Source organism: Prionailurus bengalensis, chromosome A2 (genome assembly GCF_016509475.1).
Source record: "Prionailurus bengalensis isolate Pbe53 chromosome A2, Fcat_Pben_1.1_paternal_pri, whole genome shotgun sequence".
NCBI classification, from domain to species: domain Eukaryota; kingdom Metazoa; phylum Chordata; class Mammalia; order Carnivora; family Felidae; genus Prionailurus; species Prionailurus bengalensis.
In genome coordinates, this window is record NC_057348.1 from 141,313,944 (window position 1) to 141,458,122 (window position 144,179).

The 144,179-nt window shown below is 35.4% G+C and overlaps 1 protein-coding gene across 3 annotated transcripts; it reads right to left on the bottom strand.

Annotated features, from left to right (window-relative positions):
- Positions 1-14,097: 14,097 nt before the first annotated feature.
- On the bottom strand, positions 14,098-96,941 carry POT1 (protection of telomeres 1). 3 transcript variants are annotated; one of them, XM_043589395.1, is made up of 20 exons: positions 96,624-96,941; positions 95,638-95,822; positions 87,487-87,559; positions 83,302-83,393; positions 72,497-72,610; positions 71,691-71,738; positions 68,949-69,063; positions 54,726-54,856; positions 51,270-51,560; positions 46,458-46,613; positions 40,655-40,824; positions 39,442-39,530; positions 34,783-34,839; positions 32,535-32,691; positions 30,971-31,176; positions 27,562-27,697; positions 23,148-23,236; positions 21,200-21,291; positions 19,495-19,600; positions 14,098-17,476 (listed from the first exon to the last, which is right to left on the bottom strand). In XM_043589395.1, exons 2-20 carry the CDS (start codon positions 95,758-95,760, stop codon positions 17,364-17,366), a joined length of 2,358 nt encoding a protein of 785 aa, XP_043445330.1. In that variant the 5' UTR covers positions 95,761-95,822; positions 96,624-96,941; the 3' UTR covers positions 14,098-17,363. The 3 variants fall into 3 exon arrangements, with proteins under 3 accessions (XP_043445330.1, XP_043445332.1, XP_043445331.1); XM_043589397.1 differs by having other exon boundaries at positions 96,320-96,630; XM_043589396.1 differs by lacking the exon at positions 96,624-96,941 and adding an exon at positions 96,376-96,605.
- Positions 96,942-144,179: the final 47,238 nt, after the last annotated feature.

A 144,179-nucleotide genomic window follows, 5' to 3' on the forward strand; every position in this document is an offset into this window, starting at 1 on the left:
CAGGTTCCATGCTGAACATAGAGTTTGATTAAGATTCTCTCTCTCTCTCTCTCTCTCTCTCTCTCTCTCTCTCTCTCTCTCTCCCTCCCTCCCTCCCTCCCTCTCTCTCTCCCCCTCTGCCCCCTCCCTCCCCGTGCACATCCGTGTTAGACCACAATCCTAACCTGCAATGCAGAATGCATAAAAAAGGAGAAAGGAGATGGATTATAACTTTCTATGGATAGACCTCCAATATCTTGATAATATACACCTCAAGGCACTCTGGCTTTACATCCCCTTTACCCTCCCCATAAACCCTCCAAATTCTCCTAAGTATTATGCAAAAGTCTTTGGACAAAAAAGTCTTTGCTTCCTGTTCAGTCAATGCTCCCCTGAGGAAATGAAATGCAGAACTCAGATTTACTTAAATTGGGGATGGTCAGGGGGTAAAGAAGAAACATAAATCATAATCCTGAAACATTATCTAGCCTCAACAATATTTAAGAAAACTTATGATTTGAGGGTAATTAAATTTTGTTCTGCCAATTTACTCAGTTGTTTTGATTAGTTCTAATAAATTTCCAGTTAATGCTTGGATTTTCTAGTATCATAGAATGTTTTGCATATATTTATATTTTGTTTTCCTTCTCTGTGTTTATACTACTGGGTCTGCTTCATAACTTCATACATCGGCCATAACCTCCAGAATCTTAAGGTATAGAATTGTTTCACATTCTTGTATTTTTTTTTAAATAAAACAAAAAGGTTTCACATAATTCTCTATTAGTTATGATATTTATGATGTTGATCCCAGTTATGAAGGAGATATCCTTTATCATAAGAGATTGATAGAAAGGAACAGAAACTTCAGTTATAGACAAAATATGCAGGATTTTTTCTTTGTTTTTGTTCAGTTTTTACACATGATAGATGTGGCATTCTAGAAAACTGGGAAAATTGCAATTTTACCCCATGTCTTACACCAAAATAATATCTTGGTAGATCAAAGATATAAAATCAAAGAATTAGACTATAAAAGTATTTGAATAAAATTACAAACATGGTTTTCTTAGAGGTCTAAGAAATTTCTACATATAATAACCAGAAAGTATAAAAGAGATTAATGAATTTAACTTCACAATAAAATTATTTTGCGTGACAAATAAAACCCCTGAGCAAACCGAAAATGACAAATGACAAATAGGAAAGAATGGAAGAGGTTCAGACCCATTTCTAATAATAGGAATGCCCTGATAGAAAAGTGGGCAACATTCATGATAAAGACAAATGCATTTGAAAAGAACCTCAGCATTGCCATAAATCAAATTTAAGCAAAAATGAGTTTAAGTCAAGGAAATTATAAAGTCATGAAATTTGGTAATATGACTGACATCGTTTGAATTCTAGTACTGCCACTTACTAGCTAGGCAAAGTCGCTTAACAGTTTGGTGCTCTGGTTCCTTCATTTGATAAATCCATTCCAGTCACACAGGGATCCATCCGCCCATATGCCGGCATGTTATCTGTAGCGAAGTGTCACTTTCCTCATGGCTGTCATGTGGCTGAAATTAATTGATATATATAAAACACTTAGCACAGTGCCTGGCACACAGGTACTCAATGGCAGATAACTGAAAGATTTAAAACTGTAAACTGATTAGGAATGAACGCAGCTGCAAATAGCAAAAAACAAAAACAAAAATAAAAGTTCAAGCAAATGGGAATCCATTTTTCATACAGAACAGTAAGTCCAGAGGTGGGATATTAGTTCAGCTTCCCAAAGATGCTATCGGGGACACAGGCTCTTTTTTGATATTGTACTTGACAATCTTCAGTGTGGAGGTCTCTGTACTCATAGTTCTTGCCTCATGATTCTAGAGTGATGCTGTATCTTTGGGTATCACCTCTCCATTAGAAAACAGGAAAAAGCAGGAAGGAGCGAAAGGCATAATATTAGAGTGGGGTGCCAGCTCAGCTTCTCTCTTATCAGGAAAGCAAACCCCTAAAATAGTAAACTTATATCTATGACTCAGAAATGTATCACATGGTCATCACTAGCTACAATGTAGTGGACAGAAGGGGCTAGTAGATGGGTATTGGGTCCATCAACCAATTCTCCCCATAAAGGCAACAGTGAAAAAAAACCAAAACACTTAGCAGTGGCTTTCACCTTCACTGCTCCTCCACCCCCATACCTCCTCCCCACCCCAGCCTCTGGCAAACACCAACCTCTTTTTTGTATCTATGAAGTTTGTTTCTGAGAACCCTATAATGGGAATATTATGCTTGATGGTGTCACCGGGTTCCCTAAGTCTATTTTCATTTATTACTATTATTTGTCTCTCTCCTGTTCAGCCGGATTGCTCTCCATTGCTCTGTCCTCCAGGTCGCTCATTGATTCTTCTGCTTCCTCCAGTCTATTTCCTCCATGTAGTCTATTTTTAATTTCACTTATTTTTTCATCTCTGGTTCTTTTTTGTTTCTTGTTTTGTTGAGGGTCTCACTGAAGTCCTCTACTCTTCTGTCGAGCCCAGTGCATATCTTCATGACCATTGCTTTAAATTCTTTATCAGGCATATTGGTCATCTGTTTCATTTAGATGTTTGCTGTGATTTTGTCCTGTTCCTTCATTTGAGACATATTCCGTTGTCTCATTTTGTCTAACTCTCTGTGTTTCTGTTAGCAAAGTCGGCTAGGTTTCCTGTCTTGAAACTAGCAGCCTTATGAAGAAGAGGCCTGTAGTGTCCTGAAGAGCAATGTCTCCTATTAATTAGAACTTGGCACTTCAAGGGTGTCTCCTATGTGTGTTGTGTGTACTCTGCTATTGTGGCTGAGATGCATTTGCCTTTGGTACTGTCATTTGCAATGGCTTTCTTTGCCTGTTGGGGGCATTTCTGTCCCTGTGTTAATGGGCCAGTCTGGGGCCACCTTGGGCTTGAGTTTAGTCACACCAGGCATTTGCCAGAGATGCAGTTGCACTGGACTTCGGGGTCCTTCAGGGCATTTTTCCTGTGTTGTCCCCTTGAGAAATCTTCTTTGGTGTGAGGGGCCTGCAGTCAGACCAGATGTCTGGCTCCAGCCCGCCACTGAGGCCTCAGTCGGACTGGTATGTATGGTTGTCTTCCCCTTTCCACAGGGCAGGAGTCACTTTGAAGCTGTGCTGGCCCCCGTCAGGGCTGCTTGCATGCTGCCAGACTTGTGACACCACTTTGGATGGGCTCCACCCAATGGTGTATTGGAGGGAGCAGGACTACTAGAGAACATGAGGGTACACGGTGTTAAAGTCTGCACGGGTCTGTTGTGGAGGGGACTTGGAGCCGCTTTAGAAAACTCCAGGGTTGGAGAGGTGAGTGCCCAGGAGACCATGGGGATGGGGCTCATGGTGCCACAAGGTCCTTGCTGGTTTGCTGTGTGAGGGGAGAGCTCCCACCAGGTGCTGGTTTGGAGGGAGCACGTCCACAGCACAGAATGGGGACGGGCACACTGTTAGCAGGCTAGGTGGTGTGGTGGCACTGAGCTGCTTCCTGCAGGCGTCTGTGTGTTCAGGCTGGGAGGTAGGCGGAGTGGGGGGAGGGGGGAATAGCGCCCACCAACTTCTTTGTTCCCAAAGTCTTCCAAAGTTCCCTGCTCCTCCAGCACATGCTCCGAGATTAGGAAATAAATGTCCCTCCAGTATAGCCCGGGCGTTTTTCAAATTACTGCTTCTATGCTGTATCTCTGAGGGGCTGTTGTGCTCTCTCTTTATGGGCAGGGACTCAGTTTCCTCACTGCTCCCCCAGGGCAGAGCCTATTCATTTTTAAAGTTCACATGTTAAGCTCCATGGATTGTTAGGCCCTTCTGCTTTTCAAAGCCAAATGCCATGGAGGTTCGTCTTCCCTGTGCCTGTGGTGCCTGGTTTGAGGATCTTATCCTCCCCGCGGTATGCACACGCGGCATCCCTCTCTCCCATTGACAGGTCCGTTTGGCTCCCGACCGCATGTCTGCCCTTCCCACCCACTTTGATGTGGCCTCTTCTCTACACTTAGCTGTGGGGGGTTTGTTCTGCCAGTCTTCTGATCATCTTCTGAGTTGTTTACACGAATATGGGTGTTTTTAGTTTCATCCACGGGATGAGCTTGGGATCTTCCTACTCCACCCTCTTCCCTGGAAATCCTAATCTGATTCATTTTAATCAAATAATCTCTCATTTCTAAGAAAAGGTCATGAAAGAAGAGAATGACATACTAGAGAGAACCCGAGTTTCAAGTAAATACATTAAGAGCATGGAGAGAGGTCTCATCAATTGTGACCTGTGGTGCGAAACATATGAGGAGGACTTATTTGATGTGATGAAGGTGTTAACTAAATGCTATGGAAGTAATTATTTTGTAATATGTAGGTGCATCAATATACATCGTACACCTTACCTTTACACAAAGTTATACGTCTGGACTTTAAAAAGGATGACAACCATCAAACTAAATTAGACTATCTCTGCCTCTGCCTATTTGAAATAAAATCAACCACAACACATTTTTTCTTACATGAAGGTACACATCCATAGAGTATTTATTTTGCTATTTTGTCCTACTACTACAGAAGCCCAAAATCTGGCATTTAGGACAAAGTTGCAAATAATCTTTGTTATTTTAATTTGTGGAGGAAATTTAAAGGCCAAATATATTTGCATGTGAGATCTGAAAATGCAGGTTTCTAAAATCTTGAGAAGAGTTTTCTGCTGACCTTAATGAAAGTGGTTTGCACTGATTTTACGACAAATACCCTGAAAAGCTTCACAGGAGCATCTTCTTTAATTCTTACAAAAGTTCACTACAGAAGACAGGTAGTTAATAGTGCTTCAAAAGATGACAAATATCTGAACCTGGAAAAAAAAAAATGCAGCCCAAGGAAGCAGAGTCATTTATGGTAGATCGCACACTAAGTTAATGCCAGAACCAATAAGACATTTCAGTCCAGCTGACTTTTCTCAGTTATAAGAACATTCTGGGCCTAGTAGAGATTTCCATTCTTCTTTGGAATCTCAAAGAGAGTTGCTCAATTTGTTCTTGATAATCATAGTGGATGATGAATTATTATTCTGACACAGCAGATATTCATGCATATGTGTTAAATGAAAGGACAAAAGAGACCACATAAACTACTCAGTAAAATTCACTTTCGAGACTAAAACTATGGAATCAAACGTTCCTAAACTTATCTGAATTCATGTCTGGTTTTCAAATTTTAGATGAATAATGACTTTCTAATTGATAATTTTCTTTCTTTTTGTTGCTCTTGTTTTAGACTATTTGCTTTATCAGGGTAAGGCAGGGCAAGAGCAAGGACAATTTGGTTTGGGTTTAATGCCAGACTAATCTCATTGAACTTAGGATACTTTTACTCAGATTTATTTGGGATCAAAAGGAGTTGCTCTCTAAAGAGATATATGGATAGTGGCTATACAGCAAAACTGATTAGTATTCTGACATTCTCCATCATACTCATGACTCAAATGTTATGCATCTGATGTATACTGATATGTATACTGATACATAGTCAGTATTTTAAATACAAAGTCAGTATTTTAAAGCTTGAAGTCGAAAGCACATCTCTGTTACATAGTAATTAAAGTTTCTGTTTAGCATTCACAAGCCCCAAATCCATCCTCTTTTCCTTTTGGAAAGCAATTTCAAATAGATTTCATATGGAGGAATAAACAAATCCAAAGTATACAAACCACATACATCTGATCAGAATCAGTGAAACAAATATTTGAGTATTGCAGAAAAGATCTATCAAATGGATTGTTTTCTGCCTATCAAATCCAAAACTGCTAACGTGAAGGCAATGACATATATCAATTATCATAATTTTGTGAGGAAGGCTTAAATGGCCTACTGCCATTTAAGCAGTAAGTGAAGACTTCTAAGATCTAAAGTCACAAATGTAAGTGTTGATTTTGATTATCTCTGTAGCGTGATTTTGATGATTTTTTTTAAGGTGGGAGCAAAATTTAATCATTGAGTTCACAACTAAAAAGGCAGCAAAAATTCCTGTCAAATCTTTTAATATTAAGTTGAACTTCTATTCATCCATAAAGTCCTAACAAAATTAACCTTCTCATCACTAAGGACATAAGAAATAATAAATTCTGCTTAATGTTAAGCTTATGAAAAATATGTGACTTATTTTACATAATGTTAACTTAAAACCAGCAATTGTTTCCTTGAATTATGCAATACATTGAGAAGCCCAGTGGAATCAAGAGTTTTTCTAAGGAAAATTATGAATTGATACTTAAACTATTTGGGATTTTTAGCATAATTAAAAGTGACAGACCATGCACAGTATTTGACTTATCGGATAGATACTAAATTAGCGATTTTACACAAATTCTGGATAGCCAAAGCATTAGTAATATTCTAGAGTTCTTCTATTTTTCTATCAATTCTCCCTAGAAACATTTGACTAGGTTTTAAAATAATGCCTCTCTTAGTCGAAAAATGCAAATACCAGACACCAGAGTGCTCTTTGCATTAGTTTCACTCTTTATCTTAGTAGCAACATGTGGTGGAGACTATCATAAATGCTATGCTACACTGAGATTGCTTTTCTTCAGCTGCTTAAGAAAATAACTTTTATTCTGCTAGGGTGCTAGGGTCTTCCTTGAATATGCATGAAGTGAATAAAGTTACAAAAACACGTTTATGCTGTAGTCTGAATATGAGTTGATACATGATCCTGCTAGGATTCGGAGAAGTCAAGTCAGGTTTAAAAAAGGAAATAGACACCAAAATCCCAAACCGTTAGCACTCTGACTGGTTCTGCCTGTACTATTTGGCATGCGTATGATTTTGAGGGAAGGGACGGTCTTATTTACTGCTGCAATCCCAGTTCTCATCACAGAGCTCTGAACAAGGTAAATGCTCAGTGAAATTTGATCATTGAATAAAAACATAGACACACAGACTGAACTGGGGTCAAACTGTTGATATACTTTTTTCATGCAACAATAAATAGAAGAATTTTCTAAGTATTCTAAAACATGATCTTTGAAGTTTGCATTATACTCTTTTTTTTTTTTTTTAAGGTGATTGGTAATTTATCTAATCAGCATTCTGGGGACATTATAGTTGTTTCCATTTTTTTTTAAACATTTTTTGGGCATTACAGTCATTCTCAATTTTTTGCAGATCATAAAAGAGGAAAAACTGGCATATAGAGGACAATTTTTTAAAAGTTTTAACTATGTGCCACTAAATAACCTTACAGAAAAAGTTCAACTCCTAACACCATTAGAGGCTATTTTTTTCTTTTTTAATATATCTTCAGAAAAAATTTCTAATACAAAGATGGGAACACATGTGCACAATAGTTTTTATTATTTTCATTGGAGGAAGGACCTTTTGAAGGTTTCCTCATAATCCCCTAAACTAGAAGAGGTAGACTCTAAATAAACATTGTAATATCATATTCATCTCTTTATCCACTTAACTCAAACCACATTCCACATACCTAGAATTGTATTTGCAAATTCTTTCTACAAACGAAGAAAATCAAATTAATCATTGCTCCAAGGTTGGAGGAGGTACACAGGAGAATCTGGAGCAGATCAATACCACCAATCTGGACTCTGTGTAAGTGCACTGTAAATTGTAAAGGATCATTCGAATGTACACTATTATTTCTTTAAGTCTGTAATTTTCCATTTAAAATATCACCTACTTCCTAAATGAACTGCCAGGGAACTTAAACAATATTAATGATTACATTTTGGTTTGCCAGAACACTAGTGTTTGACCCACCCACTACAGATTAAAATCAAGAGTAAAAACAAAACAAAAACAATAGAAACAACTCCATTCAGATGAAGGAGGAGCTAAGTAATTGATTTGCCTCTTCCTTAAAATACTGAAATGACTGTGGATGACTTGAAGTTTTCCAAGAAAGATCTTTCAGATGCCAAAGAGAAATTCTCACTTTGGAAGAGAAAAGAAATTATTTTAAGCATCATCTGGTTGACTGGTTTACAGTCTGAATTTGTGAACTATTGGAGGGCATTAGAAAAGTAATAGGTAGAACGTAAGGGTCTTAAACTATTTTCAACATTACAAAAAGCTTTAAAAATTATACAATCACCCATGAGAAATCTGTGCTGATTCCTTACTTTTGCTTAGGATTAGATGAATTCAGTGATTAGCACTAGTTGTATTAAATCAGACCCAGAGGTACATATCAGGTTCTGAATGTCTGCAGAGTTGGCTTCCTTTATAATTAAAGAGAAGAAACTGGATAATGCCATGTGGTTTGACCTCCTCTGCCATGATCTTGAGGGTGTAGTCTTGTCTGAAAGATTTGTCTTACTACCTTAGGATAACCAAATGTTGTATCATCAAGCCTAAGGAATACACGCAAGCCAGGTTTCAGTAAATTTTAAGTACCTAACATGTGTCCTCTTTATAAGAACCAAATCTTATTTTCTGAGGCAGATAAATTATGGTATGCGTCACATGCCCTTTTTGTGATCTTAGAGTAGAAAGCAATTTTGCACATTCAATATTGGAAATTGAGTGCTTTCAAATAGGTGTCAGTTATGGTCTGTGGAACCATAAAATAAGCATTAAAGTAGCTCACCAAATATCCTGGCATAAAAAATGCATTTTGATTTGCATTTAGATTTAACTAAAACCATAGGGACTCAACACTTGTAGTGTACTACATCATTATTCTTTAACTTTCTGTTACAAGAAGAGACAGGTACATGGAGTCATAGAAGCCCATTCCAAAATTAGATCTTACCAAATATTAACTAAAAACTTTCCTGATGACTTTCTGAAAAACAACTAATAGCTAGTCAATGGCACTAAATATAACCACTTCTGAGTGACAAAAACACTGGGAAATCCATAGCTTTACTTGTATTTTAGTTTTAACTGACTCAAAGAAACCGAAGAGACTTTTATAAACAGACTATACTGCTCAATAATTTCCCCGTGAAATTTCCCCATGACATTTTCTTCCATCTCTACCATTGTTTCAGAGCTGTGTCTTTTCAACGGAACAAGAATATTTTCATTCTTTTTTAGCGCTTGCACACTGTGCTATTTTCAGATTCCTCCCCTTGTTACTCAGTCAAGCTAGCCCCTATTTTAAAATAAGTATCAGCCCTACTGGTACATCATGATGGATATTTCTCTTGAATTTATTTTATTTCTCTTATTTCTCCCAGTAAGAATGAGATATTTGAGAAAATGGGATTTGAAAAAATAAAGCTATCCAAAATGACCATCTCAGGAGACGATTCTTTGGTCAGTTGGTCCACTGCCATTCACTCCATTCCATTCCCATGTAGGTAGCAGCTTCACTAGATTGGGCCTGAAATGACCCGAGGATGTAGCTGTTTCCCTTTGTCACCACTGCAGCTGGGTTTGCTTGGAAGTTAAGGAATCAGCAAAGTAGAATAGAATAAATCTCAAATCTTCTTTGTAAGAGAATAGCAATAAAGATGATCAGTTTTTGTCACCAAAACTTAGTAATACTATCTAATCCTTTATGAGGGTTTCCTACGTGCCAGATTCTAAGTGTTTTACATATATAATTTGATTTCATTTACTGGGGGGCCCTCCATGATCTTCTGAAGGGAGCACTATTACTACTCACAGTTTCCAAGAGAAGGTAATCAACTTGCCTAAGGTCAAAAAGCCAGTGAGAAGTGCAGCCGGAGATTGAATCCATGCAGTCTTAAACAACAGCTGAGGGAGACATCCCAGGATCTGATGCTTTGAGAGCTCTTTCCCCAGATGATTATAATATGAAGCCAAGGTCAAGAAGCACTGACTGGTCCAGATTCCATATCAAGGTACTTCAGCTCAAAGGCTTTCAGCATCAGGCAGGTAATACAATGTCTGAAGCAAGCAGATATAGATCCCATACTCTAATTTCTATAATAAAGGTACTAAATCTTATACCTGCAAAGGAATCACCTGTGGAGACTGTTAAAAATGCAAATTATTAAGCCTCAGCCTCATAAAATCTTCATTTGATCTATATCAAAATTATCTTGGTTTTATTTTTAAACACAAATTTCTGAGTGCCTGGTAACCACTGCTCTAAACTCACCTTACGTGCTAATACATTCTAGTAGTCTCAGATTTTGAGTTGGGCTCTCAAATAGGAGATGATCACTTTATTCGTTCTAGAAATATTTCTTGAGCATCTGTTATAAAAAAGGAACTTCTAGGCACTGGGTAAACATCAGGGAACAAATCTAACACCTTCCCCAAGGAGCTCATATGCTGCTAGGGAAGGGAAACAGAGTACAAGTGAACAAATGTATGTTATGCAAGTACAATGGAGAAAAGTCAGTTGGAGGGGGGCATGATGGAATCGAATGGTCTTTTACATGGTCAGGGGTAGACTTTCTGAATTAGGTCACATTGGTACAAAGGATGAGAGAGTGAATCATGGAAGCTGGAATAGCTCAACAATGTCCAGACTAAAGTGACAACAGAAAGTACAAAGCCTGTGAAGGGAAAGTTTACTGGTACGTTGAAAAAACAAGGAGACCAGTGTTTGGACACAGTGAGAGGAGAAAGGTCATAATATGTCAGGGAGGTAGAAAGGAAATGGATCACATGGTGGTGAAGGCCACGGTAATCTCAACTCTGCGTGACATTAGAAAACACTGGAAAATGACATTATCTGCCTTACATTTTAATGGGTCAGCTTAGCTACGTATAGAGGATAGATATAGTTTGTGGGGAAGCTGTAGGAGCAGGAAGACCAATTGGGAAACTAAGGCTGTAGTCCAGGCAAGGGAAGATGGAAGCATGGCCAGCATGGTAGTAGAGGAAGTGGTAAGTAGTCAAAATCTGGACATATTTTAAAGAGTGCATCCTGATGATTTTTCAAATGGACTGGATGTGGGCCATGAATGAAAGAGAGGGATCAAGGATGACTAGATCTAACGTTTGGGAATTTAGAGCTTAGGAAATTTGGCATAGGTAAAATACCCTCCCAGCAAATTCCCAGTTAGTTGGACACCGGTGTGAAGCTTGTTTTACTTAGGACTTAAGCAACACTTCCCATGAAGCACTGAGGGTGAAATATGGGAGTACACATCTTCCAAACGACTGTGATTCATTAAAACCCGTATTCTTCCGGACATTAAACACTAAAAACAAGACAATTCTTTCATTACTTGTAACGACAACAGGAAAAGGTAAGAAAAGCTAATTTTCTCAATGAAATTTATATCAGAAGAGAACTGATTTAATACCAGAAAAATATAAGTCTGTCCTGTAGTAATTAATGCTTCTAATAATTCTTGAGCATGTGGAGATACTGGAAACATTTTACATTCATCATTAGTAATAAAAACAAAACAAGAAAGTGCCTCAAAGAAGAGCCAAAAAGTGGACAGCCAGTGGAAAATTCCCTTGCTCTATTTCTTCCACCTGCAGAGTTTACATCCTACCATTTTGGAACAAATTTCTGCATTTTAAAATAACCGTCACTACAAAAAGACATTGCTGTTTAGTGTACCTAGTATAAAAATCCACCTTGTTACTCTTAATATTGAGATAAATAAAAGGCTTGTATCTCCTAATAAGATAATAACTTTGTGAATAAGAGCCATGAAATCTGTTGCATTTTCATGTATGAGTTTTGTTCAAAACCCATAGCTTAGGTTTTATAACTATCCCATATGTTAGGGATAATGAGTTAATAGCTACTCCTCTATTTAGCTCTTGTCCTCTTGCCCTATTTCTAAAGATTGTGTCTCATGTCTGTCTTTTATTGTAAACCACATGAAATCCTTTATGGAGACAGACACCATATGAATAATAAATGAATATAAATGTATCAGCTGACTTTTAAATACATACCTATTTTGTACTCTGTATTCTTTTGCTTAACCTCCATTCAAGCTTTGATCATTGTGCAGAAATACTTGCCAATGATTCCAAAATTTAAGTATTAAGTTTATTGCTCCTGAACCTCATCTAATGGGAATGAACACATAGGATTCTTAACCAACCAAATAAAAGCCACCACCACGCCTATCCACTGCAAGCTATGTTTTCACATGACTCACAAATGAATACTTTTGATTTTCAAATGTGTTGTCTTTTCTATTTACTGTTATGGAAGCCTGCAACAGAAAGTCATTTAAGAGGTAGCTAAACCTGATACAAGTTTTACATTCTAAAAGGACTTTGCCCTCTAATGGAGGACAAAAAATCTGCTGAGGAAGAGAGTCATATGTAAAAACAAATTGGCTTTTATCTGGGAGTTCCTAGGTCTTTTTTTTTTTTTTTAAGTAGGCCTCCTTCCCAGCCCAGAGCCCAATGTGGGACCTGAACCCATGACCCTGAAATCAAGACCCGAGCTGAGATCAAGAGTTGGAAGCCTAACTGAGTGAGCATCCCCAGGCGCCCCTGGGAGTTCATATTTCAAAGAAGGGAACAATCATTCTGAAGGTATAGAAAAAAAAAAAGTATATACCATAGATTTAAGGTTGTATATAAAAGGGTACTTGTTTAGAAACTGTTAACAATATTTGATGGAATATATTAACAGATAATAAGGTATTTAACAAATACACGCTCCAAATCTTCAGAATGTTGTGAACAGATGAAATAAAAGAAACTTTTCACTCAAGCTGAAAATGTCTTTCTTTGGTAGTTGTGGACTAGGTTGTTAGGAAAATTCTAACGTAGTACCCTGCAAAGTGAATTCAAAGTAGAGAATAAAAGCAGCACGTGTGCTCACACACACATATGCACACACTGTACCAATGTGCCTTTATGGCCTAGATTTCAAGAGGAAAAAATAGACATTAAGATGTTGCTACAGTCCAAAAATAGCAGAGGAGTCTCTGAACTATCCACGTTTCATCGGTTGGAGCATCTGAGGGAGAGCTCCCATATACATTAATGCATTATCCTTATCACTGTAATTGATACCTAACACTTCTCAACCCATCAAAAGCAGTCCTAAATGGAAGGACATTTATCTCCATGTAAGATGACCATCACTTCGAAACCTTACATGATCTCAAATTTCGTAACAGCTTAAATCACTTTCTGCAGAGAAAAATAATACATGGTGCTACTAATTCACTTCCTGGCTGCCAAGGCAAGATACGATCTCACATACCTGAACACACTGGTGACTTCCTGTTTAGTGAGTTCTGATACTATTTCCAAGTATCAGAGGGAAGAGAAGGAATATCACTAGGCCCAGATTTTACTAGCTGACTAGGTCTTTTTCCTGGAGTGGGTAGAAGGCTTTGACACCATCCAGAGATCCTGAAGGGCAAGCACAGGAAGAGAGATCTTTATTTCCTCTAAAATGATGCTTTACAACTTTAGGGTGACTCATTATAGCCATCATAGCACCTTTCTCATAATGAAAAGCATTACAGGAGGCATTCTCCTTTCTTACATTAACATATATGTGTATATATACACATACATAAACAAACATATATTATGTATACGTAAACATATATACATGTATATATATGTGTGTGTGTATACATATATACATATATATACATATATACATGTATATATACGTATATACGTGTATATATATGTGCATATACGTATACGTATATACGTATACGTACATATATATACGTATATATATATGTATATATATACATATATGTATATATTACAATGAGTCTTTTAAAGCATATTTCAAGACAATTCTGTCATGGCATAGTCCTAATCTGTACTAGAAGTTGGGTAGGACTTCAAAATTCTGATCACCTAAGAACCAACCGCCAGTGGATACAGTGAAACCAGGTCCCAGGGGCTTCAGATTTATTTAAAAGGAAAATAACACCAAAAAAAACCAAAAAACAAAAACACAGACTAAAATAATAACAAAATATTATTATGAATAAGTATAAGGCAAGAAAGTCAACAAAATAGGTAACAATAAAAATATAAAATTCCAAAACTGTCGCAATAAGAGAAACACATAAACAGACCCAAAACCACGACAAAAATAGGTCAAATAATCAGAGAATTCCCACTAAAAAGTTACTTATGCTGAATAATTAAAAACAAGTTTCTCCTATGTGTATTGACATAAAAAAACAAACTCTATAAAAGTGACAAAAGCAAGTTGCAGAAATATATTTATAACATGATGTTATTTTTAAAACGTGTATATACACATATTTACACATTCTTAGGGAAAACAGTCTGGAAAAGCATATACCACATAGTTAAAAGTAGTTTGCTTTGGGGTACTAGTTAAGAGTCAGCATTAGTCCAACTTCATATACTTTGTTGCTTCAATATTTACAAATGGATACTATTTTCATTTTACAAAATTCTGGATAAAAACAAAACTTGATGAAACACATGGTCAAAATTTAAAACAGTGAAAACAATAAGAATCTAGCTATTTCACCAGATCCCAAGGAAAGCTTCCAGAAAGTGTAGAAGAGAATTGGCTGGAATGAGAGTCACAAGTCGTGACAAACTCATGCTTTAACTTTGGAAACCAAACAGCACAGCCGGTGAAGGATTCTGGTCCATCCCTGTGACCTGCAAAAAGTTGCAGCACGGGACATAGATGAACTCAAAACCTGGGCAGCCGGTGCCCTAGTGCGTGGAGACGGCTTTCTCAGGGAGACAGAGGGGTCTTCAGCTCCTATTTCAACACCAGTCTTTCTATATTCATTCAGAAACAACTCCCGAAGTGCAACATGACCAGGGGTTTAAAAAAAAAAAAAGAGGGGGAATGATGCATTGCATCTCGGCCTGTCGAGTTCCCCCAAAGAAAGCAGTAAAATGGAGGGTAGGGACAGAGGAAAGGGTGTGTGAGCAGTGCACTTCTCATTACTGTATAATCGACTGCCTCAGACTGTCTAGGCTACGCCTTCTCTTCCTCCCACGAAACAGTGCAGGGGTTATAAGAGACAGTCTGGTAGTATCTAATGGATGCTGCAGGGACTGGAAATTGAGCAAAGAGGCTGTACACAAACTATTTTCTTAAATTTATGTAATTTTGAGTCTGACCGGAAAGGTACCAGGATTCACACGGACAATAAAGAGGACATGGCTCAAATCAGGGCACAATGAACTACTGTCTACTTGTTGCTCCAGAAATAGAATTCTCCTAGCATTCTGGATTCCTGATTCAGGTATGGCGCATACATCACAGCTGGACAAACACTAGGTGTTGACAGAACTCTTCTTGTTTGTTCAAAGCTAAAAAGTTAAAAAAGAAAACAAATGATGACAACGTGGGGGGCTATTTAAAAAAAGAAAAGAGAGAAGTGACCTATCACTGTAAAGACTCATATGAGGCATCTGACTTTGATAACTTGGGAGCCAGCACTGTGACCTGCCCTACCTTCTGACCTCTCCTCTTCTGGGCACTTCCTGTAGAGAAAATGGCTCTCTCACCTTTGTATCCTCAGTATACCATTGGTACTGAAATCTATTCATCTATACGGTTCTTAAAACTTTTCCCTGAAGATGTTTTTGAACCAAGTGATTACATCCCCCCAAAAAGCAGCATCAGCTTCTTTCACCATCTCCAAAAAGCTGATAATTCAGTGATGAGAGATGGGTAGTTAGGTTGGGGGATGGGCTAATTTACTCAGGAACTAGAACTTGGAGTTATTGGGGCACTTGGGTGGCTCAGTCGATTAAGCATCCAACTCTTGATTTCAGCTCAGGTCATGACCTCACAGCCTGTAAGTTCAAGCTCCACGTTGGGCTCTGGGCTGGGCATGAGGCACTGTCAGTGTGGAGCCTGTTTGGGATTCTCTGACTCCCTCTCTCTCTGCCCCTCCCCTGCTTGCGCGCTCTCTCTCTCTCTCTCTCTCTCTCATAATAAATAAACATTAAAAAAATAATTTAGAGTTATTATAAACACAGGAAATCAGGTATTTGACCCTTTTTGCCAATAAAATGTTAAAAGCTTTTTGATAGGTTAAGAAAATGTAACACTGACTCCCCTCATAATCTGCTTCCAACGTCATTTCAAGTATTTAAGAGAGGACGCAGTTGTAGAAAACCCATGCTAGCTTTTGCCCCAGCATCCTACAGTGGTTAGCAGAGCAGCTTCTGAACACAGATTACCTGAAGGAGAGTACTGACTAGCATATTGCGTGAACTTAGTGAAGTCAGCTTATCAATCAAGTTTTATCAGGAAATCAGTTTTATTAGGAAAATGGGTTTTTATGAAACTCAAATATATGTTGAATGCTTTGTACAGTACCAAGTGTATAGACGGTCCTAAATATCTATTATAGTGACATTCCTGCTTTCTTTGCCTCCAATCATGTCTCAACTCAACACAGGGCAAACAAAGAAAACAGCTGAAATATGTGCGTTCATTTATTCTTCACTGATACTGAACTAGGCAGATCTGTATGTCTTAGTCTTTACCAAATAATATACATAAATCTATACATACATACAAATATATGGAAGTATTTGTATAAAACTGAATATTCATGATTTTAAACTTCACAAACACTGTCAGGTAAAAAGTGGACTATGATACTGAGTTAATATCTCATTTTGTGTTCAACCTGAAATATAAGTACACATTACATAAGACTATTAAAAAATGGTAATATAAGTCACTAACATTATAAATCTGACTGCTTTATTAGATCGAGGTGGAATGCAATAACTTCACGTAGAGAAACGAGCAATCAAAAGAACATAATTCAGGTCTTAAGAAATGGATTTATCCTAAATTGGTCAATAGTACCGAGAAAGCAATTCTGCCATGTACACTTAAAGTAAATCATTCCTTTAAGTATGCTGTAGCTCACTCCGAAGAGCACTTCTCAACAAGAGTGCTTGTTTAAGCAGATCCCTTTGTACAAAACAAAACAAAACAAAACAAAACAAAACAAAACAAAACGACTCAGCTGCTACACCCCTCACACTCAGTAAAAGCTGAGTAATTTAATGTAACGACATTTTCTAACCCCATACCTGTGCTAAAATCATTAACACTGCTGATACAAAAATCAGGGCAGGAAAGAAGGAAGGCCTAGGATGATGGCTGGCAGAGAAATCAGTGGCTGACATATGGAAAAACAAACTTAGAGCAGGGTAACAAAACAGCTTCTCTGAAAGGGCTGCAAAGGGTAAATGAAAACACAGTCCTTATTTCTTCCACTTCTTCCTTTATATCCCTAGCAGCCATCATACTGGAAATTTTGAGCAACGGGACCATTTTTAACTTACCCACAAGTAGGCATTTGGTAACACAATGTCTATTTGCCAAAAGAATTTTAAATTGTGGTTAAGGTGGAAAATAAACTATACAGCTAAATCTTTATAATAATCTCACAGAAAATGATGTTTTCTAAAATTATAGTATTTTACATGTGCTAAGCTAAATGACAATATTAGATTAGATCTTCCGCAACTGTGGTGTCAAAAATCTGATAGCAAATCTGCTGCTCTGTTCCGCTTGTGACATTATACGACTTGATGAGGCACTCCAACCATGGGTATGCATCTACAGATGAGAAAAAATGTTATTTATGCATTAAAACTAAACAAATATCTCTAAAATAGGTAGCTGAGCATAATGATTAGCCAGAAAAATTAACATATTTAATTTAGCTGGAGAAGTAAATAAAATACACTTACCAAATATATTATTATCTACCCTTCCAAATACACACTGGGTTCATGTTATTATTGTGTAACAATCCTAACTAATCTTTTCCCCCACAGGACACAATAATCAAATGTGGAGTTTCCCAAACATCTGATCGCTAAGGTAGCAGCCATCTCATTTCCATTCTTTATTTCTTTATTCTTTATTTCTGCTGATTGCTTACTGACCTCCCCAGGTGTTTTTTTTTTTTTTTTTTTTTCTTGGTTGACTGCAAAGAAAGTGAACCCCAAGTTCACATCAGCTCAGGCCCTTAACACCTGTCTAGCTGAAACTCCCCATCAAGTTCCAAGCACTTAGTCCAGACAATGCAGATGCTATTCCCAAGCTCTGATTATGACCACAATAAATCTATTTAAAACTTCTAGAAAAGTTTCTTAGCGCTTCTTCAAGTTCAACTTTGAAAGATACTTAATATAGCCAATCTTGGCAAGAGTCGAGCAAGATAGGCACTCTCCTCTACTGCTGGAAGAACTATAAATAGGTAAAAATATTCTTGAAAAGCAATCTGGCAGCATGTATCAAAAGCCTACCAAACCCATCCTTTTTGATATGGCAGTTTTATTTCCAGAAATCTATCCAAAATAATTGAAACTAAAAATTAAAACTGACACCAAATAAAAAGTGTGTAAATTAAACCTTGTTAGGATGTATAAAAGCTATCTTTCTGGAACTGTTATAAAATGCAAAGACTGACCAGGGGAAAATAGAGTCTGATTAAAAATAACCTGTAAGGGGCACCTGGGTGGCTCACTGGGTTAAGTGTTGGACTTTTCGGTTTTGGCTCAGGTCATGATCTTGCGGTTTGTGAGTTGGAGCCCCGCATCAGGCTCTGTGCCAACAGTGCAGACCCTGCTTGGGATTCTCTCTCCCTCTCTCTCTGCCTCTTCCCTGCTTATGCTCTTTCTTTCTCTCAAAATAAACTTAAAAAAAAATAATAATAACCTCTAAAAGGTAAACTGACAGCAGCTAAATCTGCAGCTGGTAAAATTTGTTACTGATGAAAAATTAATAGTGTCAAACTAACTAACTATGAGAGGGATTTGCAAACTTCAATGTAAACAGAAATAATGACCACGAAAGGAAAACTCAGTGGCAGTAGATGGGATCAATACAATTTGATCTGAAGATCTGGTTGATTAATCAAATGTTATCCAGAGAACAACTAAAGTTGATAAAAATAATTAGTAAAATAAAAGCGCATAAAATCTGAAACTAGTTAATATTAATAGAACATTTATGAATGAGGGGCACCTGGGTGACTCAGTAAGTTGAGGTCTGACTCTTGATTTCGGCTCAGGTCATGATCTCATGGTTCATGGGATTGAGCCCCATGTCAGCCTCTGCACTGACAGCTTGGAGCCCGCTTGGGATTCTTTCTCTCCTCTCTCTGCCTCTCCTCCACTCATGTTCTCTCTCTCCCTCAGTAAATAAACATTTGAAAAAGAGAGAGAGAGAAAGAAAATTCATGAATGAATTACACTGGCTGTATGTAGTCTGTTACAGAAAAATATTTCTTCTCAAAATTTCATCTGTTGGTATAATTTCAATGAAAATGCTTGTATACATAAACATCATATCAAATGTGCTTGTGATCAAGCAAAACTGCCTCCTTTTGTTATATTTCAAAAATATTTTCTAAATCTTTTCATTTCAGGAATTATGATTCTTACCTATCTTCTTCCTGCCAATGTCTTCATGAAAAGACAAATCAGACAATAATTTACTTAGTACTTTGTAACAGTATTCAGATTTTAAAGTTTTTCAAACCTCTATGTCTACAGATTGAATATGTGCTAGGTAGGTATTATTTCAAGAAAAAGAATGAATGAGATTGTTAAAATATTCGTGCCTACCAATTTTTGTTCCTGAAGGACAAAACATGCCCATGATCATTTCCATACTTTGCTGCAGGTCATCATTGATGAGGATTTCTGATGCTGGGATCTGGAAGAATTTGTCCTTAAAAAAAAAATTATAGGAGAAAATAGGAAACTATATTAATCTTTTTTAAAAGCCATAATTAATATAAAAGCATTTCAATATCATCTAATTAAAATAATCTAGACTATTTCACTCTGTGAAGATTGTAGATTTCATAAACTAGAGTTCTAGTCTAAACTCTAAAATCTGGTTTACTACTTTAATCTAAAAACAGTATATATATATATATATATATACATGTACATACATATATACACACACATATATACATACACATATATAAATATATATGTGTATGTATATATGTATATATATATATAAATGAAAGTAAGAATAGTAATTAGAAAAGAGTGAGGCTTATCATTCTTTGTGTACAGGAAAAAAATCTAGTGTTAAATTTAAAAGAGTATAACGTATAGTGTATATTTAATTTTTCTCTCCTCGATCAGATTATAAGTTATACTTTCTTAAAAGAAGAAAGGGATCTTGTTTGCTTTTGTTCACTGCTAAATCCCCATCACATACAACAGTATCTGGCACATAGCAGGTGCTCATTAAATATTTATTCAATAAATGGACCAATGAACTGTTTTGGCAAGAGAAAACATTCTCTCAAACCTACCCCAGATTGTTTCCCAACGTGTGTAGTAAACCAATTTGACCTTACTGCGAAAAGAAATCTGGTCTTTGCCCTTGGCTCCTGGAAATCACCTCTAAGCCCTTGGAATATCAGGCCTGTTAGGAATGTCTTTGTCCTACTAGCTAAGTCTATCAGCGTGATTTAGGGCACACAGTTTGGGGCATGTGGTATTAGCTCGATCTCTGGAAGGACTGAAACCAGATGAGCCTATGGGCTGTCTACATGTCTCTACATGATGGAGCCCCAATAAAAACTCTAGCCACCAAGACTTGGTGAGGCTTCCCTGGCTGGCAGTACCGCTTGTGTCCTGTTTCACATCACTGCTAGGCTGGTAACGCTGGCTGCTATTCCACAGCAAAGGGCAACTGGAAGCCCCATGTCTGGAACTTCTTGGACTCTGCCCTACGTACCTTTTCCCTTGGATGATTTTATTTTGTATTCTTTAGGTGTAACAAACAATAATAGCAGAATAACTTTCATTAAGTTCCATGAGTCTTTCTAGGGGATTATCAAAACTAAGGTGGTCCTGAGAACTCCCAAACTTAGAACTGTTGTTAGAAATGAGAGAGGTTTGTGGATAGCTCTCTAGCTTCGTATGCTATAACCATCTCTCCTCCAAAGTAATTTCATTCCCTCTACTACGGAAATGTGGAGACTCCAAAAACCTGGTAAAATGCTGCTTAGACAATGTCCAGAAGGTGCAGCCATACCTCTGCCTTTGGCTCCTGGAGTAAAACTTCTGAAGACTCTCTCCTCAAATTCCTATTCTTTGATTTTTCATTATTTGGATATTAAATTTACAGAGTCAGATTGGAACAGGATAAATATACAGACAATTCAAGATTTATGTGCTTGCATTTTATTTGTTCTTCTAAGTTGCCTTAAATCCTCTCAGTAATAAAGTTGGTATGAATAAACATGTTAAAATCAAAAACATATTGTTAGTTAGAAATATCTACGCTCCCTCTGTTACTTACAGAATCCATGAGATAAGCTTCCAGTACCCCAGTTCCATCATCAAGAATAAATGTCATTACAAACACATGTTGAAGGGGTACAATACCCAGCACTAGTGAAGGAAGAAAAGATCAAACCATATGAATCTTCTATTCTTTATGATCAAAGTAAGATAAAAATTGTTTTATGATGTTAATTTTGTTTACTAAAATAATTTGAGATAAAAAAAATATACGCCTTTTGTTCTCTAGTAACAATATATTAAGCTCATTTAGCAGGTTCACTTTGGAATATTAAACCATACCTATGTAGTGACAATGACTCATGAGCAATTCTACCTTTTTGATTAAATATTAATATAAGGTATCTTTACAATGAGTTGATAACTTGATAGAAAACACAAAAACGAATTCATGAACTACAGTTCATCATGTTAGCCACATGAAAGACAAAATTAAAATACCAGAATGTTGTAAAAAGAATAGCATGTGGCTCAATATTTATGATTTTGTAAAATGTTTCTCCCCTTTATATTATAAACACAAGGATCACGTATGTTAAGAGATCTCATCTGGTTGAATGGCCAAAAGTGTCAGAATATGGGATTTAATAATTTGGTAAGATGAGGAAAAAGAAATTGAAGAGATACTAAATTATACAAAAATCCATGGGTTAAAATGTTACTTTGTGTTTGGAAATGAGAGACATTTATATGTTTAAAAAATGAAATATTGTCTTTTGTTTGTGGAATCCATATTTAAAAGGATTAGCTAAGGGGCAAATAGAAGAATAAATCAGCGTACAGAGAAATGAATTAGAACACATAGACATGACAAAAAGTGGTTAATACAGAGGAACTGATTTTTAGGATTCTAAAGGTCTCGATAGGTTAAAACTGAGCTAAAACCAAGAAGGGGGAATGTAGAACCTACTCTGAGGGACCACACAAACGAAGAATTGCATTTTAGAATGGGATGAGGAGACCAAACGGGATAGCAAGGGGCTCACATGACTGGACCACAAACAAAACAGGAAACAGAAGTACCACAGAGCTGGATTACAAAAGAAAGATAACAAAACCAAGTATACAAATAAATATATACACAATAAAATTTTCAGGCTAGTAGAAGCAAAGTGTCCAATTTTAGAGAAATAAAGGTTTTCTTTATATTCTGAACTAGCCAATATTTGTAGCCCTATTTGCAGCTTTTAAGGGCAAACTTTGAGAAGAGCATTGGTAAAGTGAAATGTTTACTAAGGAAGAGAAACAGAATAGTAAGGAATGTGGTGAATACCAAATGAAGTGAGGGTGCCTACTTGGAGAAATAAAGACTCAATGAAGGCATGACAGATATCTTCAAATGCATGAAGCTGTTGATCTTCTACAAGACCTATACTCTAACTCTAGTAGATAGAACGTGGGCCATGTTAAAATTTAAGTAGGTAGATTTTGCTTCACTGCTAAGAACTACTTAAAAATTAAGGGGATATGTTGCTTTGCAATGTAATGAGTCCCCTATCACTGAAAGAGTTTAAAGCCAAGGCTGGATGATCACAGTTAAGAACAGGATATAAAAAGCTTCTTGTCGTTCCAACTAAAGATGTGTATTGGGTGGAGAGTGTAACAGCTGTGTCTAAAGTTGTTTTGAATCCTAAGATACTATGAACTGGAGGAATTTTTCAGAATCTGTATTTGTGATTAATGATTAACACTAAAACAAATTACTGAACATTAAAATGTGAGCAATGATTAAAGATACTGGCAGATGCCTGAAAGCAAGTTTTCAAATACGTTTAAACTATGTTATGCTCTTATTATAATCACCGTGAACAGTTTTGCTTAAGTAAAGTTCAACGTTAGCTCAGTCTTTGTCTGGTTTTACTATATCCACAAACACTGAAATATAATCAGTGAGATCACCTTACACAAAGACAGTTGCAGTTGTAGAACACAGAAATTTAGCTAACCTTCTGCCACAGAAGAAGGAATCCAAGGTGTTTTATCAACCAGAGAATTTAGATTTTGTATTGGTCTCAAAGTAGAACACTGTTTACATCTGAAATTAATGACAGAAAAAAAAACCATACAGATTTAAAAATAATTTATTATTATAACTCATTTAATTATAACTTACCTTTGCTGTTCAAAACGCACAGTTTAAAAAGTTAATTATTAAATAGTGTTGCACGTTCCACATTATAACACACATATTACAAACAGAATTATAAAAAAACAAGATTTTTACATTTGAAACAATCACAAAGATAGTATGGTTCAGAATAAACAACACTAAGTTGAGAATAAGAGAAAGGGTCCAGATCTAGATTGTTAATTAATTTGGCTGATTTCTTAATTTGGTAAAATGAAAAAAATTAAGGAGATTATCTCTAAGGACTCTTTCATTTTATGGCTTTTTGATAACAGCTAAGGTATTAAATAAATATAACCAATACCAGAAAATTATTCTCATTAAAGAAGTCAGTAGTAGCAAGACTTTGGATAATATATTCAGTAAGCATGTATTTAGAGGTTCATAGTTTATAATGCCAATACTATACTTATCCTTCATAATATAAGTCAATCTGAAACTACACAACATACTAAGAATGCACATGATTTAGTATAGGTATTTTGCTTTGTTTACATACAAACATACTTTAAATATAAGTAATTATTTTTTATTATATATTATCATAAGATTAGGAGATGCTACTAAGAAAATATACTTGAGTAAAAATATAAAAAGAAATCAATGTTCAAAAGATTTACGTAGACTCCTTTCATTTGTAATCTGCGGAAAAGTAGAGGGTACCTATATTTTTTCCCCTTCTAGCCTTCAAATACATAGAAAAAAGCATGGAGAAAAGACAGTCTCTTAAAAACAGTGTTGGGAAAACTGGATAGCAACATGCAGAAGAATGAAACTGGACCACTTTCTTACACTATACCCAAAAATAAATTAAGAAATGGATGAAAGACCTAAATGTGAGACAGGAAACCATCAAAATCCTAGAGAAGAACACAGGCAGCAACCTCTTTGGCCTTGGCCGTAGCAACTTCTTACTAGACACATCATCAGAGGCAAGGGAAACAAAAGCAAAAATGAACTACTGGGACTTCATCAAGATAAAAAGCTTCTACACAGTACAGGAAACAATCAACAAAACTAAAAGGTAGCCTATGGAATAGGAGAAGATATTTGAGTCTTCTGATATTGAATATCAGAAGACATATCTGATAAAGCGTTAGTGTCCAAAATCTATAAAGAACTTAACAAATTCAACACCCTAAAAAACAAATAATCCAGTGAAGAAATGGGCAGAAGACATGAATAGACACTTTTCCAAAGAAGGCATCCAGTTGGCTAACAGGATCCATGGAAAGATGCTCAAAATCACTCATCATCAGGGAAATACAAATCAAAACCATGATGAGATACCATTTCACACCTGTCAGAATGGCTAAAATTAACAACACAGGAAACATCAGGTGTTGGTGAGGATGCAGAGAAGGGAAACCCTCTTGTACTGTTGGAGGGAATGGAAACTGGTGGAGCCACTCTGGAAAATAGTATGGAGGTTCCTCAAAAAGTTAAAAATACAAGTACCCAAGACCAGCAATTAAACTAGTAGGTATTTACCGAAAGGATACAAAAATACCAATTTGAAGGGGCACATGTACCCCAATATTTATAGCAGCATTATCAACAGTGAAACCACGAAAAGAGCCCAAACATCCATTAACTGATGAATGGATAAAGAAGATGTGGTATATATTACACAGTGAAATATTACACTCAGCCATAAAAAAGAATGAAATCTTTCCATCTGCAATGACATGGATGGAGCTACAGAAGTAATGCTAAGTGAATAAGTCTGAGAAAAGATAAATACCATATGATCTCACTGACGTGTGGAATTTAGGAAACAAAACAGATGAACATATGGGATGGGAAAAAAAAGAGAGGGAAGCAAACCATAAAAGACTCTTAATGACAGAGAACAATCTGAGGGTTGATGAGGGGATGTGGATGGGCAATGGGCTAAATGGGTGAAGGGTATTAAGCAAGGTACTTACTATGATGAGCACTGGATCCTATATGCAAATGATGAACCACTAAATTCTACTCCTGAAACCCATATTATACTACATGTTAATTAACTACAATTTAAATAAAATTATGGGGGAAAAAAAGGCAATAGAATAAAGAAATATTACTTCCTTAAAGACTAGGATATTAACTTTAGACATTGATAAAGCAAGTATGTAAACTAAAAATTAAGTATATAAATTAAAATTCAAGGGTAACAAGTAAAAATTAAGTAGAGATTTATTACTTCCAAAGCAATAAAAGACAAAAGAGGGGAAAATTAAGAACATTTTTATAAATGAATCCAATAGAAGATTAGAGGAAAAAAATAAGCTAAATAATTACCAAAAAAGGGGAGGGAGACGGAAGACTTTGGTAATAATGTAAGTGGAAAACAAAATAAGATGTAGAAATAAAACCTAAATATATCAGTAATGAACATATTTTAAACTTATCTACTAAAAAAAACCTAAAATCTAGTCCTATTTATTTATGAGACTTTCTAAAATAGAACACAAAGAAACATGAAAGCAAACCAGCCAAAGAACCTCAAAATGTAGAAAGCAAACACTGACCGAATTAAAGATCACAAACCTACAACCACAAAGGACATTAAGCACAGTCTCTAAGAAGTGATTAAACAAAGTTACAAAGGAAAAAGAAGTTTTGAATATGATTAACAAGCTTGTCTAATGGACACAAGTAAACACTTTTAAAGACTAAACACAACTATTAAAGAATACACGTTCTTTTTAAAATATAGGCAATATATACAAAATCTGAACAAACATATTCTAGGATACAGCAAAGGTAAATGAATCTCAAAGATCATTATGAAGTGTATCAAGCGATTTGGTTAAAAAGTAATTTAACTAAAATACGAACAAATGTAGCACCTAAATTGTGTGTGTGAAATTTTTAAAACACACAGCTAAGTAATTCATGGCCCTAAGAAGATGTCACAATGAGAAATTAGAAAACATTTAGAAGTGACAAAAGAAAAAAAACAAAAAACTACATATCAAATCCTGGGTTAAAGCTATGTCTATTTTCTCAGGGGAAAAATTATGGACTGAAATATAAATATTAAAAAATATACTAAAATTAATGAATTAAGTGAGGTATGCATTCAATTAAAAACATTTGAAAAAGAAAAACCAAGGGAACCTAGGGGCACCTGGGTGGCTCAGTCCACTGAGCGTCCGACTCTTGATTTTAGCTCAGGTAAAGATCTCATGGTTTGTGGGTTTGAGCCCTCTGTCAGGCTCTGCGCTGACAATGGGGAGACTGCTTGAGATTCTTTCTCTCCCTCTAACTCTGCCCCTCCCCTGCTCATGCATACTTGCTCTCTCTCTCTCTCAAAATAAATAAATAAACTTAAAACAAAAAAACAAAAAAATGAAGAAATCTAGAAAAAGTAAATGCAGAAACTAAAGATAAGAACAATAAAACAACAGAGTATCAACAAAACAAAAGCTAGTTATTTTGGCAAAAAAAAGTCAAGGAAAAAAGGTGCAAATAATATTAAGTGGATTCAGGAACAAAGTAGAAATTTAAAAATCATCAAAAGTACTATGAACAATTTTATGTCAATAAATGTAAATTTACATAAGAAATGAAACTCTAAAAAATTCATTAATAAAATAGATTCAAGAAATAAAAAAAAAAACATAAAAGATGTATAACTGTTAAATAAACTAAAGCATTAGTTTAAAATTCTGTTTACAAAGAATCAGGTCCAGAAATCTGAGCAAAATAACTAAAACCTAAAGTAAAACCTTTAAGGTTTTATAAGTATTTTAATAATTTGACTGTATTAATATTTTACAAATTCGTAAAACAAAAGAAACCATCAAGTTAAAAAGGTACAAGAGACAGGCTATAAATTTCTTGAAATGCATGTCTACTTCTAGCTCCCAATATATCCTGATATCTTCCAGTTCCTCAGTGGCAACGAATCTGTAACTTCGTGGCACAGAAATTTTGGAATTCAATCACTTAACTTTTACTAGGATACAGCTCTAAACCTTTCTCTGTATTAGTATCTAAATCTTTGTGAAAGAAAGCAAATGAATATTAACCTCTGGGCTAGCCTTATACTTAGCACATTGTTGGTATTCGATATATATGCTACCAGAAGAATAAAATATATACCAGAAAAATCTAGACTCTTGTACATATAAATTGGTATTCAATAAGTATCCACTGAATATATAGCAACTAGTAGGATAAAATAATAATTACTCCTAAGCAGTTATTAATTCTCAAAATTCCCAGATCTGAAAGCATACCCATAGTGATGTACTTTTCCTTGTATAAGGAATGGTACTGAAAGATCAAGGACTTCCAGGTCTTCATAGCCAGATCTCACAGGAATTACACTATGAAACTTATTTGCGAGTTTGTAGATTTCACCGAGTGTTCCTCCTATGAACACAGAATAAATAAATCCTTCAAGTAGTACAAATATAACGAAGGCAAAATTGAGTGAGTATTTAAAGGAACACAGGAGGTATAGTAAAAGACTAAAAGGACTGAAAGAAAAATACAATGAAGAATTTAGAGGATTAATACATTTATTATAAAAAATAATAATTTGTAAACTTAGTATCCTGCACTGATTAAAGAAACCACTACACAGAAATGCTGAGACTTGAGCAAAATAGAAGACTTGTGAAACTTTAACCATCTTCCTAAATTTATACAAACTGCTCTTTTATGCTATAACACTTTGGTTTAAGTATTCAAAAGAAAATAAAATTGAGAGCCAAAATATAACAGGATTCTCATTATTAAATTTGCTATATACTAATAATGTCTAGGTAAATTAAGTCTTGAGTTTGAAATAAGTCTTTTAGACTTCCAGGTCAACATTAAATTTATATATAGCTGCGAAAAGTTTGTGCAATTACAATTCATGTATAGTGTTTGTTCACTTTTCCTAAAAAATCATTACATTTCTAATTGTATGACACAGTGGCCATGAAAGCCATCACTAGCTGAGAAGAAAGAGTAAGCCCAGGGGTGCAATACTACTAGAAGGCAGGATTGTCTAGAATAACTCAAACCTACTGGTTTCTTTCCTGGTGTATTTTTCACCTAGACTGAGCATTCCTCCTTCCTAGGGAAAGAGGATATGATTTATAAGAATACTTTTGTGTATTTCCTAATACTTGTAACGTTAAATTCAATTGTGGGGGGAAAGCACTCCCAGCACAGCAGAATAAGGACGTCCAAAAATACACTGCTCCATACAAGGAAAAAGAACACTGGCAAAAACTGTCAAATTTGACTTTTTTTGGAACTCTAGAAATTAACCAAAGCCTTGCAACAATCCAAGGAGTGTTTATTCAGAAAAAGCAGATAAATCTTGGTAAGAACAAGTTTTGTGGTGTTCTAAGTTGCCCAGCTCCCCATTCCTCTTTCCACAGCTTTGCGAAGCTGGAAGCCACAGTTCTGCCGTGTCGCACTGCAGTTAGGTCCTTGCCCCTGGATAGGGTTATAATACTCAGAAATATGATAAAATAAAAATAGCTTGCATTTTGATGAAACCCTTTTATATTTTAAAGTGCTTTCAGATATATTTTCACATTTGGGTTTCGTTAAAAAGCTCTGTAAGTCAGTGTTATTACTCTGGATATATTTATTTGTTCAATAAATATTTACTGAGAGCCAGCTGCATGCCTAGTGTCCTACCCTAGGAGCTAAAGATACAAAGATTAAAATGAACATGGATCCTAGTTACAGTCTAGTAAGCAAACAAGTCTATAAACAGATATAATACAAATACAATACAGGAAGAAAAGTGATCTACTGAAAGTTCATACACTATGCAATAAAAACCACTCAAATCTGCCTTGAGAATCAAGAGTGCTTGGTAGGTGTAGGTGTTCATTAAATATTTCACATGAATTGTTGAGTAAAGGGAATTATTAAGTTACTTATGAACATTAGAGCAGAAATTCTCAGGAGAATAGCAACGGAATGGCAAAGAGGTACAGAGAAATACCCTGGGTTTAGGAATTGCCTCCGGTTCAATATGGCTGGAGGGTGTAATGGAAATTGAGGAATGGCAGGAGGTGAGACTGAAAGTTTGTGGGATGAGTGACAGGATCAGGAGCTAAAGGTACTTCTTCATTCAAGCTTCTTTTGGACCCTCAAGGTCAACTTGGCTTTAACACAGAATTCTCTGGGAGGCAGTTCACAGGAGAACACTAAGGTGTACTGGATATCCTCCTAGTTGGCCCTACAAGGACAATACTTCTAGAAACTGATAGTTTCAAAGCTTTGTTTTATTTTTAGGGCATACGAATAGTCTTACTCCATTTTTGTGTGTGTGCATGTGTCTGTGTGCTTTGTTTTTATATCTACGTACTGGTAGAGATTCCAGTATTGCTAATGGACTAAGATGATACCACATTTCACTCATCAAAGTGGACACATTTTTTAAAGTGCTAGTATATGATGATGAAGATGGGGGAACAGATAATCTCATATGCTACTAAAGCATATGAATACTACGACAGCTTTACTGGAAAGTAACTGGGCAACATTTACTTAATTCTTTGTGCCCCCTCCCACCCCCCAATTACATTTCATTCAGGGAGAAGAAACTTCATCACAGAGTTAATATGTCAAAAAACCAGAAACAATTCAGTTCCACTTACTACCTGTAGTGGGGAAGATCCACAACTTCTCTATGATTCAGTTTTCTCATGTATAAAAAAGAGCTTACAATAGGACCAAATGAATAGGAATATTATCATGGTTAATTAATACATAGAAATTAAAATCATTTCTGGTATGCTGTAAGTGTATTAAGAGATGTTCATGAAAGGATACCAATGGTCATATTCATATGTATTTACATATATGTATTTTCTAAAACAGGTACATATTACTTTTATAAATAGAAAAATGTCACTAACAAAAATGATCATAATCCACTATAATAAAGATTAATTCATTTATAAAATAAAACTAAAGATTTCTCTGCAAATTAAAGATGATGTTTTCCTTCTATTATAGAATATTACTGAGGAAGAAAAGTCTCAAGGAAAATTATGAGACTTTAAATTTGGCATGGGGAAAAATAAGTTTGTGTGTGTGTGTGTGTGTGTGTGTGTGTATGTATATATATACATATATATATATACATATATATATATATTAGATAGATATTAAAATTAGTGAAAAGTGGAAAGGAAATGCAAAAATATGTATGACTCAGTTTCTTCCTTTTAAAACCTGTGATCTTTACTTGTTTCCAGGGTCCCTTCCTTGACCTAAATATCAATAGATGACTCTCATTTTTTTTTTTTTTTTTTTTTTTATGGAACAACAGTGACATCCAGAGGCCAAGGTAACAACAACTGTACATAACAAGCAGCCTCCTGATGAAACACTGCTCGACAATGAGCTTGAATCTGATTAAGATTCTATCCGAATTCAAGATAGACAAATGCAAACACTTGAGTTCAATATATGATTTCCAAATGTAATTCAGATTAGTTTATATGTGTGTATATATATAGATTTAAATCTATTTGTTATATATAATATATTCTATTTTATGTAATTTAATAATATTTTGACTTTGTATGTCCTAGGTTGCCCCTAAAATATATTTAACAATCATTAATCAGAGAAAGACACAAGCAAAAGCTATATTCTAATAAAACAGTAACTTAAATACCTTACCTTCTATCAAAATCAGACAGTCACTTGAAAGTGGGAGAATACCATTATTTTTCACAAAATGAACAGCTACTTTTCGTTCTCCTTGATCTTTAGTGGTCCACATTTTAGAATCATATAATGATGTATTTTGTAGTTTAGTATCTGGGATTTTAGTTGCACCCTCTTGTAAAATTATATCCAAATCACCCTCATGTGGAACTTCTTGCCTAAAATCATTGACAATGAAATAATACAAAACAATTGGTATAAGCTTGGAAATTCAAATTTAACAATTATCCAATTAAGACAAATTTGTTTACATGCTGATGCACCAGCTACTTATTTTAAAATGTGGAAATAATTCACTTTGCAGATTAAATGACTCTTATTCACAGAAAAAGATTTGATGATACTTCACAACTAAGTAGATCCATATCATAACTATATTAACTGCTAGCAATTTCCTTATCTGGTTTTGTGATACCAAGGATCCTATAACTATTTCTAACACCAATTCATTCTCCTCTGTAAGGAATGTTAAACTTCTCCATGGGAGAAAAAGATACAGCTTCCTGTTAAATATCCACTTAACACCTAAGTAATCTCTTTCACAGGGCACCCACTTTACAAACCAATACTCCTTTCAATTCCTTTTAACCTAGACTAATAATTTTAAAAAGTCACGTGGTAAAGTATGTATACAATGGAAATGGCATGATCTGGAACCAAAATGTCTATGTCCTTGCCTTGGTTCTGTCTCCAACCAGCTGTGTAACTTCAGGTAACACCACTTCACCTTTTTGACGTGATTCTCTTACTTGTCTAAAAAAATGCTCATAGATGGTAGTTTTGTTTGGCAAAGCTATAGGACTTTACAGAATTTAACAAACTGTAATTTAATAATTCTTCAACAATTATATAAAATCTGTATTTATATTTTAATTCCGACCATCATTTTAAGTTCAAATGGGTAGAAGATGGTCCCCATTTTAAAGTTTGATGATCAAAACTGTCTACAAATAGTATTATACTTAGATTGTGGAGGGCAAAATATGCATATATTAATGTACATACACAAATTATATTTATATACACAAATATAATGGACTATGTAATTATATAATTTTATAATATATATACACACATGCACACACACAAATATAAAGGACATGTACTATATTTACACATTATATATTTAAAGGGAAGACAGTCAAATTGCATAAAAAGAAAAAAGAGATTAAAAATAAATTCAGAATGTCTTGAGTGAGTAAGTACATAATCATTCTAATATAAATTTATTTTATATAAATATATAAATGTATGTATTCATGCATGTATTAAAGCTACTAAACTGAATTTAGATCTGAAAACAGCACCCACTTTTATTTATTACTACTAAGAAACATCAGAAGGATTTACTAAGAATTTAGTATTTTCTCTTAAAAATGTTACCACTGTTTCAAAATATAATATACAAAGTCACAATTTACACACTGCCAGGACTTAAACTGATTGGTATATATGAAAATGTATATTCACAAAATTATGAAATAAAAACTTCCGTTTTATTACAGAAAATACTTACAGTGTGTGACATTTAGGACAATGAAGTTTAACAGACTGAAGGAGACTTCTGGGCTTATATGACCTTAATTTTGCTCGAATACGATACTGTTGAGGAGCTTTTTGTTTCAAAATAGCACATAGTGGGGTTTTCTCCAAATAGTGATGATCTGTAAGTACTAAAAATAATTTTTAGATTAAGTCAGAATAACCTACAAGAATAATAAGAGTATTTATAATACGAATTCCCCTGAACCAGATACAATAAAACTGAATTATTTAAGTTCTATTGCCAACCTTGTTAATATTTTGCCACATTTGTCATCATCTCCATCTGGTAGCTCCCTCTCCATATATATCTCCTTACATATTCATATGTATACATGAATCATTTATGAATAATTTCCAGATATCATGCTCTTTTATCCCTAAATACTTCAGTGTGTATTTCAGAAGATTCTGAAGATTGGCATATTACAGTGCAATTTTCAACTTCAGAATATGTAACACTATCACTGAATCAACAGACATTATTCAAATTTTTCCAACTGTCCCTATGTTCTTCCTTAGATCTTTATTTTTGGGTCCAGAATCCAGTCCTGAACCATGCATTGCATTTATTTTTCCTGTCTCTTTGGACTCCTTTAATGTAGAACGGTCCCTCAGCTTTTCTTGGTCTTTTATTACACTGATATATTTGAGCAGAGGCCACTGACTTGGGTGTGTCTGGTTCTGCTCATGGTCAGATACAGATTATGCCCTTTTGGCAGTCTAGTATACTGCAAGTGATACAGGCGTCCCTCTCTGCATCGGAACAAGAGGCATACAAGTCACCAGCGTTTTCATTCCTGGGGATGTTAACTTGGCTCACTTGGTTATAGTGGTGTTCAACAGGTTTCTTCTCCACTATAAATTTATTATTTCCCCCTTTATAACTAATAAGAAAGTACTTGGGGAAATAGAAGTATCTCACTCCTCAGTAAACATTTAGGATCCTGCTAGTTTAGGACCCACTGGTGATTTACAACTAAGTCAGTTATTACTATCATGGTTGCAAAATGATTTTTTTTCCTAACTTCATCATTCCTTTTACATTTGTTAGCTGTCATTCTATCATTAACTAGGAACTCTCCACTCAATCGCACATACTTATTCATTCATTCATTTGTTCTTTTATTTACTATCCACACGGACTAATGGATCCCTACTACTGTTCAGTTTTACTCCATCACTAGTATTTTTTATTTTGATGCTCAAATTGTATCAGATTTGACATGCTCCATAATTAACTGAGAACTTCTTTACCTTCTGGCACAACAAGATGTTCTGGATTCATCTTGTAATTCTCCTGTCCCAATCCTGGAGCCTGCTATCTCTCCAAGCAGCCCTGATTCTTTTTAAGGGGGAATATCATTTATAAACCAAGATCTGTGCATGAGGTGCATCCATTGCTATTGGGTTGCCATTATTTTGAAGCCCTTTAACTGGACAGAGATAGGATATACATGCAAATGTGTTCATACTTATACTTCCACACATGCACCTGCACATGTATAAATATATACATATATGTATATATTTGCGCACACACACACACACACACACACACACACAGACATCTACATCTATTTCTACATTTATTTATAAAATCATGAGTCCATACTGACCCTTCTTATTCCAGTACAACACCACAAGTTTCTTTCTTCTGGCTTTCCCTCATTTCACAGTTACATGTTCTTTCTCCAATGAGAAACTCATATTATTATAATAGTATATTATAGAGCTTCATTTAATAGACTCGTGCTTAAAAATTTTTTTTCTTAATTTTTTTCATCTTAGCTGAACTAACAAAAAGAGGGCATCTGACAGATTTACTATCATTGCTAACATTAAAGTTTTGGGGTATACTGCCTTTATGGGCACATCGCTAAATTCATAGTGTGAAAAGATAAAAATTATGTCATATATTTTACACATTCTCAAAATGAAATAAGCCCCACTGCACTGTTAAATAGTAGAATATGTTTGACAAACCTCACACCTGTAGGACTTAAAATATATGTTCAATGTAAAAACATGTATCTTTCTGAGTTCCATTTTATGCCAGTTAGGATGAGGCACGGAAATGAAAGATAAATATGTGTATATTTTTGCCCTCATGGATATCTGCTCTCAATAATATATAGGAACAAATTAGTTGATAAATGTAAGGACAGACTTTATTATGCACACTATTACACCCTTATTTCAAAAATGAAACATAGTCTTACTTGTAGCTGATAGTTGCTGACATCTTTCTACCTCATATAGTGATACTGATCCAGAGCCTGGAGGAAAGAAAAAGGAAGAATTATACAGTTTTAAGATCCATGAAAAATTCCATATGGAACTGAAAACTATATTAACATTGTTGGTAAGAACTGAAGAAAATCTAAACAATAGTAAAACATGCCATGTTCATGGACTAGAAGGCTCAAAACTGTTTGTTAAGACATCAATTCTCCCCAAACTGATCTGCAGAGTCAATATAATCCTAATCAAAATTGCAGAGGCTTTATTACAGTAAAAGATAAGAGACTCTATCACTTAAGTGGAAATGCAAAGAATCCAGAATATAAAATATAATTCTGAAAAAGAATAAAACTGGCAGACTTATGCTACCTGACTTAAAGACTTACTATAAAGCTACAGTAATCAAGGCAATATGATATTGGCATAAAAACTGACAAGCATATCAAGAGAATTACATAGAAAGCCTAGAAATAAACCTGCACTTACATGGTCACTTTGATTTCTGATAAAGCAGGAAACAACCCAAAGGGAAAGCACAACCCTGGTGCTACAAAAACTGGAAATTAGTATAAGGAGAAAAAAGTTTACTTCATACCATACTAAGAAGTATTTCTGACTGGAAAACCCAGAAATAAATCCACATTTACACTCACTTGATTTTTGACAAAGACACCCAAGCCATCTCATAGAAAAAAACAAAAAACAAAACAAAAAAACAAAAAAACTAATGGTGCAAAGACTGGAAATTCATATTAAAAACAATGTCTACCTCATAGGGTACTACTGGGTATTACAAGGGAATTAGTGATACAGGCAATACAGATGAATTTCAAAAACAGTACATAAGAGAGAATATATTATTCCATTTATTTGAAGTTATAGACAATCTATGGTGGAAAAAAATCAGAACTTCTGGGGTTGCACTGAATGGGAAGGAACATGAGGGAACTTCCTGCAACAAGGGTGATATTTTACATTTTTAAAGGGATTTAAGTTACACAGGTTTATGTATTAGCCAGAACTTGTAGAATGGTACACTTCAGTTGTCCACTGCGTTTAACTTTACATCAAAAATCAAAAAGGTTCATCAACAAATACTGAATTCTAGTTAATGATGTTATTCTGAAGTTTTGAGGAGGTGTATTTATTTCTGTAACTTACTTTGACATGGATCAAATTATAAGATGGGTTGATTAGGAGAGAGTGAGAGAGAAATATATGACAGAACAAAGAGAATCCAGAGAGCAGGCATATGAGTGTTCACTGTACAACTGTTTCAATTTTTCTGCATGTTTGGAAATTTTTATTATTTTGGAAAAACACATTGTGAAAGAAATAAATGGGGAAGTGGATAAGACAATAAAGTTATTAAATTTAATAAGATGATGGCTTGATGAACACCATAAAATAGGATTTTACTTTAACAAGAAAGCAAAGGAGGGGCGCCTGGGTGGCTCAATCGGTTAAGTGTCTGACTTTGGCTCAGGTCATGATCTCACGGTTCAAGGGTTCAAGCCCCACATCAGGCTCTGTGCTGACAGCTCAGAGCCTGGAGCCTGCTTTCAATTCTGTGTCTCCATCTCTCTCTGTCCCTCCCCTGCTTGACTCTGTCTCTCTCTTAAAAATAAATAAACACGAAAAAAAGAATTAAAAAAACAAGAAAGCAAAGGAAGTGAACATAGCAGCAAGTTTTAATAGTGCTTTCTAAAATGAATTTGAGACTAAAAAAGTATCCATATTTTGGAATTACTTTGGCTTACATTCTATTGCATATCATAGTATGTTTGGGCGGCACCTGGGTGGCTCAGTGGTTAAGCATCTGACTCTTGGTCATGATCTCACAGTTCACGAGATCGAGCCTGATATTGAGTTCTGTACTGACAGTGTGGAGCCTACTTAGGATACTCTCTCTCTCCCTCTCCCTCTGTCCCTCCCCCCACACTCTCTCTCAAAATAAATAAACTTAAAAACAATTTTATAGTATGTTTTTATCATTTTTTTTAGGTGGCATCATACACAAACATGCATTAATAGTCCTTCTTCCTCAACATCACTAATAAATGGCATAAGAATTCATGACAAGAGAACCTGACTGGACATCATAAGCTGGCTAAGTAGAATTTCAATGAATCTGATCACCTAGTATTAGCCATTCTGCATGAAGTGAAACCAATTGTAAAAACCTTAAAAGCAGTCGAATAAGAAGAAAATCAGAGAAACTATGTGTAAAATATATATATGGTCTCCCTCAAACTGATTAAAATAATTTTAAAAACCCAATGGAAAATCAGGTAAAAGGTAAGAGCAGACAATTCAAAGAAGAGGAAGTAAAAAGGGCTGATAAAATATATTATATTTTCTATTTCCCAAGTACTCAAGGAAACTAAGTAAGATATCACCTTATATTTGCTACACTGCTATTTGCATATGAATTCTATGGCATTTTGTCATATAATCTGACAGCATCTATTAAAATAAAAGATGTGCTTATCCTTTGATCTGTCAACTCCTCTTTTAGGAGTTTATTTTAGAGAAAGAAAAGCAGGAATTTATAATTGTTCAAGGATAGCTATTAAAGCATTATTTGTAAGAGCAAAAAACTGGAAACCTGAAGGTGTATCAAATGGAAAACAGCTACATTTATAATGTTAGACTCACATTACAAAACATTATGCAACTATTAAAATGAGTTTAAGATTTGGGGTGCCTGGGTGGCTCAGTTGGTTGAGCGGCCGACTTTGGCTCAAGTCGCGATCTCGCGGTCCGTGAGTTCGAGCCCCACGTCCGGCTCTGTGCTGACAGCTCGGAGCCTGGAGCCTGTTTCGGACTCCGTGTCTCCCTCTCTCTGACCCTCCCCCGTTCATGCTCTGTCTCTCTCTGTCTCAAAAATAAGTAAATGTTAAAAAAATTTTTTTTTTAAATAAAATAAAATAAAATAAAATAAAATAAAATGAGTTTAAGATGGATTAGCCCAGGAAGAGATCTATGATACACTGACAAAGCAACTATGTAGTATGTCCCATTTTTTAAAATATTTTAAACAGAGGGGAAAGTCATATCTGTTAATGTACAGGCATATATATTTCTATAAACATGAAAGTGTTGAAGAAACCACACTAACTGTTAACATTACCTCAGTAGTGGGCATAAAGGCATGAGGAAGCTGTGTCACTTGGTATCATGACATGTATTATTAACTTTATAGTTTAAAAATAATTTAAAAATCTCTGAAAAAGGAGAAAAGAAATTTCAAAAAGTGTAATTACAAATTATGCTGTCTCCAAATGACTGTCAGTTGAAGTAAATTGCCCTCCTAATTGTAGTTTAATCACAGATCTGGCTAGGTGCTAGGAAATGTGGAGAGTTTTAAGGCAGAGAGAATAAAGAAATAAATTTAAAATATGTCCAAAAAATCAGGGGCACGTGGGTGGCTCAGTCAGTTGAATGTCAATTCTTGATTTCAGGTCAGGTCATGATCCCAGAGTTGTGGGATTGAGCCCTGCATCAACCTCTGTGCTGAGCATGGAGCCTGATGAAGATTCTCTCTCTCTCTCTCTCTCTCTCTCTCTCTCTCCCTCCCCTCCCCTGCTCGCACTCTCTCTCTCTCTCAACTTAAAAAAAAAGGTACAAAAAAATCAAATAATCTGCAGTTGAATCTGACTTTGCCTTTAGTTAATAGCTAAGTAACCCTGGGTGACTTACACGACCCCTGTCACTCAAAGCCTGTTTCCTTTCTGTAAAAGGGACAAAACAATTTCAACCTCAAAGGAATACTGTTAGGATTAATGCATGTAGGCACTTAGTAAGTTCCTACACCAAGCAATACATGTTAATTTTAATGCTTGTTATTACTAGTATAGAAAAAAAATACTCATAAAATAGATTGTAAATATGTGTGTGTGTGTGTGTGTGTATACACATATATATCATGTAATTATATTTATATATAACTTACGTGTATATATATATATATATGTGTGTGTGTGTGTGTGTGTGTGTGTGTGTGTGTGTATATAAATGGCATAGATTCTAGGTCCCAGAATGTACCCTTGTACATTAAGACAGTAAGGCAAAATAGTAAAGGACAAAAATCTTGCAGATTTTTAAAATTTAGATTTGAACAGTATACAATAATATAATATATAATACAGAACTATGTGTGTGTTTAAGATCTTGTATCTAGGTACTTGATTAACTTGATAAAGACTGGGATCTATATGAATCTCTGAAACATGTATGATCAAAAAATAATTGAGCTCTTTGAAATAAAGCAGCAAAAACAATCACTGTTCATATTAGAAACTGACAAGCAAAATGGTTGCCTAGGAAATACAAAATTTTAATGAATATATATACATACACATATAAATATATACATATAAATATTACATATATCACAAATCAAGTAATCCTTACCATCCCAATTTGAAAATGCAATTACACAATAAGGGAAGAATAATGTTTACTTTGCATAGGACACAGGTAAAGATTTAGCCTATTCCTTTACAATGAATATGGATTTAACAAAAAAGAGAAAGAGGCAGATTTGGGAAGATATTCAAAAAAAGAGAATATTGATTGATAAAGCCATTTTACTTAGCACAGACTAAACTGTTAACATTAAAAACTGTCCTTACTTGAAAGAGACCGAAAGCTGTCCTCATGTTCTGACTGACATATACCATCAAAACACTGACCGGCTGTCAAATCTGCAGATTCTAAAACCCTATAATGGAAAGAATATAATTTCAAATCAAATTGCATAAAACAAAGTCAATATGATCAGTTCCGTTCTATCCTTAGAATATAAGAAGTCACTGAAATTGTATAAAAATTATGTATGTGTGTAGTACAGCTTCTTCAGTAGAAAGTCTACAGCTTTCTTCAGAGCATCTGGGAGTTCTAAGATCCCCCAATTTAAAAAACCTGATTCTACAAAGATGAGTGAGACAGTAGGATGATGAAATACAGCAAACAAAAGTAAACCAGGGATTTATTGGATGGCATTCTGTCAGAACAATCTTACTCCGGATTCAAAAAGTAAAATACTACGCTCTATATATGGAAATATGAGAAATAAAGAAGTACAACTGATAGAAGATTATTAAAGTAGCTAATTTAATTGGCTTTAAAAGTCACACTATTTCAATATATTAAAACATAAAAATATTATTTCATTTGAACTTACTGAACAGATCATTTTCTAGAGCTCTTTGAAGACATGCAGAAGATTTATTTTTTATTCCTCTAGAATCCTGGTCAAAAAGTTTCTGTACACAGTGAGCACCAGAAACACTTCACAAAGAAGGGAACTGCATATGTAGCAGGACCTAAGGCATTATTCACTTATTGGGCACATTTCAAAGTTTTTAAAATATACTCTAAAACATTTCTGTTACCTATTTGATCGGTCCTAGGCACTTTAGAAAGATAATTATTTTTTCATGGCAGGATTAAGTACGTTTGGAATTCTAGATATGTATCAAGTTTTCCAAACTTGAGCTCAGCTCCAGTTTCAACTGTTTGTTGGTGTTACGTGGGGAATGTGACCCATGGTGGAAGAAGAGAATAAGCACACAGAGTAGACATAAGTGCACAAGAACTGTTGGAAACCTGATTACACCCCTAGCTCTGCTACTGTTTAGCTATTTGAACCTGCAATCACTTGAGTTTGGTTTCATTTGGTTCACCTATTTAGACAAATGGATAATGGCACAGTAGCCTATGAGGATTGATTACAAAGAACTTATCAAATCCACCCACCCCAGCACAGAACAGTAGTAGCATCTTGGAAATCAGCTTAATTAATACCTTATTTACAACTTCTAAATAGGTGTATCATTTGCTTACTTTTTCAGTTGATCCACATCAGAGTTACTTTCTGGCAAGACTCTGATTCCCCGGCCATAACTGGTACCCCCATGGAGATGAAACTCTAGAGCTAACAATGTTGCTTGGTTCTCCAAATTCACTGATTGAAGTTTGGTATGGAGGCTATAAATTCTAAGAAAGCTTCCAACCTAAAAATAGATTATTTAGGATTTAAAAAATGAGAAAAATCAAACAATTTCCGATACATAAAATACTTAACAACAAATATGGGGCACAGACCAACAGTCAAAAGTGCTGACCTATCAGAAAGGATACTGGTATGCGATACTGATGTGTACTGAATATCAGTCTCAAGGACACTGTATCAAAACCAAAATGTGTTTTTATGTGTGCGTGCACATGGGTATATACATATACGTGTTCGTGTATATTTAGGCACGTATATATGTATGTACATACATATACGTAGACCCATGTATTTATGTAGATGTGTATATGTAGTATATAATATATGTACATATGCATATTACATATCTATCTATCCGTATGTTTTTTCCAATGAAAGACATTTCAAAGATACTGAAGTGTGAAATAAAACTGAATCTTAGCAGTGATAAAATACACTAGTTAAGAAACCTGTAACCTAAATCAAACCCAAGCCCTCTATTTGATTTGGAAGCCTGTTTAAGGTTTCTTAACTTGTTGGGGCGCCTGGGTGGCGCAGTCGGTTAAGCGTCCGACTTCAGCCAGGTCACGATCTCGCGGTCCGGGAGTTCGAGCCCCGCGTCAGGCTCTGGGCTGATGGCTCAGAGCCTGGAGCCTGTTTCCGATTCTGTGTCTCCCTCTCTCTCTGCCCCTCCCCCGTTCATGCTCTGTCTCTCTCTGTCCCAAAAATAAATAAACGTTGAAAAAAAAAAAAAAAAGGTTTCTTAACTTGCTTTAGCTACTTGAAGGTAAGATTTCATTAAATACGGTTGCTAAAATACTCTCATTATGAGAATACTAGAAAATATTTTTTAATGCACTATAATAGCAAAAATATTCCCCTATTCCACAAGTTCTATGGAAATAGCAAAAATATCCCCCTATTCCACAAGTTTTATGGAAAGAAAACCTTTGTAATAAGAACTCTTGTCACCATAATGTGAAATACATTCTGTGAGTTCAAATACAAAACTAAACCAATTATAATTTTTAACTAAATATTCTACAATTTTAGATGTTTTATTTAGTCTTAAAAATGTCTTTGACTATAGAGTATTTGTTTAAGGGAGAAGACTTAAAATGACAGATGCAGAATGTTTATAAAAGAAATTGACACCTACTCAAAGGAAGAAGCTACATAACCTTTTTCCAACCCAGTCATGTTTTTGTGAGAAGGAGATAGGACATTTAGGTCTTTTTTCCTCTGACTTCTTCCACTGACATACATCTACAACATGGCAGAGGAGCAGGGTAAAAAGAGTCAGAGAAAGAAAACTCCAAAAGAAAAGAAGACAAAACTAGTTTTCCTCATGGTCTCTAAAGTGAGATACTAGAAGAAGAAAAAAAAAACAAAAAAACCCAGTCCATTTCTATTTACTTTTATCTCACTTTTTCTGGATGTTTATTATTCTGTGATTCCTTTTCAAAGTAGGTAATACACTAGTACACATATAAAAAAAGCACTTAGGGAAGGTCTAAAACATGCAGGGACCTGGCTTGCCCAGTCAGTAGAGCACGTAACTCTTAATCTTGGAGTCCTGAGTTCTAGCCCCATGTTGGGGGAAGAGGTCACGTAAGGAAAAAACAAAACAAACAAACAAAAAACCAAATTAAAAACCACCTCCCTCTAAATAAAATGCTCCATGTAAATTTTAAAAAAATGCTTTTAAAGGCCTAAACATGGAGAAAGATATCATATTCATAAATAACAAGCTTTAACACTATAAAGACAGTAATTTCCCCCCAAATTAATTTTTAAAATCAGTATAATTTTAATCAAAATCTCCAGTGTCTTACATGAAATTTGAAAAGCTGATCTGAAAATGCATGCAGACGTGAACAGCAAGTCAGGTTTGAAGACTAAACTGCGGGAGTGGGGGGGTGGGGGTGGGGAAGGTTTGCTTGATCTGTAGAATCATTTAAAAATAAAGCTGTAATGGGGCGCCTGGGTGGCGCAGTCGGTTAAGCGGCCGACTTCAGCCAGGTCACGATCTCGCGGTCCGTGAGTTCGAGCCCCGCATCGGGCTCTGGGCTGATGGCTCGGAGCCTGGAGCCTGTTTCCGATTCTGTGTCTCCCTCTCTCTCTGCCCCTCCCCCGTTCATGCTCTGTCTCTCTCTGTCCCAAAAATAAATAAAAAATGTTGAAAAAAAAAAAAAATAAATAAAGCTGTAATAATTAAGACTCTCTGGTATTAACGCAGACACTTGTATGAACATGGATATATCTTAAAAACATAAAAGAAAAAAGTAAATTACAGAATAATATATATACCTTATGCATTTTTCAGAAAAAAGTACATTATTAAAATAAAAGCATATAAACCTGGGTGTATATGCCTACATGTTAGGATAAATAGAAAGATACTAAGGAGCAAAACATGAGAATGAGCAGAGGTACAAAGAAGACTCAACATGTAGAGATTTATGTCCTAAAAATTAAAAGCACCTGAAATTAGTGTGGCAAAACATTTAAAAATATTAAGTTTGAATGGTAGGCACATGGGTATTTATTACACTATCTTTTCCACTACTATATTTCATAATAAAACAATATTTAAAGACCACGAAAGAATTTATTTATATAAATAGGCTATCAAGATGACAAATTGTTATTTCCACAAATTCCTTCTGGAGGCAGCATTGTATTTTTTTAAGCTGGCTAAATATACCATGAAATGTGCCAGATGCTCTACTATAATAGACACACATTGCTTAGTCTTGTCAGTAATGTGATAAGATTCTAAAATTACAAGTGAGGGAGTCATAACCAAAAATTATAAAAATATACTTTCACAAATTGTGATAAATATCCCTTTCAGTGAATATCAAAAAGGAAGTAAAGCAGGGGTGCCTGGGTGGCTCAGTCAGTTAAGCCTACAACTCCTGATTTCAGCTCAGGTCATGATCTCATTCATGGTTGGTCGTGAGATCAAACCCTGTGTTGGGCTCCATGCTGAGCAAGGGGTCTGCTGAAGACTTTCTCCTATCCCTCTGTCCCTCCCCGCTAGCAAAATAAAAAAGCAAAGCAAATGTAGCTATTAAGAAATCACTATCCCTTTAGAAATAATTTAAATCTTCCCTATAAACTATGGAGAAGTTCCCTTTAATAGTTTTAATTGCCTGTATATGTCTGAAAATAACCAAACTATATAGCTCTTGGGTCACTGAAGGCCAAAACATAATTATGACTATATATTTTTTATAATTATGTTTAAATTGTGTCAGGATAAGACTGGGGATTAGAAATACACTGCTTTAATTTCTAGACAAAAGGTTTGCGATGTGTGTGTGCTTGTGGACATGAGTGTGTGCCCACATATAGGTGGGTTTGTGAATGTGTGAATGTGTAACACTCAAAAAGCAAAATTTAGGAAGAATGTTAAGGGCAATTTCAACTGTAAAATGTACTGCATATAAAAGCCAATTATATTATACTTAGATTGCCCTGTCTTCTCTTTACTAAAAACATATTTTTTTCCTGTTCCTATGCAACAAAAATACATGTGTTCCATGTATTTCAGTATAAAAATGCAATTTCAAACAGTTGTCTTCAAGCGTTGATAAGAATTCATTTGTATTAATGTCATCTGACTGGGAATTTCTTAAGTTAATATGAAATGGTATAGAGGTTTCCTTAGTATAAATACAATGTGATGTCAATATACATTAACTAAAAGCTTACAGTTGCCTTACTTATACAGAGAAAATCCCTTCCATTTTTCTATTACACTGCAGATAAATAATGTAATATTATATCTTTAGAAAAAGATTAAGTGCCCTATATTTTCTTAGCAATGTGCGCTCAGAGCACCCTCTAGTGGGTAAGATAAGGTAAACAAAAAGGGACCTGAAAAAAATTCACAGCTCTCATTGATTTGTTCATTCACTAGCAGATACTATTTACTTCATCTTTACTGTAAGAAAAGCACTGTGCTAGGTGTTACTCAAGTCTTGGACCGGTGAGAGGGAATAGGAAAACGTATAAATGCAGCATAGGGAAAGAGAGGAAATTAAATTGTGAAAGCGGAATCTAAAAAAAAATGCAAATCTTTTTCATTCAAAAAAGAACTCTATCTGTATTTTAAAAAGACTTTGAGGGGCGCCTGGGTGGCTCAGTCGGTTGCGCGTCCGACTTCGGCTCAGGTCATGATCTCAAGGTTCGTGGGTTTGAGCCCCACATCGGGCTCTGTGCTAACAGCTCAGAGCCTGGAGCCTGTTTCAGATTCTGTGTCTCCCTCTCTCTCTCTGACCCTCCCCTGTTCATGCTCTGTCTCTCTCTGTCTCAAAAATCAATAAACGCTAAAAATAAATAAATAAATAAATAAATAAATAAATAAATAAATAAATAAAAATAAGACTTTGAATTGACTCTATCATTATGTGTATTTTTGAAATAATCAGTGTAGACAAAATCAGGGAGAAGCATCAAAAATGTATTTTCAACAGTCAATTTTCTCTGATCTGTTAGGTATGAAAACGTGTACACACACACACACACACACACACACACACACACACACACACATATAAAGGACAAGCAAGTTCAGTTATCACCCCTCCTGGACCCAGACTTTAGCCTCATTTATCGATGAGCTGGGGGGGCTTATTTGTAACGCAGTGTTAGAGGAACTATTTCCTTCTCCAAGAACATTTATTTACAAAGGGAGACTGGGCATAAAATTCAGACTGAAAACAGCTGCAATTCACTTTTACTGTTTTCTTCCTATAAGTAGGCCATATAACTTTCTATAAGCAGGCTGTATAACTCCCTAAAGGTAGGATCGAAGCTATTTGCAATAAAGAAAATCATTTCTTTATACTGCTTAAAAGGACTGGCTCTGGAAACCAAACACTATAGATTCACATACAAGTAGCCGTGAAATCTTGGGCTTAACAGCTGACTCCTCAGTTTTCTCATATGTAAAACGGGAATGGTGACAATACTGACTACACAGGATAGTGCTAAATACATCTGAAGTGTTTAACAAATGTTGCTATTATCACTGTTGTTATAATGATGCCATATGTTGCTAGAAAAGATGCTTCCAAATAAAAGACACAATATAATGAAGAAAAATATTCCCTAAAATATTAATAATCAAGAAGTGCCACATATCAACAGTGAGCTTTTACCTAAAAAAACCAGTAACTCAAAAGCAGTGAGCAAATTCTAATAAACTGTACAGTATAAGCACACACAATTTATGACATATATTAGAGGTGGATCAACAATTTCTTAAACTAATGAGTAGAAAGTTGTAGGCTAAATTTTCAAAACCCAATTTATAAAGCTTAAATGTTTAAGTTTACAAACATTTTATACAACCATATACCAGAACATTTTTCCTTACTACTTTTATGGTAAAGTTGTGTACAGTCTTAAAATATCCAGGAAATGTTCTTTAATTTTTAAAAGTTATTCAAGCCATTATAATTTAATGAAATCTTCTAATATTTTCCTTTTTCTAATAATTTATTTTAAATACATTTTACAAATAAAAATTAAAGAAAAATAAATTTGGAGTTAATTTCTAGACCTCAAATATCATCTATAAATGTGATTTACCCCCACATTTATAAAAACACAAAATAGAAAACAATTGCTACTCAACATCACCTTCAGAAATTTTGCCACTTGAACATGATTATCATAGACTAAAATGTCTATTGTTAGATTCTGTAGCTGATGGATGTGACTTAAATCTCCTTCAAGTGCAAGGTCTTGTATCAAGACTCTCCAAGATGGGAATGGGGTCCTGGTGCCATCCCATACCTGCCATAACAGGGTAAAGCAAACTTTAATGATCTTTCTGAGCAACAGTGGAGACTTTAAAAAGAACGTTATTTTCCGGTAATACAACTTACAAGTATTAAATGTATTCCCCCAAATATCTGCTAAACTTTAAAAATGGTGTATATTCTGGTTGTAAAAGGACGACATAGATATAGGTCATGTAGAAACTATAAAGAAAAAAATTCACACTACCTGGAGAAAAAGTGCTAACACATTGTTGAATTTCTTTATCTTTTTTTTCTTCTGTGTATTTATGTGTCTTTTTCTGTTTTTAACTGGCATTATATTCTGCTTTGCATTTCTTAGCTTACTGTTGAGCAATTTATCAGCTAATATAAATATTTTTCTAAAATATGATCATCAATTGCTTCTTTCATTTTATGCTGTGGATATACAAAAATTTATTAAACTGATCCCTGTACTGGTGATTTGCTATTTTAAATAATTTAAAATACACCTTTATGACTACATCTGCTCATTTTCTTAAGTATAAATCCCTAACTTTTAGGAATGTATTCTAACCTTTGCTTATTTTTCACTTTGTTTTCATTTGGAAGAGGCTTTTAAAAGTACAGATAGGAACGTTCTGTTCAAGTTAGAGGTTATGAACAGAAATGAATGAAAATCGCGGGTGCTGGAAAAGGAAAGGACATCTTGGATTGCTACGAATGCTACATTAAGATGAGGATGGGAACATGGGCACAGGAGGAGTATGTGCTACCCTATCCTTAGGGTGTGAGCTAGCCTGTGTTGTGCTAGGCTTTGAAGAGATGGCTGTGCTTTGTTATAAAAGGGTATGACAAAAGACATCTGGCACGAGATAAGAATGCCTCTGCATGTGAGAAATTTGGCTGGACAAGAGAAACAGGCTCTCTGAACAGAATACACTCATTTCAGCTGTCTGCCAGTGTGAGCTTACAGAGGAAGTACTGAATAACGTTGGTGACTATTCCAAGTTTCAAATAAACAATCACTGAGTTTGGGTCACTCACCGTTCCCTAAATTATTCAAAGAGCCAGGATACACACTCTGGGAGCAGGTACAGTGTATGTCACGAACTTTTTTCTCCACCTGGAATGTGTTCTTTCATACTGTTTTTGTGCATACTGTTTTTGTGACTTTAAAATAACTTTACAGATGAATCTCCCAGCCTTTTGGGGGAGGGGCTGAGAGGGTAGAGTGTAGCTACATTGTTTTTATGCTTCAGTTCTAATCACCTAGAAGTCTTTTTTTTTTTTAATGTTTTCTGGAACTTTTGTAATTTTGTATCAAAACTTAATCTGTTAGGAATCTGCATCTTATGTACAGATCTGATTCTTTTCTAAATAGGTAAGAATCACCATTTAGCAATCTGTCTTCATCAATTTGAAATGTTATGTTATTACCATGTATGTCTTGTATGTACAGTGTAAGAGGTTCCTAATCTTTTCATTAATCACACTATAATTTCAATTACTATAACTTCATAATATGCTTTAATATCAGATATCTGAGTTTTTTTAATCAAGCTTTTCTTGTTTTATTCTTGACCATTTAATGTTTCTAATAAATTTTAGAATTACAGTCAATTTAGAAAATTTGGTTTTAATTAAAATGGCATTTTATTCTTTAAGAAAGAATAAAAAAATATTTGAATATGCTCAATGAAGTTTTGTAGTTTTTTTTATTTAAAAAAATTTTTTTTCAACGTTTATTTATTTTTGGAACAGAGAGAGACAGAGCATGAACGGGGGAGGGGCAGAGAGAGAGGGAGACACAGAATCGGAAGCAGGCTCCAGGCTCTGAGCCATCAGCCCAGAGCCCGACGCGGGGCTCGAACTCACGGACCGCGAGATCCTGACCTGGCTGAAGTCGGAGGCTCAACCGACTGCGCCACCCAGGCACCCCAAGTTTTGTAGTTTTCTTCACAGAATATCAGGGATTTCTTTCATGAATTGGCTTGTTTCACAGTTGATGTGACTTTGAAAGAACTTTTGTTCACGTATATGTTCTATTTATTACTGATAGGTACCAAAGCTACATTTTACTAATATTTAAACCAGTTATCTCACTGAATCATTTTATTAATCCAAATAGCCTTTCAGTTCATTGTTTGGGTTTTACATCTTGTGACTAATGACCTTCTCTTTTTCTTTCTTTTAAAAGAGTTCTAGCTCTGGGGCGCCTGGGTGGCTCAGTCGGTTGAGCGTCTGACTTCAGCTCAGGTCATGATCTCCCGGTCCGTGAGTTCAAGCCCCGTGTCGGGCTCTGTGCTGACAGCTCAGAGCCTGGAACCTGTTTCAGATTCTGTGTCTCCCTCTTTCTCTGCCCCTCCCCCACCCATGCTCTGTCTCTCTCTGTCAAAAATAAACATAAAAAAAAATTTTAAAGAGTTATAGCTCTTTTTTTTCTTAGTGAATTTCTTAAGATTTCCTGAAAAACATTAGGTAACAGAAAATAGTGGGTATTTTTGTCTTGTTCCTGGCATTACTGACTCCAAAATTTGAACACTAAATATTTTGTTTGATTACAAGAGAAATTTTTTATCAAGTTAAGGAGGCATACTTCTAATTCTAAACATTTGACATAATTTGTTAAACATTTTCACAAATGTATTGAACATTCACCAAGAGGAATGTAATTTTCCTAAAGTTATCCTAAAATTAATTCCTTAAATTTCTGATTTCTAAAATTAACCATGGATTGCAGTGTATTACTGTTTTAATACATTATTGGTGTAACATGTCTACTGGTATGATTAAAATGAACTAGTATCATAGTTACTAATAAAGGAATCAATATTGGTATCATATCCATGTTCAGACTGGATATGAGACCAGATGCCCAAACACTGGAAATAATTATGTTGTTGCATTCCATGCTTTCCACAACTCACTTGGAATAATGTCTGGCTCCTTTTGTGCTTAAAACATAATTTAAAAAGTTATTTCTGCTGTGTGATAGGAAAATCAATCTCAGAAAAACAAATCACTCAAAATTCAATTTTCCAGAGGTAATGAGTAAAATATCGCTATATATTCTTCCTAATATATTTTTACTATGCATATAATACATTTTAGTATATAAAACTGCATTAATCTCTAAACAGAATACTATAAATATCTATCTTAGTAACTATACATCTACAATGTCATTTTATTGTAACAGAGTATTCCATAATACGGAAACACTTCACACAATTAATTCTCTATTGTTAGTATGAGTTTTCTAATTTTTGTTACTGCAATTTAAGAATATTCTCTTAAATTCATTTTTCCACATTTATGAAGTAAATTTAGAAAATTTACAAAAATAAATTTACAAAAATAAAATTGTTGAGTCAAAGAATATACACAGACTTCTGAGATTTAAAGTGTCTTCAAGAAAGCCTTACATTCACTTCCGAATGCTGTTTTAAAATAACATCTACATAAAAGCTGTTTTCACTTATCTGAAAAGGCTATCTATAAAAATGGAATGCAGGCATATGTTTTGTTGCTTTAGAATGAACGTACATTCTGCCATGTCAGCTAAAAGGTGGCAGATTTTATCCCAGGATTTAAGAATTTTCTACACAGCAGTGAAAAGATGGAGTATATTCTGCACAGCATATTCTATGCCATTGGAAGTATTCAGTGCCTGTCAAATGTTCAACTGTTAAGGATGTCACTTTGGGCATCCAAAGTGTGATCAGTATGACTGGCTGACCTATGATTTCTTCTAACTTTGGATGATTTTACTTTGCTTTAACTTCAGATGTCATACTTGACTTACCTACCTTTTTTACAGCATGTCATTACTTTTCTCAAAGTATTTCACATGTATATATGTATGCTATTTTCAACTTTAAAAACTTCATATTTCATTCAATAACTTTTATCTTCACCAACTCCTTAATAAGGGCAAGGTATAAATGATAATAATGCTAAACCCAATACTTGTCCAAGTGCCACGGTACAGTTTCTTGTCCTGTTGTTTCAAAGAGTCAGAAGCTAAAGAAATAACCATAGGTGTGGAGCTGAAGCAGTGTTCGTTTAAATGCATTCTGACTAGGGTGGGTAGGTGAGGTTAATATTGGACAACTGTCTTTTTCAGAAGCTATTCATGAGTAAATTGGGGTAGGTGTAAAGAAAGATTAGATAGGTCTTACTTTACTTTTTAAAATCCTTCTGATTTAAAAACAAAACATAACAAGAACAAAAATAAACACTTCAAAACCATCTGTGATCTACCCATGAGGCAGGCATTGAAATGACATGGGAAGAGAAGCCAACATCAATGAGCCAAGAAAATAAATGAGAAGCAAGGCTATCTTGACAGGGAAGCAGAAATATGCATACGTAAAATTGTAACTGAAATATAACAGTAGAAAACAACTCCATATTTTATTAATATTAAAATAAGAAATATATAAATAAACCATAAACTATATTTAAACTATTGACAATACTATTTTTCTCTGGATGCATAAAAAAAGAGAAGTTCAAGAGTAGAGCTGCATGAATATCTATGCTCATCAAAAATGGTAAGTTAGATTTAAAGTTCTTAATATAATACAATAGTGGGCATACTTATTCCTTCAGAATGCTGAGCTATAAGCTCTTTAAAGATATGTAGGTGGTGCTAACTTATAATTTCAAGTATTAAAATACCTACCTTTAGAAGAAATGATGCTCCATCCACTTCGGCTTTGCCCAAGAGCTGACAAGTCAGGTCAAAATACTGCAGGGGCTGAACATCACACAATTTTACTAATGTTGAAGAAGGTGAAATATGAGTAGATGCCCAAACACGTAAAGCTTCTACCATTCTGTGGTCCTCCGCGGTGAAGTTAAAATACTTGCTTGAAGTACGAGGTATGATAGGAGCTCCCAAAGTTCCCTCAAATGTCAAAGAGGCAAAGCCAGAGCTGGTGATACCTTGAGTCTCCTTTTTATATACTTGGATCTAAGAAAGTCGGGCAGAGTAGAAAACAGAATAGCTTACTGATGCAGAACCCGAAAAGTAAGATACTTGAGGGATTATAAAATCTTGCCAGCACAGTTAATAAAGAATATAAGCAATTAATATATTTCATTTAATTAGCATATGAAATTATAACATCAACCAGGCTATATCAAGATCCACTGTGTAACATTTATTTCTATTTTTTAAAGGTGGTCAACTCCTTGATCCTATCAAGCTTGCACTTTCACAATTGTTACTTTTCTTATTAAGGTATAATTTACAAAAGGAAAAAGGATAGTGACAATTACTTATGAATGTTACGAGGAAAACTAGAACACTTAAAATACAGGACTTCAAAGTGAACAAAACGCAAGAGGCTAAGGTTTCATCAGTCTGACTGAGAGGCAAGACAGTGACAAAGACTTTGGCTTTCAGGTTCTGAGGCTCTGCTATTACATGCATATGCATTTATGATGCTTACATCTTCTTCATAAAGCAATCGTTTTGTCTTTATGAAATGCCCCCCCCCTTTTAATCTGTAATATTCTGTCTGATATTAATATAGTGATTTCATTTTCCTTATGCTTATTGTTTGCTTGGTATATCTTTTCTACAGTTTTGCAACTTGCCTGTGTCTTCATTTTGCGTAGGGAGTGGTGTTTGTTCTTGCTTTTTTATTTGGTCTATTTTTTTTCCTTGCAAAAGGAATGTTTAGTCCATTTACATAAAATTACTGATACGGTTATATTTAAGTCTACTGTCTTGTTTTCCTTTTGTATCCCCCCCCCCCTTTTTGCTCTTTAAAAATTTTGTTCTTCTACTGTTCTTTTCCCATCTTATTTTGACCTTATTAGTGTTCTGTTTACTTCCTCTGAGTTATGAATGAATCTTTACCGCAAAGTCTATTTGGAATCAGTATTGTTCTACTACATAATGACTAGTTTCCAGGTCACATTTCCACTTGCCCATATCCTGTTTTACACTTTCTACTGAAAGTATTATTGAAAGTATTATCTGAAGATAATAACTTTTCAGTGGTATAATTCCTTTCAACTATCCTTTATGCTATCATTCATATTTTTCTACTATTTTATAAACTCCATCTTCCAATATTATTTTTTTAATAGCCATTTATCTTTTAGTGAAATTTTGGGAAGAAATACAAAACATTATCTTTCACCATTTTCTTTTTTTAGTTTTGGTCATTTCCTAACCATCAAAAGTTTCTGGCTGGTAGCATGCTTTTCTGTCCTGAATACCATCCTTTAGCGTTTACTTGTACTGAAGATACACTGGCTGGGGATTCACATTTTTGAAAAATATTTTCTTTGGATACAAAATTCCAGGTGAACACATTTTCTATCACCACTTTTATCATTGCTTTGTTCTTCAGGCGCCATCATTTCAGATAAGAAATCAAAGATGGCTGGTATTGTTTCTTATGTGGAATGTGTTATTTCTCTGCCAGCTCACTTCAAGATTTTTTAAATCTTTTTCAATGATTTCACAGTGACTTGTTTAGATATGCTTTTTCTCTGAGGTGCCAGCATGGAGTGCACCAAGTTTCTAACATCTGTAAGTCAATGTTTTCCATCAAATTTGGAAAAACTCTTGTCCTTTCTATTTATTTCTATAAATATATTTTTTCCCATTCACACTGTTTTCTTGTGCATCTCAAATGACAGGTTTCACCATTTGATATTGTTCCACAATCTTTAAGTAAACATGATATATCTAATCTATTTAGCTTATCTAGTAAATTTTAATTAATAAAAATATTAATATATATACTCACTAAAAGATATTAGACTGTTTACAGCAGCATAATATCCTCAAACTGAAAACTAGTTAAACGTTCCACAAAATATATACATTCTGATGCACTCACACGACGGAATACCACTTACCGGTGAAAGTGAACAAAGTAAAATTATACGCAGTAACATGGTTGAATCACACGGGCATAAGCCAGACATTAAAAACAAAACAAAACCTAAAGTCTATTCTCTTTACATAAAGAGCAAACAGAGATGAAACTAATGTATGTTGTTTGAAGTTATGAGAGTATTTATTCCTGGATGGGGTATGAAGGAAGTTTCCGAGTGCTAGTTACAGACTATACTTATATTGTGAACTGAGAGATGTACAGTCTACTTCAGTTAAACAACAGCAAGAATAACAACTAAAAACATTAGGAGGGAAGAGTGCACTCTCGGAATACAAATACAATAGGAAACAACAGTATGTGAGAAATGATAACACTACGATGATAATATTTCTATTTCTCTTTTAACATTACAAAAATATTCTCTACTACTCTTCTATTCTCAGGAAAAGGGCCTTAAGAGATCAAGATAGCTAATTCTTACCGAAACTAAGAATAGAACACACCCAGAATATTGTGCTCACTTCATGAGCATCTCACTGACCATGAGGGACACAGAATAACTGAAGCATGAGAAGAAAAAAGACAACCAAGATAATGAAAGAGTTGCATGGAAATCTTCATGTAACAAGAGGAAAAGATGAAAGGACAAAACTACTTAAAACCTACGGACTGAAAATATTACAGTACTGAATTTTTTAAAAAATCAGATAGTATTTAATAGCTGTACTTTCATAATAAAGGTGGGTTTTTTTTACCTTTACTTGTTTAACTGCTTAGCATAATTTTGTAAGAACTGAAATATGTTCATGTTTTAATACATTTTTCATAAAGATCAACTTACTTTGATTTTATACTCACATCTCAATGCTTTCACTGTACTTGAATTAACACAATCTCCCAATCTTTGTGTAAGTTTTTAATAAAAAAGTAAAACAAAACCCCAGCGGTCTAGGGCTTTTTTTTTTTTAAACCCAACTCTACCTGGAAAACCTTTAAACCATCAATCTATCTTTAGAAGTGAGAAGAGGAAATGCAACTAGTCTTAACCATGGCAACTAACACATTTCTGTGGAAGGAAGGCACACAGTTTGTCCAAATGAGGAGATTTCTTAATATTCATTATTTGAAGTCTAGTATTATTTACATTTCTTCTTACCTCTTGAAATGGCTGATGCCATGTTCCACCACAGCAACCACATAATTAGTGCTAACTAGTACTAATGAAAAATACAGAGCCCTCTTCAAATACATATGAGTTTGGGAAGTATGAATTTTACCTTCAGCCTGTGAAAGCGAACAATATCTCCATTTTTATAAATTATTGGTAGGGCTTCGTAACTTCCACTGAAGAGCAGGCAAGTTAACTTTACATTTGTCTGGTCCACAATTGTTACAACTGAGCAATAATCTGGAAAACATAAAAATATTTTACCTTTTGGTATTTCAAAGAATTTGACAAAATAAGAATATGGGTGAATTCAAAACACCAAACAAATTTTTATCCCTCCTTTTAATTAAGCCTTCTGAGAACAGGATCAAAACATAGGGACATTTTCTTGGCTCTCAAAATGCACTGCCAAATTATTTTGCAACAGTATTCCACAAAAATTTTAGAAAATTTAGTAAAACAAAAATAAACATCCTAATTAATATAAATTATCTGGAGGGGTATGACTTTTATATTATTTCAAATTTAGAAATCATGAAACATTCAAATAACATAATTTATAAAATAATAAAAGTTAGGGTGAAAACAAAAGACTAGAAGGTATTTGAAGTAAATGTGATGGAAAATCAATATTCTGCATGAAAATCCTATGAAAACTGATTATAAAATCCAGAATTTCACAGTGACTATGTAATTCAAGTGAACAATTCCTAGAAAATTATAGTAACAAAAACAAACTCAAAAGAAAAAAATGAGGATTTGCCAGTTCCTTACAGAAGATTACACGTTAGAACAAGAAACTGGCAAAAACAAACAAACAAACAAACAAACAAACAAACAAACAAAACCCACTAATAATACTTGGGTTGCTATGAAAATGAAAACTTCAAATACTGGTGGTAGTAAAAACTGTAATAGATGCTACTCTGAGATATGCATGTTTCAGAAAGTTGCACACTGAGGAAATGTGTTGACTTTAGCCCTTCCCAGTACCCTAGTAATTACAGTACTGGGATAGAAAAGAATAAACCCAGAACGTGAAGGAAGAGAAGAGAGAAGGAGTGACAGAGCAGGGGAGAAGGCAGCAACATGTTACAGGAAGATGGGAAAACAAATGGTTAGGGATAAAATACACAGGGAGGCTGAAATCCAAAAGACAGTATAAAGTGGCTAGAATAAAGATAGAAGCCACTGGGATTAAGGGTGGGAGTGAAAAGTAGAGCCAAATCAAGGTTAATTAAAAGTTTACATACAGAACTGTTTCAGTAACCACTTGTCCTGACCTCTATTGCCCAGGAAAATGATTTCAGGTAGGGCGGCACTGTATTTAAACCTAGCACTTCCAGGAACACAGGCTGCTTTCCAAGGACATTTTTCACTGATTAACCAGAGGGTGCTAAGTCTTCTAACCTGGGTGTTATCACCCAGAATAAATCCTTCCATGTTATCACTTTAGGGGTCCTACAGCCTGATGGGCAGCCCTCTTTTCACCCACCCTAGAATGACACTATCATTCAACATGCCCTATGCAAGTACTATTTGTCTCTATCAGATTTCCCATTCAAGGAGGAGATCAATTGGAAAAGCAATCTTGAAAAAGAACAATCTAAGACTGCATCACAATCTCAGATTTCAAGATAGACTACAAAGCTGTAGTAATCAACACTGAATGGAAAAACAAAGTACTTATACACAAAGCAAACAAGATGAATGTTTATAACCTAAAACAAGCCATACCTACATTTTAAAATGTAAAGCCAGGAAACAATTATGGTAAAATAAATATCTGGCAAAAATAAAAAGGAAGGAAGGAAGGAAGGAAAACAGGAAGGTAGGAAGGCAGGCAGGAAGGAGGGAAGGACAGACTAATGGGCCAAGGGAGGCAGAGGGAGAGAAAGAAGGGAGGGGCAGGGAATAGAAATGGGAGGGGAAAGGGAGGAGAGGGGGAAGAGAGAGTTAAGGAAGGAGGGAGAAAAAGAAACCTGATTCTGTGAAGAGGAGGAAATAATTCAGAGAACATTAAAAAAAAAACCAAAACTTAAAAATAAAATCAGGAGTGCTGGCTGGTTGTTAAGCGCCCCACTCTCGATTTTGGCTCAGATTATGGACTCACAGTTCCTGAGATGCAGCCTGGCCTTGGGCTCTGCGCTGACAGCTCAGAGCCTGCTTGGGACTCTCCCCCCACCCCCCTCTCTCTGTCCCTCCACTGTTCATTCTCTCTCTCTCTCTCTCTCTCTCTCAATCTCTCTCTCAAAATAAACATTTTAAAAATAAATAAAATCAAAACCTTGATAAGCATCTTCAAAGAGCAAAAATTATTACATCTTCATTTCTTGATACACCAGAAGGATTCACTGGACCCGAATTTATATTCAGAATTTCCTTTTTTAGTACCTCTACTCATGAGGAGTGTTGTTTCACAGTTTGTTTTTTTTTTCTTAGCAGTCTTACAAAAAAACCAAAGACCAATTTTACTTATTTTTAATAGAATATAAACATTCTTGTTTGCAATTATCATATGGCCCTATTGTACCCTTTTATAAATCTAAGATGTATTAGGACACCTTAGCTATATTTCTATATGTTGAAATATTTTGCTATTTCATTACTCTAGTAATTAGTTCATTATTCCTACCTATGCTATAAAATACTAAATTGATTTTTTAAAAGGAAAAATGAGGGCCCTGCTTAGAAGACAGACACAAGAGTGAAATGAAGCATCCCCAATGCATTGCACTGCTCAAGTATTGTAACACCTTTCAAGAAGACAAAGTTCAGAGACACTATCTGAAGTTTCTTCTTCTTTACATAAATGCTGTTACGAATTAAGAACTGAACAGTTAAGTGTCCAACCTCTTTTCAGGTCTGATCTCATGAGTCTGAGCCCCACATGGGGCTCTGTGCTGACAGCTCAGAGCCTGGAGCCTATTTCAGACTCAGTGTCTCCCTCTCTCTCTGACCCTCCCCCACTTACTGAGAAATTTTTGCCAATAGTCACCGGGAAGGAAATTGACAGAGCCAGTCCCTTCACCATGATTAGATGAATCAAAAGCTAAACGCAAAGACAGGAGCACTTTAGATCTCACTGCTAACAATGAATGTACTTAGAATAAAACACAAATGCTCTGAAGGTTTTAAATTTCGTAAAATTCCATGACAGACAAAACATAGGGCAAAGAAATTACAAGTCCATCAAAATCCGACTCAGGTATGCACCATCAAACTTGACTTTTTTTTTTTTTTTTTTACATTTTTTCTTGACAGCTTCTGCAAAATCACACATTGCAGATTCATATGTAATAGAATGAGCAATCTCACACATCATATTTGTATTGGAGAACTATTTACTACTTATATTCATAATGTGATTTTAAGTTGTAGTAATCCTACAACATTCTTCTTGCTTTAAATGCTTCAAAACGAGCCACATGTAAACTGGGGCTACAAAGCAAAAACAAAACTGCACATTTAGCAGGCGTAAGTAATAATAGCTGAATTTAAACGTTAGCTAAGATGAACTGACATAGTACCAGCCTTGCAGCACATACACAATATTGAAGAATAAATGAAAAAACCAAAATATTAATTTAAAAAAGGCTTAATCTAAACCTCAAAATATTGGAACCCATCTCATTGTTTTACTTTTCCTAAGAAAATGTCAGCTTTCTAAAAAATGACTTGGTAGGCTACAAAGGACTCCACTCTGAGCCCTGAAAAACACTGCATAGGCCCATCGTCTATAGGGTCTAGCTTTTGCAGTACCTTCCTGCAAATTAGAAAAAAGCCTCCCCTTTTCTCAAAAAGAAATACTACACAACCTGAAGAGCTTTCCAGAGGAATTTTACTGAGCCCAAGAGAGAAGCAGTCTTCACTGCACCTACACATGCATCTGCATTCCAGTCTTTTCACATAAACCCGAAGAGGAACAGATATGCCACTCACAATGTACACATTCCTTCTCCAGGCCTTTCCTCCCAGGCTCCCTAGAAATCAGGTTCAGAGTGAGGGTGGTTAGGGTGTCAGGTTTAGAGCTGGGGTGGGAATGGAGGCCGAGAGAGAAAACCTCAGGGGATGCCCAAAGAGCATTGCAACAGGTGTGTGTCTGCCAGGTGTGTAGGTGTTGCTTAGAGTTCTGAGTCCATAAATGAAATGGGGCCACATGCTGGTACAGATTTATGCAGAAGAGTGCTCCCCACCTGCATTAGGACTTGACTGGGGGGCCTGAAATCTCCACACCTGCATGTTTTCATGTAAGTGGTTCCATGTGGATGAAAGTGGCATCTCCTTAAACGGAGCACACTGTGCACCACATATCTGAGCTATCATATGCTAAGTGCCTGTTCCTTACTCTTCTCTTTTTCAAGTTTGTTTGAGAGAGAGAGAGAGAGAGAGAGAGAGAGAGAGAGAGAGAGAGAGAGCACACAAACAGGGAAGAGACAGAGGGAGAGAGACAGAAAAAGAGAGAGAGACATGGAGAGAATCCCAAGCAGGCTCCGTGTTGCCAGTGCTGAGCCGGATGCGGGGCTCGATCTCAAAGCTCACGAATGGTGAGATCAAAAGTCGGATACTTAACCGACTGAGCCACCCAGGTGTCCCCCTTACTCTTTCTCTTGGCTTACATATTTTCTTTTTAAAGTATCATCTGTGACTTTTAGCAAGTTTAAGCCAAACAGACCCACCATGTGTTCATATTTTATTTTTTCTTATTTTTTGAGAGAGAGCATACACACCCATGCACGTGCAGGGGAGGGGCAATGGGAGAGGGAGAGAGAATCTTAAACAGGCTCCACACCCAGCACGGAGCCCAATGCGGGGCTCAATCCCAGGACCCTGAGACAATGACCTGAGCTGAAATCCAGAGCTGGACACTTAACCAACCGAGCCACCCAAGCACACCCCTTTAATAAAATGTTATTAACAAAGAAAGAAAACAAAAATTCACATTCAAGAAAACAAAAGACATTAAAAAAAAATCTGTCCAATAATTTTCTCTCAATTGCAATAAAAACAACAATCTAAATGAAATATTAAATAGCTTTCAAAAGGTTCTTTCAAATAGCACTTGATTTATGACATGACTAGAAACCAAGCTACCCATTTTAACAAATACTAACGAGGCAAACTGCTAAATGTTTTATTTTCCTGCTTCAAAGTGTCTTACCAAATAATCCATCAAAAATGATTGTATAATAAAAGTACTTATTTTCCCCATGCCTCATTTTTGGCTCATTCTCAAATGAAGGAAAAATAACTTGTGAAATTACAACTTACAACTTCATATTTTAATAATAAAGCTACAAAGCCAAAAGATAATTGTTTTCTTGATAGCTAACACCAGCAGGAAAGATAGGAAGAGCAGAAAGAACTTCAATAAATCAGTATTCTTACCTTACCTACATAGTACATTTAGGTGCTAATATAAAAATAAATATAAATTCCTTAAAATGTTTTAAAATAATAAAATATATATTTAAACCTTTGAGAAAGTCTTGACTTTAATGCTTTAGCAAGACTTCATATGTAAACCGTTGACTAAGTATTTACTTTAACTTCACGTAACCTGATATAAATCTGGAGAAGATAACAAATGATAAACTAGGTCCTATATTCTTCAATCTTGACTACTCACCTAATTTCATCAATATGATTAAGTGTAAACTGCCTTGAAGCTTTATAATAAGAGGAAGCTGGTAGTTTATCTAATCAAAGAAGCATACACGCATAAATTATACAATCCACAAAAAAAATTCCTCCATGAAAGTTATTTCATCTCCTTTTACCAATTACAGTACTATTTATAAACCAATCAGTATTTCAGTAAGTTTCTATTTCTATAAGTTTATTACTGAAAACCCAACTAAAAATTATAAAAGGCAAATCGCTAAATCAACACAATATTATATGCTACAATCTTACTTGTTTTACAAGTTTATCTGTTTTACTATACAAAATATAATAGCACTCCCTTAATTATGCTGGTGTGAAGTTACATTAATTTTCCCTCATGTTTTAATCATACTGGTAAAGATAAGGAAAGACAGGAAAGAAAGCATAAACATTATGTTAGAGATACACATGCTTGTATGAGTACACATACAGATTAAATACGAATTAGGTAGGTAGGTATGTAAGCTGATAGTCTGTGAGTTCCTAAGTGTCATTCTGGAATTACATCTGGAGGAGTTTTACATTTTACCCCACATATTGAGAAACCACAGTAGATGGTATACCTAGGTGTAAGGATTTATACTAAGACTAGCAATGGCCTCTATCTTCACAGCATTTGTATTTAAAATAAGAAAGGCACAACAATAATAATTTTTAAAATAACTATCAAAGTGTATTAATATTCAGCAATAAAAATACATGCTACGACTGACTACACATTTTGATACATGCTACAGCATGAATGAACCTCAAAATCATTATGTTAAGTGAAAGAAGCCAGAAGCAAAGACCACATGTTATATGAGTCTATCTATATGAAGTGTCCAGAAAGATAGTGCAAAGAAAGCATATTAGTATGAATATTGTAGAGGGAAGCAACATACTCCTGCAAGTCTTAAAAAATACTAAAATGATAAATGAAGAAACCAAAAACTAAGATTAACAAGAAGACTGTATTATTATATGAAAACTTAGAATGGAGATAATCTTACCAACCCAAACATCTCCAAAAAGTTCACGTGGAGATTAGATTGTAGCAAATACTCTGCCTAATGATTAAAAATTGGACAGCTGAACAGGCCTCCTCTTAATTAAGGAGAACCATCACAGAGTCACATATTGGGAGAAGAAAATTTTCCTGGAGTTCTGTTAGGCGTTGCTCCTCAGACCTCTATATACAAGTACACATATTATATGTGACTCACACATCACATTATTTAATACATGATTTTGAAACAACATGAAAGTTACCAGGAAAAAGTCAGACCATTACACACCACATACAAAACAAAATTCCGGGTAATATATGCAATATATCTGTTTTTAAAAATATTAAAGAATTTTAAGGGGCTGGGTGGCTCAGTCGGTTGAGCGTCCACGAATCTTGATTGTAGCTCAGGTCACTGTTCAGGGAATCAAGCCCCATGTTGGGCTCCATGCTCTCAGCACAGAGCCTGCTTGGGATTCTCTCTCTCTCTCTCTCTCTCTCTCTCTCCCTCCCTCCCTCCCTCCCTCCCTCCCTCCCTCTCCTGCTTGTGCACATGCTCTCTCTCTCTCTCAAAATAAACTTTAATAAAAAAAACTAAAGAATTTTAAGAAAATACAGACTAATATTTTTCAAATCTTACAATGAATAAGCCTTTCCAAACAAAATCATGACTCCAAAAGTATGTTAAACATTTGTGTTTTGAAAACTATCAGCACCAGAACTAAAAAGCTGGAAAAAGCATCTAACACTTAGGACAAAAAAGAGATTAATACCACTAATATATGAGAAGCTTCCAGAAATTGCTGACAAAAGACAACCAAACTGAAAAAGAAAATATATTTTGATTATGTTAATCAGTGAGGGTAAAGTGGAAGAAAAGTAGTACACTGAAAAAGATCTTAAAAATGCAGATAGAAATCAAAGCAATTTATAACTTGAAAGTAATATTTGTGACTTAAGTATTACTAGAATCCACTTGACCTGATAAGTAATGTAGCAAAGCATTCCACTGATGGCCACTTAAAACATTTTATTTGTAATAATTCTGAATACATAATCTTTCAAAAACCTACCGCCAACTGTATTATAGTTTTATCATAAAAATAAAGTTGCTCATTACATACATAAAACAATCAGTTTTACCACATAAAGTTAAATACAAAAAAATACTTTTTAAATTCTGATCTAGAATATAAACAAAGTGTATAAAACAGAAGTATTATAAGTCTTTAATAATGACCCCTGAAAAAGACTGCTACAAGAGCATAAAATTATGCATCAACATACTGCAGATGTTCCAGCTCTTAAAATTATTATTTAACTTCTTCAGCAGTTAGATTTTGAAATTGAAAGTTCACATTTTCATTATAAAAGTCTGACAACTTTTATTGCTATTCCAGCACCTGCAATGCTGGCCTCTTCTTCCTCATCCATCAAAATCCAATTTATCCTCAAAAGTTCAGCTTAAATGCCGTATCTCTTAGTAGCCTTTCCCCTGTTGGCATTAATCTCTCCATTCTTGCTCCCAAAGCATTTTGTTTGTTTCTTTAGTTACAGCATACAACTGTGCCTTAGCAAATTGATTCAATTCAGGTCTTCCTCATCTCCCTCAGGAAAAACTCTCTAAGACTCTATCATTTTACCACTATGGACAACAACCAAGTCCAGTACAAGGCTACACAGGGCTGGCAAAGAACTTTTTAATTGAATGAATAAAAGAATGTAACTTAAGTTTTAAGAAAGAATGAAGAAACAGTACTGATTTTTATGATCAATTAAAGCAATTCAAATCATAAACTAATGAAACGTAAGGATAATTCTCTAAATAAGCAGGCTAATAATTTGTTTGAGGAAAAGGTCATAAAAGACAGAGTCAGTTCTAGGATATATATAGAAAGCCAGATAGAGGCCTCAAGCTTCATCATAGTCATTCCTGAATATAAGCAAGCCGGCAATATGAAGGTTCAGTGACATCTTTCTCCACCTTCATCGTCCGAGTGGAAACCTACTTCTTACTGGCATGGACAAAACAGCTGGAAATAGTTTTGAAGAGAGGTGTAGCTCACCTTTCCAAATCGTTAAAGAGGTTAAGTGATGACTAACCATGCCCTAGATGCCTTCCTGATCCCGAAAGTCGGATAGCCAAACACTTGAGAAGAGTCTTACCTCACTCAACTTGATGTTATTTTTTAGTTCTTAGGAAATGTAAAACCCCACGCCTGCCCAATCCACAGCCTCCATCCTTTATAATAGGTAAATCCATTATTCAACTTTAACATATAAACTCAAAAGCATGGTGTGTTTTACAATGAAGATTCTATCTTACACCTCCAACAATAAAGTAGATGAATAAAAGTGGAATTTCATAAATTAAGGAAAGACTAAAAACAAAGTGAAATCACAAATAATTATAATCATTGTACTGTAATTATTATCTGTCTTAAACATTCCTCAAGGGTAGAAACAATGACTTACGTATGTTTGAATTTTCCACGTCTGATATGATACACAGCATATAGAAAGTACTTAATGTTTACTGAATAAGGGAACAGATGAGTGAACCAAAAAGCTATTTATTTTACATTAAACCAAAGGCGTACGCTGTGGTCTTGATATCAGCTGAATATTCAAATAACATATGAACGTAACACAGATAAGGAGCTTGCAATCTGGGGTTCAAAGAATGGGGGCGTGAACTTCCACATGGCATGTTTAAGTCTTTAGGCATGCATGTGCATTTTTGTAGGACAAGCTCTATAGCTGTCTTCGTTTGCACAAGGGTGCAGGACAGCAAAAGGGTTAAAACTCCCAAAGATGCATTATAAATTTAAAAACAAAAGGGGAGGGGTGCCTGGGTGGCTCATCAGTTGAGCATCCAACTCTTAATTTCGGCTCAGATCATGATCTCAGAGTTCATGAGTTTGAGCCCCGCACAGAGCCTGCTTGAGATTCTCTTTCTCCCTCACTCTCTCCCCCTCCCCTGCTTGCACGTGCCCTCTCTCTCTCTCTCTCTCTCTCTCTCTCTCTCTCAAAATAAACAAACATTAAAAAAAGTAAAAAAATAAAATAAAAAATATAATTCAACATACATGTAATTTTAAATTGTACTACATGCTTTAATCTCTCTTTGATGAATCAGCAGTGTTCTGGATATTATGTAACACCAATGAGTTATTGATTATTCAATAATTAAAGTATTTTTTAACCATTTTAATGTAAAATATGAAGGAGTTTAACGCTTTAAAAAAATTAAAAGACACTACGTAATCATTTAACCTGCAACAATTATCACTCCCACCAAACAAAAACATTCAAATGATAATGCTACTTGATATAAATGTATACATGGCGAGTCATTCATTCCTATAAGTGAAAATATTTTTACCCAGCCACGACTAGCATTCTAGCATTAGCTGGGATGTTTTACAGGAAAAGAGAAACTCCCAGGGCCCTATGTCCTAGCACTCTATCGCAAGAACTAAAAGAAGCAAAATAGATTAGGGGCTCTCAGAAGTGCAATGTTTTGGATACTCCTCTAAGAAATCGGATTCTATACTCAGTTATTGGCTAAAACAGGTATCCTTTCATAAGATAATGAACAGCAAACGAAAGGTCTGCTTCTGGAAACACTGTAACATCTAAAGCTGTTTGAGGTTAATCAAACTGCTCTCCAAAAATGGAGGATTTTAATGGGAGGCAGGGTATGAAAAACAAATAAGTTAGGGACATAAAGCATTCTTGAAGTAATAGGCTAGGGAGCCAGCCACAGGCAATGTGCCACATTATGTGGCACAAAAAGGCGGAGAGCTGCAGGGTCCCAAAATTTGAAAAAGAAAAAGACAAAAAAGGAGAGGTGGACAGCAAAAACATGATATAAGTATTTTGGTTATCCTCTCCCTTCCTCTGGACTCAAATACTAGAAAAGTAAGCACAAACAGGGTTCCCTTTACTTCTCCCATTTGCTCACAGAGCAAGCAGACATTATGTTATCAATAACAAGCAAGCAGGAGTCCCATACTATTAAGCCTGGAAGTGTTTTATGGCCTGCATACATTTATAATATTTAGCAAGAACAGACAATGAGAACAGAGTAAATGTGTCTCACGTTTAAAAATAGCTGTACGCTATTTCTTAAAATCTGAGACAAAGCTAAAATTAAACTTCTTCATCGGTGTTACCTAAAAAAATATAATCAATGTTATCTGTTTAAGGCAAAAAAACGTACATACCTGTCCAGCCAGCTCTCTAAAGCAAAAGGAAATGTGAGGCTTTCAAAGATAACTGCTATAAAATTTCAAATTCCTAAGAAGGCAGCAATGACCTTGTCTGCCTACACAAATGAGGACATATTACATACCTCTGATGAGTCATTATTAAAATCAATTCCGATGATACAAAGATCTTTTAATATATATTGTTTCCATAATCTTTCAGAAATTCTCAGTTTTCATGATGAATGTGATCATAATTGAAGAAGAATGTAAGTATCTATTGTCCTTTTAGCAACAGGACTGACAGACTTCAGCAAGAATAAAAAGCTACAACTTGTTCAAGACTGAATATAAAGCTTGGGAAATGAAGTGTTTGCTACCAAAAAGAAGACAGCGGCGTGCTACAGGTCGTATGTAATCATTATTACTATGGAGAGGAAGTTTTAAGTCAAGAAGTACAAACTCTAGAGTGCATCAAATGGCCTGTATGGCACTAAATTTAACATTTTTAAAAGAAATTTTAATGAAAACTCTAGCAAACGATATATAACAGAATAAACTTCTTTCCATTTACCTAAATTTGAGTTACATAAAGGTAATTTTCCTCCACAGAACTAGTTATGTACATCTGGATGTAGTATTTAAGATTGCAGCCCCATATTTGCAAAATAAAGTTGCTCTACATAATATAAAAAAGGCGCAGCTGTGGATTGTTCAGGGACATCTCAGTGGTAATACTAATGAAGTTGATCTTTTCCTCAACACAAAAAGTGCTATTTCGTCTGACTCCCTTTCTTGCAGTATGTTGAAGGATGAGTTCTATCAACAGAAATAAAAAGTGTAACTAAAGTTATATAAGATAGATCATTTAAAACTTTACCATCTTGCTAGTAGTAAAGACATTATCAATATACTTTAAAATATACTTTAGTTTCAATATGTTGTGATAAAATTGATGAGATTCATTTTAATTTAGTATCTCAGAAGAAACAGAGAAACATATTATCATTGTAATAACAGATGGTTTATTACTACTCATGACATTTTTATTTAGGGACTGGATCCAACTAAACATATCTGATAGAGATATAAAATACATATGAATATATAATAAATATTATAGCTCCCCAAGGCTTTCATTATATACATATGATTCAACAACACTGTCAGAAGAAAACATGATTATGCTGTCTAATAACAACTTAAAATTAATAGTCATCAATGTTATAAAAACAGCTATCATTTTGTTCTACATTATCATTTGCTATTTTAGAATATATTTGCTGATTAGCAAAAACTTTCAGTGACAAGAATTAGCAACATTATCAAGTGCAAAAAGTTTTAAAATTATACCTTCTACCAAGTCAGGTGGACCTTTATTTGCAGTAATATAGCTTATTCCTGAATTCAGCAGGCTAATTAGAGGCCACCAGAAAACACCCGCAATTGGAAGAGGATCATAGTCATCGCACCTTTATAAGCGAATTCCCAGAATGGGCATATATTAAGATTCAGGGGGGAACAAAACCTGAAGATGAGAAAAAATCACCAAGGTGGAAGTATGCAAGTCTATGTTGAACAGTATGATGGCGCGGGGAACACAGACTTTGGGAGAAAGTAAAGTCAAATGAAAATATTTAAGAAATAAATACTTAATAACTTCTCGCTCCAACCTTAATGTTTAATATTTCCCTTTCTGCTAAAACAGAAATCATCAGTTTTCTTTTTTTTTTTAATGTTTATTTATTTTTGAGAGAGAGAGAGAGAAAGAATGAACGCGAGCAGGGGAGGGGCAGAGAGACACAGAATCCAAAGCAGGCTCCAGGCCCTGAGCTGTCAGCACAGAGCCTGATGCGGGGCTCGAACCCATGAACCTTGAGATCACGGTCTGAGGTGAAGTCGGACGCTTAACCGACTGAGCCACCCAGGTGCCCCATCATCACTTTCCAATAAAACATCCCTCTTCAGACTTACGTACCACTGATTTCAAACTTCTCTAGATTTAACAGTCTTCACACAGTCGTTTCCACACAAAGTCTTCACAGTCTACATTAACAAAATACTCTGACCACATGAAAATAAGATGTTTCTCCCATCTCCCCACGAAAGAGTACACTTCAAGTTCACTCCACAATAATAAGATGTACATATGTGTAATTTAATAAAATAGTTTGTAAATATGAACTCAATGAGAACATCTTTGTGTCTCTAAGCATGAGCCACAGGGGCGGGCATGCAGCAGATAAAGACAGGATTTCATCAACAACACCATTTTGCGTTTTTAACATCTCTAAAATACGGCTACATCTTACAGTGGACAGTGAAGCATAACTCAACTGGCAGAGCTTTCTGAATGATACATAAATAATGATGCCTTTTACAAATGTTGTTTCAGATTAAATGGATTAATGACTGTTAAATTTAGTCAAATTGAATTAAACCAAGGTAAAGGTGTAATGGTGTGTTCACCATATTAACTCTCAGAAAACTGAAACCCATGTTTTTTTTATTCTTTTCTATGTAATTCTGTTTAAAAGCTTGTATTACTATACAGAATTAATTAGCTTATTCCTAAATTATCTTTTTTTTTTAACCTTAATTATCTTCAAAAACCACCAAAGTACTATGTCTTTGGGGTGTTTAATTTTTTTTTTACATTTAAAGTAATTATTGATAGGAAAGGTCTCATTACTGCCATTTTGGTAACTGTTCTCTGTCTTGTAGCACTTTTGTCCTCCTTTGTATTTCATTGATTTTTTTGTGTGTAGTGACATACTCTGATTCCTTTCTCATTTCCTTTTGCAGGTATTTTCTTTGTGGTGACCATGGAGTTTACATAAAACATCTTACAGTTACAACAACCTATCTTAAGTTGATAATACCACATACAAAAACTATACTTCTATTCCTCCTCACATACACTTTATGCTATAATTTGTATCTTTTTATATTGTGTATTCATTAAAGTGTTTACAGGCAGTTATTTTTTTATACTTTTGTCTTTTTTAAATTCTATAACCAGAATTAGAAGTGATTTATATACCAGGGGTACAGTATTAAAATATTCTATATTTGTTTATATTGTTACCTTTCCTAGCCTATTTTATACTTTCATATGCTGTCATGTTGCAGGTTAGCATCTTTTTTTTTTTTAAGTTTTATTTATTTAAGTAATCTCCATACCCCACATGGGGCTCAAACTCTCAACCCCAAGATCAAGAGCCACATGCTCTTCTAACTGAGCCAGTCAGACGCCCCTTAGCATCCTTTTCTTAACTTAGTCTTGGGAATCTTAAGACCATACTTATTTTATAAAGCAGCCAAGCCAAAACATATGCATCCATGTTGTGTGGCAATTATAAATCAGAACAGAGCTGCTAAGACTTAGGGTACTGAAGGAGCTATGTTTCTGAAACCAATAAAGTAGTTCCAGTCCATTAAAATCTTCGCTAATTTTAATACCTACCAGTTCCTTTGCTTAGATATGGAGGCTTAAAGAACTTGACAACACCATAGACATTGACGATTGTACCACCCTTAAGTTGATTCAGGGGTGTATATATATAATGTGTTGTTGGAACCTAAGAAAGAGAAGACAGTAAATATATATAGTGTTCAGAATGATGTTTTGATTAAAATTTTAAATTAACAAATCCATCTAATTGCATTTTTTTTCCTTTTAAGTGTCTAAAAAGAGGCTATAGCCTGAAAAAAAGGATATACACAGTTTATAAAGGTTACTATATAAACCACCCAGTTTTTCTTAGAAAGAACTTTGATTATAAATAATGCAATTTGTATACAATTCTAAGAAATGCAGTTTAAGAGATTTGGGTTCTGGATTTTAATCTTAAGTAATAACAAAACTTGTGATATGTATTTCATTTTTCTTTTCCTATACACTATAAAGATTTTACTTAGGCCTAAATAAAGCCAGGTTTTCATTATAAATGATATAAAGACATTAAAAATGGTAACGACAGAGGGGCACCTGGGTGGCTCGGTCAGTTAAGCATACGACTCTTGGTTTGGGCTCAGGTCATGATCTCACGGTTTTGTGAGTTCAAGCCCATCCGGCTCTGTGCTGGCAGCATGGAGCCTGCCAGGGATTCCTTCTCTCCCTATCTCTCTGCCCCTCCTCCACTCACACTGTCTCTGTCTCTCTCAAAATAAACAAACTTAAAAAAAAATTTTTAATGGTAATAATAGAAACAAAAGTTTTCTTTAATAATTGCACAGAAGTTTAGAAAGAAAAGGGAAACTGATTTATAAGGACATGTCTGCGTATTAGTAAAATAATCCTTAAAAGCAGTCAGACATCTAGTCCCATCACCCATCCATCCTACCCACAACTGGAAATAAGGTTATCTACCACACTACTGAGTTAAACTTTTAAAAATCAAATCAAAACAAGTTAATTGACTTTTTCAAGGAAACTGATATCTCAGTTCGAACACAAGAAAAGGCAGCGCTTAGAAATCTCATCAAACCTTGATAGAGAAAAAGGTGTAGCCCATCAATGATGAAAGAAAAATAATGATCAGCATGCGGGACAGAAAAGAGAAGATATGTGCTCAGCTGACAAAATAACTAGACCCAAGATATTATCTTCAAAAGTTATCTCCCTAACGTATAGATGAATGGGGTAGGCCAGCACAGCTCAATGACATCAACCATTCCGGCCATCCCTGTAATGTGCTTGTTAATTCATGGACAACAAACAACTTCTTGATTATAATTTGACTTTCCATGTAAAGAAGCCAGTATATTGTGTACAGCATCTAAGTTATATTTGAAGAGTTCAGGATACCTGGGCTCTCTGAAAAAGCATTTTTGCCAATTTCAGAGGCTCTTTTGTTTACTTCTTCCTTATATACAGGCTCATGGATGTATCAAATATTTGAAGCTAAGCAATCTAAAACAATTTTCACAAATACTAATACCTGGGGCTAATTCATGCTTTTAAAAAAGTATATCGACCCTTTAATTGGTTACCGTTTCCCTAAATAACAAATTTAAATTATTCTACCATATAGTATTATTCAGAATATAAAATCTATACCCTATAATCATTGTTAACTAAAACAAAGTCCCTGGACTCTGTCCATTAGAAACAAAAGGTTTAAGAACACAGGTAGAAGGTAAACTTTACATTAAACTTCATCAATATATTACCTTTTATCCAGTCTCACTCAGCTGCATGTACCTTACATATAAAAATGGGAACTTTCCTACAGCTATAACAACATTTTATAAAATACTAAAAAAATAAAAATAAAAAAAAATGTATCACAAGTATAATAAAATCCTTAAAATTAGGGGCGCCTGGGTGGCTCAGTCAGTTAAGTGTCTGACTTCGGCTTAGGTCAGGGTCTCATGGTCTGTGGGTCTGAGCTCCGTGTCAGGCTCTGTGCTGAAAGCTCAGAGCCTGGAGCCTGCTTTGGATTCTGTGTCTCCTCCTCTCTCTGCCCCTCCCCTGCTTGTGCTCTACCTCTCTCTCTCAAAAATAAATAAACGTTAAAGAAAAAACTTTTTCAATAAAAAAAATTCAAAATAAATTATTTGTCAAATCGCAACTTGGCACCTGATAATCTGCTTATAAATATAGCTGATGATGAAACAAAAGAATTTGCCTGAGGTTTGAAAGTAGTACTAATCTAATAAAAAATATACAATAAATAAATAAATAAATAAATAAATAAATAAATGGATGGATGGATGGATGGATGGGGGCACCTGGGTGGCCCAATCAGTTGAGCGTCCAACTCAGTTTCTGCTCAGGTCATGGGATCAAGCCCCACGTTGGGCTCTGTGCTAAGATAAATTCTCTCTCTCTCTCTCTCAATCTCTCTCGGGGTGTGGGGGGGTGGGGGGTGGGGAGTATTTATCCCATTATCTTCTCACAATAAAACTTCTTTTCCATTTTAATTTTCTTGTATATGTAGCTTATACAAAATATCAGTAGATATTCCAGACAATAGAACAACCAGGTATTAATTACTAGGTAAATACATAACTCAAATTTAACATTATTAGATATCAAAAATGTAGAGATTATGTTTTCCCACTGTATTGATAGTATTTTAAAATCAGACTGTAAAGTGGATCAAAAAAATACATATATGTATGCATATACATGTGTGCATTTTTATGTGTGTGTGAGTGGGAGATGTGTGCATACTCTATATTAAACTGCATGTCATCTTACCAAAGACATTGATTCTGCAGAAAAATCTCTTACGGATTTAACATAAACCTGAAAACAGAAAGAGGATTTACTTGTATACAAATAACCTCCAATGTGATTGCAGACGTTTAATTGCAATAAAGCTACACACTTAACTGTATAATATTCAAATTCACTAGAATAGCATAAAATTATGTCTTACAAATTAAGACTGACACATGTAAAGTTGTCTAAGCTTAGCTTAAGTCTAATTTATCAATTTGAAATATCACAGGACCACCCCTAGCCTATACAAGGCCCTTCCAGACACCAGAGAAAACAGGCAGACAGTGGCCTGCAGGCACATGGCTTGGCCCAACTCTACTTCTCTGACAGCCTTGGCCAAACAGGTAGTCTCTGTGTGTGTGCACACACAATAGAGGCTGTGGGGGGAGGGGTGAAGCAGGAGGTAGAGAATGGGCATCTTCATAAAGAGTAAGATAAATGGAAATCAGTTTTACCTAAAAAGGAGCACTTGATAAATTTAAAGCAAAATCAAGTACACCATCAAGAGTCTGATGGTATAACTGCAAAGAATAATATCAGGTCTAGAGTACCTATGAAGTTTTAAAAATTCCATTAATAAATAATTAACTTTAAAGGATCTTTCTTTTCTACCTGGAGTGATTCTAAACATAAAGCCAATAAAAGAATTTCTATTTTTTAAACTTAAAATATTTAATTAACAAAATTCAGACTAAATTGTTTATCTACAGATTTATAGAAATACTACTCCTATTCCATCACCTGAACTCATGATATGATTAGACTAAAAATTACACACTTACATAAACAGTTGATCTGAAGTCCTCAAATGCTTTCAAAAATAAGCAATGTTTACCGTCTCTGCCTGTAGATGAAGACGCTGACAAGACAGAAAATCCAGCCACTGCAATGGTGTCCTACATAGAAAAAAAATGGTTTTAAATCATCAAAGTATCTGTAATTCTGAATGTCATATAAATTTTTATTTTTATTATTATTTAAAAACAGGAATGATTTCTATAAAATGGAAAACTTTTTATAGGTTAGCCTACACATGTTTAATGTTTTCTGAATATAAGATTGAGACTATCATTTCCTCTGAAAGGGCATCAACAATGTAGCCATAGACTAGTGCAATGTCCTAATTCATGGACCAGGAAAACACCAACTAAATCACTTGAAAATTGCTATTTAGTGAGAGTTCAAAAATCAATGCTTACCTCAATTTGTATAAGTTTGCACAAATAATGAAGAGACAAGAGATGAACCAAGAGTAATAAGAATGAAATTTAAATGAAACTAAATATCAGAGTTGAGAGACTACATTGAGAAAGACATTTCATTAGTGTAAAAACTCCACACTGTCACAAAGCTAACGTATGTACATATAAATCCAGAATATGAAAATAAATGAGAAATTTCCATTTATATACTAATATGAAAAAAATATTTTCTTTCTACTTAGGTTTATAATAGTAATAAGAAGCCAATTCCCATTTATTCCTGCCTCTCTCATTCTTTAAACTGCCTTATTTTCTAAATACTGGAACATATACATTCAACATGTTTTATATTTATGCGTTATATATATTATTCTACTCTTCTAATTTTAACACCAAAATCTGAAGATACATAAAAACTCCTGGGCTTCAGGCAGCTTCCTTCAATAATCTTAATTTCCACCAAATGGAAGCCTTCTGCATTACTGACTTTTGCTTTGTACATACAAGAAAGGGTCCCGTGTCAATCCCAGGATTCTCTACTTAGACCTATTAAACAAGGCTGTGAACACCTTGAAGACAGGGGTCATGTGTTATTCTGCTCTGTATTTATAGAGCTTGGCCCAAAGTAGGCCCTCCATGAACAAATTGAATCAAAGTATAGACCTTATATTGCCTTTCTAAGATCTCTAGCTCTATTCAGATATTTTAAGTCTGAAAATTTCTGCATTTTTTCCATTCTTTACATGAGACTGCAAACAAAATTGTCTGTGTTGATAATGCTAAATAAACACAACTCTTCATAGTTAAATGGGAGAAAATTATCCTCACTGAATATTCTTTATGTTTTTACCATGTTTTTAGGCAGTTTTAATGGGAAATAAAATAAGCAGTAAGATTGCTTCTGGAATAAATTACTTTTATAAACTGAAAAATATGCAATGCTTTCAACTTCAGACCAATATATTCTGATTTAAATGAAAACTTACGACTTTAGTCTAAGATTTAAAGTTGTTTAATCAAACTAACACAGGAAGATACACAGAAGTAGGGAATCATTGATTTATCAGTTCTAAATTCTCTTAAAAGCACAAAAACTAACCTATCTCATGTCCTTTGCTATTTTACTTGAAAATATCTTAAATATTATATGAAAAGAAATCTACTAAATACAAGTGTTAGTGCTACGGATGAATATTTTTCTATTTTTATGTATAAACTTAAGAATAATGAATATTTAATAACGAAAACATTTTAAATAGAATACATCATTAAAAGCAGGACATTAGCATTAGTAAGAAAAAATTTTTCAAAAGTAATTCTACTTTAACTTAGCAATACAATTCAGTAAAAGGTTATAAGAAAACTTTTCTTCTAGGACAAAATCAACATAGAATAACAACCAAAATTCTTTAAGGAAAGAAAAACAATGTGTTTATTTACTATATTTATAAAGATGAACTTATATTTGAATATATGTATATACACACACACAAACTGCTAAAGGCCCTCAGAGATCTCATCCCCACCAACATGGCCTGTTTTATTTCCAGATATGTCTATACAATACTACACAAATCAGATTCTCTTATATGCCTACTGCTTTTTCACATAACATTCTTTGCTTATCCTGAGCCCCACTAATAATAAATAGCATTGTTCTCTTTTGCATATGGCTGATCCTATCTATCTTTTAAAGCCTGGACTGTAAATGCTTCTTATGTGGTCTATCCTAGATTGTCTGAGAAAAAAAAATTCACCCTTCTTCTGAACTCAACTTATGCAGTATTTTAATTTTTTTTCACTTGTGTGTTATTTACAAAGATTTCTTAATGTTTGTAATGCTCTTAGAAGTCTGTAAGATCCCTGGGACTAAGAATGTCTTATCTACCTACATATCCCATACAAGCGACTGAAGGGGCTTCTGTTCATAGCGAGTGCTCAAAAGAGTATATGTTAAATAAATTAATTAATACTGGTAAAATTAAAGTACAAATCTAAACAAAAGACGGGAAAAAATGAACAGTTCTTAGAATCCAGTTCCCATGAATTACAAATCATAATAGCTTTTAAATTAATTCAAATGCACAGAGGATAAGAAAGATAACCATATAATAGGCAGTATTAGTTTGTATAAACATTCATTAGATTGAGCTGAAAATGAGATTTAATATGCATTGTTCTAATTTCTAAGCTTCTGAAAAGAGCATACTGAAGCCATTCAAACAAGAATAGGAATTACACAGTTCAGTGCTAAGAGTGTATACTGATATACAAAGCAGGTATTTATCTCCATCTGCTGAAAAAAGTATTAGGAGGCAGCCAGCCTGAGAAGAATACCATATGACTTAAAGTGGTAAGGCTTTATCAGTATCTGTGCATGAACACGCTGAAAATAAAAACACATTTGGTATACCTGAAATCTTTTAACCTACTCCGGATACTCAGTTATCAACAAGTGGGTCATTTCCCTTTTGTGTGTGACCTACTCTCTCACAGTGCCTTAAAAGGAGTGAGCCTTTGTTATTAAACAATTTCCTTTTGGGTTTAGCCAATAAGAATACATCTACTGCAAACCAGTTTCACAGAAAAATCAATGAAATCAGCACAGGAGTTTTTTAACATCAAGAAGTGTTTTTTAATAATCAACAGTAAACCTAAAAAGAAAAAAAAAAAATCAGGCAACTTATTTGCATATTAACAAATGTGATTTTTATATGCCAATATCTTATAATCAGTGGTGGAATAAGAAATTAATATGTGACTAACAAAAATGTAAACTACAAGACTAGTGAATTAATTTGCTAAGTTTTAATAGATGGTATATCCAAAATTCTCAAGCTGTTACACTTACTGAGTAGAAAATGGACAGAGAAAATATGAAAAAATTGATAGTCCAAAAAGAAAAACCCTTATTTAATAGGCATTAAGTAATTTTTACTATAGTGACCTTGCAAATCTTGTTATCATACCTCAAAACACCATTAAAGAAGGAAAGAGTACAGGGAGAAGCCAGGAATCTGACGTCATTGGTAGGGTAGTGACTGACAGAAAATGTTTTTCTAATATAAAACACATATTTCATGAGCATTAACATCTATTTGGTCACATAATGCCAAGAACTTAATTGGAAGTAATATATGTCAGATTGGCATAAAACCCAAAATCTTTAAATGGTTTAGAAACCACTATATGATCGGATGCCCACCATCTCACCAGCCATATATTGTTGTGACCCACTCTGGAATTCTGCCTTCTCCTCACTCAGGGCCTTTGTATACGCTGTTCTTTCTGACTAACCCACTCTCTTGGTACCCACCTTCCTTCTTTCTGTTACTTTTCTCATTCTACTACTCAATCTTCTTAGTTATGTATCATATCTGGATAAAATAATCACATAACAGTTGTTTAAGTCCCTCTACTCCACTGAGCACTTTCCCACGATGCAAGGTCCATAACCCTCTTATTCAGTTAAGATGTTTCTGACATCCGGTACAGAAGACCAAAAACACTCAAGTGTTTGGACAACTAAATGAATAATCAAATACGTGGTGGGGGAGGGAGATATATATATATAAAACCCTCATTAAATAAACTGTGCAAGTACTACAAAACTTACTGCATAGAATCTTAGCATCTCACAACTGAAAACAGGACTTTAGAGATCATATACTCAAACATGTTCATTTTTCAGATAAGAAAATAAGGACCAGAGAGGATAAGTCTAAGGTCACATCCAGCTAACGAGTTGTAGATTAAGACGAGAATCCCGATCTCCTCACTATTCTACATCTTTCAGAACTAAATCTCACAGGGATGGATACACAATGTACTGATAAACATCTATAATTCTGAAGGTTTTGTGACAAAACTTTTTTTAACTTTCAAAATACTTTGAAAGTCTTTCCTCATATTTTATATGCATATATTAAATGTTAAATCTCACTTTAAAGGAAAGCTTAAACTCAAAAAAATGCCTCAAATGGAGAGAGGTTCAGTTACTGTATGTGTATTCCTACAAAATGTATCATTAGTTTAGCAAAGCAAGGATTATAGTTTTGTTAAAATTCATTTTAATGTTTTAGGATTTTTGTTGTAATCAAATATGGAGCTAACCTTAAGGGAATAAGCAAGTGACAAATGAGAAAGGCTTAAGAATTGAATTAGAAAATCCATTATTTTATGCAAAAAGTTTTACTTTTGATTTTCAACAATTTTTAACCTTAATACTACAAACTCTAAAATAAATAGCCTAATTAGACCTCCCAAATGATCAGCATTCATGAATTTAAACCCAGAAAGATTTTAAAGTAAACTGTGACCTCAGACTTCTCACCATTGTACTTTAAAAAGGAGAAACTCTGACTTATCATTAACATCCTCTGTTATCTGACAAGTACTAATTAGCTAGTGTAGTTCTATTCTATTTTAATGAATACCTGTTTAAAATATATTTCAACTGCAGAAAACACCTTTCATATGCCAGTTAGGTAAAATACTAATATCTCATACATTGTGCATGTTTTGTAGATGCACTGCCCATGTTCTGCTAATCCATTATATTAGAACTCTTGTTTCCAAATAGGAATTTAATTTAAAAAATGTAAAGAAGAAAGATGAAAATGTCTTTAAAATATAAACAGATCCAGGCATCTGGGTGGCTCAGTCGGTTGAGCGACCAACTCTTGATTTCAGCTTAGGTCATGCATGATCTTACAGTTGGTGGGATTGGGCACTGTGTCGGGCTCCGTGGTGACAGCATAGAGCCTGCTTGGGATTCTCTTCTCCCTCTCTCTCTCTCTCTCTCTCTGCCGCTCTCCTGCTCATGCTCTCACTCTCTCTCAAAGTTAAATGAAAATAAAATAATAAAATAGAATAGAACAGAAAATAGAATAAAATAAAATATAAAATCTAGACCTCTAATATTTAATACCATGTATTTATTTTTAAAACCCTTCTCTAAAGATGTCTAAGATATGTTGTAAAATAAAGCAACTCACAAAACATGAATAATATTGTCATTTGACGAAAAATGTGCATATATGAGCTCATCTGTGTGCACACACAGATACACACATACAGAAGTATACACATAACTATACACATACAGGACAGCTGGAAAGATGAAAGGAGAAGCAGCACAGTGGTGGTTTTATCTAACAAAGGGACTAGGCACTGGGAAAGGGGCAGCTTTGGCTTTCCCGGTTATACTCTTCCATAGCACTTGAATGTTTTTTAAACCCATGACCATGGGGCGCCTGGGTGGCAGTTGGTTAAGCGTCCGACTTCGGCTCAGGTCATGATCTCACGGTCCGTGAGTTTGAGCCCCGCGTCAGGCTCTGTGCTGACAGCTCAGAGCCTGGAGCCCATTTCAGATTCTGTGTCTCCCTCTCTCTCTGCCCCTCCCCTGTTCATGCTCTGTCTCTGTCTCAAAAATAAATAAACGTTAAAAAAAAAATAAAAATAAATAAAACCATGACCAGACAAGAAAAACACAATCTTCTAAACCAAATATTTACAAGATTTAACCCAAGTCCACATGATCTTCCTGAGGCAAGAAAAGAATACAGTCGTGGAGATAGAGTCATGTCTCCACTTACTACTACAAGTCCTGTAACAAATCTTAGCTTCACAGTGGTTATCTTCTTAAAACTATGATGACCCTTACCACAGAGGGTTATTAAAAGTTCAAATGATAAACATATATAGAAGCACTTTGTAATCCATAAAATTCCATACAAATTTAATATCCTAAATAAAAGGATTAGGAAAAAAAAAAAAACACTAAACAGTAGAAGCTGGCTATCACAAATGTCTGAAAAAGAAAAAATGTTTTCTATTACGTACTTCTTAAGCAAAATCTAGCTAACAGTCTCCTAAGTATAGCCATTATCATTGGCTATCGAACTATATAAAATAAAAAATAGATGACACCGAAGTTCATTTTCCTTAAATCACTAGAAATCAATATTTACAATTTCTTTATATCATTATACTTCAAGGCGACCAACTATGCTAGCCAGAAAACCTCTCTAAAAGTTCTAAACCACCCCTTTACAAAAACATAAACACACACATGCATGTGCACAGTCACAGAAACACCCTTCGAGTAAAGAGGAAGTATAAGATAGAGATCCATACACTTAAGTAAAATAATTTTTTAAATGTATACATAAAAAATATAACACACACTTTTCTCATACAAACTCTACCTAGAACATTTCCCTCAAAGATACACTTTTGTATTGTTTTTTAAAAATGTTTCTAAGAATTTTTTTAAAATGTTTATTTATTTTTGAGACAGAGAGAGACAGAGTATGAATGGGGGAGGGTCAGAGAGAGGGAGACACAGAATCTGAAGCAGGCTCCAGGCTCTAAGCTGTCAGCACAGAGCCGGACGCAGGGCTCGAACTCACGGACCGCGAGATCATGACCTGAGCCGAAGTTGGACGCTCAACCAACTGAGCCACCCAGGTGCCCCAAGAATTTAAGAATGTAAAACACTGTATTCATATTAGCACTTAACTTTCACAAATTCTTCTAAAAATAATACAGGATTTTTACAAGATACTCATTTCTAATATCAAATCATTATCATTTCTGTATAATGTGGTCACATAACTGACTACTATTAGAATTCAATATTAACACAACTATATACCATAATAGAATCATATGAAATTCTGCCCTTAAAAAGCAGTTCTTAATGGCTGTGGGTTCATGGATCTCTCAGGATGAGTTATAAATGGCCTTCTGGGGGGGGGGGGGGGCACATGTACATTTACATACACATTTAGTTGATTCAAAAGCATCTTCTGATGATCTATACACTGCTGGGGGCTCACTGGAAATCTCCGCATCCTAGAATACTCATCTTCATCTACAAACTAATGGTCCTTTCACAAAAATTAAGTAGGCTTTAATTTAATAGCTAGTTGACTCTTTAAAAAAGATAATAGAGCCTCCCTTCTGATCATGCATTAAAATTGTCTTTTCTCTGCAGCAGGAATTTAAAGCAGATAATTTAATGTCTTACTTATTAAAAAATATCAGGAGAGAAGAAAGCAAAGGCAACTTTAATGATGTGAGCAAGTTGAAAGGAAGCTGACTATAATTTCCTGGCCCTGGTGTGTGAAATCTCCAAAATCTCTCTGTTAAAAGTGTACCTCTTTGCAGATGGAAAGAGTTCATCTGAATTAAGAGCATAAAACTACATTTCATATGTATTTCACATCCCCTGTAATCCACGAACACTAAATATTACTAATTCAATGTATTAGAGCAAAACTTGCCTATGCATACCTAGTAGCATAAAAAATGAGGAAGCATTAACAGCATTTGTTTGTTTTTGTTTTGTTTTTGCAAGGATGAAGAGCCAGAGAAATTGTCTGTTAAAGCTAGTTTCACATGCAAATTAGTCACCAAACTGGTATTGTTTCATTTTTCCCTATCTAACAAAGTACTGTAACATACCATTTTCTAGTTCAGAGGAAAAAGGATATGTAAGGTTTTTTTTTTCCCCCCAAATAAGTGAAACTTCCCTTGTTAAACACCTACTTAATATTCTCACTTTCATCCATATTCTCCTTTCTCCTTCACCTCATCATTTCTGAAGAATATCTCCCTTAAAAAATGGCATGATTTCAGATCTTAAGCACTGAATTTTTTAGAACTGCCATCCTGAATATTAATTATTTTACCTAAGCCGAAATAAAGTCATGTCTTCAAGGGCAAGAAGAAGAAGAACATGCCTTTACTGGAGGCACCCACAAAAGTGCTCTATCAAAACAGCCGTATAGAGCAACTGCTTACTACCCTACCTAAGTGGCCTGAAGCAGACGGTCAGGTAACACTTCACTTTTAAGTACATTTGCTTCTGGAACTCTGCTGTACCACATCAACTAGATTAGAACTATACATCTCAAATTTTTAAAACTGTACCCCAAATTACTCTAGCTATCATTCTGAGAGAAAGTCTGATAAAATGTACTAGGAGTTTCAGTACATAAATTACACAGCAAATACCTTATTTCCTTAAATTCTAAAAGTAAGATTTTAAAATATACCAGTGATGTAATAACAACTTTTCACAGGAGGGAAAAACCACTATGCTGATTCTCCTTCCCTTTCACATTATAAATTAGGAAGAAATTAACTGATTTACCACCTCTTCACAGAAGCTTTAGCAAAAAAGACAAAACTTGAGTTTGGCAATCTATTCCCAAAATGCTTATAGAAAAAAACAAAAAAAAGGCAGATTTTCTTACAGTTTCCTTGACATAGATCTTTATTCTAGACTCCAAAGACAGATTTTACAAAATAGCACCATTTCTCAAGTCCACAGAACTATTGATACATCACCAGTTTCTGAAACTACTGTATGTCGGACTGATTCAGAATTCACAGCTAATCCAACATTCTCATTTCATATTTGATTAAATGTATATCTGGAGATTATCAATGGTTACTCAAAATCCAGTAATTAACTGGAAGCCACACTCTGGGGCTCAGACTCAGTTGCCCTTTCTCCACCCTGCTCTTCCTCATTGGGGCTGCACCTAACTTCAGTAAGAGAAGATAAAAAGAGTCGTAACAACAGCTGCCAGTACTGAGTTCCCACCTATTCCCAGCAGTAGGCACATTTATCTCTAATCCAAACAACAATCCAGAAAGGTAGGTATTATTATCCCTATCTTACGATTTGTTTAAAGATTTTTTTTAATTAATTTTTATTGTTTAACTTAAGATTTTTCTAATAAAAAAATTTTTAACAATTTTTTTAATCTTTAAAGATTAAAATAAAAAAGGCTGAATGGAATTAAGTGTTTTGCCCCAGTCACACCTGCTAGGATTTAGACACTCTGACCCCCTACTGCATCTGGAACATGCACTCATACTTCAGAGTGTTTGTACTTGCAATTTCCTGGTCTAAAACACTCTTTTTTAAAAAAAATATTTGTTCAGTTTTGACAGAGAGACAGAGAGCGGGAGAGGGGCAGAGAGAGGGAGACACAGAATCCAAAGGAGGCTCCAGGCTCTGAGCTGTCAGCACAGAGCACGATGTGGGGCTTGAACCTACAAGCCATGAAATCATGACATGAGTCAAAGTCGGACGCTTAACCAACTGAGCCACTCAGGAGCTCTGCCATTTTAACTATTTTTAAGTGTGTAACTCAGTGGCGTTAATTACAATCACGATGCATGCAACCATCATCACTATTTCCAAAACCTTTTCATCATCCCAAACAGAAATTCTTTAACCATTAAGCAATAACTCCCCATCCCCTCCTCCCATCCCCAGACCCTGATAACCGCTAATCTACTTTCTGACTCTGAATTTGCCTAGTCCACATATTCATATGAATGGAAACACACAATAGTTGTCCTTTTGTTTTGGGGCTAGAACTTTCAGTAGAACATGGAAGAGCAGTGGTAAAATGAGCAACCTTGTTTTGTTCCTAATCTTAGGGGGAAGCTTTGATTCCTTTACCACGGAGTTTGATGTTAGCTGTGGGTTTGTCATAATTGCCCTGTATTGTGTTGAGGATTTCCATTCTATCCCGTGGTGTTTCCTGAGTGTTTTGATTATAAAAGGGTTTAGGATTTTACCAAATGCCTTTTGTGTATCAATTAAGACAACTATTTGTTTTTTCCCTTTGTTCTATTAATGTGATGTATTATAAGGATTGATTGCTGTATGATGAATCAAATTGCACTCTTAGGATAAATCCCACTTGGTCATATTGTCAATTCCTTTTAATATGCCGTTGGGTTCAGTTTGGTAGTATCTTGTTGGATTTAGGAGGCATGTATTTTGAAACAATTATTAGAAAATAACTCGAAAATACACAGTGTTATAGCTTATATTATTTTTTAGTTATTAAGAATTATTTTTAATTATGTACATATACATTGAATACTGACTATATTGAATATTAAACATTAAGATGAAGTGAGAGGAAAACTTTGTCGCTTTTTATGTCAATGATAAATTTTACAATCTCTTAAGAATGTTGCAATTTTAAAGATGTTGCTTAATATCATTTTTTTACATAACTACATATAATGAATCTATTAAGGGGCGCCTGGGTGGCGCAGTCGGTTAAGCGGCCGACTTCAGCCAGGTCATGATCTCGCGGTCTGTGAGTTCGAGCCCCGCGTCAGGCTCTGGGCTGATGGCTCAGAGCCTGGAGCCTGTTTCCGATTCTGTGTCTCCCTCTCTCTCTGCCCCTCCCCCCATTCATGCTCTGTCTCTCTCTGTCCCAAAAATAAATAAACGTTGAAAAAAAAAATAATGAATCTATTAAAAAAAGATCTATAGGATGAATATAGTATCAATAATTTTCAATCTACTTCTAGAACAATAAAGTAATATGAAAATGGTTTACCCCTTCATAGAAAACTTTTGCACAGTCCTTTGCTAATTTTCCAAAAAATAATACATTGATGGTGTTGATGGCTGAATCTGAATTTTCTTGTTCTACAAAGAGAAACACACATACAAAAAAAAAAGAAAAACACTTAATTAGATACAGCAGTTTTACACACACAAGAAAATTGATGACAGCTATACTCTAAAAACAATAGTTAATTCAAAATGCAATTATGAAGAATTAAAAATTTTATCATTCATTTTTAGGTTAACCTTAAGTATTGCAAAAATAATGCACAGAATGCTGTTAGGTACCAAAATCAAAATTATAACAAGTTTCAACTAGAATATATTTTATAAATTTCTATAAATATCACATTAACAGCACACAATAACTACTTTCTATTTATTTTCCATGTTTGTAATAAAAGGAAATGAAATACAACAATTACTCAATTTTTATACTGTATAACATATCATCCCCAAAACAGTTCACTGTTACTGAACTTCTAGTAATCCACAGTGTCAGTACATTAAGTTTTATTCTAGAGAAGTGATTTTCTCCTCCCACACTCACAAATGGAAAAGAATAGAGCGTGTGTAAAGACCAAAATATCTGTGACTCTGAAAATGAAATTTACTTGAGAAATAAGGAATGAATATTCTACAAGTAACCTCATTTGGATCTTCTAGGCTTTGGAAAAGAATCTGCACAATCCGCATTCTCCAGAGGTCACCTCCTGTAACCAGTGCGGTAGGGCCAAATGCTAAGACTCAGTTGTACCATCTGAGGAAAGTCTCATTCATATCAGCTTTCAAGTACTCAACTACTCCAAGAAACTGCCATCAGTTCAGATTTTTTTGAATCTATGCAGTGCATGAAAGACCTTTGCCAAACTGACAGTCCTCTGTGTGAGTCAGAACTGTTGAGTCTGCTACTCTGTCAGATCTGGTGGCACTGAGCAGTCAAATAACTAACACATGGCTGCACATTACCTCCCTTCACTTGCCTCTTCAACTCCTCAAAGCAAGTATATACATAAATTGAAACACTAATGTTTCTCAAACACATAGTGGCTTCTAATCAAAATATAACACACTTTGTTAATATTTGAAACGACCTATCAGAGGTCTGTTTCTGGCCATCATGGACTAATAAGGACTGGATTTATTCTCATCTTAAAACAACTAGGAAACTAAGAAAAAAAATATGAAACAACAGTTTTCAGGTATCAGACAACAGTAAGTGTAGGAAAGCGATCTTTCTTTTTTTAATATTTCTAAGAGAGAGAGAGAGGGAGACAGACGGACAGAGCATGAGCGGGGGAGGGGTAAAGAGAGAGGGAGACACAGAATCTGAAGCAGCTGTCAGCGCAGAGCCTGACTTGGGATTTGAACCCACGAACTGTGAGATCATGACCTGAGCCCAAATGGGACTGAACATGTGCCCCAAGTGCCCCAAGTACCCCAGAGAGCAATCTCTTCGAAGAGGAAAATAAGGCAATACCCCTGGCTTAATTCCTGGAGAGCTTCCAGGCAGCAGAAAATGGAGCTCAAATTCAAACAAAGCTCAGCAGCCTCAGTAAAGGATACTCAGTAAAGAAGAGCTCAGATACAAGGATACTAAGGTGGCTAGAATTTGCAGAGAAGAGTGTCAAATGGAAGACAGCAGCACAGACAGAGAGTGCCCTGGTGATACGAAGATGGGTGCCTACAGATCTTTGGTGGAATATTGATCTCCAATGGCATGAAGGCAAGAAGGTCAAGAAGCAGAAGAACCACTTGAAAGGAGTAGGCAGAACAGTTCTGACACTCACATAGAGCTAGGAGCTGTTCTGGTTCCAACCAGACAGAATGGTATCCTCATACGCAAAGCCTAGAATAGAGTTGTCGGAAGGGTATTTTCTTAGTGATAAGGCCAAATTAGCCTGAAGATAAAGGCTGTTCTATACACACCCCAACAAAGCTAATCAAACTGATTCTAAGAAAATTAAATATATCCTAAAATCAAGACAAATAGTATTTAAAGGATAGCAAATAAACCCAACATTAAACAATATAAAATTCTAAGCATCCAGCATCCAATAAAAAAAATTATCAGCCAAGAACATGAAGAGAAAATGGAAGATGCAAAAAAAATCTCAAAATGAACTTTCAGAGTAGAAAAATATAACATTAGAAGTTAATATGGGGCACCTGTGTGGCTCAGTCGGTTAATGACCAACTTTGGCTCAGGTCATGATCTTGCGGATCATGGGTTTGAGTCCCACATTGGGCTCTGTGCTGACAGCTCAGAGCCTGGAGCCTGCTTCGGATTCTGTGTCTCCCTCTTTCTCTGCCCCTCCTCCACTCACACTCTTTCTCTCTCTCTCAAAAATAAACAAACATTAAAAAAAAAAAAAAAAGAATTGGGGTGCCTGAGTGGCTCAGTTGGTTGGGCATCAGACTTCAGCTCAGGTCATGATCTCACAGTTTGTGAGTTCGAGCCCTGCGTTGGGCTCTGTGCTGACAGCTCGAAGCCTGGAGTCCTCTTCAGATTCTGTGTCTCCCTCTGTCTGCCCCTCCCTGGCTTGCACTCTATCTCTCGCTCTGCCTCAAAAATAAACAAACATAAAAAAATGATTTTTAAAATTAAAAAATTTTAAAACATTAAAAAAAAAAGAGGTTAATGGTATACGGAGTGGAGTTAACAGATTAAAATGAATAAACTGTTACAGAAAACTGAAAAACAGAGAAGAATCAATGAAAAGTTGATTTTATTTTTTTCAACGTTTTATTTATTTTGGGGACAGAGAGAGACAGAGCATGAACAGGGGAGGGGCAGAGAGAGAGGGAGACACAGAATCGGAAACAGGCTCCAGGCTCCGAGCCATCAGCCCAGAGCCTGACGCGGGGCTCGAACTCACGGACCGCGAGATCGTGACCTGGCTGAAGTCGGACGCCTAACCGACTGCGCCACCCAGGCGCCCCGAAAAGTTGATTTTAAAGATCAACAAAACAAATCTCTAGCCAGAATGATCAGGGGAAAAAAAATGATAGAAAGAGAGAATCAATGAAACAGAACATCACTACATTAAAAGTATATCATACCAACATTAAAAGTATATCAAAAATATATTAGGAATAACTTTAAGCCAATATACTTGACAACTAAGATGAAACAGAAAAATTCCTTTAGAAACAAACTATCAACATTACTTAAGGAAAAAAGATAACCCAAAAAGCCCCATAAAAAATGAATACATTGAACATAGGGTTTAAAAGTTTCCCATAGAGATTTCCAGGCACAGCTGGCTTCACTGATGAATTCTACAAATACTTAAGGAAGAAATAAAAGCAGATAAACTCATCCAGAAAATAAGAGGAGGCACTTAACACTCCTTTCAGGAGGACAGCATTACTCTGATACCACAGTCAAAATCACCACAGAAAAGACAGAGTTGGAACAACATCCTTCATAAACTGTTTAACCAAATATTAGTAAATCAAACTAACAATATATCAAAAGGATGATACATCAGGCCTACCACTTGATCATGCTTTATTTTTCTTCAGACATTTCTACTTAATACTAACTACTTTTGTAATTATTTATTCCCCTACAATGTAAACATCATGAAAGCAGGGACTTTGTTTTGGTCACTCACTGCTGTATCTCCCACATCTAAAACAGTATCTCATATGTAACTGGTTTTCAGCAGTTACAGAATGTTGTAGTTCAAAGTCTGTTTCCCATTCACTGCTGCAGACCTTTCTTCAAACCAATTTCAGGCTTTAGATGAGATCTATTTTGGTCCTCAAATACTCCATGGTAGCTCTTCCTAGCTTACTAGGATTATTTGAAGGTTACTAGGAAGAAGGAATAATCTCCTAACTATATCTAGGTAACAAATAACATGCTGAAAGTAGTATTTTAAGAAAGTTAAGTTTGCTAGGCTGTTTAGGTCACACTAGTGAAACTATAAGGTAGAAGCATCAGTTAGCTATTTAACAGTCTAGATATGAGATTAAAGAAATCTGAAATGAAACAGAAGCAATGGGAGAGGGGAGAGAGGATAGATAGTGGGGGAAAATTTAATGGAAAAAAATTATTTCATCCTATAGTTTCTTACACTACTGTGCCTATGTACATATATGAAGTTATCCATTTGCAGATTACAAGCAAAAGGTTAAGCAGAAATGGTCGTATTATATTGTATACCTTGTAATGCAATCTTCAAAACAGCTGTTCTATTTCCACCAGAAGTTAAAGAAGAGATAATTGAGAGTTTTCCCTAAAATGAGAAAAAACAGTTATACAGAAGAGCCAAAAGAGCTTATTATAACAGCAAGAAATAAGGAAAAAAGGGGGGAAAAAACCCCAAAAAACAAGGTACTGTGTTCATGTCACCATATTTAAGACATGAAAGTGATTTTACTAGAGCAATGTCCAAAGACCTAATTATTTAGGTTCACAATTTAACTGTTAAACAATCTTGTTAGTCAAATATTATCCAATACCTCATTTTACAGATAAAGTGAAGAGGCTCACCTTCAGTTCCCTTTTAACCTAAAAAGTTATACTCTACTAAAGAAAAACAAAAATTTTGCTCCTAGAAAGAAAGAAACACTAATTTGAAGAAGGGGCACCTGGGTGGCTCAGTTAAGTGTCCAACTTTTGATCTCGGCTCAGGTCATCATCTCACAGTTCAGGAGATCAACAGTCTCTCTCTCTGTCTCTGCCCCTCCCCCTGTTGGTGCTCTTTCTCTCTCTCTCTCAAAATAAATAAACAAACATTAAAAAAAATTTTTTTAATAAATAAAGAAGGGTTAAAAAGTGCAGAATGGTCATCTCGTAAGTAAGGTCTGTGTGGACGACGCAAAGGACGAAGGCACACATCAAGTTTAGTCCTCGGTTTTCTGTAATGAACCAGCTATCTGCTTAAAAAAGTTACTTAATCAGAGTTCCTCAGACAAAATGAAGTATTTAACCTGGTAGTTTCTGTAATTTCTTCTGGCTCTAAAATGTAATGATTCTATCAATAAATACATTATAGGTTTCTTTGAAAACTTCCATATGGAAATAAAAGTTTAAAAGACTTTTAAAATGGATCACGTAAAACATATCTCCCATGCTAATATTCTAGACTTTGATGTAACCACCACCAACAAAAAACTATGTGTGTAGACCAATTTTACTTATAAGATATGAATTCGAAAAAAATTAAAATAAGGCTATCAGTTGTGCGGGATTTGGTCAAAAGTAAAAGTAAATAGTTCCACTTAGGAGGCAGAAAGCTGGAAAAAAAACAACAAAAAGGTGGACAATGTACAAATTTCAACATCTTTCTTGACCCACCAGAGAACTGAAGTCAAAAGACAACCAACTAATCAGAAATCTAGGAAAAGAGAAAAACTTCCAATAAGACAGGGGCAACAGGCAGTTGAGGTCACAAGGCAACCAACTTATCAGAAATGTAAAGGGAAAATCTTCAGGGAAAGATGGGCGGTAACCACTTGCTCGTCTGAGGTAAAGCTGCCTGACATGTGTCAGAAAATTCATCTAATATATTTTTTTTGAACTAGGGAGAGCGCGAAGGAGGAAGGGACAGACAGAGAGAGAGGGAGAGGGAGAGAGAGAGGGAGAGAGAGAGAGATCCAAAGTGGGCTCTGCGCTGACAGCAGAGAGCCCAATAAGGGGGCTCAAACTCACAAAGGATGAGATTATGACTGGACCCAAGTCAGACACGTAACTCACTGAGCCACCCAGGTGCCCCCGTCTAACATTTTTAATACGTTGCTAAAGGCCAAGTGTGGGTAGTGACAGGACATGAAGCTTCTGGGAGCTGCAAACACAAGGGGAACTCACCCGCTTATAAGCTGTTCTCCACAAACCTGACAAAGTTGAGGCCAAGAGGGGGTGGGGATACAAGGATGGTAGGAGTTACAGTAGGAAACCCTGCCTGGATGTTCCCCATCTTTCTCAGAACAAAGTCCTTGAACTGCTGGGAGAAGAGCAACAAACGTATCTTACTAGAGCTTCAGTGAAAAAACCTGCTGTAGGAAAAAAAAACACTCTCTACCCCTTCAAGTGATAAGCAGGAAAAGGTATACAGGTGTTGAGGGCCAGACCTACAACTAAGGACAGGCCAGAATCACTAAGAAGACCTCACCCACAAGACTGAGGTGGCACTGCCCGACAAGACTGAGGCTAAACTGGAACAGAGAACATCCACTCATCGCAAGACTAACAAGTGTCTAGTAAAAATCAACATGACCCACTATTGAGACAGAAGCAAAGAACTGGGAGAGAAACTTTAGCTGAGGCTAAGCACAAAGAAAAGACCTAAAACTAGACAATAAGAAAACCCCTCTGGCCAACCAGACCCCATCCTACATACAAAGTAACTCTAAAGGAATTAAAAGCTTGTAGTGCACCGAAGTAACCAGAACAACAACAAATCCCAAACTTCGCTCAACTTCTAACTGGATTAACTCAACACCACACAAAAGGCTGAGCAGAAAGGCCTGCACTTTTCCAGGAATAAAAACTACTGAATATGGTTTCCGCTGCTCTTCACAAGAGCCAGAGTTTACAACAACAAATTACAGAGGCATACATTAAAAAACAAACAAACAAACAAAAAAACAAACAGGAAAGAACACTGTCAAGACACAAAGCAATCAAGAGAACCTCAATCAGGTTAAATTCATCAAACCGAACTCAAAACAGATGCTTTTGTTACTCTTGCACCTGATCTCACCGGATGTACGCTCTAAGTGAGAGTCCAGAATGACTGAAAAAAATGTGATGTTATGCTTTCTGGAATGGGATACACAGGTCGATAATAATGGAGAGCAATAAATGCAAGCAACTAGGGAGAGATGTCCAGCACCTGGGGAGAAGTCCCCCCAAACCTGGAAAAGGAACTCCTTAAACATCAGGAGGTAAAGGGGAAAGAAGGAATTTTAATCTTTGTCTTTCATGACTATTCCAGAAGCCGTCCCCTCACCACAAAGGAAAGGTCCTGGAGCTGCTCTCACAAACTATAGGAAACTCTGAAAACTAACTGCATCCCCACCTGAGGGGCATGGCCCAGCTCCTGTACCTTCAATAGAAGATACTTTCAAATGATTCCACAACTTACAGGGCAAATGAACTGGACAAGTAGGCCAGATTTAAGTGACTGCCCTCAAACAGTCTCTCTGAACACAAGGACTAAACTGAAGTACTAGGAATAAACTGGGGGCCTTAGGTCTTCCCAGCTGGCAGACCACACAGAGGACCTGTTAACTTATGTTGCCTGATTGATCCACATCCTTTCTTGAGGACCCCTAACAACTGTAAACTCTTTGTTTCCAAGGGTAGCATGTATGCCCTTAGTATCGTGCTTCCTGTGTGAAAAGCAGAAATTAACTAAAAACAAACAGTATGATTTGCTCCTAGGGATAGTTATAAAAAATATTCAAAAGTTTAAGAAAACACCCTCAGTTGATTATGCGGCCCTCAGTTATATATAAAGTAGGCAGTTTTATTCACAGTAAGAGTTATTCCATTAGAACGATAATACAAAATTTGTTCCTGTCTTCAGCTGAAGTGAGCAGAGAAAAATGGAGGCTGAACTAAAGATTAAGCTTTGAAGTTTAAGGATGACTGTATAATGAGAGACTTGCAGGGGGGATTTATGTCCCCAGTTGTTTACATTTCATTTCAATAAGGGGTGGTTGAAACCTAGAGACATTTCTCTATGTTGCAAACGATGTATGTACATTAGGGAGATTAGGTTTCTCTCTGTCTCTCAGGAGGGGAAGGTAAAGCTGGGTAGCTATCCTATATAAACTCCCAGATTCATAATTTCAAGGTTCCTTTTCCTACAGCACAAGAAATCCCCTTTATACACACAGGAAGACTTTTGATCCTCACTGTACTGTCTTGAATGAGGAAGGTGGGGATAGAAAACTGATGCAGTCACTGCTGAGAGTAAAAATAATAGCTGGCTTATACTCCAGAAATCTGCTAGCTTCCAGGATAAAAGTCAATTAGTATTAGATATTAAAAATGTATCATCCCATCATTATAAGAGTGGGGTTTTCCTAAGGTCAGTGCCTCTCAAAAGGGATACAAATGCTTTTGTGCACAGTAGGAACCTGATCTATTTGGCTCCCTGTCTCCTGACCAACCAAATCTGCACACCAACTCGAAAGGTGGATTATACACTGTTGCTTAAGAACTACTTGACCACTTGACATTTACCCCAAATGAAATGAATACCTACGTTTATGTAAAAATTTGTATGAGCATTTATAGCTGCTTCACTCATCAGTATAAAAAACTGGAAAGAATCCAAATACTGCTACACTGAGGAACGAAGAAATGGACTGTGATGGAATTCTAGTCACCAATAAAAAGGAAAAGTACTAATAAACAGCAACCTGGAAGAATCTTGAATGCATCATGCTTGCTAAGTGAAAGAAGCCAGCCTCAAAAGGCTACTTAGTGCAGGATTCCATCTACATGGCATTCTTGAAAGGTAAAAGTATACTGTCTGAAAATTGGTAAAAAGTGGTTGCCAGAGGTTGGAATTGGGAGTAGCACCTGACTATAAAATTCTGGGGGGTGATGGACTGTTATGCAGCTTAATTATGTTTGTGGTTATATGTTTTTATACATCTGTCAAAACTTGCAGAACTGTATACTGAAAAGTGAATTTAGCGGTAAAATGCATTTAATAAAATTCAAGAAACATTAAGTAAGAGATATTTGCAGGCTAAAAACGGTTATGTGGAACGCCTGGGTGGCTCAGTCGGTTTAACATCGGACTCTTGATTTTGGCTCAGCTCATAATCTCAGTCATGGGATGGAGGCCCGTGTCGGGCTCTGTGCTGACATAGAGCCTGCTTGGTAGTCTCTCTTTCCCTCTCTCTCTGTCCCTCCCCCATGCTCGCAGGAGTGCTCTCTCTCTCTCAAGAATAAACTTTTTTATAAAGTATTTTTAAATTTAAAAAAGGGCTAAGGATTCAAACTGAGATATGAAAAGAGATTCATTCTGATAGATGAAAGAAGAGATTATATACTTTGACTTAACTTTTAAAAATGAGCATTGTTCATGAAAATGTGATAATCATGAGAAATGAGTAAAAGGTGTTTCCTTGGTTTAACCCTACTGAATACTAACATGTTCACTTATGTCTAAAAGGAATTATTGTAATAAAGGGCTAACATTGAAAAATAGGGGGCCTCTGGGTGGCTCAGTCAGTTGAGCATCTGACTTTTGATTTCAGTTCAGGTCATGATCTCACAGTTTGTGGGATTAAGCCCTGTATGGTTTCTACAAAAAATATAAAGAAATTCCGTTTTTCCTATAGCATAGTTGATTAAAATTTTATTTTTGCTATTGACAGTTTACAACAATTGTATTTAATTTCACCACTCATTATTAGTAACCTCGTGTAAAGTTTTAGGACTGTTGTCAAGTTTGAAAAAAATTTCTATTGAGTTTCTTTCCTATATAAGCTGTAAGATTTGTAACAATTGTCCTCAAAGTAGTTTCAGACTCCATAGTTTCAGTACTTATTTTTGTCCACCAACTACACACACCCGATGCTAGGTGTGACAGTATATATCCATACCCTGGTACAACTTCGGTCCCCATACTTTTCTCCTACACTACCCAGTGAGTTGGAATGTTCCTGGAAAACATTCCTACACCAGAAGAGCTGGCATATGCTACCTATAAGCAGAAGTAACTGCAAACCACACAAATATATCTCACTAAAATTATTCCATAAGTCAACTTCCCCTTAACTACCTTCCAAAAATGTTCTCAGCCACTCCAAAGGCCACTCGATAAGACAGAAAATGTGATGGAGGGGGAGTCAAAATGGAAAGAGACACCAATCTTAACCACTCTAGGTTAAAACATCCCATTTGTGTAAATTTTACAAATACGTGAAAATGTAAATTCATTTCTAAGACCCCTAACATGGGCTTAGAAGGGCTTGTTCAAGTAGAGTCTTTGAAGCTTCAACTTTACTAACTGCAAAATAATTTTGTCACTGGTCAATGGGATTATGGTACATTATTTTCACTGAAAACCGATACCAGGTAAATTCCTTGCCTGAAGGCATGTTGTTATGATATCATTATCTTTACCAGCATTTACCAAATGCTTTGAATTTACTAAGTAAGCAAGTTACATCTAATCTTCATTGCATTTCTATGAAGTAGGTTCTATTATAATTCCTAGTTTACAAATGAAAAAAATAAGGTATCAACAGGTAAAATCACTTCTAATTACATAGCTAGTAAATGGTGGAACTGTGCTTAAATCCAGTCAGCATATCTTCAGGACCTCCACTCCTTTTTAGAATACTAAACTATTATAGGAGTAAGTTTGTGACCAGGGCCTGTGAGTTTGAGTTTGGAAGTGTGTTGGTGGAAGAGGGATGGGACAAGGGGAGAACAGAAGAGAAAAGGAAATGCGGATAAATTTTTAAAAATTGAATTTATTTCACTTTAGTGCAGTAGTTAGTTATGAAGATGATTTTAGGTGGCGCAAAAGCCAGTCACTGTTAACCAACTGCAAAATTGACTTGGCTAAAATTAAAGTCTTCCACTCCCATTTCAGGACTATGATTTACCATGATTAAAATATCAAAATACCAGTACATATTCCTCAAAAGACATTTCCTGCTGTCACTTTCTCACCCCACATTCAATTCTCAAACCACTAAAAAGCCAACCCAGCAACACTAGTCTTTCCAAATGATCTATACTTTCTTGGCTATTATATCAAACATTCTTTTCAGACTAGACTGAGTATCTAGCAGCAACATAATGCTTTGGTTACTAGCAAAGACAATGAAAATTCAAATCACACTCAGCCACTTACTAGCTAACCTTGGATCTAACCTTGAATGAATTACTTAAACTGTATCCATTTTCCCAACTATAAAATGGGAATAATAATATCTATTTATAGGATTCTTTCAAGGATTAAAAGTGGGAATACATGTAAAGCACTTAGAAGAGTGCTTACAATATGGCAATTTATGTAAAAGTTTCTAATATTACTCATTCCTTGAAACTTACTAAATATCCAAGACACCATTCTTTCCTAGTTTTTCTCCTACACCTCTGGATCAACTCAGACTCTTATTCATGCTACCTTCTTTCACTGAAATCCTTCAACACTCCTCACTATTCTTTGGACCAAATCTCCCAGAGAAGGAAATCCTTTAAGCTCCAGATTCCCAAATCCATTTGCCTATAGGACATCACCACTTGGATACCTCCAAAAACCTATGAAGACATCCAAAACTGAACTAACTCCTCTTTCTTCCTAAACGTGTGACTCCTATTATTCTCCCAAGGCTGACAGGACTTAAATACATGGAAATTTCCTGAACTCTTGACCTCTCTCATCTAATTGCTCTCCAAGATCTGTTGATTCTACCTCTTTATTCTGTCAGTTCCAAAGCAGAAGGTCTAGATTGTAACTCCAACTCTACTACTTACGAGCTGTATCTCAGGCCAATCATTAACCTTAACCTTTTGGAAATGCAGTATCCTCACTTACAGATGAAGAATAATAGGACCTAACTCACAGGGTTTTGTGATGATTAAATGAATTGATATATGCAAAACACTTAAAATATCACCTAACTCCTAGAAAGAGCTCAATGTTAATTTTTGTTATTATAATTTTATTATGATGTTGTCTGTCTCCTTCCTATCATCTCCTCTGTTCCTGCTTCAGACCAGCATCAACTCTAAACTAGATTATGGCAACTACCTCTTAACTAATTATCCTTCCTCTAATCTTGCCCTCTCTGATATATTCTTCACCCAGAAGGCAGAATAATTTAAACTCAACATGAATCATGTCCCTGTCCTGCTTAAAATCTATTAAGGGTCTCCCATAGTTTTTAGGGTAACATCTAAATTCTTCATAATGCACATTAGGACTATTAGACCCAAAATAAAAGGTATAGACTCAGTCACCCTTTAAGTTCCAGCTCTAGTTTCCAGACCTAACTTGTCAGAACCAAAAGCTCCCTCCTAAATGTTCACATACCATAGTTCTAATACCAACTTATTATAATTAGAGATTAGGTTACCTGTCCAAACCCACAAAAATTCAGTCCCCTTTAGTTCAAGGACCATATTCACTCATCTCTGTACCCTCAAAATTTATTCCAGTGTATCACAAAACAATTCAATAAATGTTTGCTAAGTAAGAATAACAGCATCAAAATAGTCACGTGATGACACACACAAAACCATTTCTAAAACAACTATTATAAGCCCAACATAAAAATCAGCATTCCCTTTTTGAAGACAAAAAGCATTCTGAGTTATGAAAATTCTTACCTGGATGTATTTCTTGCTATAATCACAACCTGGCTGTAGAGATCTGAAATCTACTTTGTTTAATTCACTTAGCAGCTCAACTTCAGGGACTCCATTCACTTCTTTTATTAATTCAAGGGGCATATCAGATCTGCTTCAAAATGCTGTCCAGAGCAAATTCAACTAGGGAATTTGACAGCTTGCGGCTGAAAACAAAGACCAACGTTTTACCCAAAAAGCAGTCAAAAATTGCTTTAAGCTTCTTTGACTTAGTTTCGCTTTTCCTTTCCTCTAAGTTAGTAATCACTGTTGGCGGTGGGGTGGATTAGTCTATAATTTTATTACAAAGATCAATACACCCATTCCCCTAGGACACTGAGACTCCAGCCTTTTCTATTTAGTTTTCTATTTAAAGACTTACCTCTAAAAGCCAGTTTTAGGATCTGCGAAAACCACACTAACAATGTCTCCTACCAAAATTGTGCTTTAAAATGTACAAACTATTGGGAAAGGGAGGGGAATTGAATTTTTGTTTTTTAATCCCCTTGGCCATGGTAATATTGTGTAGGCAAACTGGGCACCAAAAGCTTATTACTCCAAAACATACCGGTTGCCTCCTCTCTCCAGCCCCTATACATAATCGAAAAGAACTACTGAACTGATATTAAATTGTGCTTCCTAGGTTCAATCTTATTTGTCATACCTCTTGACTGGGACATCCACCAGTGTCAATATTAATTTTAATGTGTGCGCACCAACGTTCCCCAAGCCAGTTGAGTTCCGTGAGGGCGGGGACTTGGATGAACTCAAGTCAGCTGCTCACAAAATGCCAAGCAAGTTACTAACCACAGCAGGCTCACGCTATAGATAAGTATGAAGGGTCTTTCTGCAATAACTACACCACCTTTTGATCTAAACTAAATCAGCCTCTTTGGGATACCCGTTCACAACCCGAACCACCCTCCACTCAGACGACCAGCTGCAAACCGACTTAGAATTTCACTCACCCACTCTAGAGAAAAACAAGGAAGTTTAGAAGGGCGCGCGCGTGACGCCACACGCACGCCGACGGCCCAGGTCTCACGCATGCGTACACGGTCTGCAGGGCTACGCTTACTGCTCCTACGCCCGCGGAGGACAAACTGCATGATGGTTCCCAGGCATAAAGTGTCCTGGAAGTTTCACGGGATAAGTAGACGGCGCCGCGCCCGGGGTGGCGTGGGGGGCTGGCACAGTATCTTTTCGGAATTGTCCGGTTCCCTTTTAGCTCCGCCTGGGGTCGGGCTGTAGGCGCCGGCCAGGGAAGCGGGGGCGGTCCGCAGCGCGATTCATAAATCCCGCAACCAATAAAAAGTCTTCCCCAAACCCGGGCGGGATTTGAAATTAGAAGCTCCTGTGGGCAGAGCACTTCCTTTAACTGCAGGTTTTCTACCTCAGAAGCAATTAACCAAAGGCAGGTTTTGCAAAGAAATAATTCCATCAGTGAGTAATGCTATTTTTAGATAGATCGGATTAACTTCTTCATTGATCTATAGGGCTATGGTTTGGGAGTATAATTAAGACGTATTATTAAATGTGATTTCTTTGCTAATTTCTGATTTGTATTTCCCGATCATTTGATGAAAGTGAAACCACCTCAGTGCAAAGACCTGATGTAATAATTACATAAATATTTCCAAGGCTAATTTGGACTAAAATATATGCTGCAGATACTTATTTGCAGGAGGAAATAGCTGCTTAAAGTAACTATTTTCTTAGGAGGAAGCATTCCGTTAGCGCACCTTCCCCTTACACCCCTGTATTCACATATCATGCATAACTCCCGCGGTGACGGGAGTCTGAACTCGCAAGCTGAGCTGTCCATTTGTAGAAAACTAGACTAAGTGAGGCTTAGATCCTCTCCTTGTTCGTACCCTAGCCTCACCCAGCTTGGAAATACTGTTTTTTCTCCCTAAGTGAAGGCCTCCACCTTGGCTCTGGATTCTGGCCGCTTTTGTTTCACCTCCTACCATCAGTTATGTATCTTCTCTCAACATATTTTCAACGTCTTATTCTTTCCCATTGGCATTTAAACATAAGCTTTTTACCGGCAGGGAGAATTGTTTACTATTATATGCTTAGAGCCTATTCAGTATTTCGCACACTGTAGGGGCTGAATATTTGTTGAATGAACAAATGCTCAGAAAAAAGTGTTCTCTTTCCTCACCTCTGGCTTCCTCCTCTCCATCTTGGCCCTACCTCCACACCCATTACACTGAATCTGCCTTTGCCAAGTTCACTGAAGACCTCCTTGTTGCTAAGCCAAAGGGCACTCTTTACATGCTTTAGTCTTTCTTATCTTTCTAAACATTTTCATTTTGTTGACATGTTTAGTTTACCTCATCCTATATCAACTGAATCTTTTAAAGTTTTTCTCTCTTCCTCCAGTTAGCCTATAAATGTTCATATTCTGCCCTGATGACGATATCTATAACTGGTTTTTTGGTTGTGATTGCTCTCTCTTTCTCTAGGACCTAAACACTTCATACACATCCAAGTAACTTCCAGTCTTGTTTCTTCTTTACTGTCTCCCAGTTAGTGGTAGAGCCGGGGTACATATGACTCCAGAGAGAGCCTATACGGCTTTCCCTCACATTAGCAATTAGTTTATTCTACAAGTGAAGAAAATTGAACATTAAATGGATATACAATACAACTTAAGATAATGAGAGAAACACAAGAGTGGACCAACTAGATAAGGCACTGAGATCAAATGTTAAAGCAATCCATTATGCTAAGCAAAATAAGTCAGAGAGACAAATATCATGTGATTTTACTCATATGTGGAATTTTATTCCGAGTAATATTCCCTTGTGTGTATATATATATATACACACACCACATCTTTATCCATTCATCAGTTGATGGACATTTGCGTTCTTTCCATACTTTGGCTATTGTCAATAGTGCTGCTATAAACATTGGGGTGCATGTGCCCCTTCAAATCAGCACTCCTGTATTCTTTGGATAAATACCTAGAAGTGTAATTGCTGAGTCATAGGGTAGTTCTATTTTTAATTTTTTGAAAACCTCCATACTGTTTTCCAGAGTGGCTGCACCAGTTTGTATCCCCACCAACAGTGCAGAATGGTTCCCCTCTCTCCGTATCCTCACCAACATCTGTTGTTGCCTGAGTTGTTCATGTTAGCCATTCTGCCAGGTGTGAGGTGGTACCTCATTGTGGTTTTGATTTGTATTTCCCTGATGATGAGTGATGTTGAGCAGCTTTTCATGTGCCTATTAATCATCTGGATGTCTTCTTTGGCAAAATATCTGTTCTTGTCTTTTGCCTATTTCCTCACTGTATTATTTGTTTTTTGGGTGTTGAGTTTGATAAGTTCTTCATAGATTTTTTTTATACTAACCCTTTATCCCATATGTCATTTGCAAATATCTTCTCCCATTCTGTCAGTTGACTTTTAGTTTTGTGGATTATAAGAGTTTTTATGAGGGAAAGAAAGGGAGCCAATTACATGAGTTGAAGAGGGAAAAAAAGTTATCAGTGGGTGTTAACAAGTAATTCTAGATTTTACATTGGCTACTAATTGTGTCTTCAGAAAGTTCAAACAATCAGTTGGTAATCAGGATGTCCGTTCTCAAGCAATTGCTTAGAACAATTTCTGTTTTGTTCAGTGCAAAAGTCATGGCCCAGTTCAAACAAAGACAGCATAAGCACTTTCTCTGCTGTGGCCACTCGAGCTCTATTTCAAAATGGCTGCGGTCATGTCAAGTTTTCAAACTACAATGTGAAATGTTTAATTTTTAAAAAGTTAAAATGAGATTCTCACAAATAAATAATAAGCATTAAAAGTGGGTGGGTATTTTTATTAATAAAAGCATAAATATAAAGATACGGTGCTGTTTATAAGTAATTGAGCAGAGATTAAAGGAATTAATCTGCAAATATCTGGTACTTCTGTAACTGAGTCCAAGCTCCTTCTTTCACCACACAATAAGCCAATAAGTCAAGAGGCAAGATGTTGGGGTAAGGAAAGCAACTTTATCTGGAAAGCCAGCAAACTGAGGAGATGGTGGAGTATTGTCCCAAACTATAATCTCCCCTGGCATGAAATTCCAGCATCTTTGATGTTAGCAAAAGAGGAAAGTAGGAGGAAGTTCAAGTCAAAAGGTGACTGACATCTGTAGACATCCAAGTAAAGGTTGTGTAACTTCTTTGTCCTTGGTCAGTTGATCTTTGCATACAGAAATCTGGTCATGCCATTTCTGTAAATCTTAAACATAGCATAATCACTTCTGTATGTATTTCCTTATCTCCTTGGATGAGGTAGATTTGGGGTAAAAAGCAGTTTTTACAGATCTTAGCTGTAACATGCCTATGTGCAGAGTTAAGCAGAAGTTTCTAAGCCATAGGTCACAGCAGCAAAAGAAATAGAAGCGATTTGGAGTCAGACATGCTAAGTGTCTCCCTGATATACTTCTTCCCTCTTTAGCATTTTCAAAATGCTCTTTACTATTTACTTTGTAACCTGAGACTTGGAATTACATGTTCTAATCACCCAACACTTTATATTTATTTTCTTTGCAATAATTGCTGCATCATTAACCTATTCCCATTGTGATTTACTATCTCTCTGCAAGCCATTGTTGTCATGTTGCATCCCTACAACATGACAATATCATTTGCTACTGTTTTCTGAGATTTCCTAGAAGATTTCCTAGCTAGTCTACATCAGTTGGAGTTCATTTCCTGGTGACCTAATGGTGTTTTTGTCCAATCCTATTGAACATTTAGATCAATGTATAAAATCCTATTTGAAGTATCAGCTTTTTATATTGTTCTATGTTTGAAACAAGATAATTCAAACAAATTTATAGCAAATTTAGGTATGAGTTATAAGTTTAATCTATAATTAAATGAAGTCTGTAATCAGGGTGTATTAAGAAGATAAAGATTTTTTAAAATCATATTGAGTACCATAAACTGAGAAAAACATCAGTGTCTGTTGAAGAGATCACCCCAAAACTTATGTATTTTAGCGCCAAAGTTTTGAAATTTTACATGCATAACTTCCATTTTCCTTCAAATCAAATTTGGCAAAAACCCCTGTCTGAGAGGAATGCTAAGGGTCAAGCCATATAATAAGGGAAAAGTGAATTAGTGAAAACAGAAAATAAATGACTAAACACCAAGGTAGCATAATATGGAATCCGAGTGTGTAAATCAAGGCCCAGACTGAGCAAGAAGGCCAAAATTTTCACATGAAGAGGAAGGGGTCATTCTCCTGTTTTGGACCATGCCATGTGGCACTTAGTGGCTCACAGTGTATAAGAAGTTTGAGGTAGGCTGATTCAACAAAGATAGCCTTCTGTTGAGTTACACCGATGATACATGTAGAGATGAAAAAAAACCTGCATTCACAAACATTAACATGAGTATTAATTCAGAAAAAGATTCTCTGACAAGCTGGCTTATAGAAAAAAATGAGACTCACAGGTGTCTATGTGTGAGAAGAACCATGTTGCCTAAGAATATGGTTGATTCTTCAGGTTTCTCTGTGGAGGTAGGGAAGAGAGAAATTGAGGAGGAACCATAAGAAAACTAGAAGGTGTATACCCTCTGATGCTTGTCTTGTCCTCCATTCACCCATTCTGAAAAGAAAAAATAATCTTTACTGAAGGTATTCAGCTCATAGTAAGGAAATGAAGAACTTGGTTTATGTTCTGATTGATCCAGTTATAATTGAGGCAAAACACAAAAGGCAGATGAAGAAAAATAAGAGGAAAAGACCTGCTGGAAATTAACAGACATGTAGGATAGATTAGAGGATCTTTCAACTTCTTAACACTGTAAAAGTAAAGGTTTATGTCTAGCGTTTGGAGTACCTCTTTTCTACATGCCCTATATTTTATACCATGAGGGTGTGTCCCGAAAAATCATACAATAACACTCACATTTAGAACCTTATTTCTAGGCAATCTTAGGATAAATAATTGCATTGATGTTTGTTTTGGAAAGTCAATGGTCTAGAAGTTGAAGAGCACCATAGCAGGTAGCTATTTGTTAGCCTGATATTTTTCTCTTTTTTCTCTTCTTTTTTGGGTGACCCAATATAGGCACTTTTAAAACCCTTTATAACGAAAGGTTGTAAGTAATGGAAAATTGATTAGGAAGTTGCATATTTTTTAAACTCATCACAGTTATTTGGAATAATTGAGAACCATTTGCTTTAGGTTCAAAATGCATTTTTAACACATAAAGACATTTTGTAACTCTGTCAGATCTTCTATTAGTTTAAATAGAATCTGCATTTATTCATTATATTCACACCTTTTTTCAGGAAATGGAAAAGTTAACATCACAGAGTTCCCTTGATGAGCATTGAGGGTATTTTATTCATTTTTCACTTGTGTACAATAATAGTGAGACTTTTTTATGGCTAAGTGACAGGGTATCTTTTCTTCCCACAACTTGCCCATCAAAGATTATATGTTGTTAGGATGATAAAGTTGTAGCTACTGTATTAATTAGAGGATAAAATATCATTTGTGTTGGCCCTACTTTTATCTAGTTCTCAATAGTAAAAAATTAGTCCAAGACATCTTTCCTATAATTAGAGCAGAATAGAAATGATTACTATATAATCACATTTGAAAAACTTCTGTTTAATTAGGGTACATTCAACCCAGAGTGCAGTGTCAGAGTCTGGCACAGCCAAAGAAATAGAACAGATGGATAAAAACAAATACTCTGCCATTCCTACTTATTTTCATATTAAGATTGTGTAAACAGGTCCAAGGTCTAGAGGCATGTTTGTTTAACAGTCTCGTAAGTGTATTAGAGTTTTAAAAAAAAGATAAAAACGAAATATATTCTTTTTTGTTTTGTCATTTACATCTGACCATTAAGAGTTTTTTATGTACTCCAAGTAATCTGCTAATTCTATTCATTTTATACTTCCAAGTGCTAATGATACTAAGCTTGATCAACCTCCTCCCTAATTTTCCCTTATATTAGAAGTGCCTCTTCCCCACCTCCCATTTCTGCATGATTTTCTTTATATTAAATTACCTATTCCTCCATTTAAAAAGTCCTATCTTCTTTGCTACAGTTACAGATTCAGGAAGGAGCATGTGACCCAATGCAATCCAAGAAGAGATGAAGAGATACTTGCTGGAGACTACTGGCTGAGGCTTTTTTTTTTTTTTTTTTTTTTTTTTTGGTCTCTCTGTAGAGATAACATAACATATCAACCTCCCTTCTTCCTGGTACTAAGTGAGGAAACCCATAGACCAGTGACCTCTGACACCCATTCCATGACTAAAAAGCAACCAAATTTAAGATGAAGCCACTCTATGGTGACTCTGCAGAATGTCAGATTTTGTTTTTTAATTATGCGAACTTGATGATAGTATTAAGCCCTTGAATCAATTAACTCTGAAACCTGACATTTCTCTGAATTCCTAGGTCTATGAGCTAGGAAATTTCCTTACTGTTTAAATCATTTTGAGTTTTCAGGTTTTTGTTGTTGGCTGTCAAATCAGGTGAGCACCTGAATTCATAGATACAAGACATCTAACATCACTAGAAATCTTCCCTTAGCAAAATCCGATACTAAATGAGAGAATAAAAAAAATAGCCTCTAAGAATTCTGATTTTAACTTCTTGTCCATCCACCATCCTACAACACCTTGATATTCTATTTTTGAATCCCTCCCTTCCCACTCTCAAAGCAGGTACATGCTCATGACTTCCCAATATATGTCCTCTATGCTAGACATATTTCCAAAATTCATATTTGCTATGAATTCCAGACTTATATTTTCAACTGCATACTAGAGATCTCCACTCAGATGTCTAGAAGATATTTCCAACTTTCAAACCATACCAAGCCTAAAAAAGAACACTCGATTTTATTTTATAAATAAACAAATTGCTCCTCTTTAATACTGTGCTTCCCTAACTCAACAAACTACACCACCTTCATGCAACTAATCACTTTAGTCCAAGCCGCCTTGAAGATACACTTAATTCTTATAAAAGCCCATAAGCAATCTGTAAGCAAGTCCAGTTGTCTCTATCTTCAGAACATATCCATCCTGGATCCAGGATGCTTTCCAAACTTCTATTCTTATTCTCTTACATTTGATGCTCCACATAGGACCCAGAGTGAGTCTTTTAAAAAGTAATTAGGGGTACCTGGGTGGCTCAGTCAGTTTAGCATCAGACTCTTGATTTTGGCTCAGGTCATGATCTCATAGTTGGTGGGATCCAGCCCTTATTGCACTCTGCGCTGACAGTGAAGGGCCTCTCTCTCCCTGCCCCTACCCCACTTGTGCGTGCTCTCTCTCTCTCTCTCTCTCTCTCTCTCTCGATAAATAAACATTAAATAAATAAATTATAATATAATTAGAAAATGACACTCCTCTATGCAATATTTTTTTAAAAAATTTATCAACCCAGAAGAATCTAGCCTCCCACCACCTCTTCACCTTTGTATTCAAATAACCCCCTCAATCTCTCTGCTAAATGGAGGCTGCCTAGAGCACAGATAGGACTTCAATGTAGTAAGGCGGCTGACTTCAGGCCACGCCAAGCCACAGATCCATAGTCCCTAAGATCTACGACCAGGGCTACCATTGGCTGAAGCCATCCAGAAGCCAGAGGATATGGAATAGCCGTAATGTGGTCTGTACCTGTCAGCCTTCTCAGGAACCGGGCAGCAGGTCAAAACAGAATGGCAAGAAGGTGTGGAAAGACACAGGGAGAATATATGGCATGTCTTTCGAGGAATCTTTCTTCCACTTTTTGAAGACTACTTTAAAACTATTTTCAGGATATGAATTAGGATGTAAAGTATTTACCCTTTAGGGATTACTGAATAAAAAAGAAAAGTCCAGACAGTGAGTACCTCAAGGCAAAGCAAACCTAATTCAAACTGGTTGTTTTTGAGGGTAAATAAGCAATCTGGGAGAAAACAGGAACAAAGACACTTTTCAGGGCATAACTGGGATTTGTGATGAGTTGTTAATCTAATTCCAGTTTCATAGGACCCTTTAGTAAATACAATTATTTATCATAGTATTTTAGTACAATTATAAATCCTGGAAAGCCTGTTTAAAAATTAATGTAAGGATGAAATATTAAAATTCTAAGACTTCCCAGAAATTTTACACGGGATAATTTCTATAAGCCTATATAAACTTTACAATTTTCTAGCTTTCTTCAGAACCAAATAGTAAAATACACAGTACAGCTAGAGTCACATTTGTAGATTGATGGTTTAAGTATATTCTAATTATAATTGCATAGTTTGATTATATTCAGATAGCTCCAAGATTTAATATGATTTTCCAAGTTATCTTTGGCATATCCCCCATTTTTTAATGCAAGAAAATGTGTGGGAGCAAAATTTGCCACCCCAAAATACGTCTCTTTGGCGTGTGGATTATTTTAGGCTGATTATTTTTAAGAAACAGAAGGCTCAGGATGAACTTTTCACCTTCTCCCTAACTGCCTAAAAGAATTCAGATAGAGGACATATTCCGGAAAGTGAGCTATTACCATAAATAACTACAGTATAATATGAGCTGAGTATGATAGACAGAAAGGCATTCAGCAAAATCTATTAAAATTTCTCTGTATGTCATTTGTTTCAGAATGGCCCAGCAACAATTTGATTACCAAATCCGCAAACATTTGATCATTCTTGTTTATTTTCCTGTGAATTGCTTTCCTTCCCTTTGAAGTCCCGGACTCCTTACCCCCTTGTCCTTAGTTTAGAAAAAAAAGACATATATATATATATATATATATATATATATATATATACTTCACTTTGCCTTGCTGTCTTTAGAGTCTCTCATGTTTATGTGGATTCCCTGTATATGTACAATTAAATTTTATTTTCTCCTGTTAATCTCTTGTCAATTTGATTCTTAGATTACATAAAAGAATCTTCAATGGTAGAAGAAAGTTTTTCCTTCTCAACACAAACAAAAACAACAGCCATTTAAGTTGGAGTGCAAACAGCCACATTTTTCATAGCATCTTCTGTACTATGTCTGCACCCTAATATTTGCATTCTGTGGTGATGACTACCACAGAGATGAAAAACATGGGCACCACTAAATATGTAAAAGCCCCCAAGTAACCTAAATCAAAAGTTTAAAAAGGTTCCTTTCAGGGTCCCTGGGTGGCTCAGTTGGTTAAGCATATGACTTCAGCTCAGGTCATGATCTTGCTGTTTGTGGGTTCAAGCCCTGTGTCAGGTTCTGTGCTGATAGCTCAGAGCCTGGAGCCTACTTCCGATGCTGTGTCTCCCTCTCACTCTCTGTCTCTCCCCTGCTTGAGCTCCCCCCCCACCTCAAAAATAAATAAATAAACTTAAAAAATTTTTAAAAAAATAAGTTTTAAAAAATAAATAATTTTTTAAAAATTTACAAAAGGCCCTTTCAATTAGGACTGTTAGATAATAAAATATCTAACAACATTTTTCAGATCTTTGCACCATGAATTATACATAAGGTAAAATCAGGTCAGTCTTCTACCATTATGGCCTTTATAATCTGCCTTGTCTTTAAACAGACATGGAAAAACATTCTGCCAGTGACAAATTCCCTTACAAAAAAATGCCACTAAAACAAACCTCCAGATTCCTAGAAAAGATAAATCTATACAGACACTACATTACCTTCTTAGAAACGTTTAATCCAGGCCACAGAAAAATAAAACAGGTTCAAATCAGTAGTCACAGAAGTGCTGAACAAGGACATTGGATGAAGATGGCTGACAAAACCTAAGAACTCTCTCCAAACCAAATCACCTTAATTTTTTTTAAGTTTATTTATTTATTTATTTTGAGAGAAACAGAGATAGTATGAGTGGGGTAGAGGCAGAGAGAGGAGAGACAGACAATCCCAAGCAGGGTCTGTGATGCCAGTGCAGAGCTCAATGTGGGCCTTGAACTCACAAAACTGTGAGATCATGACCTGAATCAAAACCAAGAGTAGGATACTTAACCTACTAAGCCACCCAGATGCCCCCAAATCACCTTTAAGTGCCCAAAGATATTACAAAATAATAAATCTAAAATGGTGATGGAAAACTAGAATATCTTTTATCAATTAGTCTTGTCATTTGAGGAATCCATTAAATAGAGAAAACAGAGAAAAGAGGCTCATGTAAACCACAACCCAAAAGGCTTACAGAAGGGGATTGAGCAGCAGATGTGAAATGGTACCAAAGGTTGCTTCAAGCCCAGAGCAACACATTCAAACAGTTGGGGAGGCCCCCAGAGAAGGGATTATTTGGGTGAGTGAATGTGGAATAGCTGGACAGAGTCTTCTCCTTCCCTGGGCATCAGCTACATTTGCCCTTGGAGCAAAGTGTCAAGGGTGAGCGCCTGCATCATTGAAGCCAGACATAATCAGACAGGAATTTCTGGCATAGTCTACCAGCACTTTGCTCCCACAATCTCCTGAGGCCAGCTCTTATGTCAGAATGTACATCCACAGCCAGGCAAAAACAAATCATCAAACAAAAATATGAGGAGCCAGTGAAAAAAAAAAACACCAACATTTTGAGGAAAACATGTTTTAACATAAGTCACCAAACCCAATTTGACAAGAAATTAATCTCAAGATTTTAGAAAACAAACAGTAGACTTTAAAAGGAATGTAATTAACATCTTCAAAGTAAGTCTAGATGTTATAAAAATATCAGAAAAAAAAGGGACCTATTATAGATGTAGAATATTAAATGAGTATAAAACACTTGGTGTAAAAATTACTTATAGGGGCGCCTGGGTGGCGCAGTCGGTTAAGCGTCCGACTTCAGCCAGGTCACGATCTCGCGGTCCGTGAGTTCGAGCCCCACGTCGGGCTCTGGGCTGATGGCTCAGAGCCTGGAGCCTGTTTCCGATTCTGTGTCTCCCTCTCTCTCTACCCCTCCCCTGTTCATGCTCTGTCTCTCTCTGTCCCAAAAATAAATAAAAACGTTGGAAAAAAAATTTAAAAAAAAAAGAGTTAAAAAAAAATTACTTATAAATATGAAATATTTAATATGTAAATATTAAACAACACGTTGCTACACAAGCAATGGACCAAATAAGAAATCGAATGACAAATCAAAATATGTCTCAAAAAAAAAAAGGTATGTCTCAAAGCAAAAGAAAAAGTCACAATATTCCAAAACCTATGGAATGCAGCCAAAGCAGGTGTTAGAGTGAAATTTATGCTATAATGCTTGTATTAAGAAAAAAGTTCAGGGGCACCTGAGTGGATGAGTCGGTTAAGTGTCCAGCTTTGGCTCAGGTAATGATCTTGCGGTTTGTGAGTTTGAGCCCTGCATGGGGCTCTGTGCTGACAGCTCGGAGCCTGGACTCCCCCACTCGTGCTCTCTCTGTCTCTCTCGAAAATAAATAAACGTTTAAAAAAATAATAAAAATTAAAAATTAAAGAAAAGCTCAAAGAAACAACATTAATTGGTGTTAATATTTACACCAATAAAATTTAAAGGCTAACTTAAATGGATAATTGTGGGGGGAAATATAAATTGCTCAAATGGGCTCTAGAGTGAAAGAAACTGAATTAATGAGCCATTATAAATAAAATGGAAAAGAGAATAAAAGAACTACTCTTAAAAAATACACAATGAAGACATTTCACTTTTAAGCTGGAGGAGAAACAAAATCTCTGCCAACTTCTAACAAAGAAAATGACAAATAGGAAGTAGAGATTTTATGTTAGATGACATTTAGCACAGATAATCCCAAACTTTAAAATATTTTAATAAAGGATACGATGTGCATTGAACAAGGGACCATTTTGAGATAGAAGGCTGAGAGGTCACAGACCACTTCAGATCTCGAGCAAACCTGTTAGAGCAGCAGGTTTCCAAAGTGGTTGGTGCCAGCCAGTGGGAAATTAACTCTCGTGTTAGAAATCAGGCTCAAATGTGTGGGCTGAAGAAGCTTTCCCAGTCCTTTGTTCTCATGGAGCGGCAAGGGAGTTAGAGCCGAAGGGAAAAAAACCTACGTATGTTCCATTTTTGCAACAAAGCTGTTTACCACACTCTTCTTCATGTCAGCCCAAAGTACTCATATGGTCTCTTCCCACTTGAAATTCTGTAAATAACTGGGGCCAGAAAGAATGTCTCACGTTCACAGGTGTGCAGCATTATAAAAGGAACATACAAGGCAAAAAGTCATTAAGAAAAAAAACCATGAAAAGCTATAAACAAAGATGGCCAACAAAATATTTTAACACAGAGTAAATAAAAACCTTGGTGAAGTATTTTCCTATGGAATCAAATAGCTTTGTTAAAAAAAAAAAAAGAGTTCCCCACGCATGAAGATGTCAAGACAGAAAATACAGGAACTCAGAGAAGAAATAATAATACAACAAAAAAAGTGGGAACAAAGATAAAATGATGTAAGTGATGCAACAGTTGAAGCATCCACACCATTGAAATAAAAATCTACCTAAATGAAGGACAAATTTTAGTACCTTAAATTATGTAATAGAAAAAAAAGCATTTAAATAATTAGGAAGAAAAAGATGTGAAAACTTGCCCAAAATAGATCCATTATACACACACCCAGGGTCCACATAAAAAAGAAAACAACAATTAGGACAGAAAGTAGACTTGAAAATATAAATCAAGAAAAAATTCCTGAAATTAAAAAGACACTTGACTCGATAAATTGAAGGTGGACTAATTAAAATTGACTCAGACTTATTAACACTGTGACATTTTCACATAAATTTCCTGGACTTAAAACTAAAGAAAGATTTCTATGGCACACAAGAAACCAAAACTAAGTAAAATAAAAGATCGACTCACCTTGAGGCACTCATAAGATTGGTTTTAACCTTCTCTACAGCATTTTTCAGCATGAGAGCAAAGTAAAACAATTCTCGAAAATCCTCAAGTAGGGGAAGTGTGACTAAATATTTTGTTATTATTCTAGATTCTTGTTTATCTGTAAAGGCAGCAGACAAATGATAGTGGCTGACTCCCTTAGTATAGCTAGCTGTGAAAAAAATAAGCCTATCTTATTTCTACAAAATTTAAAAGGACTTCTTAAAAGCTTCATAGAAGCTTTTAATATGGAAATATGCCTTGTGAACCTTCAACACAGGCAGGTAAAAGAAGTGTTTCTCCTACTTACTCTCTTCTATTTCTATGCATTCTTCTTTTCCCAGAGCACATTTCTGAAACTGTGTTTCAGATGTGGGTTTGTGGTAATACGTACAAATCTTCCCAATGCAATTCTTTTTAGCATGTCAGTTACCTTCCTGGGAAAATAAATAATGGAGCCTGGACACAAATAAAGTTTTCTCCCCGTCCCCACCCCCCCTCCCCACCACATTTGTAAGCATAATTTTATTGGGCTGAACTTACCTTAGATATAAATGGTATATATTTCAAATAATGTTAAATTACATTATGGTACACATTTCCTTTCTTAATGAAAGCCATCTGCCTTGATATCACTCATTTATAAGCAGTTAAAAATAAATATTCTTGATATCTCTCTTTAGCCAATTGTATTTTCTGCATCTTAAGTCTGATGATATATGGCAGGGACTCTGTCTTTGCTTTTCCTTTTCATTTCCAATTTCTCTCTTCTACTGCAAGGGCAAATATAAATTAAAAATAACAGATTTAATTCTCCATGTTGAAAATAAGAGACTGCCTCACCATTTTCTTAGAGAACTTACTGAGAAAACTTGTAAGTCCTTTCTCTGTCTCTTTGAAATGTATATACATCTTTTAGATGAAAAATAGACCCCCTATCAGCTTTATGGCACAACTTGCCTCTCTCAAGGACCTGAGAGCCATGTCTGAAATGTAATTATCAAGGGATATAGCACCCTTATTTCTCCCCATTTCTGTAGCTTCACTTAGGTGGCTGCCTCCTTCCAAGTTGCAAGACTACCTCCTATCATAAATATATAAGAAGTTTGTTTTTCCTTTGGATACAGCCAGTTAACTAACACAGATGGTCACATCAATTACCAGGTAAATTTAGAATGAACTACGTATGGTGACAAATAGTGCTGTCAAGTTCTCTTTCTTGGTAAACAAAATTCCTCCATTCTAGACTTGGCATTTTGTTTTAAAAACCTGAACATAGAACCACATTTTTTTTTTGATTCAATTTTAGCTGGTTATAATCAGCTTGTTTTTTTCCTAGCAGTTCTTTCTGAATGTCAGTGTGTTCTCCAAAGTGTGAGCTGTGATTTCAGTTCTGGGTTAGTAACAGATTTGATAAGTTTATCTTTTATTTGTTTCCTAAATGAGAGATTGACTAGGATTAGTTATTCTCTAGAATAATCCAATATCCAGAAAGGTGATAGAAAACACAGACTTGGAAATGTATGTTATTCAACGCATGATATAATAATAAATTATTAGATCAAGTACATCTTGAACTCATATATAGTATTTATATATGCCAGGCACTGTTCCAAATAGAAATATGAGCCCAGTTAACCTTTATCACAGCTCAATGAGGTAGTACCATTACCATTCCATTTACAGATGACTAAATTGAGGTACAAAGTGGTTATATAATTTACCCAAAAAAAGTCTTAGATAGTAAATATTAGAGCCAAGATCTCAAACCAGAAAATCTCACTCCAGACTCATCACTTTAAAATCAAGCTAAATTCCTGTTCTATGCCAATGTATTATTCTATAGTAACATTGCAGTTTTATTACATGATAGATGAATTATTATTCATTTTTATTACTCATAAAACCTTTGGCAGTATTGCAAAATTCTTTTTTGTGTGTTTATGCTCAGAAATCTATTTTACCAATTACTTTAATTTTAAGAACCCTTTCAAAAATAGTAGTAGTTAATTTTTTTTTTTTAAGTTTATTTACTCTTGAGAGAGAGAAAGAGACAGAGCATGAGCAAGGGAGGGGCAGAGAGAGAGGAGACACAGAATCTGAAGCAGGCTCCAGGCTCTGTCAGCACAGAGCCTGACCCGGGGCTCAAACTCACGAACCACAAGACCATGACCTCAGCTGAAGCCAGATGCTTAACCGACTGAGCCACCCAGGCGCCCCCAAAATAGTAGTAGTTAAATAGCAGAACCTAAGGAAGTACTAAGAAATGAGAAGTTATTTCATTAAGTTTCTACAACTGAATCTGAGCATTTTTATTTTGGAATATAACTGCAAGCACTTAACTATTCTGGAGTTAACACTTTATTAAGATAAGTAGAAGAAATTCACACCTCTCTCTCAGTATTAAATTGTTCCAGGCTGTCTGGCTTCATAGCAGTTTACAAGAAGCGAGTGCATTGATTGATACACAAAGCCCATCTCTGCGGCCAGAGAGGCTCGCCATTTTACTATTTGGTAACTGGAATGTTAGACTGAAAATACAGCAAAATCTATACAGAGAAGAGCATGCCTGCACAATCTGTTGTTCATACTCAGAGCTCATGTGAAACTTAAAGTAAATCATCTGAAAAATGAAGCTATTTTAAGATGAAAACAGAGTCATACTCTCACTTTTAATGGTTAGCCATTATCTCTTACTAACCTTCAAAATCTTTCTGTCAACACACGTATCAGGAAAACTGCTAGGTAAGCTATAACACCAATGAGAATCGCTATAAAAAATGTAAATATAACAAGTGACAAAAACTCATATGTTGTATTTGTACTTGACATTATTCTTGCAGTTCTGCTAATTCAACATATTTAAGAATTATTTTAGGACTAATTTTTTAATGTCTAGAAAATGAAGTCATCATTTTCAAAATCTTTATTGGGATGGGCCAGATATTTAACTTTTCACTGTGAATTTTCACCTATTAAATATGGGTAATGCAGGCAGTCATATCTTTTCCCTTTATCTTAACAGAAAAAAGTTCCAGGATATATATAGTGAGGGTTTTCTTCCTGGCGTTTTGGGGAGAATGTAGTTTTTATTTATCAATAACTGATAGACTATTAGATCTTATATGTATTTAACAAAAAGCCCTTTATATTTATTTTATGGCACCATTGTTATTTGACATCAAACAACTCAAAGGAAACTTTCAAATGATGAATGATAAAAAAGCAAATATGCTACAAAAACAGATATCCTAAAAATAAAAATCTTACACTTTCACCTAAATGTGAAAATGAGCAGATTATATTTCCACGGGGGGGGGGGGGGGTTGGGAATGTTCTTTAGAAATTAATTAACATAATAAAAATGGCACTTCTAAAGATTTTAACAGATTAAATTATGAGAAGATGAGAATGACATCTATTGGGAAATGCAACAGAGCAAAACAATTCTTTATGAAATAAGTTCACACAGCTAAGGCAGACTATATCAGCTGTTAATCATGTTGAGAAAGCGTGTTTAAAGCTTCATTCTACATCAAACATATAGAATTCTGGAAAGCCAAATATCTATTTTAATAAACTGGAAGTGTGCTTAAATGAGATCAATTTTCGTCCAAACCACAAGTTCAAAAATGCATGAAATAATTTCAGCATTTTATATAAAATAAGACAGGTTTACATTTCATAGACATAGCCATCTGCTCCTGTAAAATCTTTGTGTTGAACCTAAGAAAAATTCTGGTTATGCAATATAGTACATACACTTATGAGATGTATAGCTTAGCCATTGTTCTAATTGATGGAGTAAGCCATATTGATAAATTGATACATAGTAAGTGCATTTTGTTTCTTTGGTTTTGCTTGTCTTTCCTGAATAAACCCATAGAAATCTAATACAGATACCAAACTTGCTAGCTCTCTAACCAAGTAAGATGGTAGTAGTTAAAGTTGTTGCATGGCTAGAAAAAATTCTTGGGCTATGTGAGATCACTTGTGCTTTGGAAGAAAACCTCTGATTTGTAATTAATGTGTTATTAGAATATTTATTAGGAAAAAATAAATGTTGGTGTTAAAATGCTGATTTATTTATTTTCAAAATGCATTTGACAGCATACAACAAAGGAATGGCTTTCCAGAAATGAAGACATTTTGACAAGAAAAAAATTAAATGTTTAAAATTTTATTTTAAAAATATATTTAGTATGGGGCACCTGGGTGGCTCAGTCGGTTGAGCGTCCAACTTTGGCTTAGGTCATGATCTCGCAGTTCGTGGGTTCCAGCCCCGCGTATCAGGCTCTGTGCTGACAGTTGGGAGCCTGAAGCCTGCTTCAGATTCTGTCTCCCTGTCTCTCTGCCCCTCCCCCCACCCCATGCTCTGTCTCTCTGTCTCTCAAAAATAAATAAATGTTAAAGAATTTTTTTAACGTTTAAAAATATATTTCATAGATGAACCTTTAGAATAATGTCATCAATATAAGTAAAATTAGGGCTTTAAAAATATTAGAACTATTAGAAATAAGTATTTATTTTTTGTCCCTTCATTAGAAATGAAGGATGGATAGTCCATCTCAAAAATTAAAGATAAATGTTCTCAAGATTAGTGTGATTTGTTGCATCACTTCAGTGCACTAATAATTGAAGTTGGAAAGTTTTCCATAACTAATTATTTTTTTCAGTAAAATAGTTAAAATTCTCTCTGGAACCTTTGTTCTGAGACCTTAAAAATCAATTATTCAAATCATGCATCTCTATGAATGTTTCATTGCAATGAGGGAGAAACAACATTTAGAAATTGTATGCTTCACTACACTATAACCTGCCATTATATTTCACTAAATGGCTTCAACTTCAAGTAAATAGAACCTTATATATACTATAGAATGACAGATAGCAATTTTTTTATTTCAAAATCCATTTGTAAATTAGTTATTTTATTCAGAATGCATTTTTTCCTATCAAGAAAGAAATATAATATTAAGTAACTCCTAAAGTAAATCAGACACACATGTAATTCAATGTATAACTAAATACTAATAACAAAATTAATATAATAATTCCATTTACTGAGTGGCAACTAACTTATGCTAATTACTAATACACCGGCTCAGACTATCTTATTTAATCCTGATAATAGCTTTGCATATTCAATATATAAATAATTCAGAGTATTCATGTTAATAGAATTTAGAGTACTTATTTTTTGTCTTCATAGGAGACTATAATCCATATTTGAACATTTTCATCTGTGTTTCATCTGAATTTTCAATGTGGACCTCTGAAGTTGTCAAAGAAAAATAATCAGTATATTTGAATTCTGCTTCCAGCAAAGATTTTGACCAAAATGTCTCTACTCCCATAAATACTTAGAAGACATAATAAATTGCAACTCAAAGTGATAGATACAGATATAAATATAAAAACATATATCTATAAGTGTGTTTGCAATGAATAAATACAGATCTTGAAGTGTTAAAAATAAAGATCAATTAAGAATACAAGTTGCTGTACATCTAGGAGGTGATTATCCAATTCAGAGATGAATTACAATGCCCAAAGTTTTGAGTTTAATAGCCATGCAGAGACAGAGGTGAGACTTTGGGAGCAATTAAGACATGAAATTGGAATGAAGGCACCTGCACATATCTGGGGTCCTTTGATTTTTTACCTTTGGTGATAAAGGGATTACAAAATGTTTCCAGTGACCTAATGAATCGAGTTATCATGTGTATGTTTAGTTCTCTGAATAGAAAACAGAAATACCTCACAAGAATTCAAAGCCAAGTGTGTGCCATGCATGAGTTTGAAGCCTGATCCTAAATTAATGTTTATATGCATGAATCCTATGTGTGTGCATCGTGAAATAGAAGCATAAATATTAAAATTGGTAGTTTGGGTTATAAGGACAGGCATATAGATATATGGAATAGAAGGAAGAGAATTGAAATTCCAGAAATAAACCATTACAATTAAGGCCCGTTAATTTTTGACAATGGTACTCTATTAGTCAGGGTTGTCAGGGTTCTCCAGAGAAAGAGGACCAGTAATATAGATGTGTGTGTGTGTGTGTGTGTGTGTACGGATGGATAGATAGATACATAGATACATAGATACACAGATACATAGATAGATTTTAAAGAATTCAGTTACACAATTGTAGAGGCTTGACAAGTCCAAAATCTTTCAGGTAGGCCTGCAGACTGGAGACCCAGGGAAAAGTTGCAGCTTGAGTCCAAAGGCAATCTGCTAGAGTAATTCCTTCTTACTGAGGGGGTAGATGGGGTGGGTGCATGGGAATTAGTCTTTGTTCTATCAAGGCCTTCAACTGATTGGCTGTAGTTAATGGGCATTGTGAAGAGTAATTTGCTTTACTCAAAAACTACCTGTTTAAATAATAATCTCATATAAAAATTCCTCCAAAGAAAAATCCAAAACAATTTTTGACCAAATATCTGGTTACCATGGTCTAGCTGAGTGGACACATAAAATTCATCATAGATACCAAGTCAAGTCAAAAGCAAAGATTGCCTTTTCACCAAATGGTGCTGAAAAAAGCAAATATCCACAGGCAAAAAAAGTGAAATTGAGCCCTTCCTTAAACCATATACAAAAATAAACTCAAAGTGGATCATAGACTTAAAAGTAAGAGTTAGAACTGTAAAATTCCTAGAAGAAAACATAAGAGTAAAGACATAAATTTTCATGAACTTGGATAAGATAATGGTTTATTAGATTTGACACCAAAAGCAACATAGACGAAAGGAAAAAATAGGTAAATTGGACTACATCAAAATTAAGTTGCTTTTTCTGAAAGTAATACCATCAAGAAAGTGAAAGGACAACCCAATGAATGGGAGAAAACATTTGTAAATCATTTATTTGATAAGGGACTAGTATCCAGAATATATAAACACTTATAACTCAATAATAAAAAGACAAATAACACAATCAAAAAATGGGATGATCATCTGAATAGGCATTTCTCCAGAAAAGATATACAAAATTCCAGTAGGCCAATAAAAAGATGCTCAACATCATTAGCCACTAGGGAAATGCAAATCAAAATTATAATGAGATACCACTTCACACTCACTAGATGGCTCATAATAAAAACAATATATCATAACAAATGATGAGGAGGTGGAGAAATCAGAACCCTCAAACACTGCTGATGGGCACATAAAATGCTGTGAACATTGTAGAAAACAGTTTGGTAATTCCTTAACATGCTAAACATAGAGTTACCATATGGTATAGTAATTCCATTCCTGGGTATATACTCAAAGAGAAATGAAAACATACATCTGTGCTAAAACTTACACATGAATAATCATAAGTGCATTATTCATAATAGTCAAAAGGTAAAAACCACCCAAATGTCCATCACCTAAAAAAGAATAACAACATGCAGTATATCTATGCTGCAGGATATTGTTTGGTGATAAAAAGGAATAAAGTGTTTTTACCTGGATGGATTTTGAAAACATGATCAACCGAAGAAGTCAAAAGACCACATACTGCATGATTCCATTTATATATAAAAAAAATCCAGAATAGGCAAATCCTTAGAGACAGAGAGTGTATTCGTGGTTGCTTGGGGGAAGGGGAAAGGATGGGGAGTAACTTCTAATGTGTACAGTCTTTCTTTTTGTAATGATATGCTTTAAACTCATGAATTTTATAGTACGTGAACTGTATCTCAGTAAAGATGCTTAAAAAATTATTTGTGGGTCAGCGTTTCTCCTGACACACTTGGAAAAAATAAATGTAAAACTACTTCCAAGAGATATTTCTATAATCTACGCTGCACAAAATGCCTATGGAGTAGTTGGTTTGCAACTTAAGATCACAATCAAATATTTAAAAAATCACAAGGAAATGATCTATCTGAGACCCAGCAGATATATTTGAAATGTATAAAAGAATAATAAAACAGTTTGAGACAGAAAATAAAATGAGTTTATTTAATATAGTTAAACCCATCTATGAACAGAAACCATAAGAAAAGAATTAGACGCGAGGAAAAAAAAATGCAGACTGATTTGAAAAATCACCACTTAAAACTTCTAAAAATTAAAAAAAATTACGGATCCTTGAAATGAAAATGAGCAATGAGCAGGCCAAATAGTAGATGAAATAAAGCCAAAGAGAAAATGTTGAATTGGATGGCTGGTGAAATTTCTCAGGATGTAGCCCATAGAGATGCAAAGATGAAACAAATGGAAGAGAGATTAAGACACATAGAGGACAGAAGAGAAGATCCAACATATATATTCATATAAGTTAAAGAAGTAGGAGAGGGGCAATATTTGACATGATAATGGCTAAAAGTTTTTCCCAGTTGAAGAAAAATAAGAATTCTTACAGTCCAGAAGCAAAATGATTTCTCACCAGGCTAAATAAAAATAAAGTTTTACCAATAATGTCTAGTAGAAATGGCTGGACCCTAGAGGCCATGAGAAAATAAAGACAATCAGGAGAAAGAAGGTTACCAGGAAAGAAAAGGTGAGAGAGGAAGAGATTAACTACACAGTAATAACATTTGGACCACAGCAGGTATATCAAAAATAATAAAAAAGCTCAAAAAATAAAGCATAAATTATAGTCTCACAGTGCTTCAAGAAAATAACTACCAGTTTAGAGTTCTATACCTCACTAAATAATTCTTCAAGAGTTGTGGGTGGAGATATTTCCAGATAGAGAGGACTTTTTGTTTGCTGGATTTTTTTTTTTTTTTATTCACCAGAGACCTTCCATCACTTAAATTACCACTCAGCAATTTACTGTAGGAAGAAGAAAATTATACCCAGAAGGTGGTAGCAGGATTTAAAATGGATGGTAAGAATGGATATTGAAAAATATGAGGCAATCTAAATTAAAATTACTATAAAAATAACTAATTGCATGTGGTTTAAAAATAAGACAACTAAAACATTAGACATGAATTACAGGGGAGGGATTAGAAGTTACTTATATTATGGGTGAGGAGTATAAGAATATTAATATCAGACTTTGTCAGCATAGGTTACAAATATTAGAAACTTAAGGGGAATTGCTGAATAACAGAAAAATAATGTGTAACTTCCAATAGTTTAGAGGAAAAAAAATGGAATAAAGACAGTTCGTTGGTCAGTGCAACTGGGACAGTAAAGGAACAAAGAACATAAAAATACGAAGTAAGTTGGCAGAAATAAAATACTAAGAAACACAGTAAAAGAAACTGCAATAAACTTGACAATTAAAAGGTGAAAATTTGATGACTGGATTCCAAATTTCTAGCTGTACGCTCTTTTAAAAGGCACATCTAAACCACAGTAACATGGTAAATTTGAAAGTAAGAGGAATAAAAATTATATATCTGAAAAATATTAACCATAAGAAGCTGGTGTAGCTATACAACTCCCAGGGAAAATAGTTTAAGGCAGAAAACATTAGTAAGGTTAAAGAGAGTCATTGTAAAATTATAAATTAAAAAAAACGACTTCACTAAGACAATATAATAAGAAAAAAGATCTAGAAATCCATTTTCTTATTACTTATGCATGTATAATTCTCAAAAGGTTTAAAACTAGATTAGTCCTACTTGAATAAACTTCCTTTTATTCCTTGACATCTCTCCTTGAAAGCTTAGAACACATTTCTTTCACTAAGCTTTCCAGTATTGATTTTTCTCCAACCTTTTTCTGTCTCCCCTTTTGCTCTTACATGGCATATTGTATATCGAGTTAGATGGGAAATCTCACAGGAGCTTTGTCTTTTATGTGTTTGTAAGTGCCATGTACCCTTACAACTATTATAAATAAATAATCATCATCATCTTGGGATAAAAATGAAACATAAAAGTGTCAACCTTTCAAACAAAAATGAGTTACCTTTCTCTTTTTAACTATACCTTAGAGATGTATTCTTGTAAAATTCTAAAAACTCTTTCAAGTATATTATTCAAGTTAAAAAAGAAAAAAATTGTTCTATCAGTCTGGGGTGAACAACCATCTTGGTTTGCCTGATTTTAGCACTCAAAGTCCTGTATCCCAAGAAACTCTTCAGGCACCGGGGATTCGTGGTTGCTCAATAATATCACGTTTCTTATAAGAAAGCCAAAGCATATACATTTTACACTTTTGATTGAAAATTCACTTAAGTAAATGTTTAGGCAAAAAGACAAGAAGTTAATATCCATAATGGAGAAAAATATAAAGTTTTCCTTACTCTGAGCTCTCTATTTCTATTGTTTAAAAAATGTTCATATTTTGTAGCCTCTTTCTAATTTGTTTAAATGTAGGGTATCTATTCTATTAAGTGAAAATTTTGCAAAGCAGTGGAAAATGACTTTTGCTTTAAACTAACATCTGTTGTCAGGAAGTCTCCGGTATTCCTGGAATTTTTATTAAGTATGTTAGAGAAACAATTATTTTCAAACATCACAGCATCTGATAAGTTGAAGAAGGTAAAGAAATTCTAAGACTAGTACCCAATTCTTAGAAAGAATACATCAGAAATGTTTCTTAACCTTGCATTTGCCTATATTGAACAGCTATTTTTTTTTTGGTCAAAGAAGTGGATAAAATTGACTATAGAATTTAGGTAAGGAGAAAACGTGTAGTTAAATTATGATACATTTCCATAAGCAAATAATATAAACCTCTCTGCTATCTGAATTGTAAAAAATTGTATTTTCCACATCTGATAACTTACAAAATTTAAGTTTTTTCATGTGGTCAATATGGCTCTGGAAACCTAATAATATTTTCTCAAAAGTATTCATTCACTCACGCAACTATATACTAAATGGTTGGGAGTTCTAACGAGAATAATACAGGACCTAATCTTTAAGGGACTCATTTTATTAGAGATAAGAAGTAAACAAATGAGTTTACTAAAGCAGAATACCATTGTATATAGAAGGTGCCATCATTGTAACAAGAAAGAAATTACTAAGCTATATAGCAAAAAATTCACAAAGGATATAATGCTTGAACTAGATCTTGAATTCATTCATTCATCCATTTGGGCATGCATGCATGCATTTATCAAAATTATTAAACATCAGTTTTGTGCCAGGCACTGTTCATTACTGCTGGCTATAGCTGTAAACAAGAAAGAGGCTCCTAACATCACGTAGCATACACTCTGTTATGAAAGAGAGATAATAAACACATATCACAAATAAATAAAATACATTAATTTCAAATGGTGGCAAAGCCTATCAAAGAAATAAGAAGATAATTGAAAGAGACTGACCACTGGAGGAAGCTGAGGAATGTATAGTTGTTCAGGCAGATGAGGTGGGGGTAAACAAACACATTCCAAGGGACACGCTGTCTGGCTCCTTTCTGTGACATGCAGTTGGCATTTCACATAAGTGGTCAGCAGCATCCTTGCATTTTTCTTGGTAACTTTCATAAAGACTAAATCCTAATATTACATCCACCACATTCTAATTTGTCTCTAATCTTTCACTATTTTGACCTCATATCTTTTTTCTGTCTTTATTGCCTTGCCTGACTGTTATTTAACACCATTTTCTTGCTTGCAAACTTTCCTTGATTCTGATTCTCATTCTTTCCCTGGCAAGGCCAGAGGTAAAGGGAGTCGGAGAACAAGGGGTGAATATCAAAGCCATTGTCTTCTGTAACTTCCAGGGCAACTCGTAGGAGCAGGAAGAGCCAAATAAAATCAAGAATAGATCTCAAGGGGAAAAAAGAAAAGAGACAAGAGCAAGAAAAGAAGGTCCAGACATTTTGCCATTAACAGGGATGAAAGAACTAAAATTCTACCTCATTAGATACAAACATAGGAGTGAGTCAGCCTCAGATGAAGGTCCAGGGCTTTAAGAAACTGCCAAACTTTTGGCACCAACCAATACCATTACGAACTTGGGGACCAATTCCCGGTTCTATAATGAATTGTGGGAACAATGAGCCAAAGCAACATTTATCACTAGAAATGCTCTATCAACATAAGTCTGTCCTTCCTTGCCAACCAGTCCTCTATGAGGTCCCTCAAGACATTTGTAACCTGTTCCAACAACTAAAAATGGGGAATTAGAGTGCTTGTATATGAGGGCTTATATTCCTCCTACCATAAATATCTCCTTTAGAACCAGGATCTGAAGAGAATGATCATCTTTCACCTGTATACTGCTTGGGTCTACCATGGCCATATATTGAATAAATTCCATTGATAACAGTTGCTTTGATGGAAAACTTTAGCAGGTTATAACAATAATTACACAATTATTATGTTTCAAGGTATTACTGTCTTACCGGTTATTAAAAAATGGCTTTACAATAAGGAAAAAAACATAGCAACTTAAATAGAAGTGCTAAGTGATCCACAATCTCACTGATGCTTGTGATCCTTTTTTTTTTTTTCCCATTTTCACCGTTAGTGTCTTAACTTACAAGGTAGGTGAGAGATTCATTTGGAGATTGTCATTTCCTTTACATACTTTAAAAGAATGCAGAAGCACTTGTTTAAAATGAGATATCTTTTTTTGGCACCCGATTATGCCTTCTTTTCATTTAGTGTTACACTAATTAGTTCAAAACTATCATCCTACTGTCAGATCGTATTTACTTCAATTAGTTTCATTTCCACCCAACGCTTTTCCATAAAAGTAAGCAATAGCTTATTGTTTGTTTTCATCAATAATCTGTCATAGTGACTGCTCTATATTCAGGTGTAATATTCCTTACTTTGGAATATAAAAAATTCTGTACACAGACACAGACATGTAAATTCTAGCAAAAAATAATTGCACTTACTTTGCTAATGAATTATCTCATACGCAAGAATATTTTTATAGAACTTTTTATGTGTCTTCAGAAATATTTCACTTTAATTTTCTAAGTGAAGGACAGTATAGGCACATGAAATTTTTAAAATACAAACTTAAAACTATTTTTAATACGTGTTCACTAAGCATTTAACATTATAAATATTTGCCCTGAATATTTCTTTATAGTATTCTTAAAAATTACATGTGGCCATATAATCTGTGACATGACAGTTTAGTAGCCAATTAAGTTTTGAAAGTTAGTGTTCTTTTAAAAGTGAAAGAAACAGGCACAAAATAAACATTCTGTACTGAGCAATTATGAGTAGGATGTTTTTAAGGATGTAAAAAGTTATTTTTATGAATGCAATTTTACTTCCAAATGCTGGCAGAATTATTTCTGTAACTGTCTATGTAGAAGGAGATTCGTATTTGAAAACATTATCAAATTTTTCCCTGTTTGGTACAAATTTGTTCCCAAATGTGTTCTAATTTTCTCAGTGCATCTGGATAAAGACATTAGCCAGGAAGATAAGCAGACATAATTCCTAAAATGACTAACTTTTGGTCCAGAGAGAGATGAGGTTTGTTAATCTCCCAACCACTTTTTTCTCGGTGTTTGGAGAATTCTTGCTCTCCTCGGTTAATATAAACATGCACTCAGGATAGGCTTAATATAAAGAGAATGTATAAATATCCCTAGTCTGCATGATTTTAAGGTATTGTCTCAGGTCTAGGTTTAAATTTCAAGGACTGGGAGAACAGTGTTTTGTGTGTCCCTGGGATTAAGACAAACTCCATGACAATGGGATTGACAAAACAGAGTCAATGGGAAGTGAGAGCACCTGGAATACCTAAAATAGAGAGGCAGGTTGACTATAAATAAGGAATGTCAGATTTGCTACAGCTTTTTATTTTTAGAATTAATGTTTAGCTTTTACAAATTTTGACAAGATTTCCTGTCTTAGTATTCTTTAGGGTAAAAGTGTATCCATAAGGAACACTCCAAATCTTAATGCCACAAAAAATACAACATCCTGTCCTAAAATACAACTTTTGAAAGATAAATTGCCGAGGTTAGGCTTTGAATGATTTACCATGTCTCGTTCCAATGTCTCATTGTTATGAGAGATGGAAAAAAGGTGTGATTAGTATTTTAGGCAGGTAGGAAAGAGCAAGTATAAGGTGAATATTATTAAATATTTCTAACGTTCATAGTTCATGACAGAATTATTCATAAGAGTGAAAAAAAGAAAATAACACAAATGTTCAACTATGAGATACCTGTTATAGATACCATGAGTATTAGACATTAAGAATTATGCAGTCCTTTGGGAAATGTTTAAAATATATTAAATGAAAAAAAAGTAATTTATGAAAGAGTAATCCATAGATAATGTCTTGAACATGTTATGTAGATGACATGGGGACATGCCATGCAGTTCCCTTCTTCAAGGATAGATTTCCTGCTCAGTCACAGGAAATGTGGTTGGTAGACAGCCTCCAGCTGTCCATTCCTTTGGGGTCAAGCTCAGCTTTGGAGAGCCTCACCTCACTCCCTTCCTGGGGCAGCCCACACCCAGTGATTGATGCAGGTTGGGGTATAGGGACTCGACAATTGGACCTCACATAAACCACCCTGAAAGGTAAGATTTGCTCTAGAAGTCCTCCTTGGGTTGGCTGAGGTTTTTCAGACCTGACAAAGCTTAATTTCTTCCTCCACCCAAGGCTGTTTTTCCCTTCACTTTCACAGGTGAAATTCTGAAAAATATCTTCCATCCAAAACTCCATCTCAGCATCTGCTTCTGGAGAACTCATCTGTGGTACAACTCCCCCCACCCCCCCCAGAGATATCCATGTTGTAATCCCAGCATCTTATGAATATGTTTACTTACATGGCAAAGGGGACTTTGTAGGTATGAGAAAGTTTAAGATTTTACAATGGGTAGAGATTATTTGGTGGGCCCAGTTTAAACACAAGAGTCTTTACCAATGGGAGGAAGGAATATCAGATTCAGAAGAGGAGATATGATTTAAAAAAATGGGTCAGACTCAGAGAGAGGTTCTAAGATGCTAGTTTGCTGGCTTTGAAAATAAAGAAAGGAGCCATGAGCCAAGGAAACCAGGCAGCCTCTAGAAGCTGAAAAAGGTGAGGAAGTGGATTCTTCTTAAGGATCCTTAGAAGGAACATGGCTCTGCAGACAACTTGATTTCAGCTCAGCAAAACCCATTTAAGATTTCTGGCTTCCAGGAATGTGATATCGTCCATTTGTCTTGTTTTAAGCCTCTAAATTTGTGATAATTTGTTACAACAGCAATAGGAAACTAATTTATCACCCAACATCTCATTTTGTATGATCTTATATTAGTGAAAAAATATTTTTCAGAGGAAAAAAATTCCTGGGACAATATACACTGAAAGGGTTATAATATTTATCAATAAGTAAAGTTTTTCCTAATTTTGCTTATATCATTTTCTATTTTCTATAATAATACATGTTTCTTCTATAAAGGGTATTGAAAGCAGAAAAAGAATTGTCTTCATGATTTTAATCAAGATAAGAACACTATTAATAATAGTAATAGAGTAATCCTTTCCAAACAGAATGGTGAAATCAGATCAACTTGAAAGATCAAATAACAGCCTAATACCTGCAAAATTAAGTCATTAATAAATTTTGTTCCATTCAATCATTCCTCTGTTAATGGTTATTTTTTCACATTGTTTTTTTTAAATCTTTTCTTCACTATTAACAATGCTACCATGTATCCTTCTATTTGATTTTTATCTACTAGTTGTTTAATGCTAAAGAGATAGAGGAATTTGTATATTTTCATTTCCAACAGATGTTGTAAGATTGCTCTGCAAACATCTAACAATTTAACTTTTCACTAGTAATACATAGGGACTATGCGTTCCCCAGAGTGCTTTTTTAGGTTTTTGCAAACTGAGACACCAATGACATGACTGGGCTTAGGAAGCAGGCAGAACTTGCAGCAAAGGTGATTTGAGACTTAAGATTTTTAGCTGGGAAGTGTTTGTAACTCTCTTATTTCTGATCGAGATTGGTCCTGAAAGCAGAAGTTTCAGCTGTTGCTGTTAGCAACTAGCTTGGGTCATGCACAGCCCACCTTTCCAGTCTCATCTCCAATTAGTTCCCTTAGCGCTAATCCAACCACACTGAGATGTACTCTCCTTGCCCTCCTTCAGTGATTCGCAATTTGATTTTCTTCTGCCTGGAATGTTGCCCGTTATCAATCTATGCTCACATTTGTCAGATGGTGGAATCAAAGAAGGTCAGAATTTTGGGGCAAGATACACACACTTGCACTTACTCCAGTCATCACTGCTCTTCTCCTAACGTATTCTTTAACACCTAAACTTAAAACGGTAGTCATGGGAAGCTTTTTTCATTTCTTCAACTGATGTCATTTTCGCCTCTCTTGGACTCTATAATGCTTTGTTTGTACAATTTTTAGAAGTTTAGTAAATACCTTTGAACTTCGATAGTCTTCTGAATTAAAATTTAGGTGGTCTTCTAAATTAAAACATCCCTGAAGGAATGAGTTGCCCTTATATATTTTTGTAAACCCCTGTTCTCCTAAAATAGTATTTTATGATAAATAGAGATGTAAATATTTGTTGAATAAAGTATATGCCTGCTTATAGTACAAATGTGAAAGTATTTGCAGTTACAGCCAACAAAATAAACAACAACAAAACACCCTGAATCCCGCTAATATACCTAAGACAAAGACTTTGAGAAGTTCTCTTCTCAAAAAGAAAAAAACAAAAAACAAAAAACAGAACTGTATTTGAGGCAGAGAAACCGTACCTATAGAAGCAGGGGTATATTTATCTGAGGTCAGAAATTCTAATCCTTTTGAACAGTCCTAAATTTCTGCTAACAAATGTGACCAGTCAGCCTATAACCATTTGTTATGAACTTAATTGTGCTTTCCAAAAAGATATGTTGAAATTTTAATCTCAACTATTTCAGAATGCAACTTTATTTGAATGTAGAGTTGTTGCAGATGTAATTAATTAAGATGTAGTCATACTAGAGTCAGGTGGGCTCTTAATCCAATATACATAGTGTCCTTAAAAGAAGAAAAGAGGATGGGGCGCCTGGGTGGCGCAGTCGGTTAAGCGTCCGACTTCAGCCAGGTCACGATCTCGCGGTCCGGGAGTTCGAGCCCCGCGTCGGGCTCTGGGCTGATGGCTCAGAGCCTGGAGCCTGTTTCTGATTCTGTGTCTCCCTCTCTCTCTGCCCCTCCCCCGTTCATGCTCTGTCTCTCTCTGTCCCAAAAATAAATAAACGTTGAAAAAAAAATTAAAAAAAAAAAAAAAGAAAGAAAAGAGGAGACATAGAGACAAAGACACACAGAGAAAACACCATGAAATGTTAAAAGCAGAGAATGGAGTGAGTGCATCTACAAACCAGGCTCACTGAGGATTGCCAGGGACCACCAGAACCTGAGAGAGAAGCACGGAACAGCTTATCTCCATCAGAGTTTGTCGATACCTTGGTTTTGGACTTCTGGCGTCCAGAACTGGGGGAGAAAAAATTGGTTTTTTGAGGTCCTTCAGTTTGGGGTAATTTTTTTATGCCATCCTGGAAAACTAATATGTCATTCTTCTCCCTTATCCTCTCCTTACAGCGAACATTTTTATCAATGCTTTTAATAAGCTGATGGCCAATTGATATTTGAGAAAAGATGAGAAAGTGAAAACTATTATTTGTGATTGCCTCTTCAAGCAGTGGATAGAGAAGCTCCTTGAAGAAGTGTAATGAGGGAAGCCAAACACAGACAAACATGCTATGTCCAGGCAAGGGAAGTATCCAGTGCCCAGGTAAGTAGAATAAGAGACAAAGCAGAGCAGGAGGTGTAGGTTTCATGTATTAATCAGGATCAGGGAGATCTGAAGAAACTGAAGCAGCAGTAGGAGATGGGTTGGTTACGACTCTGATGGATCAGACATCTTCATCAATTGAAGGAACAAGGGTGATGTAACTCACGAACGGAGACACAGCCAGAGAAATGAGAAAGAAAAGGAATAATTCTGAAGCCGAGGTTGTTTGTTTCCCCAAATCTCAACTTTCTTTATTCTTGTCTCATGAAAGATGTTTCAGGCCTAAGTAACTCTTGTCTGGATGCCTATAGAGGCATTAGAATCTAAAAACAAATAACTGAGTACTGCGAGATTGCCAGAGCAATCTGCCAATTTTCTGGTGGACGTAATTCTTATATTGATCATTTAAGCCAGTCTCTTCATAAAATATTAACATTACAAGGCTTAGTTAGAAGATGTTAACTGCTGAGAGCTCTGGTGAGGTCTGAGTTTATGTTAGACTATAACTCCAACATAGTCTTTTTTTTTTGTTTAAATCAGTAAACCCAAAGATACATTTCCCTTTCACTACAGAGGAAACTTCAGAATGTTATTGCAAAACACCCTGCAGTTATGGCAGGGTAAAGAAATACTCCTCATTTTAGTCTAGTGTTTGAAACCATACATGGATATAAAAGTATATAAAAATTATTGTCAATATCTCATGCCTCCAACTTTAATTTTCAGCCTTCAAAGTGTAGTCTGTGTGTTTTGCCTGGAGACCATTGTTACCCCAAATGAGAAGGAATATGTGGTGCTAACAGAAATGAATATGTGATGCCATAGTCAAGATCCAGGAGATAAATAAGGCAAGTCTGAGAATTTTTCAAAGATACATTATTTCTCTAGAATAATACTTGGGTGTTCAAATGGCAAAGAAGACATGGGGCCGAAGACCCCAGGGGATGTTTCCCCCTTTATATAAAATGGGAAATCAAGGTCTGCAAAGCCCTTTTGAGGTTTTTGTTTTTGTTTCATACAGGATATTTTAATGAAACATCATCTGTGGTTTGCTAATCTGCTAATTAATTCATTTACAGCTGACCCTTGAACAACATGGGGATTAGTGGCAGTGACCCCTCCACGCACTCAAAAATCCCTTATAACTTGATTCTCCCAAAACTTTTAATAGCCTACTGTTGACTGGAAGCCTTACTAATAACATAAATGGTTGATTAACACATTTTTAAATATTATATGTATTATATACTGTATTCTTACAAGAAAAAAAGCTAGAGAAAAGAAATGTTACTGAGAAAATTATAAGGGAGAGAAAATACATTTATAGTATTGTATTGTATTTATTAAAAAGAAACCCTAGATCACCTATATGTGGACGCATGCAGTATAAACCCATGTTGTTCAAGGGTCAGTGCTAGTCAAATTCCACAAACCTTTCAAATATAAATGAGATACAAAGTGACTAATACAGTTCCTATGCTCTAGGACTAGATATAGGAAAGGGACAGATATATAAAATTAGCCATAATTTATGGCAAAATGTGATGAGTCAATTACAGAGTCAACATCTGTATGTACAGTGAGAGCATAATTCTCACTAAGAAATCAGAAGTGTTGAAGATATGAGATTTGAGTATGTGAACTCAGCTTTAAAAGTTAGGTAAGGTCTCAGCAATCAGAGAGAAAGAGGAATTCAGGCAAAGAGACTAGCGGTGAAGGCTTTAGACAGTAAATGTAGACATCAGGTAAGAGGTCTAGTGTGTCTGTCTGCTGGAATGTTGGGAATGAGGACAGACACATGGCATTGAGATCACAGAGGGCCTAGAATGCCAAAGTTAAAGTAGTTGCATGATATTCCTTGAGAAATGGCAAGTCTTAAAAATATTTTAGTGAGGGGCGCCTGGGTGGCTCAGTTGGTTGAGCATCTGACTTTGGCTCAGGTCATGATCTCACAGCTCTGGCATTGAGATCACAGAGGGCCTAGAATGCCAAAGTTAAAGTAGTTGCATGATATTCCTTGAGAAATGGCAAGTCTTAAAAATATTTTAGTGAGGGGCGCCTGGGTGGCTCAGTTGGTTGAGCATCTGACTTTGGCTCAGGTCATGATCTCACAGCTCTGGCATTGAGATCACAGAGGGCCTAGAATGCCAAAGTTAAAGTAGTTGCATGATATTCCTTGAGAAATGGCAAGTCTTAAAAATATTTTAGTGAGGGGCGCCTGGGTGGCTCAGTTGGTTGAGCATCTGACTTTGGCTCAGGTCATGATCTCACAGCTCTGAGTTTGAGCCCCACATCGGTCTCTGTGCTGATGGCCTGGAGCCTGCTTCAGATTCTGTGTCTCCCTCTCTCTCTGCCCCTAACCTACTTGCATTCTGTCTCTGTCTCTCTCAAAAGTAAAATAAAACATTAAAAAAAAATTTTAGTGAGTGATAGAGTTGTTTTTTTAGTCATATTCCACTTAAGATGTCAACTATACAACTCTTTCTTGTTCTCATTACCCAGATGACAGATTGAAAGTTTTTGTCTGTTTCAGAGAATTACCCTTCTTCCCTATTCCCTGACAGTTTTTCTCTTCGGATTCTAACTTTTGACATTTGATACATAAAACTCTGAACAACAGGGTTTGTGTTGAATTACTTGATCAAGCCATAAGATTGTATTTGTATATTATCAATATTTGTGATAAAATTTTGGCATGAATATTCTGATAACATTAGCTAAATGCTTCAAAATCAATCTGACTCACTTTAACCTGATTTTTAGCATGAGATCCACAGAGATTACTCATCTAGCATCAAAATATGATGTAGAAATAAGATAACTGATTTGACATGTATTCCTTAGAGCAATTCTATCCACTATTTTTTTCTCCAAAAGAGTTTTGACAGCTTGTCAAACATTTTCTTACAAAGAGTCATCATATGACTACCTTCATCAAACTACCCGTCGGTTCTCACCCATTCAGGCTTAAAACAGAATCAGTGTTTCCCCATTTGTTTCTAGCATTGTGAATAAGAATTGCTCAATTCGATACACCCTAGAGATAACATAGTCTAATGGATTGAGCAACAAAGAGAAAATTTAAAGTTTGGGCATCTATTTCTAGTCGGTTCTTACTTTTATTTATTTATTTATTTATTTATTTATTTTTAAATAAATATTTGCCATATACTTCAGAGGATTTTACTTCACTTCTTTCTATCTTCTCTTGTCCAGCTCCTAAACTTCCTCTGTGGCATTTGCCACCTGTCATTAGGAAGATGATGCTAATGTACAACATATAATCTATAGAGGAGAGCATTATTTCTAAAAGCTCTTGGGAAGATATTTATTGAGGAAACACTCTTCTGTTCTCTCCTCCAGTTGTAAGTTCTTGCATCCTGATTCATTATGCAGCTCCAAATTAAAAAGAGTTCTCAATCACTCTTGTTAACATTTTTGTCACATTTTGCCTTTGGTTTTAAGATGTTAGTTCTGTCAAAGTGAAACTTTCCATATGACCCTTCTGTTCCTTTGGGACAAAAATGAAATGTAAGCAATTTCTAAAGGAAAAAAAATTAGCTCCCCTGGATGCTTGTGCACTCTGTCTCTCTCTGTCTCTTCCTCTCCTTCTCTCTCTCTTTTTTTCTCTGATTCTCTGTCTCTTTCATTCTTGAGAATGAATTAAAAAATGTATATTTTCATGAATTGCCCCTACCCAATTTGGGGGCTTATATATTTTTTAATATTAAATTTTGTGTTGATAAACTTATTTTGGAGTTCAATTTTACTTCGAATATGTGTGAAAAGAAGAGGCACCAATGAATTTGAATACAACTTAACCCTTACTATCATGAAAACAACTTCATTTAAGTTCTACATGCATCTCAACCAATCTTTAAGAAACAAAATAGTGTATGATGTATCAATAAGGACTTTAAAAAGATATCTGAAAAGTAAAATGTTCAGTGTAAAATTATTTTTCAAGTACATGATGCCAGGCATGCTTTTATTATTAACTATTATTTTAAATGATTCTGTTTGCAAGTTTTCCAATGAGAGAAAGAAATTTTAAAACTAGCTGTCAGGATTTAATTAATTAATTAATTAGTTAATTTGTCAGGATTCATTTTAAAACCAGGAAGAAAACTAAATAAATAAGAAAACATGAAATGGCAACCATTGGAAGGATGGCCAAAAGTAGCCTCCTAGTCCTCTTAACTGAATGGTGGGTGACCACTGGAAATTGCTTTGCAACTTTTGATGTAATTATGCATCAATTCTATCCTGGCCTTTTAAGAAAACTAATGGCAAACACTTTATATTTATGTGATAATCAAATTCTTTCTTTCATTTGCACTTAGTCATAAGCATATTGAGTCCATTTATACCTAAGGTAATACAACTGATTTTGTTTTGTTTCAAATTTTTATTTAAATTCTAGTTACTTAACAGATAGTGTAATATTGGTTTCATATAATATTGGTTTACATCTAACACCCAATGCTCATCCCAACAAGTGCCCCTCTTAATGTCCATCACTCATTTAGCCCATCCTCCCCCCGCCCCCTCCAGCAACCCTCAGTTTGTTCTCTGTAGTTAATAGTCTCTTATGGTTTGCCTCCGTCTCTGTTTTTATCTTAGGTTTCCTTCCCTTCCGCTATGTTCATCTGTTGTTTCTTAAATTCTACATATGAGTGAAATCATATGGTAATTGTCTTTCTCCGCCTGACTTATTTCACTTAACAATATACTCTAGCTCCATCCACCTCATTGTAAATGACAAGATTTCATCCTTTTTTAAATGTTTATTTACTTATTGGGGGGGAGGGCGGAGAAGACAAAGGGAGAAAGAGAGAATCCCAAGCAGACTCTGTGCTGTTAGCGCTGAGCCTGACCTGGGGCTCAAACTCACAAAGTGTGAGATCATGACCTGAGCTAAAATCAAGCGTCAGACACTTAATCAACAGAGCCACCCAGATGCTCCAAGTTTCATTCTTTTTTATGGCTGAGTAATATTCCAGTGTGCATATGTGTGTGTGTGTGTGTGTGTGTGTGCGTGTGTGTGTGCGTATTCTTTATACATTCATCAGTTTATGGACATTTGGGCTCTTTCCATACTTTGGCTATGGTTGATAGTGCTGCTATAAACATCGGGGTACATGTGACCCTTTGAATCAGTATTTTTGTGTCCTTTGGATAAATACATAATAATGCAATTGCTGGGTCATAGGGTAGTTAGTTATATTTTTATAACTTTTTGAGGAACCTCCACACTATTTTTCAGAGTGGCTGCACCAGTTTGCATTCCCACCAACAGTACAAGAGGGTTTCCCTTTCTCCTTGCCAACATCTCTTGTTTCTGTGTTGTTGATTTCAGCTATTCTGACAGGTATGAGGTGGTATCTCATTGTGGTTTTGATTTATATTTCCCTGATTATGAGTGATGTTGAGCATCTTTTCATGTCTGTTAGCCATTTGTATGTCTTCCTTGGAAAAATGTCTGTTCGTGTCTTCTGCCCATTTCTTAACTGCATTCTTTGTTTTTTGGCTGTTGAGTTTGATAAGTTCTTTATAGATTTGGGATGCTAACCCTTTATCAGATATGTCATTTGCAAATATCTTCTCCCATTCTGTTGGTTGCCTTTTAGTTTTGTTGACTGTTTCCTTCACTTGTGCAGAGGCTTTTATCTTGATTAGTCCCAAGTCATTTTTTATTTTGTTTCCCTTGCTTCTGACAATGTGTCTAGTAAGAAGTTGCTATGGCTGAGGTCAAAGAGGTTGCTGCCTGTGTTCTCCTCTAGGATTTTGAGGTTTCCTATCTCACATTTAGGTCTTTCATTCATTTTAAAATAATTTTTGTGAATGGTGTAAGAAAGTGGTCCAGTTTCATTCTTCTGCATGTTTCTCTCCAGTTTTTCCAATACCATTTGTTGAAGAAACTGTATTTTTTTCCATTGGATATTCTTTCCTGCTTTGTTGAAGATTAGTTGACCGTACAGTTGTGGATCCATTTTGGGTTCTCTATTCTGTTCCATTGATCTATGTCTCCATTTTTGTTCCAGTACCATACTGTCTTGATGATTACAACTTTGTAATATAACTTGAAGTCTGGAATTGTGATGCCTCTAGCTTTGCTTTCTTTTTCAAGATTGCTTTGACTATTCAGAGTCTTTTGTGGTTTCATACAAATTTAGGATTGTTTGTTCTAGCTCTGTAAAAAATTGTAACAATTTGGGGCACCTGGGTGGCGCAGTCGGTTGGGCGTCCGACTTCAGCCAGGTCATGATCCCGCGGTCCGTGAGTTCGAGCCCCGCGTCAGGCTCTGGGCTGATGGCTCGGAGCCTGGAGCCTGTTTCCGATTCTGTGTCTCCCTCTCTCTCTGCCCCTCCCCCGTTCATGCTCTGTCTCTCTCTGTCCCAAAAATAAATAAACGTTGAAAAAAAATTTAAAAAAAAAATTGTAACAATTCTAGAATACAATTGACTTTTATATCACTATTGAAAAATACTATCACTTCAATTGATTTGACCTCTCTCAATGTCCATTTTATTTTATTTTTTAAGTTTATTTATTATTTATTTTGAGATAGAGAGAACAAGCACGTGAGTAGGAGAAGGGCAGAGAGAGAGGAAGAGAGGATCCCAGGCTCCACACAGTCAGCACAGATCCCAACGGGGGGGCTCGATCTCTTAAACTGTGAGATCATGACCTGAGCTGAAATCGAGTCAGATGTTTAACTGAGCCACCCAGGTGTCCCTCAATGTCTGTTTTAAAACCTAAATTCAATTGGTATCTGGAGAGTAGATTTCTGAAAAGTTTAGACAGTGAGTTCTTCAGAAAATATTTAAGTCTCAGTAACAGGGAATCTCTTGATTTTTTTTTTAAATTTTTTTTTCAACATTTATTTATTTTTGGGACAGAGAGAGACAGAGCATGAACGGGCGAGGGGCAGAGAGAGAGGGAGACACAGAATCGGAAACAGGCTCCAGACTCTGAGCCATCAGCCCAGAGCCCGACGCGGGGCTCAAACTCACGGACCGCGAGATCGTGACTTGGCTGAAGTCGGACGCCCAACCGACTGCGCCACCCAGGCGCCCCTTGATTTTTTTTTAATTTGAAGCAACTATTGTAAAATAAATGGATTGTTCACAAGATTTTGAGCATTGCTTTTTCTGTATTTTATTATATTGTATTATACTTACTTGAAAACTTGATAAGTTGTTCAGATTTCAGGATCTTATCATTATTTTCTTTCAGGGATGGAAATGCATTTCTCTCAGCGAGTAAAAAATTCTATGGCAATAAGGTTTGTTACCTTTGAGTATGATTCTCTGTCATTTTCTCACCAAAATCTATGAAAATTCAACATGGGAGATACTATTCTTTTAGGTGATGACATAATTCATACTCAAAATGATTCACCTCTATTTTATTTGAAACCTGCTTTTTTTTCTGCATCCTAGGATGAAAATAATTTTATTGTTGGGATTCTCTGTGATCTCTAATGCTATTCATTTCAGCTGGTCTTTACATATAAAATTTCTCCATGCTTATATTTGTCTAAAGTTCCAAATAACTGAGAGTTCTCAGGGAAAAGAAGATGCTAGTACAAGTAGAAAGATTATCATGTCATAAAGACCAAAGAACAATACAGAGAAACTGAGATTATGATGATTTTCCTCTCAAATATTCACCTATTATTATTTGAAGACTTTAATGCTTACACCAATGCTGCATACACATTACACATTTGATTAAATCTTCTTCAATAAATGAAATGAACTTCGAATAAAACTTGCATTTGATTTTTTTTACTTTATTTAATGCAATAGTAACATATTTTACTACATCATTTTACTATGTCCAGATGATCTTATTATTTTGTCAAGGACATTTTTTCATAATTATTTTGATTTTATGATACACAGATTATGAATACTAGGATATTAAATAAATAGCAATGAATAAAAAAACTTTCCACAAAATATGTTTTAAACTTGTCTAAATAATTTCCCTAAAATTTTCATATTTATTTAATCTACTATTTCAAAACTTTTATTGGTACTCTAAAGACTAAATTAGGCAATATTTCTGCTATCTGGAAGGATCATAATGACAAAAGTTTATGATCCTAATAATACAGAAAAATATTATGTAAGAAGGAACCCTTATATTGAGCTAGTATTAAAAGAAAAAAAGTAACATACATCTAGGGGATATATCAGTTGGTATCTATTCATAGATAAAATGTATTGGCAAAATATTATTCAATATTATGTCTACTTATATATCATTTTGTTTCAATGATGTTCTGTTATACATACCCTTTATTTCAATATCACATTATGTATCCCCATTACTGTATAAGTCATTTAAAATTTCAGGATAAATTTACTTTTCACAAGGGAAAAATTACCAGATTAATCACTTCATAGAAAAAAATTATCTTATACTTTAATAAAATCTTAAAGACAATATAGCTTAACCCCTATCATCTCTTTTCCCTTTCTTTTATCCTTATTTCATGCATGGATATTGAAGATGAATGATATTATATATATATACACATATATTGAAGGCCATGCTATAATTAGTGACAGTGAAAGAACCAAAATATCTGACCTCCAATTTGTGTGATTTTTGCCCACTACAACATTCTGCTTCTGCCCAAATTTTGAGCTTTTAACATAGCCATGACTTATTTAGACTCTAAGCCTTTCCAAGCACAATTTTCCATTAGTTCCTTTTAATCTCTGCATGAAAAATACAACCAAGAAATCTGGTTGAGATAAGGGGCATTCACAAAGTTTAAGAGACGTGTTTAAGACTGTGCCATGTACTTAGCATAAGAGCCAGGATCATAAATCAAACCTAAGACTCTGTATTCAGTACATTTTTTCACTAGATCACACAGCTTTTGGTTTAAATGTGCATTCAAGCCAGAGCATAGTGCCATGCTGGGGGAAAAGCAAGAGGGGTTATGGCCATAATATGTAAATGAGCACCTGCTGAAGACCACCAGAGCCATCTGCTACTTGGATTCTCATACCCATTTGCCGACCTCTTTATGCTAGCTTTTTCCCTCCGTTTTTCAGGATGTCAAGGGAGGGTCACATTTTCTAAAAGATGTTAAGGCGTTAGCATTCATTGAGATCACCTCATAATGAACTTGTTAAGGAAGTGCCTACTTGATTTAGTGTACTGGTGTCCTAAACTACTTGAACGCTCTGTGGGTCATTCTTTGATTGTGGCTTACAAAAATACTTAAAGTTGACCCTATAGATTCTCAGTCATTCATTCCAGTATTCATTCCAGCATTGGCCATAACTCTTGATTTATGATTCTAGTATCCTTTAGAATCTAAATTTTCAGATCAAATCAATGTACTCATTAAATAATTTTTCCTAGTCTTATCAGTGTCTATAAAAAAGTCCTTTAGAAGATCATTCAATTGATATTAACATTAAAAAATAACACATAGTTAAATGGAAAATTGGAACTACACAGAAAAAAAGAAACAGAAAAAAGAATAAAAGACACAAGAAACTACCACACAGATATAGTTGCTCATTTTAGGTACATGTTTTTCATTGTGAGCGTGTGTATAATTTGTATGTAAATTTTAAAATATGAATATCATTATTTATGCATAATGAAAACATAGTTACATCATCCCAGGTATACAAATTTTACCATTTAACAATATACCATTAAAAATGTACGCTGTTGTCCAATATTATTTTTCAACATCATTTAAAAAGGTTTCATAGTGTTTCATGATTCATAATAAATCATGATTAATTTAACCATTCCCCTTTTAATACTTAGGTTGCTAACAATATTTTTGTTCAAATTACCTTCTATAAAAATCATTGCATATATATCCAATTATTTCCTTAGGAAAAACTTCTCAAGGTGGATATTGCTGGGTCAAAGAGTATGAAACTTACTCCCGGGGCGCCTGGGTGGCGCAGTCGGTTGAGTGTCCGACTTCAGCCAGGTCACGATCTCGCGGTCTGGGAGTTCGAGCCCCGCGTCAGGCTCTGGGCTGATGGCTCAGAGCCTGGAGCCTGTTTCCGATTCTGTGTCTCACTCTCTCTCTGCCCCTCCCCCGTTCATGCTCTGTCTCTCTCTGTCCCAAAAATAAATAAACGTTGAAAAAAAAAAATTAAAAAAAAAAAAAAAGAAACTTACTCCCAACATACTTTTTTTTTGAGAGAGAGCATGTGAGTGGGGGAGAGGGGCAGAGGGAGACAATCTTTCTTAAGATCAACGTTAAGCATGGAGACTACTGAAGACTGATCAAGGCTCCCCCCGCACCACCCATGTGGGTGGGGCTTGATCCATGACCCTGGAATCATGACCTGAAGCAACATCAAGAGTTGGATACTCAACTGACTAAGCCACCCAGGCGTCTCTACTCCTCACATACTTAAAGACTTTTATATGCATTTCTCTCCTTTGTCACTATAATTTCCATTCTTGGACATTTACTATGGTTGAACACAGTTCACTTTACATGAATTTTCTCATTTATTTAGTTCAACAAAATCCTTGCTGCTTACTGTTATGTACAACTTACGGATTTAGTGGCATATAACTAAAATTTTAATAATTTATCATATTTTTAATATACTTTATCATGTCAGCAGTATTATCCTTATGTTGTATGTAATCTGGTTTAGAAGCCTGTACTGTTAATATTACCTTATCCTTCGAAGATCTTTTATTTTCTGACATAGAGAGAGGCACAAACTAAAAAATTACCCTGCTCACTCCTTCATGCACTTGTGACAAAGACCTTCCTTCAACCAAATTGTGGATACAACTACTTCCTACCACTCTGCTCATCATTTCCTTCCTCTCTGGCTCTTATCGCCAAATCCAGGTGGGTAACTCATTGGTGTGTGCTCATTAAGAACCAGTGCATGGAGTCATTCTCTTTCTGAATTAGACACTGACAAACAGAACTGACTTCTAAAAAAAAATTGATCAGAATTAATTTTACTACCAAATAGAGATACTATAGAGGAGACTCTGGTGAATGGTCAGGAAGTGCCTGTAGTGAAACTAGTCATACTACATATTACATTATATGTGGGTGATGTAATGTGGTACATCACATATTTAAGACTATGTGACCACAAACTTTTTTGTAATAAATTACATACTGTTCCTTAGCTGGCAATTCTTTTCTGACTAATGATACAGAATTAGGCAGAAAAGGAGTTCTTGGAATATGGTATTTCAGTATTAAATCATTTCATTCTATTTTTACTTTTTATGCTTCTAGTTTGGTATTTAATTCTACTCTGCTGGTATGTTAGGCTACATATCCATGCGTGTCAATGGATAATAATGAGCATTTACTAGTGACTTCTTTACCAATAATAATGCTTTAACAAGAATAACTTAATATGCTGTCCTTTCTATACATGAATCAATAAAAATGTAAAGTAGAGGCAATAAATAAGATTCTTAAATATATACCTAAATTATGAAAAATAGGTAAGTCAATTTAACTAACATTTTCAAGAGTATTATTTACTCACAGTTGCAAAAAATTATCACTTCTTTTACAATATTTGAAAGACAGCTAAGTAAAATTTTAGTCAATTCTCTTGAGATTTCATCTTTAATCATCATGCTTCTCTCTAATTAAAAAAAAATCTTTGTAGCTCTTAGACCCATAGTTATATTTTGTGATTAACAATATTATTTCACTACAAAGAACGCTATTCAAGTTAGTTTCAACACTTTCAATAAACTCTAAGCTTTTAATAAAAGTAGTTTTTAGTTTCATTATCTAGATTTGTTAACCACTGTCCCTGAAAGTGTAATGAAAAGCTTCCACGAGCTTGGAGAGGGAGAACATGCTGGCCGAGCAATTTATCACTTAGGCACACAGGCCAAAAAACACTTTGGCTCCCATGAAAGCACTTTTGAGAGCTGTGGTAGTTCCCCCTTGTCCACAGGGCATCCATTCCAAGCCCCCAATGGATGCCTGAAACTGCAGATAATACCAAACCGTATTTATGCTATGTTTTTTCCTATGCATATATGCCCATGATAAAGTCTAAATTATAAGATAGGTACAGTAAGAGATCAACAATAGCTAATAATAAAATAGAACAATTATAAAAATATACTGTAATAAGAGTTAGCTGAATGTGGTCTCTCTCTCTCTTCCTCGAAATATCTTAGTGCACGGTACTGTACTCATCTTTCTCCTTCTTGTGATGTTGTGAGAGGATAAAGTGCCTACATGATGAGGAGAAGTGACGTCGATGACATAACGTTAGGCTACTACTCACCTTCTGACCGTTTGCCACAAGGAGGATCATCTGCTTCTGTACTGCAGTTGATTGCCGGTAGCTGAAAGCACAGAAAGTGAAAATGTGGAGAAGGGGGGACGAGTACACATTGAAAACAACCAGTCTGTTAGTGTCACAGGTTTAGAAATCTCATCTTTTAATTCTAACATTTATTATTGGTTTTCTCAAGAATTAAGCAAAATTTCAGGTTTGATCATGCTACCTTTTTATTGTGGCATGATTTTATCGCTCCCTCTGTCTCTTAAATTTTTCTGCTAGGAATTGGCAAGTACCAACAAATATGATGGGTTCATTTCTTTCCTGAAACCAGTTTTCATTAGTTTTGCAGCAATCAAAATGAATTCCATTTTCACCTTTTATTATGTGTCCCATTCATACAATTTTTAGTTTAGTACCGAAAACCCAGGGGTGCCATTTTATTACTGACTTTTTAATTGTACCTAATTCATCAGAAGATTTTGGACCTTGCAAAATAGCTTACCAGAGTTGAAAGCAGCATGCATTCTACTGAAACCTACTGGGCTTGAAGTATCATTTATCCAAGATCTCTCTCATGGAGCATCAGCTGTGGGCCCTATATTTTCATATTCCCAACAGTTGGTGTAGTCATGGGGATCACAGAATAACTAAGTTGGAAGAGATTTTTAACAATCATTTTGTTCCAACCATTTGTGGCATATTTCACTGTAACTCTTCCCAATCGCCATTAAGCCATGTTTCTAAACTCTCTTGTTTTGTTGATCTTTCCAGTGAAATAGCTCTTGCATGTCGCCAACCTATTGGTTAACTTCTCTATCTTTATCCTATTCCCTTTCTCAGCAGCATTAGATGCAATTAACCATTATAGCCTTCTTGGACCACTCTATTCTCTTGACTTCTCTGCCATGACACTCTTTGAGTGGTGTCTTACTCATCTTACTTTTCTGCTTCTCATCTTACTTTTCTGGTTCCTTCTTTTATGTTCAATTTCTAAACATTGGTGTGCCCCCCAGGATCAGACTTAAGTCTCTTTTCTCCACACCCTTTCTCCATAGATAAATTCATCTGGTCCCATGGCGCTAAATAATATCTGTATTACTTTAACTCTCAAATTTGTATCTTTAGCCCTGAAAGTCCAGGAACTCCAAATCATGTTATATGACCACTTCCACCTACCAATCTAGACATCTAATAGGCACCTAAAATTTTACATGTGCAAAAAAAATAATTGGTTCCCACAATCCTTTCCCTTGCATTAACAACTTACACAAGCTATACACACAGTAGCAACCTTTGAATTCTTCATTTTCCCTTAAATCCCATACGAAAGTGTATCAACACAACATGTTAACATTACTAGCAAAACTAATCCAAAATGTATTATGTGTGAGTTACCCCTAAGTATTTCTCTAGAGAATACCACATGACACTCTTTTTCTAGACCATGAGAAATAAATGGTGAGTGGAATGCCAACATCTTTTGGAAATGAATTGTGGAGAATTGCTTTCTCTAAAGCAGGGATACTCATGGTCTTACATGGATGGAAATGAAAATATCAACCAAAAATATCAATGCTACTATAGGTTAGCTATAGACACCAAAGTTCAGCAAAAATCAACAAAATGGATTTTTGTCTCCATGAGAGATAATGCAGATAAAAAGAGCTCTCTGATTTCTATAAGAATCTCTACAACCCAAGAGAGAACAAAGAAGGATACTTACCTATCAGAAACACAGTAAGTATTGGTGGCTCAATAGAAAGCAGCATTCGTGTGGCAATTAGGATTATCTAATTTATGAACTTTTGGTGTTAGCTAACTAATGGTGAGATTATGGCTGAATAAATGGGAAGCTCCTTGAATAAAGCAAATACTACAATAATAGCAAGTATGTCCTCTGAATATCTCTCCTACCTTTCTACACAGGGACCTGGGCCATTTCCAGGGAAACTCTATGGTGAGAAAGAAAAATACTAAAATTCTTGGTGACTTTGGATACTGAATTTCATCTTGAATGAGAGGAATGCCATAAAGGTGATCAGTTAGGAGATTGTAGAGATAAGGTAATAAAGTGAGTGCTCACCTTAGTCCAAATATATGTTAAACCTAATAGAACCTGGTAGTCAGTTCTGTGCTTTTTTTCTTTTTGAGTGAATAGGAAATGAATATACTGAATGTTTCAATTTGAGTCTCAAGGGCAAACAGAACACTCAGATTAAGATAATTCTAGATGTTTTATTTATTTGCTTTTACACAAAGGGGCTAATTCCAAAGGCATATGAGGGATGTAGAGGATCACAAAGTAAGGGAAACAGGGGCTAGCAACAGTGTAGTTTTTACCATCCCTAGGCCCAAAGAGATAAGAGGAGGGAGGTGTTACCAGAAACTGAAGTTCAGATGAGAGTTTAGACAAGAATGCCTTGAGAACAGCAACTTCTCAACAAAGAATGTAGCTAGCATGACTTGAATTTACACAGGCAACCAGGAAAAGAAGTACTCTGACTTCACTCCTTTGCAGAGAATCACTGGTTAAAACCAACCAGACATCAGAGGACTCAAAAGTTCATGATGTAATCCATACAGGTCAGCCTCCGGAGGCAGAGATCAGGATAGAAAAGGATGGCAAGTGAATCTGGAGGGGCAACATCAGGCACATTCAGCAAATGACAAACTCTTCACATTGGTTCCCTGACTTAAGAAGAAATGCACAGTGTGGAGCAAGAGAAGATTCTAGAGGTTTTTTGTTTTTTTGTTTGTTTTTGTTTTTTGTTGTTTTTACAAAACCAATATGTCAAAGATAATATCAATATTTTGAAGGTGTACTTTGGTGATTCTTATCACATCCTTAATTAACCATCTGGCTTGGTGGGGGCAGGAGAGGGAGGCATTTTGGAGAATGTAAATTATCATAAATGCAGTCAACTGTTGGCCAAATGGTGATTTTTCCCACTGAAGATTTTATTTCTACCTCTGGTGAATGGTAGGCAGATATTAACCTTAAAACTTATGTTTTGTTTTGCCCAGTGTAGCTGAAAACTCCAGGAGAAGTTTGATTGCACTGAACTGGGTTAGTAATACAAATTCAGTCTTGTCTCAAAGATTTATGGCAAATAGAGCCAGAGCCTTCAAGAATCTTATCTCATGCCACAGGTTAGTACTTTGGCCCACTGATGACATTAAGTTGACAGACCTAGAAAGCCAGAATTTGTTTGTGTCTTCAAAGTCCACATAGGACAAGTGTGTACTGAAGGGTAGGAAAGCCATGGAAAGTTCCTGCAACATCAGTGGAGCTTTTATGGGACCAATGAGCAGGGTGGCTGTCTTGTCCAAGGAACAAGTTGCTTCATCATGTATTACTTACTTTAAGAAAGAGGCACAATACTTGTTAGAACACTTGTTATTTTGATGACAGAGTATAGCTCTGTGTAATTCAAAAAGGCAAAAAATTCAATAAATAAACATAAAAGTGTGCATTTATCAATATTTTGAGATAGAACAAAGGCTTTCTTTGTGCAAAAAAATAAGCTTTGTTTTTCTTTGCTTGGATTACTAACAGTATTTTTTTAATATAACCACATTTAAGTTAAGTGTTTCTAAACTGGGTGAGAACTTAGAAGCACTTGCAAAAGAATTTACATGCAGAGATCTTTACAGAATAGGTTTCCCCCATTTTTATTATTGTCTCATACCTAACTGATCATAATTTTAAAGAATTTAATTTTATTGAATATTTCCATACATTTAACTTGGTTTTTAAAGAATTAACTTTCTTTTCACATTCATATTTCACTACTTTATGTAATGGTTACTTAATTTAAGCAATTTTAGATAGAAGCACAACATACACAAATAGGTATTAGAATAAACACAATGGAATTTTGGGAAGCACATAACAACTCGATTAGTAGATATAAAAGTGTTTGTGTATATAAGAGCATTTGTCAATTATGCAGATAGGTAAAAGTGAAGTAGAGATAGGTTAAGAGGGCTTCTAGTTTACCATATTTGTGTGTGTACTTACCCAAATCATCTGACAGGTGATTTGAAAGGTACTCACTCTTAGTGGGACCAAGACCAAGAAAAAGGTACTGTGTCAACAGCTTTACTTCTTAGCCCTATGATCCAACAGAGCCAATGGTGCTCAAATTGTTTATGGCAGATCAGGATACTGTATGGACTGTTAAAGAACCTCGTATGTTAGTGGTCCAACCAGCTACCTAGTGGCTGGTTAGTTACATTGGGCAGTTTCTATCATTCTCATGAGAATAGGTATTTATTTTGGATAAAAACAAAACAAAACAAATAGACTTACTAGTACCAAGGTGCATATAGGAGAAACACGAAGTGTTGACCTAGGCTATTAATAGAATATAGGGTATTGATACACAGTGGGAACAGAAGGGAATATGAACAAAACTCAGCTGGTTCCCTGGGGAGACTCATGGTACTTGAAATGACCAATGATAGAAGTTAAGAAAAGAATACTATAACCCTCTGGAGTAAAATCACTAGATCTTTTTTTTTTTTTTTTGGCTTATTGATTTTAAGTCAGCCTAATCTTTATTGAGCTACTACAGGATTCTCTTTGGTTTCACTTGCATTATATGTTTTTAATATTTTTAAATGTTTATTTATTTTTGAGAGAGAGAGAGAGACAGAGAGCGAAAGGGGGAGGGGCAGAGAAAGAGAGGGAGAGAAATTCTGAAGCAAGCCCAGGACGCATGGCTTGAACTCACAAACCTGAGTCGAAGTCAGACACTTAACCCACTGAGCTAC

Coding starts and splice junctions, on each gene's coding strand:
- POT1 (XM_043589395.1), bottom strand. CDS start 95,760: ATGCCCCTTGAATTAATAAAAGAAGTGAATGGAGTCCCTGAAGTTGAG. Junction 54,857..68,948: donor ATATCTAAGCAAAGGAACTG/GTAGGTATTAAA, acceptor TATGTTTTCCAG/ATTATTGCTCAGTTGTAACA. Junction 27,698..30,970: donor CTGTCTGATTTTGATAGAAG/GTAAGGTATTTA, acceptor CTGTGTTCATAG/GAGGAACACTCGGTGAAATC.